Source organism: Microtus oregoni, unplaced genomic scaffold (assembly GCF_018167655.1).
Source record: "Microtus oregoni isolate MIOR12 unplaced genomic scaffold, Mior012 000040F_ref0000088, whole genome shotgun sequence".
NCBI lineage: Eukaryota > Metazoa > Chordata > Mammalia > Rodentia > Cricetidae > Microtus > Microtus oregoni.
In genome coordinates, this window is record NW_024543207.1 from 22101194 (window position 1) to 22243225 (window position 142032).

General features: G+C 49.4%; 2 protein-coding genes across 5 annotated transcripts; one reads left to right on the plus strand and one right to left on the minus strand.

Annotated features, from left to right (window-relative positions):
* Positions 1 to 29864: 29864 nt before the first annotated feature.
* On the plus strand, positions 29865 to 112948 carry Slc12a7 (solute carrier family 12 member 7). Of its 4 annotated transcripts, none has more exons than XM_041632125.1 (25): positions 29865 to 30086; positions 79891 to 79985; positions 80359 to 80481; positions 84144 to 84290; positions 85568 to 85622; positions 86278 to 86408; positions 87945 to 88186; positions 89696 to 89907; positions 90940 to 91107; positions 91408 to 91506; positions 92188 to 92245; positions 92931 to 93105; positions 93876 to 93994; positions 94392 to 94490; positions 95039 to 95158; positions 96151 to 96255; positions 96697 to 96865; positions 101007 to 101202; positions 101581 to 101750; positions 101858 to 101989; positions 103830 to 103937; positions 106310 to 106488; positions 107066 to 107080; positions 109951 to 110084; positions 111175 to 112948. In XM_041632125.1, the coding sequence occupies exons 1-25, from the start codon at positions 29879 to 29881 to the stop codon at positions 111264 to 111266; spliced, it is 3351 nt and encodes a 1116-aa protein (XP_041488059.1). In that variant the 5' UTR covers positions 29865 to 29878; the 3' UTR covers positions 111267 to 112948. The 4 variants fall into 4 exon arrangements, with proteins under 4 accessions (XP_041488059.1, XP_041488060.1, XP_041488061.1 ...); XM_041632127.1 differs by lacking the exon at positions 29865 to 30086 and adding an exon at positions 58354 to 58516; XM_041632126.1 differs by lacking the exon at positions 107066 to 107080.
* Positions 112949 to 115176: 2228 nt separating this feature from the next.
* Positions 115177 to 139490, minus strand: Nkd2 (NKD inhibitor of WNT signaling pathway 2). Its single transcript, XM_041632180.1, has 10 exons — positions 139298 to 139490; positions 139152 to 139187; positions 138790 to 138899; positions 121552 to 121612; positions 120383 to 120510; positions 119777 to 119872; positions 119010 to 119154; positions 118356 to 118440; positions 117832 to 117959; positions 115177 to 116691 (listed from the first exon to the last, which is right to left on the minus strand). The coding sequence occupies exons 1-10, from the start codon at positions 139320 to 139322 to the stop codon at positions 116114 to 116116; spliced, it is 1392 nt and encodes a 463-aa protein (XP_041488114.1). The 5' UTR covers positions 139323 to 139490; the 3' UTR covers positions 115177 to 116113.
* Positions 139491 to 142032: the final 2542 nt, after the last annotated feature.

Sequence of the window (142032 nt, forward strand, 5' to 3'; positions counted from 1 at the left end):
AGAGAGTACATGGGTATGTTAAAACCATATCGGAAAAAAAAAAGCCTTGAGAACTGACTAAACATTGCAGTCCAAAAAACAAGGTAATACCCAAACTTGGACCCTAACATTGTGATGCTGGAAATCCCCTGCACCTATTATCCGACCACCTGCAAAAGATGAAGGGTGTGCATACAACAGCCTGATCGCATGCACCTGAGGCAACGTGGGCACTTAAGGCTCAGGTCACTTCTGCAGGTCAAGGGGTGAGAATTTATCTTCCATGAGGTTTGCTTGCCCCAGGAGAGAATGTGTCAATGTATACATAGGAGGGTCCGAGAAATACATTCTCCAGACCTCACTCACTCTTCTACATTATGGGTTTTACTGACAAGCGAGTTTTTTCTAGACTCCAAGGGCCCTAGTTCAGAGTGCTGTCAGGAGAGCCAGGCACTCTTTTTTATTTTTATTTTTTTTAAAGAAAATATACTATCTTTTTCATTATACATATCAATTTCAGTTCCCACTCCCTCCCCTCCTCCCATTCCCTCTACCCATACCCACCCATCCCCCATCCACTCCTTAGAGAGGGAAGACACATTACTTTGGGGAAGGTCCAAGGCCCTCCCTACTATATCTAGGCTGAACAAGGTATCCATCCAAAGAGAATGAATTCCAAAAAAGTCTTGAGGGAGGGTGAGTGAAGGCACGCTGGACTGTGGGGCGGGGAACTGACCACTCTCAAACCAGTTCTCATGGGAAATGTTTTATACACCTAAGCCCATTAGTGTCCAAGTGTCTGTTCCATTAGTAATATCACAGCATAATATCACATTTACTCCAAATTCTGTCCCACATGGGAAAATTAGGTGGTTTCCAATACTTTCTTCAGCTCCACAATAAGCTGCCTGTTGCTCTTCTATATTTCGTCTCTGAACCAGTCTTTGAGGGCATCAGCGGACTGCCAGCTGATCTTGCTCACAAGAATGTTCATAGTGAAGCAGAGGTCTTTGAGGAACGCTGCTTCCTGGCTTGTTCTTCATGGCTTGCTCAGTCTTCTTACTCATATAGCCCAAGGGTAGCATCACCCACAAAGAACTGGGATCTTCCATATCAATTACTAGCAAAAAAAATGTTCCACAGACTTGCCTACAGGCCAATCTGATGGGGGTATTTTTTCAATTGAGAGTCCCTCTTACTAAATAACTTATGTCAAGTTGGTAATATATATTATATTATATATGTATATATAATATATATGTGTATGTATGCATATATGTGTGTATATATATTGTGTATGTTAGGGTTTTTATTGCTGTGGAGAGACACCATGACCATGAAAACTCTTATAAAGGAAAACATTTAATTGGGGTACTTACAGTTTCAGAGGTGTAGTCCATTAACATCATGGTGGGACATAGTGGCATACAGGCAGACATGATGCTGGAAAATGAGCTAAGAGTGTTACATCTAGATCTGCAGGCAACAGGAAGTGAACTCTCTACCATACTGAGCAAGCCTGAGCAAAGGAGACCTCAAAGCCCACACAGCCACACCTTCCAACAGTGCCCCTCTGTGTGAGCTTATGGGGGCCAATTACATTCAAACTTCCACAATTACCATATCTATGATATATCATATTATCTGTATCTATCAGGACAGATGCCCAGGACAGTGGATTGCAGAGAGATAAGTGAACAGATGGGCTGCATCCAGAAACCTAAGAATATTTTGAAATGGTTTATAGAAGTCCCAGTTGCAGTTAAGAGGCCTCTTTCTTTCCAGATGGTTATGTTGGCATGGAAGGTGAGACTAGCACCTTTACAGTCTATATGAATATCAACTCTGTTCCCTTGGGACAGTCAAGAGCTCCAGAGAGACCTATCAGCTCTAAAAACTGAGCACTTGAGTTCCTAGATATTAATCCTGGGATCAAGTACATCCAAGCCTTTACTGTTGTATAATTGGGATATCAGATCGCTTCTTTCACAAAGAAATTACCATCTGGATAGGCTCAAGCTGGGGTGTTTTAATGATTGTTCTGAGAGGTTAAGATAGCTGTGAGGCAGCCTCTTCCTCCTCTGGAAGATAGGTGACTGGATTTAGTTTTTGTCAAGTCTCAAAGGCAATTTCAGGTTCCTCCCACAAAGAGGACTGATATTTAAGGAGTCTGCTGTCAGTCAGCTGAAGGTCTCCCTTGGACATTACAATATCCCTTTATCATAAGGTTTATAGACCATGAGGAGGTATAAGGATACATTGTGGGGTTCAGGAGTCAGAATTCTAACAATAGCAACTACGCCTAAGCCTCCAGGCCAGACCTTTGCCACCTGATCTAATTCCTTATTTCGGTGTTTTTCAGGTTGGGGAGAGGGGCCTATGAGCTGGGTAATCATCCTCAAATCTATGCCTTGTCTTTCAGCTGCATGCACGTGAAACTCAGACTCGGTAGGCAATCCTAGGGCAGAGTCCTTGACTAACGTCTCCTGAAGTTCTGAAAAGCCTTCTAGAACTCAGAAACCCATTTACATTTTGTTAGTCCTCGAGACTGGTCTTCCTGGAGGGCCGGGTATAGAGGTTTAGCTATTTCTAAATAACCAGGGACCCAGTTTCTAGAATAGCCTGTCATACTTAGAAATGCTCCCACCAGTTTAATGGTCGGCTGTTTTGAATGAATGGTTAAGTTGGCTTGGATCTATCCAGATTCTAAGACTCTGGCTTGTTTGGACAAAACAAGCCCCTATCCCGGACAAAAGCAAATTCAAAGTAAGTAACTTTGGTTTTACAATAGCTGGGACTTTCTTCAAGACATTCTGTAGTTTCTGTCAGTTAAGACTTCTTTGAGAATAAATTTTGTTCCTCAGGAAGTAAGTTCTTCAGTTGGCCTGCATAGAAAGAGGTTTTTTGTACATTGGGTGAGTGTGGTCTCTGTAGTAAAGTATTCCTTCAAGTCTTGGGAAAATGCTAAGTCAACGAAATGAGGTCTGAGGACAATGCAAGTAATTTGCCCTGCCCTCTGAGTGGCTTCCTCACAAGCAAATAAAAGTAACTAACTGGATTCAGCATCCTTAACATCCTGCAGTGAATAATGGGTCATATGAAAGGGACTCTGGGTGAGGAGTACAAGGGTTAGGGACCACAGTGTGGGCTGGACCCACAACCTCATGGGTCAAATCGAAACTGCAGAGTGGCCTCCGTTTATTGGGTCCTTTTATTTCTGAGATAAGGTTTCTCTGTGACACAGTCCTACTGTCCTGGACTCATTCTGTAGACCAGACTGGCCTCGAACTCACAGAGATCCATCTGCCTCTACCTCCTGAGTGCAGAGATTAAAGGTGTGAGCCACCACCACCTGGCTTGGGTCCTTTCTTAACAACAGGGATAAGAGTATGATATGGGTTAGAACTTTTAATTAGGAATCCTTGTTTTTTTAGTCTTTTATTATGGGAATCGATATCACTTTCCCTTTAGGCTTAAGGAGATATTGATTTTGATAGAGGAAATGGGTAATGTTCTTAAAATGTATGCCAAGCAGTGGTCATTTTAATCCAGCCTGATTATCTCCATCTGTCCATACTGAGATCTTGACATTGCTCTCTAATAGAGGAAAGCAAGGATACTGCCCTGGAGAGAGAAATAGTTTAATCTTGAGTTTAAACAAGAGGTATCTTTCCAATAGAAGAGACAGGGTATGGGTGACAACCAAAAAGGAACGACAGAAATGGAGGGCCATCTGTGGAGCTAACCCAGTACATCCTGAATAGTTGTGCACATTCAAGATTGGAGAGCAGAGAGGAGGATGAAGGAAGAGCATCTCCCTCTGGGGTCTATCACAAACCAAGGTTCACAATCACCCACACTCAAAATTGTCCAGGGCTCCTCTAGATCAGTGGGTATAACAGAGCCAGCCTATTTCAGTTTTATTTAGAGGTGTGAAAAGCACAAAAGGAAAAGGTAGGTTCAGACAAAACCCTGTGGCTAGTCAGAGAAAACTATGCTAAACAGAACTCAATCTCATCCGAGGTAAGTCCCTCCTGCACCTTGGCCATGGTATCCCTTACAAGTCCTGAATGGTCTATATAGAAACAGCATTCTCCTTCTGGGGCTGCACACAATCCTCCCTGTTGTAGGTCAAGTCCCCTTCTGTTTTGTAAAACCATTTCAGCCAGTGAGGAGAGGGAGTCCTGCAAGTGGGAGACTGAGGTCTCTAGTTGTTCCATGTCAACATCTATAGCTTCTCTCAAAGCAAAGTAAAGTTCTTTTGGGACAGAGAGAGGCAGTTCCTGTCCCCAACCCTGCGAGGCTCGTCCCCAGGAGGATGCTGAGTGTGAGGGTGCTCATGGGCTCTCTTTTTATTCTAATTAGACCTGCATCCTGCTCCGTTCTATCTAGGAGACCTTGGTAGTCATGGTAAAGGAGCCGGGTACCAGTCTGATGAGGACACAATATCCTTTGACATCCTTTAGAGCTGTAGTGTGTGCACAAGGAGTTAACCCCGAGGACCACCAGGTGTCATTGTGGGGGATTAGGTGCTCTGCAGTGGTTATGAGGGATAAGTTGAATTGCAAAGAAAAGCCTCAGCAACGGGAACTTCATGTATGCAATGGCCCTGTCCTGTTACTTGTTCCAGGGTTAGAGGGTGTGGTGAATACTAGCGACATTCATCAGATTTAGCTGCTTCTCGAATAAGACCCTGGGCAACAAATCCCTTCTGAATTACGGCAGGACAAGGAGAAGCCCGAACTCCTATCAAATGAGAGGAAAGGGAAGGAAGACATCATCCATCTCAGAATAAATAGAAAGTTCAGTTCTCTATGGAACTGATTTCAGCAAGCTGCACTCTGACCTCCACACTCGAACACACGCCTACGCACACAAAATAAAAAAAAAAAATTAAAGTTCACTTTTTATTACACATATTCTCTCCTCCCATCTTGTGTATCCTGGGGGTTTCTCTGTGGTGCAGGCTGAGGTATCTGATCGTCATGCGTAGTTAATGTGAACGGCATGGCTTCAACCTCCCACTAGATCCCTCCTACCCCTTCTCTAGTTGACCTAAGTGAGTCTTCCAACCATGGCCACAAGATGGCAGCATAGCTGCACCTCTGTTCTCTAAGAACTCCCTGAACCTGAGCACATCAGACAGCCTGTTAGGGACTAAGGAAAAGCCACAAAGGAGGTGAACGGGCTGACTTCCTCCTCCCATTAGGTCACAGATCAGAGGCAAGTTATTATTTTTTTTTTAATTTATTTATTTATTAAGGATTTCTGCCTCCTCCCCGCCACCGCCTCCCGTTTCCCTCCCCCTCCCCCGATCAAGTCCCCCTCCCTCATCTGCTCGAAGAGCAATCAGGGTTCCCTGACCTGTGGGAAGTCCAAGGACCACCCACCTCCATCCGGGTCTAGTAAGGTGAGCATCCAAACTACCTAGGCTCCCCCAAAGCCAGTACGTGCAGTAGGATCAAAAACCCATTGCCATTGTTCTTGAGTTCTCAGTAGTCCTCATTGTCCGCTATGTTCAGCTACTCCGGATTTATCCCAGGCTTTTTCAGACCCAGGCAAGCTGGCCTTGGTGAGTTCCTGATAGAACATCCCCATTGTCTCAGTGTGTGGGTGCACCCCTCGCGGTCCTGAGTTCCTTGCTCGTGCTCCCTCTCCTTCTGCTACTGATTTGGACCTTGAGATTTCTGTCCAGTGCTCCAATGTGGGTCTCTGTCTTTGTCTCCTTTCATCGCCTGATGAAGGTTAATATTCAGGAGGATGCCTATGTCTTTGTCTTTGGATTCACCTTCTTATTTAGCTTCTCTAGGAATTCTCATTGAATTATAAGCTCAATGTCCTTTATTAATGGCTAGAAAGATATGATTGAGTACATCCCATGTTCCTCTTTTTGGGTCTGGCTTACCTCACTCAGGATAGTGTTTTCTATTTCCATCCATTTGTATGCAAAATTCAAGAAGTCCTTGTTTCTTACTGCTGAATAATACTCTAATATGTATATATTCCATACTTTCTTCATCCATTCTTCCATTGAAGGGCATCTAGGTTGTTTCCAGGTTCTGGCTATGACAAACAATGCTGCTATGAACATAGTAGAGCATATACTTTTGTTGTATGATAAGGCCTCTCTTGGGTATATTCCCAAGAGTGGTATTGCTGGATCCAGGGGTAGGTTGATCCCGAATTTCCTGAGAAACCGCCACACTGCTTTCCAGAGTGGTTGCACAAGTTTGCATTCCCACCAGCAATGGGTGAGTGTACCCCTTTCTCCACAACCTCTCCAGCAAAGGCTATCATTGGTGTTTTTTATTTTAGCCATTCTGACAGGTGTAAGATGGTATCTTAAAGTTGTCTTGATTTGCATTTCCCTGATCGCTAAGGAAGTTGAGCATGACCTTAAGTGTCTTTTGGCCATTTGAAGTTCTTCTGTTGAGAATTCTCTGTTCAGCTCAGTGCCCCATTTTATAATTGGGTTGATTAGCCTTTTACGGTCTAGTTTCTTCAGTTCTTTATATATTTTGGAGATCAGACCTTTGTCAGTTGCGGGGTTGGTGAAGATCTTCTCCCAGTGGGTTGCCTTTTTGTCTTAGTGACAGTGTCCTTTGCTTTACAGAAGCTTCTCAGTTTCAGGAGGTCCCATTTATTCAATGATGCCCTTAGTGTCTGTGCTGCTGGGGTTATACGTAGGAAGTGGTCTCCTGTGCCCATGTGTTGTAGAGTACTTCCCACTTTCTCTTCTATCAGGTTCAGTGTGTTCGGACTGATATTGAGGTCTTTAATCCATTTGGACTTGAGTTTTGTGCATGGTGATAGATATGGATCTATTTTCATTCTTCTACAGATTGACATCCAGTTTTGCCAGCACAATTTGTTGAAGATGCTCTCTTTTTTCCATTGTATACTTTTAGCTCCTTTATCGAAAATCAGGTGTTCCTAGGTTTGTGGGTTAATGTCAGGGTCTTCTATTCGATTCCATTGGTCGACTTCTCTGTTTTTATGCCAATACAAAGCTGTTTTCAATACTGTAGCTCTGTAATAGAGTTTGAAGTCAGGGATAGTAATGCCTCCAGACAATCCTTTGTTGTATAAGATTGTTTTGGCTATACTGGGTTTTTTGTTTTTCCATATAAAGTTGATTATTGTCTTCTCCAGATCTGTGAAGAATTTTGATGGGATTTTGATGGGGATTGCATTGAATCTATAGATTGCTTTTGGTAGAATTGCCATTTTTACTATGTTGATCCTCCCAATCCAAGAGCAAGGGAGGTCCTTCCATTTTCTGGTGTACTCTTCAATTTCATTCTTCAAAGACTTATAGTTCTTGTCAAATAGAACTTTCGCTTCCTTGGTCAGAGTTACCCCAAGATATTTTATGCTATTTGTGGCTATCGTGAAAGGTGATGCTTCTCTGATTTCCCTCTCTGCTTCCTTATCCTTAGTGTATAGGAAGGCAACTGATTTTTTGGAGTTGATCTTGTATCCTGCCACATTACTAAAGGTGTTTATCAGCTGTAGGAGTTCTTTGGTAGAATTTTTGGGGTCGCTTATGTATACTATCATATCATCTGCAAATAACGAAAGCTTAACTTCTTCCTTTCCAATACGAATCCCCTTGATCTCCTTAAGTTGTCTTATTGCTATTGCTAGAACTTCAAGCACTATATTGAAGAGGTATGGAGAGAGTGAACATCCTTGTCGTGTTCCTGATTTTAGTGGGATGGCTTTGAGTTTTTCTCCGTTTAATTTAATGTTAGCTGTCGGCTTGCTGTAAATAGCTTTTATTATATTTAGGTATGACCCTTGTATCCCTATTCTCTCCAAGACCTTTATCATAAAGGGGTGTTGTATTTTGTCGAATGCTTTTTCAGCATCTAATGAAATGATCATGTGGTTTTTTCTTTCAGTTTATTTATATGCTGGATTACATTGATAGATTTGCGTATGTTGAACCAGCCCTGCATCTCTGGGATGAAGCCTACTTGATCATAATGGATAATTTTTCTAATGTGTTCTTGGATTCAGTTTGCCAGTATTTTATTGAGAATTTTTGCGTCGATGTTCATGAGTGAGATAGGCCTATAATTCTCTTTCTTGGTTGGGTCTTTGTGTGGTTTTGGTATCAGGGTAACTGTAGCTTCATAAAAGGAATTTGGCAATGACTCTTCTGTTTCTATATTGTGAAATACATTAAGGAGTATAGGTATTAGCTCTTCTTGGAAGTTCTGGTAGAATTCTACATTGAAACCATCTGGTCCTGGGCTTTTTTTCGAAGGGAGATTTTTGATAACCATTTCTTTTTTTTTTTAATTTATTTATTTATTAAAGATTTCTGTCTCTTCCCAGCCACCGCCTCCCATTCCCCTCCCCCTCCCCTAATTAAGTCCCCCCCCCCGCTCAGCCCGAAAAGCAATCAGGGTTCCCTGTCCTGTGGGAAGTCCAAGGAACCCCCCACCTCCATCCAGGTCTAGTAAGTTGAGCATCCAAACTGCCTAGGCTCCCACAAAGCCAGTACGTGCAGTAGGATCAGAAACCCAGTGCCATTGTTCTTGAGTTCTCAGTAGTCCTCATTGTCCGTTATGTTCAGAGAGTCCGGTTTTATCCCAGGCTTTTCCAGAGCCAGGCCAGCTGGTCTTGGTGAGTTCCCAGTAGAACATCCCCATTGTCTCAGTGTGTGGGTGCACCCCTCATGGTCCTGAGTTCCTTGCTCGTGCTCTCTCTCCTTCTGCTCCTGATTTGGACCTTGAGAATTCAGTCCTGTGCTCCAATGTGGGTCTCTGTCTCTGTCTCCTTTCATCGCTTGCTGAAGGTTAATATTCAGGAGGATGCCTATATGTTTTTCTTTGGGTTCTCCTTATTTAGCTTCTCTAGGATCACTAATTATAGGCTCAATGTCCTTGGTTTATGGCTAGAAACCAAATATGAGTGAGTACATCCTATGTTCCTCTTTTTGGGTCTGGCTTACCTCACTCAGGATAGTGTTTTCTATTTCCATCCATTTGTATGCAAAATTCAAGAAGTCCTTGTTTCTTACTGCTGAATAATACTCTAATATGTATATATTCCATACTTTCTTCATCCATTCTTCCATTGAAGGGCATCTAGGTTGTTTCCAGGTTCTGGCTATGACAAACAATGCTGCTATGAACATAGTAGAGCATATACTTTTGTTGTATGATAAGGCCTCTCTTGGGTATATTCCCAAGAGTGGTATTGCGGGGTCCAGGGGTAAGTTGATCCCGAATTTCCTGAAAAACCGCCACACTGCTTTCCAAAGTGGTTGCACAAGTTTGCATTCCCACCAGCAATGGATGAGTGTACCCCTTTCTCCACAACCTCTCCAACAAAGGCTATCATTGGTGTTTTTGAATTTCGCCATTCTGACAGGTGTAAGATGGTATCTTAAAGTTGTCTTGATTTGCATTTCCCTGATCGCTAAGGAAGTTGAGCATGACCTTAAGTGTCTTTTGGCCATTTGAAGTTCTTCTGTTGAGAATTCTCTGTTCAGCTCAGTGCCCCATTTTATAATTGGGTTGATTAGCCTTTTACAGTCTAGTTTCTTGAGTTCTTTATATATTTTGGAGATCAGACCTTTGTCAGTTGCGGGGTTGGTGAAGATCTTCTCCCAGTTAGTGGGTTGCCTTTTTGTCTTAGCGACAGTGTCCTTTGCTTTACAGAAGCTTCTCAGTCTCAGGAGGTCCCATTTATTCAATGAGGTCCTTAATGTCTGTGCTGCTGGGGTTGTATGTAAGAAGTGGTCTCCTGTGCCCATGTGTTGTAGAGTACTTCCCACTTACTCTTCTATCAGGTTCAGTGTGTTCAGACTGATATTGAGGTCTTTAATCCATTTGGACTTGAGTTTTGTGCATGGTGATAGATATGGATCTATTTTCATTCTTCTACAGATTGACATCCAGTTTTGCCAGCACAATTTGTTGAAGATGCTCTCTTTTTTCCATTGTATACTTTTAGCTCCTTTATCAAAAATCAGGTGTTCATAGGTTTGTGGGTTAATGTCAGGGTCTTCTATTCGATTCCATTGGTCGACTTCTCTGTTTTTATGCCAATACCAAGCTGTTTTCAATACTGTAGCTCTGTAGTAGAGTTTGAAGTCAGGGATGGTAATGCCTCCAGACAATCCTTTGTTGTATAAGATTGTTTTGGCTATCCTGGGTTTTTTGTTTTTCCATATAAAGTTGATTATTGTCTTCTCCAGATCTGTGAAGAATTTTGATGGGATCTTGATGGGGATTTCATTGAATCTATAGATTGCTTTTGGTAGAATTGCCATTTTTACTATGTTGATCCTCCCAATCCAGGAGCAAGGAAGATCTTTCCATTTTCTGGTGTCCTCTTCAATTTCTTTCTTCAAAGACTTAAAGTTCTTGTCAAATAGATCTTTCACATCCTTGGTCAGAGTTACCCCAAGATATTTTATGCTATTTGTGGCTATCGTGAAAGGTGATGCTTCTCTAATTTCCCTCTCTGTTTCCTTATCATTAGTGTATAGGAAGGCAACTGATTTTTTGGAGTTGATCTTGTATCCTGCCACATTACTAAAGGTGTTTATCAGCTGTAGGAGTTCTTTGGTAGAGTTTTTGGGGTCGCTTATGTATACTATCATATCATCTGCAAATAACGAGAGCTTAACTTCTTCTTTTCCGATACGAATCCCCTTGATCCCTTTATGTTGTCTTATTGCTATTGCTAGAACTTAAAGCACTATATTGAAGAGGTATGGAGAGAGTGGACATCCTTGTCGTGTTCCTGATTTTAGTGGGATGGCTTTGAGTTTTTCTCCATTTAATTTAATGTTAGCTGACGGCTTGCTGTAAATAGCTTTTATTATATTTAGGTATGACCCTTGTATCCCTAATCTCTCCAAGACTTTTATCATAAAGGGGTGTTGAATTTTGTCAAATGCTTTTTCAGCATCTAATGAAATGATCATATGGTTTTTTTCTTTCAGTTGATTTATATGCTGGATTACATTGATAGATTTGCGTATGTTGAACCAGCCCTGCATCTCTGGGATGAAGCCTACTTGATCATAATGGATAATTTTTCTAATGTGTTCTTGGATTCGGTTTGCCAGTATTTTATTGAGAACTTTGCGTCGATATTCATGAGTGAGATAGGCCTGTAATTTTCTTTCTTGGTTGGGTCTTTGTGTGGTTTTGGTATCAGGGTAACTGTAGCTTCATAAAAGGAATTTGGCAATGACTCTTCTGTTTCTATATTGTGAAATACATTAAGGAGTATAGGTATTAGCTCTTCTTGGAAGTTCTGGTAGAATTCTGCATTGAAACCATCTGGTCCTGGGCTTTTTTTGGAAGGTATATTTTTGATAACGGTTTCTAGTTCTTCGCGACTAACAGGTCTATTTAGATCGTTCACCTGGTTTTGGTTTAGCTTTGGTATGTGGCACTTATCTAAAAACATGTCCATTTCTTTTGCATTTTCTAGTTTTGCGGCATACAGGCTTTTGTAGTAAGATCTAATGAGTCTCTGAATTTCCTCTGTGTCTGTGGTTATGTCCCCCTTTTCATTTCTGATCTTATTTATTTGCGTGTTCAGTCTCTGTCGTTTAATTAGTTTGGATAGGGGTTTGTCGATCTTGTTGATTTTCTCCAAGAACCAACTTTTTGTTTCATTGATTCTTTGGACTGTTTTCTGCGTTTCTATTTTGTTGATTTCCGCCCTCAGTTTGATTATTTCCAGTCTTCTGCTCCTCCTGGGCGTGTCTGCTTCTTTTTTTTCTAAAGCTTTCAGGTGTGCTGTTAAGTCCCCAATGTATGCATTCTCCGTTTTCTTTAAGTGGGCACTTAGTGCTATGAACTTTCCTCTTAGTACTGCTTTCATAGTGTCCCATAGGTTTGAGTATGTTGTTTCTCTATTTTCATTGAATTCCAGGAAGACTTTAATTTCCTTCTTGATTTCTTCCTTAACCCAGGTGTGGTTCAGTAGTTGACTGTTCAGTTTCCATGAGTTTGTCGGCTTTCTGGAGGTAGGATTGTTGTTGAATTCTAACTTTAATCCGTGGTGATATGATAAGACGCAGGTGGACACTGATATTTTTTTGTATCTGTGGAGGTTTCCTTTGTTTCCGAGTATGTGGTCAATTTTCGAGAAGGTTCCATGGGCTGCAGAGAAGAAGGTATATTCTTTCCTATTTGGGTGGAATGTTCTATAGATGTCTGTTAAGTCCATTTGATTCATTACCTCCAGTAGTTCTCTTACTTCTCTATTAGGTTTCTGTCTGATTGACCTGTCCATTGCTGAGAGAGGTGTATTGAAGTCTCCTACTACTAGTGTGTGTGGTTTGATATCTGCCTTGAGTTTTAGCAATATTTCTTTTACATACATGGGTGCTTTTATATTAGGGGCATAAATATTCAGGATTGAGACATCATCCTGATGAATTGTTCCTGTTATGAGTATAAAGTGTCCATCTCGATCTCTTCTGATTGATTTTAGTTTGAAGTCAGTTTTGTTAGAAATTAATATGGCCACACCTGCTTTTTTCTTAGGACCATTTGCTTGAAAGACGTTTTCCCAACCCTTTACTCTGAGTAAATGCCTGTCTTTGTGGTTGACATGTGTTTCTTGCAAACAGCAGAATGTTGGATCCTGTTTTCGTATCCAATCTCTTAGCCTGTGCCTTTTTATAGGTGAGTTGAGACCATTAATATTAAGTGATATTAATGACCAGTGGTTGTTTACTCCAATTATTCTTATTGTTTTTGGTAGTAGAGATTGTGTGTCTCCCTTCTTTGAGTTGTGCTAGTGAAGGGTCGCTAGATGCCTGAGTTATTGTAGGCAGTGTTGGCAATGTTGGATTCCTTGGGTTGCGGTTTTCCTTCTATTACTTTCTGTAGGGCTGGATTCGTGGCTACGTATTGCTTAAATTTGTTCTTATCCTGGAATGTCTTGGTTTCTCCATTTATAGTGAACGAAAGCTTGGCTGGGTATAGTAGTCTGGGCTTGCATCCATGGTCTCTTAGCTTCTGCAGTACTTCTATCCAGGACCTTCTGGCTTTCATTGTTTCCATAGAGAAATCAGGTGTAAGTCTGATCGGTTTACCTTTATAAGTTACTTGGCCTTTTTCCTTTGCAGCTCTTAGTATTCTTTCTTTAACCTGTATATTTTGTGTTTTGATTATTATATGGCGAGGGGATGTTTTCCTTTGATCCAGTCTGTTTGGTGTTCTGTATGCTTCTTGAATATTCAAAGGAATATCTTTCTTTAAGTTGGGAAAGTTTTCTTCCATAATTTTGTTAAAAATATTTTCTGGGCCTTTGAGCTGTGACTCTTCTCCTTCTTCTATTCCTATTATTCTTATATTTGGTCTTTTTATTGTGTCCCATAATTCCTGAATGTTTTGTGATGAGAATTTGTTGACTTTGCAGTTTTCTTTGATCAGAGTGTTTATTTTCTCTATGGTGTCCTCAGAATCTGAGATTCTTTCTTCTATTTCTTGTATTCTATTGATTATGCTTGTTTCTGTAGGCTGTGCTCGTTGACCTAGATTTTCCATATCCAGCTGGTCCTCAGTTTGTGTTTTCTTCCTTGCTTCCATTTCAGTTTTCAATTCTTGAACTGTTTCCATTACCTGTTTGATCATTCTTTCTTGGTTTCCCAGGGTATTATGTACATATTTACTCATTTCTTCAAATTTTTGGTTATACTTCTCATCCATTTCTATAAGGGCATTTTTCACATGTTGTTTAAGGGACTCTACTGCTTTCAAAAAGTCAATTTTTTCCACTTCTTCTGTGTTAGGGTGTTGGAGACCTTCTGTTGTAAGATCGTTGGGTTCTGGTGTTTTCATGCTGATTTTCAGATTATTGGGTTCTTTCCTTGACGCCTGCCCATCTCCTCCTATCGATGCTATCTAAGGGGTCTGTTAAAACTGGTTCAGGTTTCCCTGCTGGCCAGGGGCTCCGCTTACAAAATGCTCTCGCTCTGTTACCTGGTTCCTGCCACAGGCCAAGAACCCTCTCACCCCTCCGAAGGGTCTTCAGGACAGGACCAGGCTCCCCGTTTGCCAGTGACCTCGCCAACAAAAGGCCTACCTCTTTGATTTAATTGTAGTAGGGCGATCTGCTCTTGTTATTGCACGCCCATCCCCCTGCCACGCCGGTCCCCCAAAGCCTCTTCCTGATTGCGGTGCCAAGCCGCGCCTCTCCACCGTGTCTGGACCCAGAGGCAAGTTATAAACACGTATAGTTAGAACTGGAAGACCCTTTAGAGAAGCGCTTGACAAATGTGCTTGCAGATTGCCCAAATGACTAGCTTTTAAATTTTTTTAAAAGATGTATTAGTAGTACTACTTTTTAAAAATGTTTGTGTGTGTGTGTAATATTTTTTCTGAAAATACCTTTGCCTTTGAGGAGACTAGACATTTTTCAGACCTTGAAATCAAGTTGATAATAGACCTTGAGATAATTTAAAATTATGCATTCTCTCTGTTGTCCTAGTATGTACTTAACCAGTTTAAACTTAACATGTCTTCAGGAAGGCAATGGAACCCACCTTACTGTGTCCTAGATTGCTCATGTAGTCAACTTTCACAACCAAAACTGAATGCATAGCATTACTGTCAGATAATTTACTGTTTCATGTCTTGACCTAGAATAAGTGCACATGTGTGTGTATGTGTGTGTGGTACGAAAACAATGTGTGGATAATAATATCTGATAATACCTGATAATAATATCTGTGGGAGGTTTTGAGTGCTATCTGAGGTCAGTAAAGATATTTCTTCTCTTGTAAAACTCTGTTAAAGATTTCCTTCTTTTTATTTATTTATTTTGACTTTTTGAGACAGGGTTTCTCTGTGTAATTGTCCTAACTGTCCTGGAACTCACTTTGTAGACCAGGCTGGACTCGAACTCACAGAGATCTGCCTGCCTCTGCCTCCCAGATGCTGGGATTAAAGGAGTGTGCCTCTCCTGCCCAGATCATTTCTAATGTTTTCAAAAAGTGTTCCTCATTTCTTTCCCATAGCAAGTCTTCTGTGATGATCAACAAATATAGGTCAAGGCATATTTTACAGACGGACAACAGGGTCAAACAAACAAAAGACAAACTAGAGATTGGTCACAGACTACACAGACTATGGACAGACAGACAGAAGATGCAGGAAGAAAAATGTAAAATTCAAATCGGGGCTCGATCTTGGTCTAAACTACCGAAAAAGGAAGTATCTGTTCTCATTCCTTCATGTAATATCAACACACATGTTCATGTGCTCATACGTGCCAGAGGTGTTATGTCTTCTAGAGCTGGAGTTACAGGAAATTGAAAGATACCTGAGGTGGGTCCTGGAAATCAAACTGCGGTCTTCTACAGGAGCAGGAAGTGTCCTGAACCCCTGAGCCATCGGTCTAGTACCCCAAGGTTGTTTTTGAAACGTGGAATGGATTCTTCTGATAGAACCTGAGAGCCTCTCTTCCTCTAAGTTACCACTACCCATAGTGAGAGGTATCAACATCCTGGGCTCCCTGGGGCACTGGACTGAGGAGACAGATCACTTCTGTGGCATCTGGGGGAAAAAATGCAGATCTTGAACTTTGTGGGAAAAAATTAGATAAGTTCAAATCGAAGTTTATTCTTTTCAAAATGTAGTTAAAACTCCCCCAAAATGTTAAAGTCAGCCAAGTATTGTGTTAGTATTTGTCATTCTAGCAACTGGGAGCCTTAGGCTCATAAACTCTAGACCAGCTTGAGCTACCTGGCAAGACTCTTTTTGTTATTGCAATAACAACAACAAAACACAATGCTAATTGAACATGGTATCACAACCATGTGACTCTACTGTTGCAGGGTATTTGATAACGCTGTCAACACCGAGATCATATTATTTACTGGAACAACTTGCTTCCAGTTGTGGTGGAACTCAGCCCATAGCACACACCTTTAAGAACAATCCCTTGAGGGCAAGCTCTCAACCTCCCAAAAACGGTTTCAGGGAGTTCAGCACTGAAAATTAAGTGATGCTCTCTCTGAACAGTGACACCATTAGGCTCATCCCCAAAGTGAGCACAAAAGGGTCACCTGGAAGGATTAGAACCCTTCTGGAGTTGAGCAGATCCAGGTACAAGGATGGATAGAGAGGCACTGGAAGTAGAAAGGAGGGACATTCAGTTTAAGGAGGTCTGGTTTGAGATGGCACAGGAGAAAGGAGGCTTCTGGAATAACGGCAGAGGAGGAAGGTCATCTTAGTGCTTTCTCTGCTTCTCTGAGATAGCAGGTTTTCGCCCCAGCATCTGGCTTCTGAGCCTTTATTGGTAAAACCAGATGATTGATATTTTGTTAAAAACAACATTCAACCACTTGGCAGTTGGAGGCAGAACCACCAAGAGTTCAAGGCTCCACCATGCAATAAAATCAAGAAGCAGGCTACAAGATGAGATGCACCTGGTCTTAAAAAGGCCAAAAAGAGTACCAGACCAGCCTGCCCTTTGGCCCCAATGATGCTCCATGGGAAGGTTCTTGGCCTTCAGCAATAACTATTCTTTCTGCTTATCACAAAGCACCTACTGCTCTTGAAGCTTGCCTAGCCTATTACTGGGTTTCGTGGAATGTCTAGCTTTTTTTTTCGGTCAGCTTCTAGACAGAAGAATTAAATTTTAATTTAATTTAATTCTAGAAGAATTAAAACTGTTTGGAAAACCTCAAGCAGTTCTAAACATAGAGCAAACAGAATAACGAATTTACATTTATTTCATGTCTTAGTTTTTTCCCTATGATAACATACTGAGAAAGCAATTGGAGTAAAACGAAATCGTTTATTCTGGCTCAAGGACACAGTCCATCCTGGTGGGCAAGCCACAATGTCATCTGGTCGCACTATTAACAATCAGAGAGCCGCTCAGCACACTTTCTCCATCTTACACACTTCAGGATATCCTGCCCAGGAAACGGCTCTGCCCACAAATCTGAGTCTTTCCAAGTCAATTAACATAATCAAGATTACCCCTTACAGATACGAGACTAACATTTTTACAAAGGTGTGCCTGGAGGCTTGTCTCCTGGGTGAGTCTAGAGTCTCTCACATCGTCAGGACTAACCATCACAACTAACATTGACAGCATCTGAGAAATTCTAAAATTACCAATGCTTGAATTCCCTTCTAGACAAATTAAACTAGAATTTATGAATGAGACCTAAGCATGATTTCTTTTCATAAATATCTCTATTCCAAGGTATAGCTAGCCATATGTTTTATTATCCATCAGATGTTTCCATGTCTCCTTCACCAAAAGGAGGCTCTTGCCCTGCGTGGTGACTTGAGCCTTTAATCCAAGCACTAGGGAGGCAGAGGCAGGCAGATCTCTGTGGGACCTGCCGAGTCTTCACAGCAAATTCCAGGCCAGTCAGGAGCACACAGTGATAGCCTTGTCTCCACAGCTTCCTAGATGAGGGATGGAGAAGAGGAGTTAGGCACAGAGGTCAGAAAGCAGCCACAGGGCACATAAACAGCCGCGTGGGGAGAGAGGAGAAAAAGTGTCAGAGAAAGAGCAAGCAAGCCCAGAATATCAGAAAAAGCATGCCCAACCTCTTTCCAGTATCTGAAGGGAAGAGAACAAGAAGAAGAAGAAGAAGAAGAAGAAGAAGAAGAAGAAGAAGAAGAAGAAGAAGAAAAGAAAAGAAAGAAAGAAGCCAGGCATTGTGGCATACAACTTTAATCCCAGCACTCAAGAAGCAAAGGCAGGCAGAGCTCTGTGAGTTCCAGGCCAGCCTGGTCTACAAAGTGAGTTCCAGGAATGTAGAGAGATCCTGTCTCAAAAAACAATAAAAATGAAAGTTAACTGGAGGTTCCTAAAGGAAAAATAAAGCTTCAGGCTGTTCCCCTACTGTCAGCATCCTCGGGCCAGTGCAACTTTGGGCAGAGCCTGGCTGAAATAAGACGGGCAGGTGATTCTATGCCTGTGGAGACCTGGGAGGCCTGTTTACCAGACCTCTAACCTTGAATCACCCAGGAGCCAGGTCAGACGATAGCGATAGCGACAACCTAGCCAACCACAAGGCAGTAGTGTAGGAAAGTAACAACTTGGCAAGCAATCTTACCTCCAGCAGTGTTATTCAAGAGAGGACATGTTCCTCCTCCTCCAGGCTCCTTCCTGTTGGTGAGAGTCTGAGCAGCCACCTTGGACCATAGGGACAATGCTCACTTGCTAGTGACAAGCTTGTATTCCTGACCCTAGAGAACCCTACTCCAGCTCTGACCCTCGTACTGTCTTGGGGGTGGTTCATAGAGCTGAGCTGGGAATGAGGAAGAGTCCTGCGACTTTGTGCTGAAGGAGCTCAGGAAACAGCTAGCTGCACCACACGACTGTGCCAGCAGAGGGCACCAGCACAGAGCAAATTTACACAAAGTGTGTGCTAAGATTGGGTTTGTAGTACAGGGAGTGGAGGATTGAGGGTGTGGGTAGGGGAGATGTGCTGATCAGGCTGGGCAGGGCTGGAGTGAGAATAAGTTTTGACCAAAATTTCGCTAGGTCCCTGGGGGATGGTGCTGCCTTAGCATGGGAGTGGAGACAGGATTGTCCCACACTCGTCAGACTGAGTACCCCTTCTACAACATGTTACTTGAGACAATGGATTATGAATAAAGCTTACATGGAGAAACGCTCTCAGGGAGGGGTGAGTCCAAGTTGGGATCTTCAGACTCATTCAGCTCCCTGGATCTGACATGTGCATGTGAATCCATAGAAACCCTGTATGTCTGCTGAGCAGTGTTACCCCAGCCAGCTCAAGTCACCCAAGATCATCCTCATAGGTCTTGAGGACTCTATTCTCGGGACTCCCAGGTCTCTCCTGCTGCTCTGGCTGCCCCATGGTCCCCACTTCTCTACTGCAGTTGCTGCTCCAGGCACAGGGCCTCGTCATCCACTCACCTAGAAGCCCAAGGAACTGCCTCTGGGGTTGTCCCCGAGTGTCCTTGAATTGGCATGCAGTGATCAGCTTCAGCTGTTAACTTGACTACGGGGAAGGATGAACCTCAACTGACAAATTGCTTCCATGGAATTGACCTGTGGACATGTCTTTGGGGTCCATTTTCTTAACTGCTAACTGATGGAAGAGGGCCAAACCCCCTGGGGGCAGTGCCAACCCTGGGCAGGTGGTGCTGTTATAGAAGGAAGACAGCTGACTAGCCAGAGGGAACAAGCCAGCAAGCAGCATTTATCCATCATCTCCAGTTCCTGCCTTCAGGTTCCTAACTTGAGTTCCTGCTTTCTCGTCTCTCAGTGATGTACTGTATTGTGTAGACTGGATAAACACCTTCCAACCCCACGTTGGTTTGGTCAATGTTTATCACGGCAATAGAGAAATAAACGAAGGCAGGTATAAGGACCCTGGGTGTGATCGCCACAATCACAGAGGTCAGCCTAGGAATCATACCTCAGTTTTCGGAGGCAGAGTCCTAGCTTGACTCGCTGGCTGAATATCTACCTCATATCCTGACTCCTACACTCAGGACCCAGGGACAGGAGAAAAAAATGAGGATGGTACCTAGCTGGATGGGTCATCTCTTACCAGGCTATCATAGACACAATAGACCGTGGGAGGAATATCAAGGTAGAAAGGGTACCAGACTTCCTATTCTGAGTCATGAGGTCCTGAGAACTCGGTCCTGGATGCCAAGGAGCCCCATTTACACATGTCCAGCCCCATTCTGGATAGCAACTGAGACTTCCGATGGAGATTTTCACACTTTGCTATCAGCAGGCTATCTGATGTTCTTATGAATGTATTTGGAAAGTGCCTTGATTTGTGGCCTTTTTGGTAACAAAACAAAACAAACAAACAAAAAAAAAAAAACCAAAAACTTCATAAAACCTTTTCCTCATTGGTGCATGGTGTTTTGGGACAATCTGGATCTGTGTTCTGGAGTCATGATCACTCATATTTGGCTCAAGCATAAATCCTGCTTCCCTTTGAGACAAAGTTGTGTTTTACACGCTACCTTCTTGCAATGCTGAGCCACATGGACATACCAGTATCAGCCCAGCCATCTGGTTTTTAGTTGCCCTGTAATCTCTCCCATACACATGGAGCAGGGAGTAGTGACGGTGAGCTGAACAGGGAGGGGCTACTCCCAGGGTCTGACAAGGCACCCTTAACACTGCCACCAGCACAGACATTGGTGTTGGAACAAGGAAATGAGGTCCAAGACTTCCAGGAGGAGTGTCTCAGTGTAGGCACCTCCCACAAGCTTTGGGGGCCGCTGATCTCAGAAAGACAATGCTGTCTCCAGAATAGGAGGCCACAATAAAAGGAAACCCCTTTGCAGCACATGCAAGAGTGAACGGTGCCATTTTTAGTGGAATTTCCCTTTCTGCCCAGAAAGTTCAGGCTGGTTCACAACAGATCTCTCTTTCCTTTCTCCTGTGCTCAGGAAGGAATGCTTGTTTTTCTGGGAATTCAGGGTTGGCAGCAGGGTGTCCTCCTAAAACCCTTAACTGGCTGGATCTGGTTACTGTGGGAACAGAACCTTGGGGAAAGGCTGACCTCCTGCTGGGTGAGAACATCCAGGAATTGTTATAATGGGTGGCAGGTTCCAAAACTGAAAAGGATCTGTGAATATTTACACACAAATCTTCCGCTGACTGGGACATGGTCCACCTTAATACCTAGCATGCAGGGTGGGGGTTGGGATGATGAACAAGAGAGTTGGCAGGACCTTACTGTCTGCCCTAGAATGAGGAACCCAGAAGCAATAGCTCCTACCCTCACCATCCCCCAAAGGCAAGAGCTCCAGCTAACCAGGCAGGCTTCCCTGGGACCCTGGTTCACACCAGAACTGCAGTCTCTGGCTCATGGCTCTGACTGATTATGCCCTGTGTTGAAGGGCAGGCTACTGTGTCCATACCTGGCTCCAGGCCCTGGTATGTGGTAGACTAGTTTATGGCACCCTTCTGTCTGCTTCTGCCTGGATGAGAATAAGCCCCTCCCCTGGTTAATTCTGGGGTCCTGGATTGAAAGATATGCTGCAGGACCTGGAAACAGTTGACAACCTCTCCCAGGCTGCTCCCTGGTCAAGTGGATGGTTATAAGGGTCCCTGACCAGGCATGGCCCTTCCTTTCTGTCCTGGGATGACCTGGGGCAAGCTTCAAACCATCTGTGACAGGCATCTAGGCTCTTCTTGTTCAGAGTCAGGCTTCTTCATCAGCACTTGCTGTGTGCAGACATGAACAAATCTCCCTTCAGGGCAGTGAATGGGGAGCTGAAGATAGAAAAGAACCATCTAAGCTTTCAAACCTCACTGTCTTCATCTGAACAGAGCTCCTAATCTCTGTCACCCACTGGAGCTGCAGCCAAACACAGAGACCCCTCCCAAATGGGCACCGATGAAACTGACTTCCAAGAACAACATGGGGTCTGGGGGAAATAGCATGTCAACCCACAGACCACATCTATGACCTATGTATGTAGTGGCACCTCCTCTCACTGTCTCCTCATTTCGCTCTGGAAAGCCCAACCCATGAAATCCCAAAACGACCTGTCATGTGTGATCCAGTTGAGAGGTGGCAGGTTACAGCCCTGTCTTCCTACCCACACTTCTCTGTCTCTATATCTTTGTTTCTTTGGCATCTCTCTGTGGCTTCCTTTCCCTGCCTCTGTTTGTCTGGCCCTCCTGCCCTCTGCTCACTCAGGCTTCCCTGGAAACGCACCCTGGGTCACTCCCCACCTCCAGGGATCAGATTAGGTGTGCTGTCTGAGTGAGGTCAGAGGAGCCTGGTTCTGATTCTGGTGATCCAGGCCAGGGCTGGAGCCCTGCTCTGCCAAGGTCTCTCTGACACGGGTGTTGAAATAAGTTCGTTCTGTAGTTGCCCATTTGGGATGGTGTCTGGAAGATTCTTCATGACTTTCTCCAAAATGAGGACTTGTGGGCCTCTTCTCCCTTTGGGCACTATCCCTCTTCCTCCCACTGCCACCAAGAGTCCCAGCTTCTCTCATGGACCCAGAGAACCCTGGGCCTTTTTGTTGTCAGGGGGGTTCTGTCCTGCCTGGTTTTGGCAATCGTTAAGTCTCAAAGAAATCACACAGAGGTCTACATTAGTTATAAACTGATTGGCCCATTAGCTCAGGATTCTTATTAACTCTTATAACTTATATTAGCCCATTATTCTTGTCTGTGTTAGCTATGTGGCTCGGTACCTTATTCAGCGAGGCAGTCACATCTTGTTCCTTCTGTGGCTGGAACTAGGCCTTCCTTCTTCCTGAAATTGTCCTGTTCTCATTGACTCACCTCTACTTCCTGTCTGGTCGCCTTGCCTGTACTTCCTGCCAGGCTACTGGCCAATCAGCATTCATTTAAAATATAATTGACAGAATACAGACCACTGTCCCACACCACCTTTTCAAAGTGACCAGGGCTCTGATTAGACGTGCCTTAGTGTCCCTCCTGGAGGCCTTGGTCCAGGCCTCAGTGGTGGTATGGGTAGGGCCAGGGTGCATGCTCTAGGTGATCCTTAGGACATGTGGAGACAGGCTGGGTTTCCATGGCCAGGGCTGGTGACTGATTGGGGGATGGAGACATCTCCTGCCTATGCTGTCTCATGACAGATATGTTCCAGCCTGCTACTGACTTCATCTGAGCCACTGTCATGACCTCTGCTTACTGTGCTGATGGAGGAAGGTCATTGGCTAATAAAGGCACTGCCCTGGCCCATTTTATTGGTTAGAGGATAGGTGGGAGGAGTAAACAGAACAGAACGCTGGGAGGAAGAGGAAGTGAGCTCAGAGACGCCACAGCTCTCCTCTCCGGAGCAGATGCCTGAGAGAGACGCCATGCCCCTCTCCCGGGATGAAGCTCTGACCCAGGATGGACTAGGCTAGAATCTCCCTGGTAAGCGCACCTTGGGGTGCTACACACAGATGATTAGAAATGGGCTAAATTAATATGTGAGAATTAGCCTAGAAGAGAATGGGCCAAGCAGTGTTTAAAAGAATACAGTGTCTGTGTAATTATTTCGGGGCATAAGCTAGCCGGGCAGGCGGCCGGGGTGTTGGGGACGCAGCCCCGCCGCCGCTCCCTTATTACTACATATGGCACCCACATGGACAACTGCTTCCACATAAAGCCTGAGACAGCTTGGGAAGTAATTCTAGAACAAAATGAAAGCATTGTCCCTGGTTTCTTGGTAGCAGCAATTTCTCGGTTCTACTCTGCTTGCTAGAGGCAAGCAAGCGCCTCATCTAAGAGAGGCTTCCTGACTCAGCTTTAGCTGCAAAGCCTGCAGCTCATTAAGAGGTCCTGCCACGAAACACTTAAACGGTGTTGACGAAAAGCTGAACGCATGCTTTTCGGTTTTCAGCCATAGCAGGAAAAAAGCTGCGCCGTTTAAAAATGCCGGCTTTCTGGGCTGTCCTGCCAGGACAAACTCTGACTCTTTTACGCAGGCGGTTTGTGCGGTTTGCAAGCACAGGCTGCTGAAGCTCGCTTGCTGGCTACAGCCAGTACCTCAGCCATGAGGCTGGAAAGCTAAGGAATGGGCTGGATCCAGCCGGCAAAGCCACGCCTTTAATCCTACTGATATTGCTTGGTAAATTAAAGACTCGTGTGGTCAGAAAAAGAGAGATATACAGTAAAGAGAGATTCAAAGACAAAGAAAATTTCTAAATGGTTTGAAGTGTGTTAAAAATATATGCAGACTAAAAATTAAAGTTCTTAAAGTAACAAAAAAAAAGGAAGAGAGTTGTTGTGTGTGGTACACACCTTTAATCCCAACACTTGGTAGGCAGAGGGAGATAGACCTCTGTGACTTCAAGGTGTGGTAGCACACGCCTTTAATCCCGAATGCCTGGGAGGCAGAGACAGGCAGATCTCTGAGAGTTCAAGGACAGCCTGGTCTACAGAGTTACTTCAGGTCAAAGATACAGAGAACCTGTCTCAAAAAGCAAAGAGTTAAAAGTAAAAATAAACAAAATTGAGGTTAAAACAAAGCTACACAAAGATGGAAAATACACAGAGAATCTTGATACTGTATGCTATTATGCTCTCTTTAAATTATTTAAACGCTGAGGAAGGAGCAACAGATGCTAAAAGATATTTATTTATAAATGCTGCTGAACTAATCCAACATAGATATTTTAAAAATGCCTTGAATTTGAAATTTGGATCTAAGGACATGATGCTTTGGAAAGGAGTTTCTTATTTTGTTTTCACAGAGGATGAGACGCTGTTCATTTCTTCTATTCCGATTTGGTATGATGGACCACGCCCTCCTGAAGGGTTGGTGTAAACATCTTCAAAAAATTGCTTCGCTCAACTGCCAACTGAGATGAAACTAGCACACAGGTTATACCGTGAAAGACCTAATTAACGACGCCCCCATTCAGCAGGAAGCAGTTTGGAGAGAAATAACTGTGCCCATATTCCCAAAAAATGTTTAAAAATGTTCTTTTACATTTAAAGGGGGATATGATATAGATATGAATAATTTGCATTAGTATAGATTTTGCTTTATTGATAGAGATTTAAGGTCAATTTTGTTATATATATATAAGTGTTTCTGATTTTGATTAAGGTATTGTGATTGTGTAGTTCATTTAAATATGTACTGTATAATTAAGAAATATAGGTTGTTAATGGATAATCATCGATAATAGTAAAGCTTGTAGTCATGTTAATTAGATTTTCTAGATATATAGAGATATATTTTAGATAGACATTCTTCATGTCTTTCAAAGATTACAGAATAGGACATTTAATGTTTTAATAACTGAGGACTTTTCATGACAATGAGACACTCTGCTCCTGGCAGCACCAATCTACTTCAAGAGGAAGATGGGCATCGAAGAGGATCCTTATGGAGTTTGATAGCCATTTGGGCAAGAAACTGCTCTTGCCTGAACTATTGCATCAACTGGACACAGAGAACCCACAGAGAGAGGACTACTGAACTTGCCTAAGGTGAGATGATCTTTCGGGGTTCCTGATTCATGAAAGAGTCTGCGAGACATTCTGCAGGACACAACAGATAGTGACTGAACTGACTTTGAATTTTCCTGCTTTATGGAAATGTCTGCTGGATACCATGGGCCTGAAGGCTGAAGATGGATGCCCCAACGGTACAGAGGAACTTTGGGTGACTGTCCAGGCAGCGAGATGTCTCTGTCATTTCTCGAGTTTTAAAAGTTGCTTTTTTCTTGTTTACTTAGATAATATTATATCTTTCTGGAGTCTTTGATGGAGTTAAGAATAGTTAGTTATAGTTTTCCTTAGTTATGATAAAGATTATTGTAACTTTTACTTGATAACTGTTTTGTTATATGTAATTTTGCTATGTTAAAGCCTTTTTTTTTTTGTTTAAACCGAAAAAGGGGAAATGATGGAGGAAGGTCATTGGCTAATAAAGGCACTGCCCTGGCCCATTTTATTGGTTAGAGGATAGGTGGGAGGAGTAAACAGAACAGAACGCTGGGAGGAAGAGGAAGTGAGCTCAGAGACGCCACAGCTCTCCTCTCCGGAGCAGATGCCTGAGAGAGACGCCATGCCCCTCTCCCGGGATGAAGCTCTGACCCAGGATGGACTAGGCTAGAATCTCCCCGGTAAGCACACCTTGGGGTGCTACACACAGATGATTAGAAATGGGCTAAATTAATATGTGAGAATTAGCCTAGAAGAGAATAGGCCAAGCAGTGTTTAAAAGAATACAGTGTCTGTGTAATTATTTCGGGGCATAAGCTAGCAGGGCAGGTGGATGGGGTGTTGGGGACGCAGCCCCGCCGCCGCCCTTATTACTTCACTGTGCCTGTCACGGTGACATTCAAGGTCCACCTCTAGTTTGGAGAGCCCTTAAGGGTCCCAACCTGAATAAAGGGGTGCCATCCCATGGCCAGGGAAGTGTCTTCCAGATCAAGACTCAAAATGCTCTGTGTAGTAGGAGGAGCAGAAAAGACAAATACTTGGGACAGAGTGGGTATGAAGGCACTTGGAAAGCATGGGGTCATGGGTATGACTTATGGGACTCTGAGAAAAGTAAGGCACCTGCAGGGTTAAGTCAGACTTCAAGTAGCAGTCAAAAAATTGCAGAGGCTATAAATAGTTTGCTAGCCAACAAGATTGGGATTGCAATTATAGACCAGGAGCGTGTGGCCCTGAGGCCATGTCTGTGTTGGGAGGACACTGTGTTATCAATGTTTCCTTTATTTACTGGGACAGAGCAGAGACAGCTTAGTAAGAGCTGGATGTGGCAGCAAATGCTTGTCCTCCCAGTACCTGAGGCCTGCCAAGGGTCCAAGGCTATCCTGAACTATAAATTGCATTATAGAAAAACCTGGGCTATAGCATGAGTTCACACTTACAATTCAGATGAGAAAAGGGAACACGCTAAAAAAGCAATAACTATAGAAGTCCACTCATGAATCAGAGAAGAAGCTGAAGAAGCTCTCATGGGCTCCTTCCTGGGCCCTGCCTCCCATGTAACAGTGTCCCCTGCCTATGTCCTGCTGTCTGAGCTTCCTCCTCATTCACTGTCACCTGGCTTTTCCAGATTCCATTCTCACCCCCATTTATTGCTCAAAATTAGGGTCCTATGTAAAGCAAGTTCCATTTCCCTGTTTGTAAAAAGTCACTAGACCTTTGATGGTTTTCCTTTTGTGCACACAGCAGTGAGCAGGATCAACAGTGCTTCTCATGGGTCAGTCCTGTCCTCCCCATGGGAAACCCCTTAGCTCTGGTTGTGAATAGCATAGCTAACATTTCTGGGTGGCTACAGAGCCTTGCAGATTCCGGGGACACTTGCAAGCAAAGGTCTAAGGTGAATAAAAGCTGTGGCCAGAAATGATAGGTCCGGGTATTTTTCAGATTTAAAGGTGAGAGTATAAGCTCTTTGAGGGGCTTCAAGTTCTCATCGTCCTGGGCTCCAAAAGAGAAGAGGACCCCCTTCTCCACCATGCCCGTCGAGGGCCTTCTCTGAGCCAGAAGGGTGTGTCTAGGGCACAAGTTGCTCCGACCTGGCCAGTGCCTGTCTTGGGCATATCACAGCATAAGTTTCACTTCTAAGTCCACAGTAAAGAAGCTACATGAACCATGATGTTAAGGGTTGCCCTGAAATTTTTTTAAAAAATTCGAAATGAAAGCGAAAGAATAAAAGAAAACAGTAGTGGTTTAAAGGAGATGGAAGGAGAAAAAATTATCATTATCTATGACCTAAAAAAAAACAAATCCTTGCAAAACGCCACGACTGAAGTAGCAAAGCATTTGAATAATACAGTTTAGAATTACATGAAGTGGCAGGTTGCAGAAGAAATACACAAAGCTCCGGTGTTCTCTTTCGGTTTTCCCTTTCATCAGAGCTGCAATTCCTTATAATAGCAACATAGATGTGACTACGTTTGACGGAAAACCCAGGACCTGGGTGAGAGGTTTGACAACGTAAAGACATCTGCTTTCAGTAAGTTTATAAACGCATTTCAGCATAAATGGACCTGGATTTCCAATCACCATGGAAACATTCCTCTGGGTGTGTCTGTCCAGGTGTTTCCAGAGAGGTTTAACCATAGAAGGAAGAATCTACTTTTTGTTTTGTTTTGAGACAGGATCTCACTGTGGGTCCTCGGTTGGCTGGCCTTGAACTCCACCTGCCTGGGCTTCACAAATGTTGGGATTAAAAGCATATGCCATCACACCTGGTAGCAAGACTCATCTTGAATATGGATGGCACCACCATCCCACGAGCTGAGCTTCCTCACTACATAAAATAGTGGATATCAGCCAAGCACCAGCACTGACTTCTCTGTAGGGCTCAACATGACCAGCGGCCTCATGCTCCCATCAGCACAGTTTCCCACCACCATGGTCTGTGTTCCTCTTAAACCGTGACCAAAATAAGCCTTTCCTTCAAGTGTTTGGTCAGACATTAAGCAAAGCAAAGTTACTAATACAGAGACACGTAAAATGTGACCCAGAGGTTCATCTTGGGAGAAAGGCCCAATAATGGCCTTAGAAATATTAAAAAAAGATTGATTGGAGGAGAGGTAAGCCTCCTCCTGCAGGGACAGGATCCTGAGAGGATGAATATACAGGTGTGAGAACTCCCATCCTGGTTTACCCTCTCCCTGTCAGGTTAACGGAGGTGGGTGGTGTAACTGACTTCCTAAGAAAGAGGCCCAAGGGGGCTGGAGAGATGGCTCAGAGGTTAAGAACACTGACTGCTCTTCCAGAGGTCCTGAGTTCAATTCCCAGCAACCGCATGATGGCTCACAACCATCTGTAATGAGATCTGGCACCCTCTTCTGGTGCATACATGGAATGTTGTGTACATAATAAATCAAGAAAGAAAGGAAGGAAGGAAGGAAGGAAGGAAGAAAGAAAGAGGCCCAAGTCTTCAAAAGAGAACTCTATCTTCCTGCCGAGCTGGATACACCCTGAGCAGGCTTCATGCGTAACTAGCGGTACTATACACAGCATCTAGGCTATACTACAGGCAAGGGCAGCTAATGCCCTTCTGCCGTCAGCCTCTCCTCTGCAGAGGGACAGATGTGATGGCCGAGAGCAGCCATGGTGGGACAAGAGAACTGTAAGAACAGAAGTCCTGTTCCCTCAAGTTTCTTTCCTTCTCTCCCTGCTCTGCTTCAGAGAAGTAGGGGTTTCAGAGCCTGGCATCGGGCGCTATTAATAAATTCTCGAATGAATATGAAAACCATGTTATATATGGTGAAGAACGATGTCGGTAAAGGACCACGAGCCCAGAGTGGTTGGTGTCCCCACTTCCAGGAACGTCCACTCGTTCCAGGCTTCCTGAGCCACTTCTCAGCTCTCTCTCACCCTTTGCTCTCCCAGGAGTCTGGCAACCCAGGCACAAATCTAGGAGGTCACCGGTATCAAAAGCCAGGCTGCGGGGGGAAATGGGAAGGCAGAGGCGAGGCAGGGCGATCGCCTTCCTTCTAGGATAGTGGTTCTCACCTTCCTAAGGCTACAACCCTTTAATGCAGCTCCTCATGTTGTGGTGACCCCCCAACTATAAAATTATTTTTGTCGATACTTCATATCTGTAATTTTGCTACTGTTATGGATCATAGTGTAAATAATTTTGGAAATAGAGGTTTGTCGGATTTTTGCAACCCATGGGTTGAGAACTACTACTCTAGGCCCAGTAGCCAGCAAGGCTGCCACATACCCCTACTCCCAGAATCCCTTTCTCTGGCCCTTAGAGGCCATTCCCGTCAGATGTTCCTGCTCCCTGCCCCTCCTAACCCCTGAATGAGCTGTGCTTGGCTTGAGCAACTGTCCATTCCATGGCCTGCCCCATCCTAGCCTGGCCCTGGGCTAGGTCCCGCTGACCTGGTAGGTTGTTGGTAGTCAGGGATGGGGGTGGGTGGTTGGATGTGTGGGGTAGGAGTCTTCTAGTCACTTAGCACAACTCCAAAGCAACACTGAAGTGACCCATCTGGAAAGGTTCTGTCTCTTGGTGACCCATAAGATTTGTATTGCTATCATCAGGCAGACCATCAAATGCCCTTCCCAGGCCAAATGCCCAACACCTTCCTGCCCAAGCATCACCTATTTAGGTCCCGTTTGTCCTCTGACCCAGCCTTCACCAAGTCCCACTCCGCTACCCTTTCTCATCCTTGTTCTTTGCTCTTCTCATCTTCTGTGGTCCCGGCCCGGCCCTCTCCCTACCTAACCCAACTTTCTTACCCCCCCCCCCATGCCTACCCCAGCCATCTTTTACCCCCTTCCAGATCCACTCACTTCTATCCAGCCAGCCCTGCCCTGACTTCGCCTGTCCCGCCCCTCCCCGCCCCCTCCTCGGCTCCCTCCTGCCCCGCCCCCACCTCGTGCCCCGCCCCTGCCCCGCCCCACTCCCCGAGACCCACGGTCAGCACCGGCAGGCTTCTCATCCAGCAGTCATCGCGGCGCCCAGCGTACCGACGCCAACATGTCCCAGCGCTTCGTGGTGACCCCAGCGCAGAGCGGGATGGGAGACGCGGGACCCAGGACAGAGGGCGGCAGCGGCCAGCCTCTGTGCTTGGATCCCGACCCCGACCCTGACCCCGACCCAGATCCCAATCAGGTGGCCGCGCTGAAAACACAAGAAGTAGATGCGCTGCCCATTCTGCGCTACTGCCGCGAGCCCAGTCGCTATGGTAAGTGCAGCTAAACCTTCCTCCTAGGGGGCCACTGCGGTGCCTGCTGTCCAGGTGTCAGGAGGTGGCCATTGCCTGCTGGCTAAGGAATGGTTGCAGGTCACACCAAGTGTTACAGCGCCGGCCCTGGAATCCGCTGGTGTCCTTTGTCCCACAGTTTAGTCCTGCTAATCCCTGGCCCTGCCTGATGGCCTGTGGACCTTGTCGGTAGTAACATTCTGCAGAGTGGTTCTAAGGGTCAGTGAGATATTGGTAGTTAGTGAAGGACGGCTTCTGGGGCCGGCTTCTGGGACCGCCTTCTGATCACTAACTCTAGACAACCCCCCCACCCCCCATATATATATATTAGTACCTCTGAGAAAAAGAGCTCTCTCCTCTGTCCTAGTGTGGGATTCGAAGGTGCAGGAGAGACAGAGGCAGCCAGCCTTTGGTGAGAGCCGATTGTAACTTGTAACTTCGCTGCTGTGGAAACCCCCTTGGCTAGCTGACCTTTACAATGACTTGTGACCTCTGCCTGCATCTAAGAATCCTAGAACCGTGCAATCTATTGCTGCCCAAACATCTGCAAAGCCACGTTTTCCAAGGAACACGCAACAGAAGCAGGCGCTCACTGTGCGCTCTCCAGATTGTTCTAGAGCCCGACTTTGGGTCAGGGAGTGAAGATGAAACCAGGTCTGGTGCCTGGGTTGGTCTTTGCCCCACCCACCTGGCAGTTAGCTGGCACTTGACAGGCAATCCCTGAGAGACCTTTGCCTTCTGAGTACCAGTCTGCCTTCCTGGATAGGGTCTCCAAAACTGGATTGCTACTGGTCTAAAAACCTGTCCAGTACTCAAATGCCCTACTCCTGTCAGCTCGGGAGGCACCATCACAAATACCCGTGACAGGTGTGTTCATGTTGCACACATGCAGTCTTTTAGAGACTTGGGGGAGGCTATGCTGTGACTTAGAAGAACTTAGAACTGTCACGTTTCTGATGAGTTAACTTTTGTAACAAAATCTGAGCAATTGTTTCCCCGTGTGAACTTGGGCATTACATAGCTGTGTTGTGTGTATGTGCGCATGCATGCATGCATGTGCATGTGTGTGGACGCATATGGGTACACATGCAAGCTACAGATACCTATTCCCTAGATTGGGCATGCTGAGCTGTGTCTTCATCTGTCTCTGTTCTGAGCTCTAGGTCAGGATTTGTATCATACTTTAGTGGGCAGGGTTGCCAGGATGCTTGTCCCACAGGGTAGTGGTTGACTCTCCTTAATCTTAGCATGGCAGCAAGCTTGCAGTGGCTGTCTGCCTACTTGCCAAGGGACTCATTTCTTTTGGGTTTCTTTGTGGAACTCAAGAAGCAAATAGATGATCTTTGGGTCACCAAATACAGTGACAGAGCAGTTATGGTGTCTGTAGGACCTGCTTATAGGGAGCCTGCTTGACCACGAGGGCTAGCCAGGGGGTGTGGGTGGGAGAAAGCAGGACAGCCCCAGCTATTGGGGGTCTCTTGAGTTGCTGAGGCAAGGAGCCCCACTGTAATCTTGGAAAATATCCCCCACCTTTGAGGCAGAGAATCTGCTGATGGATGGTGAAGGACAGGGGTCTATGCCTACCCTTCACCTGGGCTTTCTGGTTCCCCATAGTCTCAAGGAACTCAGGTCTCCAGGACTTAGTCTCACTTCTTGAATAAGAAACTAATACCCGGGCTGGAGAGATGGCTCAGCGGTTAAGAGCATTGCCCGCTCTTCCAAAGGTCCTGAGTTCAATTCCCAGCAACCACATGGTGGCTCACAACCATCTGTAATGAGGTCTGGTGCCCTCTTCTGGCCTTCAGGCATACACACAGAAAGAACATTGTATACATAATAGATAAATATAAAAAAAAAGAAACTAATACCCAGAAATACTGAACACCTACAACACCTTGAGCCAAGAGCATGAGTCAGGCCAACACAATAGTGTCTTCTGTCCCTTGTCCTCAAAGTCCTTCATGCTGGATTATAAACCCCATCAGAGGTCCTCAAAGGCAGGATGCCAGGGGACAAGTGGGGGTCAAGACTTCTCCATGCTCCCCTCCCTCATTTCAGGATGCTGGAGTAGCATAGAGAAAGAGCATGACCCAAAGTCCTTGACGTAGCAGGTGAGGCAGGATTAGGTGGAGCCCACCATGAGACCTCCCAGCCCTGAAATCTCCAACCTCCTCTCCTCTCTTGTAGATGGGGTCTGTGACTTCAGTCTAGAAGGCCCTGAGGGTCAGATGTCCAGGGGTCAGACCCCACTGGTAGTCGGAGATAGGGCTGGGCCAGTCCCTGTTACCCTCATGTGGGTTCTAGGGATTTGGGTCTCAGTGCTGTACTGGGGCCCCACCTGTCTGGCTAACTGAATCTGTCCATGGACAGCTGGCTCCAGTTGTGTGGGGATTTCATGTGGCAGTTCCAGACAACGGTCCCTCCAGTGCTTTCGTGTCTTGCTTCTACTTGGGAACAGAAGACCTATTATTTGGTGTTTCATTAACACAGAGTAAACTAAGTTTGAAAACAAACAAAGATTTTATTGGTCCGACTTGGGCACAGTGCCAGGAGCCGAGCCCTGGGTGGGGTGTTGTCCTGAGTCAACCTTTGGGTACAGATGTGTGGCAAGTACTGAGGATGAACTTTCTAGATCCCCAGGGACGTGAGGTCTCCTGGCTTGCAGCCTCTTTCAGGACCAGCTCCCATAGCTTTCCACTTTGCATTTTCATCATGATACGTGGATGCTGGCCCAGTTGAACCTTTGACCAACACCCTTCATATGAGTATTTTGGTCTCATCTCTTGGGTGGGGTGTGTCTAAAAGTAGATAGCACATGGTCTCCCTTTGCTGTGTGATGGGATGTGAGTGTGATGTTGAATCTCTTATCTGCAGAGCCTGCTCAGTCTATGTCCCATAAGACACAGGTCTCGATACTGAGCCTTTGGACTGTGTTCTATTTGCTTTGATGAAGGTGGTACCCATAGAGGTACAGAAGTTAGGCTGTTGTTTGGTAGGTGTGACCGCCTACTCCATGGCTGTTACTGCATCTTTTGTGAGCACAGGGGCAGAGGGAAGGGTACATGGACCAAGGGGGAAATTACTCAACACGTAAGGCCCATAGGAAAGATCCTGTTTCTATGCCAAGGGCCCAGAGAGAGGTCACTCTCTGCTCTCCAGTTGAAGGAGTTCTGGTTGAGAGTCCTCATGGCAAAGACTTGGTGGAATAGCCCCAAGGTGTTCTCAGAACCATTTACTAATATAAGATGGACAGCTACCCAGAGTGCCCCCAAGACAGAAGGGACAAGGAAAGGAGAAGGTCTCCCGATGGCAAGAAGAGCTATAAGCACAGGGCGTCCCAAAGAGGGCTCCTGGGAGGTTACAATAGCCTACAAGGTCATACGTGGCCTGGAGTACTCTCTGCCCTCCAGATTCCTGTGGTTTCACCCATGTCCAGGACAAAGACCAGTGTTGAGTCCCTGATTGGAGGTTGGCATTATGCTTCCCGTCACTGTTATGGCTGGTAGGATCACATGTCTGCCAAATTTCGATAATTATACTTCAAGGGGTGGTGGTATAGGACTTGGCCACAGAGATTTAGTGAAGCTACCTACAGCTATGCCTGCCCTCAAGACTCAGATCCAAGAGAGCATCCCACTTTCCATGACAATGGTCTCTCCAGTGAGGTGCCCAGGGAGCCCAGGCTGAAGTATCCTGATGTGTACATATATCTACATGTGTGTGGCTGTGAGTCTATGAGTTCCTGTGTGTCTCCTTGTCCCCTGCAGTATCTAATGCTGTGTATCTTTGTGTTGTCTTTGGGTCTCTCTGTACCTCCATGTTATCTGTGTATGAGTCTTATGGTGTGCTATGGTGTATATGTCTACATGTTGACTCTTTGTATGTCAGTGTGCCTGTCTCTGTCTTACCTGTGTGTTTCCATGTTGTCTCTGTGCAGTCTGCATGTGTTTGTGTGTGTGTCTGTGTCATTTGTGTGTATGTCTCTTTGTACATCAGTGCTGTCTTATCTCTGTGCTGTCTCTCTGTTGTTTTCGGTGTCTCGATGTGAGTTGATGTTGCCATGGTATGCCTGTCTCCATGTTACCTGTGTGTTCCTGTGTCTCTGTGTTCACCACATACGTCTCTGTGGACTCAGCTCTGCGGTTTGTTGCTTAGCATACTTTCTGTGGCCTCTGAGGCAGTTTCTATGAGAACACTTCTGAGTTAGGCATGCACAAAGGAGGGCCAGTTCCATGCTGTTTTCACACACTGGGCAATGTCTCTCACTGCAGCCCTAGGTTCTACTTGGGAAAATTGTATCCCAAGCCGTACCTGGATTCCCAGAACAGAAATACTGTTACACTGCCTCTCCTCAGGCTGCTGAGGCTCAAGAGCTAATCCCGGGTGATGGCCAGACTCTGGTGCCTGAAAACCTGCTGCCCGCTGGGCAGACTGTTTGCTTTTTGCTTAAATATTTCATAGGGTGTGGCCCTCCTGGTAATCGGTAAGATGCCGCTAGCTCTCGGCGAGCCGTGCCAGCTCAAGTTCTGTCACTTTGCTGTGAAAGAGGTCTCGATTTGGTGATGGTTAAATCGGCTTAGCAAGAAACGCTCCGTGTACGTCCTGTTCTCTTCTTTGCTACATAATATTTAACTTGGCTTCTTTTTTCCCACTGGAGTAGGCTAGGGTTTGAGACACCACATCTCTTTATGGGAAGAAATTTTCTTTAAATAAAGCAACAGCATCTAAAAGGTAATCAGAACTAGGTCAGGAAGAGCCCGAGTTGGAGGCCTCAGGCTGGGACTGGGTTTCTTGGTACTAGTGCAAACCCCGCAGCAAAGCAGGGGACTTTGACCCGGGGCATTCAAGAAGACAACAGCTCTGGTGTCTCCTGCTCCCGTGGGAGAAACAAACACGTGAAAACATGCATGTCTGGGTGACACCCACCCTCTCCAACCTACTAAAGATGCAAACTCACAGGAGCATTTGTGTTTAAGAGGTCATAAGGCCTTCCCCAACCTGTTGGAGAGATAAACACATGAGTATATCTGTGTCTAAGGTAACCCAGCCTGAGTCAAAGCAGCCCTGGTTGCAGAGGAAGCCACTGGGTGAAATTGATGCTGTTCACATGCAGAAATAGACCTACAGGGATGCAGGTGTGTGTGTGCACACACGTGTGTGTGTGTGTGTGTGTGTGTGTGTGAGAGAGAGAGAGAGAGAGGGAGAGAGAGAGAGAGAGAGAGAGAGAGAGATGCCACTTACTGTATCCATGTATAAGCAGAGAAGACAGTTTCTAAAGCTGTGGGGCCAGGGGAATCTGTTAAATGTGAATGGGTGGGGCACTGGGAAACCATTTACCTGGTAATGGGTTAATACCCAGAATAGAAGGTCCTTCTGTAACTCTGTGGCAACTAAAACACTCAAAAAAAACCAATTAAAAAAAAATGGATGAAGGGGCTGGGGATGTAGCTCAGAGACAGGGCACTTGCCTAGAAAACACCCTAGGTTCTATCGTTAGCACTTTGGGATGGACAAAAGGACTTGACAGCTAGAAAATAGGCTCCTGAAAAGATGTTCAACTGACTGATTAGCAGAAAAATTCAGGTCGAGACCATAGCTAAGGCTGAGGGTGTAGCTCTGGATTATAACACCTGCCCTCTGGCTTCTATCCCAATACCAAAATACAGCCCCAAGCCAAAATAAAATAAAATAAAAAAGGGTCCAACGACAATGAAAAATCACTTTACACTGCTGATGGCTATTTTTTTTTTAAAGTTGAAAATATCAAATAATATCAAGGATGTGGAGAAATCAGAACCTTGTGCTTTGCTGACAGAAATGTCAGTTTTCAGATACAGGCCCTGGAGAAGACAGCATAGAGTTTCTCAAGGGTTTAGATTTGGAGCTTATCAAGGTGGCCTAGAGGGAAAGGCACCTGCCACCAGACGCGACAGCAAGAGTTCAATTCCTGGGACCCACATGGCCACAAGAGGGAACTGACTCCCATCCGTTGTCTTCTGACCATACGAGTGTCATGGCACATGCTCTCCCACTCTTTCACACACACGTATGCCATAAATAAATGTAATAAAAATTTTAATTCAGTTATGTGACAACCAAACAACCGTTGCATTCCTACACGTGCTGGGGTACAATCAGACAGATGGATCTTTGCACACCCACATCCGGAGTGGCTTTTTTCTTAGCCGTAAAGGTGGAGCAGCCCAGTGCCTGTCGGAGGTACTAGTGGTGTGCCGTGAAGTCATGAGAGATGTTGTCTAGTTAGAGCCTCTGCTCTAGGCCAACACAGAACCACTCATGCCAAATACCGTATCATCAGATGGACTCTTACAGGAAGTAGGCAGGTCCCAAATCACTAGTGTGACACTCGGCTGACAGAGAAGTCTCTGCTGCTTTAACCCTTTAAAAAGCAGTAACCTGGGCTAACCAGTCGGGTGTTTCCTGTGGGTCTGTGTCCTGTTTCCTCTTAAAAAACTCACCAGCCAGTGTTGGTGCCTCTAAATAAAAGGCAAGTAGACCCCTGGCTGAGTGCGTTAGAATTTCACCTGTTGACAAGGGAATGTCACCCAGCCTTTATAAAAGGACACAGGGGGACGGAAAGGCAGTGTGCCCAGTGACAGAAGAGGATGCATCTGGATAGTTCTGCTTATACGAAGCTGCTGGATTGTCACGTTAACAGAGACAGAAGGTGGTCCAGAGGTGGTGGGGCTGTTATTTATGGGGGTGGAGTTTCCACTCTGTAAGATGAGATCTGGATTTTACCAGGTGAGACTGTATATACACAGGGTGCACAAGAGGGGCAGTATGCCTAATGCTGCTGAACTTCACAGTATTGATGGAAATAGTAAAGTTTATTATATACATATATATATAGTATTCATTTTTATTTAGGGTTTTGTGTGTGTTGTGTGTGTGTGTGTGTGTGTAGTGTGTGTGTGTGAAGCCACATATATACCAGTGCTTTTGGAAGCCAGAAGAGGATTCTGAGCCCCTGGAGCTGGAGTTACAGACACTTGTGAACTGCATGACGTAGGTACTGGGAATTAAATTTTGGAAAAGCTGTAAGTGCTCTTAACCACTGACCCATCTTTCCAGCCTTAAAATGTGTATTTTATCACACACACACACACACACACACACACACACCAGGAAAGAAGATGCAAACAGGAAATCGAGGTCTGGCAAAACCACATCCTCCTGTTCTCCCTTCCTGGAGGTGAGAGCACTCTCAGGGAGATTGGAGGGTATCAGTCTGATTAAATCAATTTACACTAAGGCAGTTGTTCTCAGAGGAGTCCTTTATCATCTAAATCACTCACAGCAAGACATTCTTTGAACAGTTATTTTTGTCTAGGGATCTTCCTGTTGCAAATTACATTCTATTACCTGTAGCTGTGGTCCGTGTACACACACACACACACACACACACACACACACACACACACACGTGCCCGCACACTCCTGTGTGTACAGGTAGGCAAACTATCTTTGCTATAATGGAAGCCCTACATGGTGCGTCGGAAGTTATTTTCAGCTCAGAAATCCTTTTATTTGCTTTGCGCTTTCCTCCTAATTTTAAAGGCAAATCATTATACCTTAGCGTACCATCCCATGCATGTAGTCTCAGGACTCAGGTTGTGAAGTAGAGGGATTTTCCAGAGTTTGAAGTCAGTGAATCAGACCCTGTCTGATATAAACAATAGAGACAAAAACAGAACAACAATAAAAACCAATTATAAACCCAACCAAACAGAATTTAAGAAAGCAAGTGGCTGGGCATAGTGGTACATGCCTCTAATCTTGTTTGCAAGGAGTAGAGACAGGATGGTAAGGTCCAGCCTGCCTTAGGGTGAAACCACAACAGAAAAGGAAAGAAGGAAAACAAGGCAGCTGATACTGGTGGTGTAACCACTCTTCCTCATGACTTACAGCGAGGCTGAGCCTCAGTTTCTCGTATCCCTCGAAACTGCCATGACTCAGAGTTTCTGCACAGTAGTCTCTGGTACAGGTGAAGCCAGCAGCTTTCCAAAGTAAAGGGGCAAACTCCACTTCCCCAGCAGACTCTCAAATTGCCTGTGGACCCTGTGGCCAGCACAAAGGCCACAGTGTGGACCGCCTGGGATGGGGACTGCTGCTGTAAAGTGGTGAGCCTTCAGCCTTGGGCTCCAGCTTCATCCTGGGAGGTGACGGAGTTGAGATGAAGCTGGTCTCCGCAAGTATTCTTAGTCAGTCACACCTCTGCACACTCTGTTGCATCATCTTTGGTGCTAAGTGATTGAACAAGTTGGTCTGCCTCTGTGATGTGGTGAAATTAGCAAAAGGGAGTGTGAACAGGCCATCTAGGTGCTGACTGTTCTCTCCTCGATTGCTCTGCACACATGGCTGTCTCCTCTGTGATTCTTGGGAGCCCCACCTAGAGGCCTTTGAATCTGCAAGCAAGGACCAGATGATACATGTGCACTCAGTATACCATACAGTGCTGCTGTGTCTGCTCCGTCTGACAGACAGACCCCCTTGCAAAACTAGTGCCCCGTGTGTCGTCTTCAGCACTGTGAGGACGGAGGGTGCCTCTCTCGCCACTCAGAGCCTGTGCTGATCGAGAGTGATGGGCGAGGAAGGGTTGGCTACTCAGAATTTTGTCTATGGGAAGCCAACACTTCTGTGTGTCAGGGCCCCAGTGGTGGGCTGAGGTAGACTCAGGCACGCTCCACTCCTAGTGGATGCTGGAGGTCTCTGGATGCCTTCCTAGAAATTCTACATTTGAATTCTTTCCTGGCTCTGTGCCTCAGCTTGAGAACATGTGAGAAGAGCCTGCACAAGCCAGTGTATAGATCCTCCTTGCCTGGGGGAGAAGTGGGGTGGGTGCAGCTAAGGAAGATGTACAGACTGCCAGACTGCATACAGGCCAGGAACTGGGCATAGGCCCGCTTGGGTCATTCTGAACTGGGATTTTCCTAGTGCTGAGACCTTACTGTAGTGCTGGGTTTGCTGAGGAAAGTCTATAGCAGGCATCCAAAGGTGTGTGCAGAGGTGTCTGGGGCTACCGCACCACCTGGAACTCAGGAGCCAACAAAAAGAGCCCTGGGTGGGAAACAAGACTGGGGGAACCTCAGAAAATTGATGTAAATTCTTAAATGACACATCTTGCCGCGGGTCTTTAAAGCCTTTGCTTCCAAGTAAATGTTCAAAACAGATCCTTTAAGGAGGAAATCAGAACTAAGGGAGGTTGTAAGGCGGCCCTGGTCTGATAGAACTGTGACCTTACCAGAAGAGAGATCCCAGGGGCTCCCAGAGGGAATAAGGAAGATAGAGAGTTTTAGGGCCCTCAGCAAACCAAAGAGAGAGGCCTCAGGGACACCAGCCCTTCTCAGCCTCTCGGGAAAATGCCCTGCAGACGCATGGCTCTCTACCTTGTGTCCCCCATTTAGCTCCTTTTCTACCTTCCCACTGTGGTCCCCTAGGAGATCACACATGGTAGGCTACTTGGCCAGCACTGTAACAGTCTCTCCCAGACCAGGTGTTTGTCATTGCTTACCAGGGAGTCCCCTGAAGCCACCTCTGCCAGGCTCTGCTGCAACCCCTCTGCTGGCCACCTGCGCCCTCCCTGGGGCCCTACGCTCCTCTGATGCCTCCATCTCGTTGCTTGGCAACTACAGCTTTCTTGTCCCTCCAGACTAGATAGCCCAGGGCTGGGACAGCCTATGTTCCTGGGCAAACCAATGCCCCTGGTACTGCTGGGCCTTCATCTCCGTGTTTACAGAACAATGATCCCTAAGGGGACTCAGAAGAAAGCAGTGTAAAGTGAACAGCAAGGACCAGGAGCTTGAAGTTAAAACACTGTCCATCACCTCTTGCTGTTCACCTGTGTCCATGAGGCCTAGGGATTGGGGGGGATCAGGACTCAGGTGCTCCTGGTGTTCAGACAGACTACAACCAGCCTGGAACCTTGAGCTCCTGGTGTTCAGGCAGTCACAACTAACCTGGAACCTTGGAGACTAGATGTTCTCCTTTACCTGACAAAAGCTAGCTAAGGGTTGCACCTACACTGGTGTGGGCAGGAATTACAGGTCCTGTGGGCTTGGATCTCTTCCAGTTTTGGGTACAAGAGAGACCTATGTCTTCCCAGGAACAGTCCTCTATTGCATTGGCTTATACACAGGCGTGCCCAGGACTTGTTCTTTGTACCTCTCCAGCCCAGCACACCTCTGCCGCTCCCACTCCTTGTGAATGTAGCCTGGACTGTGAGATGGTGATCCCCAGCCAGCTGCCACTAAACATAGCTTTTCACAGGGGGCCCCTGAGGATAGGACGGCTCCTGTGGGAAACTCTTTTGTTTTTTTAAATATATTTATTTATTTATTATGTATACGATGTTCTGTCTGTGTGTATGCTCGCATGCCAGAAGAGGGCACCAAACCTCATTACAGATGTTTGTGAGCCACCATGTGGTTGCTGGGAATTGAACTCAGGACCTTTGGAAGAGCAGGCAATGCTCTTAACCGCTTAGCCATCTCTCCAGCCCCTGTGGGAAACTCTTCACAGATGCAGAGATAATGTGCATCCCTGGTCAACATGTGCGGAGTGTTCTGGGCATGAGCAGAGCTCAAAGGGTATAGTCTCAGTCGCACGCCTCCTATGTGCTGTGTGGTTTGAGGATGCTCTGGATGCAGGGATGCAGGCAGGACACAGGCAGACATGTGTTGAACACTCTGGCATATTCTAGTATCTGTGACCACAGTGGTCTTCCTGGACAAGTAGACTCCCCTACAGGGGTAACTTATAATGACAATGTATCCTGGACAAGTAGGCTCCCCAACAGGTGTTACTTACAATGACAATGTATCCTGGACAAGTAGGCTCCCCAACAGGCGTTACTTATAATGACAATGTATCCATGAAAGGTGACAGGGTTGGGCTGTTGAAGTGAAGGATAGCCACTCAGTGGGTCAAGCAAGACTCATGTGGCCACTTACAGGAAATATAACTGAGTCGACTTCTGACAACTAACACTAAGTTCACTCTGATCCTTTCCTTAGGTACGCTTGTTCCCGGGAACCATTGGTCAGCCAGTTGAGGGGACTTGCGTGGCCCTGTTACTGTAGTGTGGTGCCATTCTCAGAAGAAATGATTCTTACTACACTTCCCAAGGCACAGGTGGTAAAGGCTATTTCTTCCTAGTTCAGGTCTCGGGTCAGCTATGCCTTTTGAAGACATACTGAGCCACACGGCATTGACTGAGAGTGTTCCACACTGCTTGGGAACTGCCTTTCCATTCAGGTGCGGTGTGGCCACGGCATCAGTAGCTAGCATTCCCTCCTAGGGAAGCCCGGCCAGGCAAAGGCCAAGGGATACAATCCCCAGAGGTGGGGGTAGCCTGGGGTATAGGACCAGAGGGGCTCCCACAGGGGTCCTGCTGCGGCTCATGTTCTCCTTATGCTTGATGAGCCCCTGAGCCAGCCTGCAGTTCTAGTGGTCAGAGCTAAGAGAGGGTCACCTGTATATGAAGCCATCCAGGTGTGCTCATTAGAAGACGTGGTGTTATCAGGGTAAAGTTCAGGCTGCCAGCTGCTCAAATGCCAGGTCCCAGAGTTGCTGAACATTGGTAGGAAGGAGTCAGATTTAAGAAAGAACAACAGACCTGAGAAGGCAGGGGCTCAGTCTTGGGCAACTCAAAGCCACAAAGGGCTTTTGCAGGAAGGGAAAGAGTTCCGGGGAGACAGCGGGAGGGGAGACTACTGTCTAGTTCTGCTCAGGAGTGCACGCTGGATTTGGACCTCCTGGGGACAGATCTGCCTCTGTCCTTTTAGGCTGTTCCCTTCAAGAATTGAATATTGAACAGGAGGGGGCTTACTGAGGTCATTAGAGGTCCTGGAATCTGAATCTAAAGAAAGTCAGTGTGCTGCAAAAGATCGGGGATAGAAAAGGATAAGGGAGGCATGGCCGCTTTGTAGAAAGTTGCCAGGCACGACTACCCAGAGAGCTGCCTGTCCTGCCGCAAGGTGCCCGTGTGGAGGAGAGGTACCTGTCTGAGAGACATTTCTAGTGTGCTCCTGCTGTGCATACCTGCTGTCCTTGTCTCGTAGGACCATCATGAGCCCCCATCAGTGTTTCTGTCACTGTAGCATCCCCGCTATCCCATTATACTACTGTGCCTGCCTAGCTCAGACCAGAAAGTGCATCTTGTCTCCATAGCGACTAAGCGTTTAAGCCCTGGCCCACTGGGGTAGCGCCCTCGTCCTTTGGGGCTTCATGAAGGCCCTGTATGAGGCGTTCCCAGGAGGGCTAAGCATGGTAACCTAGCACTAGTGGACAGCAGTGTGGACAGAATGGATAACTTGTGGCCCAATTCCTAATTTCTTCTGGACCTAAGCCAGAAATCCAGTGATCAGAGCAGGACAGCCAAAGGGAGTCCTCCAATGTGGAGTCCTCCAATGGCCAGGTCATTTGCTCAGAGGGGAGAAGACGTAGATACCCAGGTGGGTCATTATTTCTATTGGACCACCAAAGCCTCTTGATTCTGCCTCACAGGACACCTTCAATTAGGCAGTCCTAATCAGCCCCCTCTTAAACCTTGCCTAGGGGATGAGGTCGCCAACATTTGCAAATCCAGATTTCCTTGAAGGAAGTGAAGGTAGCCCTCAGGGGAACTCTGGGTGAGTGACCTGTTCCCTTCACACCCCTGCCTGCATTCTGCAGTAATCAGTGACTCCTGCGCTTTGTTTGGTGAGAGCTTAATTTGGAGGCTCAGCTGCGGCTTTAAACCATTTTAGGTAAATGTTTTGCTGGATGGCTGCTTCAGAAGCACCCTGATTTCCTGACGGTGACATCAGGTAACCGTCATGAAACAGGAGTACAGAGCTGCAAAAACACTTGGAATTGGACAAGTAAGCCAAAGCAGACAACAGTGGGGTGCCCAGCAGATGCCAATGTGACAGGGACAGTAGTCCTAGCCTTGTCCTAGCAGAGAGAACCCCATTAACATGCTAACCTCATCCCTGACCTCTAAAACTGCAGTCTTGAGAGGTGGGACCCTGGAGATCAGCTAGTGCTGCGCACAATGCCTGTCTGCGCTCTATGCACTACCATACAGTTCGCGAGCTTCGGGCACAGGGCTGGAGGTTAAAACACACAAACACAGAGACAGAAAGACAGAGACACAGACCTCTAGTCACTAGTAAGAAGCCCATTATTCAATAGCACCACAGAGGCTTATCCAGCAGTCAGATGGGGCAACAGGTGAAAACCTTATCTTCTGATCCTCAAGGCAAGGCAACACGTGCTCACTCGTGAAGCAGAGCTGGTAAACAACTTTGACACAGCTTTCAGTAACTCAAATCAGAAGGAAAGTAAAGATCTCTAGCAGGGAAGAGCAGCTGGAGGCCAGGACTCTAAATGGTCCCAACAAGCTAGGAGAGCCAAGCTGTTGGACCTTCCCCAGGATGGGTGACCTGCTTTGACAATGGCCTCTGTGAGCCAGGAGACTAGCTATCAGCAGACACTTTGTCCTGACCTTCCAGAAGAAATGTCTGTCCTTCATGAGTTACACAGTCTAGGGTCTCGTGCAGCCTAAAGAGGCTAAGGCAGACGGCCAAGGGCTGTGTTTTTCTTGTCAAAGTTTACTGTGGTGGTAATTTTTGGTTGTCAGTTTGGCTGCATCTGGAATTCACTGAAACCGAAGCAGCTGAGTGCACCTGTGGGGGATTTTTCTTGATTAAATCATTTGACGCAGGACGACCTACCCGAAATCATCCACCTTAAATCTGGGCCACACCTGGTGGCAGCCTATATAAGGACGTGGAAGTGTTCATTCTTTGCCTGATTGCCCTCACTCTTGGAAGTTCATTCCTTCACTGGAATTGGAGCCTGTCTCTTTGGGCTACGTCTGGCGTATACTGAAGACAATCTGAGACATCCAATTTTGTGGACTGAGCAGCTACTGGATTCTAGGATTTTCTGTTGGTAGACAGCCATTGTTGAACTAGCTGGACCACTGCCTGTAAGCTACTCTGATTATTCCATAAATAAACGTGTGTGTGTGTGTGTGTGTGTGTGTGAGTGAGAGAGAGAGAGAGAGAGAGAGAGAGAGAGAGAGAGAGAGAGAGCGCGCTGGACCACTGCCTGTAAACTACTCTGATTAATCCATAAATAAACGTGTGTGTGTGTGTGTGTGTGTGTGTGTGAGAGAGAGAGAGAGAGAGACAGAGAGAGAGAGAGAGACAGAGAAAGACAGACAGAGTGCTGGACCACTGCTTGTAAGCTACTCTGATTAATCCATAAATAAACGTGTGTGTGTGTGTGTGTGTGTGTGTGTGTGTGAGAGAGAGAGAGAGAGAGAGAGAGAGAGAGAGAGAGAGTCAGTGTCAGTGTGCAGCTTCACTCTGTGCCGGCTGATCGGTAGCTTGGATGCTCCCCTTTTCTTATCTGAGCAGGGGCTGCTGTGGCGGAAGAGCTAAGGCCAGTGAAGCCCCTGGGGGGCAACTCCTGGTTGTGAGCATGGAGTTCACTACGCTGGAAAGGGGCCCCTTGGCCAGCAGGTTCCCCATGTTCTTGTGTCTTATGTGTAATGATCACTAGTGGCTTTAAACCCAGCTCAGGTAAATGTTCTGCTGGATGGCTGCTTCAGGAGCACCCTGATTTTCTGCTGGTGACATCAGGTAGCTACTGCAACAGGAGCCCAGAGCTGCCAAGCCAATGCGCTTGGGATCAGGCCAATAAACGAGAGGGGGCACAGCTGGGTTCCCCTTTGATCTGCACTGTCCTGCAGCCTCTAGTCCTTGGGAAACAGAGACACCTTCAGTGGAACTCCTCCCCTAGCCACTGCGACTTTGGCAGGGACAGCGATGGGCCTTGGAAAGGTGTCTGAAGCTGGGAGTGGCCTAAGTCTCAGGGGGCCTCCTCCTTCATTTGCCTTGCAAATTCTAAAAAGGAGTTCCTCCCGGAGTTGTCCTGGTTTCCCTGGAGCTCTTGCTGGGTCTCCTTGCACCTGGGAAAGCCAGAGCCCCCCCCCCCCCCCCCCATCTTTCTCCAGTCCTAACCAAGTAGAAAAGGAAATAAAACAGCGGGGTTCCTTCCTCCTGTGTCAGGCTCCAGGGAGTCAATCTGTTCCTCTGCCCAGCAACTGTCCTTACAATTCAGAAGCTGTTGCCCAGGTGCTGAGGCGGGAAGTGGAAAGGGGGGAATCTTCCAGGTAGGGTTTCCATGAGTCACAGGCACAAGCATATGCCACTGTTTCTGGGAGATACTGGAGGATTCTGGGTTTCCATCTCAATGGAAGAGCAGAAAAGTCACTCAAAGGTGGACTTTCAGGTCCACCAAACAAAAGCAGTTTTAGGATTTGTGTGTGGCTTTTATTAACTCCTTAGGTGGCTGAGGCTGGCCTTGAACTTCTGGTCCTCTTACATCCCCCCCCCCCCCCCAGTGCAACACCACACCCAGAGTTGTGTGACCCACGTGGAGAAATAAAACCAAGGCCATAACATCCAGGCCTGTGTGGGAGCTTACACTTTCCTGCTTAGGGGGAAATGCAGAAAGGGCCTCTGCTGCCCTGCTGGCCCTGACCCCAAACCACACAGCTTCACTGCCAGGTGTGACAATGACAGACAGCAGGTGTGGTTAATCACTAGTTTCTAGCAGTGGTAATGTACAGCCTAGAGAGCTGGGCTCTGTGGTGTTCCTGCATGTAATCTCAGCCAGAGTCTTTTATTTCCTTCCTGTTTAATCATGTCCAGAAATTATATCCAGTGGAGTGGAGCTGCAGCCTCCTTCCTGAAACAGTGGGTGGCTCCTGAGATTTCTTGGGTTTATTTGTGTGACTGAAGCCCTGACAACAGCCGCCAATCGTATGCTGGGTAGAATTTGGCTGATGTCAGCTAGGCAACTGGCCCATGCTTTCTCATCCCCTAGGGATCCCAGGAGGAGGATGAAAAGGGCAAAAAAGGTGCCCTTATATCAGGGAAGCAATGAAAAGTATCTCTGGTCACCTTGAGCCTGGAGTCTCAGGTCAGATTTCTCATGGCGCCCTGTGTCATCAGTCTGTGAAGCCCCAGAAAGAAGGGGAGACGTGTCTGTTGCCGGTGCATCCTAGCCTTTGCTCAGAATGTGAGTGAGGCAGCACTCTCTGCTCTCAGGCCAGCCTACAGGGATGGATAAGGAGCCAGCATCAATGGCAGTTGTGACTATGAGAGACTCTCTGAGGGAAGACATAACCGTGCTCCAGGAACAGCACGATCTTACCATGACTTGCAAGGGTGTGGCTGCCTTCCCTGAGAAGTGCTCTGTGTGGTCATCAGGTTTGGCACCTCAGGATCCCACCCAAGACCTGCCAGAGTGGCTGGGGTGTGTGGGCTGTGGGGAGAGTAAAGCAGAGACAGAGCAGGTAATGGGGACTCAGCCATGCACAGAGAAGGAGCAGGTGTGGCAGATGAAGCCACAGAACACTGCCAGGATGGGAAGGCAGCCAGGGTGACTCTGAGGCTCGTGTGTCTGTGAAAGCAGGTGTGCAGTTGTGCCTAGTCTAGGACAAGCCTGAGGGGAGGCGGCGGCAAGGTGGATTCTGCTGCTGTGGGGGAAACCGAGGCTGCTCCAGGTAGATCTTAGTCAGGGGTGTCTGTGCCCCTTTCCAGAGACATTTTATGAGGCTCCATTGTATGACATTTAAATAAGGGTCAAGTCTAAGGGTGTAGTTCTCAAGGGCTGTAGAACCTGTCGTCAGCAGGACTTGGACTCCTCAGGACCACAGCTCAGCCTGCTTCCTTCTTCCAGCACGAGATTCCTGAGAAAATTCCAATTTCTTGGAAGCCCATAGTTTCAGTAGTTTGATAGCCACAGGGAGAGGGGCACAAGTGTCTCAAATATCTTCATTTCCGCCAGGATGGTAAGTGTTGTTACTGGATTCATCTCCAATTTCTCACCACTCGAAAGTCAATATTCAAGAAATATAAGCTGGAAAGGGAAACCAGATTTAATCAAGGAAAATGGAGGGTCTGTGTCAACGCTGTCTGAGGATACTCGGGACCTTCCCTGGGAGGATGCCAGGTGTGGAATTATTGACAACCCACCCACAGCATCACCTCAGCTCAACTAAACCTTTTCAAAGAAGCAGTTTCCCATCAAGATCTGTTCTTCTGGGGTCAGGTCGTGTGTACCCTGTGATTCCCAGGCAAGACCCACTGTGGTTGGGTAGCCTAATGAAGTGAGAACCGGTGTGTGAAGAAGCAAGCCACCTGGGGATGGATTTCCACGTGGCTTCCCAGAAACACAATTTAATCCCCCCATTGTCTTTATAATCATCCCTAGATCCACAAGGAGGGAACTCCCCCGACTCCCATCCTGGGGACAAGATGGTGTTAGATTTCAGCAGTGACTCCTTTAAGGCATCAGGTCTTTGGAATGTGTTGCTTTTAAATCCTCAAGGCTTTAACTCTTTTCTTGTGGTCTTTCTGTGGCCGACTTTCTGCTCATTCCTTTGTGAACAGAGGTCACATTCTCTTGTTCCCATGCTACTGGAGGTGAGAAGTCACAGTGGAAGGGTAGCTCGGTGGAGTAATAAGCACAGTGTGGGGTGTCCGGGTGGAGAGAGAGGAGCTCTTATGCCAGCTTGTTTTATCTTCTCTTGTCTTGATCTTGGATTTCTGATTTTGTTCTGTGCAGGGTTTTTTTTTTCGTCAGTTATCAAACCTGGTGTTTTGAAATCTCTAACTTATCACAGCAAATTATCATTATTCTCTTAGATCTGCACCCCCTTCAGTGAATGTCAGGAGTATATTTTCTTACTTCCTTTGGGATTGAGCAAACAGTATTGTTTGTTTTAATACTAGGTATTGAACCTAGGCATGCACCTAGGGACTTGTTCTATACTGAACTATATTCCTCTCACAGAAGAGCAAGTTTTATAAGCAGGAATCCCATTCTTAGAATGTGGCCCTAGGTTTTCTTGAAGCAGCTGCCCATGACTTGGTCAGAGGGCTCGTAATTAAGGCCATTTGCACCTAGACCTCTGTGCCCTTATGAATTACAGCGCTACCCCTCAGGCATGCCTGTTTCGGACTCTGTTCCACACAGCTCTTGCTGCATTGTGTAGGCAGTGGATTAGATTTACCTTCATGGCCCCATATCTCTTCTGTATTCTGAACTTCCTCAGGACCAGGCCATCTGCCTGAATGCATCCTTTGGTTTTATGGATTTGAAATTGTCTTAATTCTGCCTTCATCTTCAAGGAGACATTTGCTGAGTGGTAATTTAGGTAAAAGACATCCCAGTCTCCTTGGTCCACCCTTCCTTTGGCTACCAAAAATAAGAATTTTGCCACGGCCAGAGATGAGGTTTAAAATGTGTTTGCTTTTGTTCTTTTAAAATTAAGTTCACTTAACTGATATCTAAAAACACAAAGTTAAAGTTTGACAGTGCACGCACGCACGCACAAGTGTGTGTGTGTGTGTGTGTGTGTGTGTGTAGAGAGAGAGAGTGAGAGTTTTAAATCAGGGTGAGCATATCTCCTCAAACATGCACCACCACCCATGTGATAAATCATTCACAGCCTTAGCACAGTAGAACTGCATTACCTGTTAACCAACTAACTGGTGGGAATATTTTCTAACACGAGCTCACTGCCAACGTAAAATAATCCCAGGCAAACCAAATCAGACCAAATGAAAGGATATCTAGGTTAAATTGAACTCCTGTGCTCTTGGGTGGTCCACAGTCCTGAGGGAACTGGAAAGCCTCCAAGAGGACCACAGTTGGGGGGGGGGGGGGGGCTGACCTTTCGGGGGTGTGTGTGTCAAGTTTTGGTGGGCTACCTTGACCCTCCTCAGGGAGGAGTCAGGAGTCAAGGTTCAAGGGGCATAGGGGCAGGGCCTCCCTCGGGATTTACACTAACCTCTACTTGGTGACTGTGATCTCTCTCCCCCCTCCCCTCCTCCTCTCCTGCCTCCCTTTTTCCTCTTTTCCTCTCCTTCTATTAGGGCTATTTGTATTGAACTCAGAGCCTCATGCATCTGGGTAAGTGCTCTGCACACCTCAGCCCTAGCCCTGCCTCTAGAGAGATTTTATTTTTTTGGTCTCTGGATTCATCCCTGTCCTGCTGGTGCACATCTTTGGACTGTGCAGTTTGTCTCATAGAAAAGATCTAGCTTCTAGCTGTGCCTTGTGGGAGCCTGACCTGGTAGAGTGAGTTTAGATTTGTGAGGGCCATGTGATGTTCATGTACTTCAATAGCAATCAAAGCTCATTTTCAAAATGTATTTTTAACTCATGCCCCGAGGAAGTAGAAATTAATGACTTGCATTATTTGCACAAAGAAGTTCACTCCTCATGGCAGACAGTGTGTTTGTCTGACTCTGTCATGGGACATAAGCCAAATATTTAAAGTTTGAATAAGGTGATTAAGCCAAAAGAGTTATCTAAGTCAGCAACTGCTAGGCAAACATATTTCCCCTTTTCTCTTCTTTTAACGAAATAGAAGAAGAGAACTGGGGCGAAGAGGTAGATTTTAGTCTTTAAAGCAAAATTTGAACTTTAAAAATTGAGTAGACGAGAAGTAAATCAGTTTGGCAAGTGTTTACTTCCCTTAGCAATGTTCATGCAGATCCCCCTGGCACACGCAGAAAAGCTCACAGACTGAATATTTCCCAGTCTGTGGGGGAGGGACCACCCATGGTGCCTGTCTTCAGCCCCTGTGGCCTTGCTGAGTGGCTGCCCCTCAGGGTGCAAAACCTGGCTGGGCAGTTTTACTCATTTATCTGGAAGTCCTCCTTCTGGGGTCCTCTGGGTTTTGAGGGGCTGGCATGTATCTGCCCTGAGAGATGTCTGAGCCCCAGGGTAAAAGAGCCTAGGGTAGGATCTATGGCCCCTCCAGTGGGCTGAGGGTCCTGCACTAGCTTCTGCCCTGCTTGCTAAGGTGTCTTTTTGTGCAGCATCATCAACACACCCCAAGAGTCTGTAAAATTGGCCGTCGTTGCCTGCCTCCAACCAAAGAATGACCTTTGTCACAGTCCTGTGTTACCTTATCAGTGCTAGGTTAATAATAGGACAGAGATCGCGGTGGAAGGTAGCCTGCTTGTCTCTGGGCAGTGACATCTGGCTAATTTAAAGGATTATGAGGTATTTTTGTCTGGACAGTGCTGCATGGGTTACACACTATGCTTGGTTTAGGCAGGGCAGGAAAGTCATCCCCTAGCCCTACCGAACAGACTGCGCCAGGCCGTGTCTTGTTTTTCCCAGATAGACTGTATGTGAATATGTGATTCTCTACAGAAACAGTGGACACCTTTAACCACTTTTGTTTGGGGAACTGTTCTTGTTAGACGAGGGGGAACTCGTTTAACAAGAAAACATGATTCACAATAGCTAAGAGGTAGAAAGAACTCCAGAGCCCACGAGGTGAGCAAGGCAGAGTCCATCACGTGGTGGAGTGTTACTGATCTGAAAAGGAAGGACGAGCCTTGAGGACATTGTGCTCAGCGACCCAAGCCAGTCACAAAAGGACAAATGACTCCACCCACACAACGTCTCTAGAGCCAAGGTACTCATAGACCCGAAGAATGGGTAGGGTCAGGGGCGGGGGCTTCTTGGGGACAGATTGCAGTTTGGGAAGAGGAGAAAGTGCGGGAGATGGGCCATGGTGATGCTGTACAGCCATGGAAAATATTTCAGGCCACAGAGCTGTGTCCTATAGCTACGGAGTTAATATTAATGCTGTTTACACTCTTTTTGCAATTAAACAGAATACATTCTTTTAAAAAGGAAAAAGCAAAGCTGTGTGTGGGGATGCATGCCTGTGATCCCTGCACTTAGGAGTCAGAGGCAGGAGGCTGAAGAAAGTTCAGAGGCTAGCCTGGTCTACTTAGTGAGTGCCAGGTCAATGAGCATCAAGACCCTGTTTCAAAATAAGCAAGCAAACAACACCCACCTCCGAAAACTAAGTCCCTCCCCCAAGTCAGGAGAAAGCAGTCAATAACTAGATTAATTTTTTTCTTTTTTATTCATTAGTATATGAGAGTGGTGTGGACCAGGGATAGACCATGGCATGCATGTGGTGGTCAGAGGGCAACTTTGTAGACTTTATTCTTTTCTCCCTTTATTTGGGTCTGGAGTATCAAACTCAGGTAATCAGGCTTGAGTGGGAAGTGCCGTTACCCACTGAGCCGTCTTGCCCACTCGAAGCAGATGCTTTTTTTTTTTTTTTTTTTTTTTTTTTGGTTTTTCCAGACAGGGTTTCTCTGTGGTTTTGGAGCCTGTCCTGGAACTAGCTCTTGTAGACCAGGCTGGTCTCGAACTCACAGAGATCCGCCTGCCTCTGCCTCCCGAGTGCTGGGATTAAAGGCGTGCGCCACCACCGCCCGGCTCGAAGCAGATGTTTTTAACAAGGTGCTAGCAACAGCTAGAGGGACAGTGACCTGCGGCCAGCGTTTTTCATGTGACGCGTGACATCCGACGGCCACAGCTACTCCGCAAGAGGAATTTCCAACTCGGATGGATGTCAGCCAGGATTCTGACACTGAGTGGGTTTGTAAGTCTCACCTCCAACGTCTCTTTGACCTTTAACAGTCCACAAGGAGAGGGACCTGGCTTGGTCAGAGGGTCAGCATGTCTTGATCTTCAGTCAACTGGAAGGAGAATGAGTGAGTTGATGATTCAGCTTGCACAATTCTAGAGCATGCAGGGGTAGAGAAGAGGACCATGGAGGGAGGAGGTGGCCCCCTCTCTACAGCCTGAGACAGAGCCACACCTGTCCTGCTGTGTGAACTCCAGATGCCATCCAGGAGCTGTGACTTGGGAGTGGACTGCTGGACTGAAGAGGTTGGCTTTGGACTTATCCTGACACACATATCTTTTAGGCCACTCACAAGTCCCAAGTCACAGGATGCCAGTGTGAGCATCTATTCTGGGCTGGGATGTGCACCTAACTGCTTTTCCCCAGCAGAACCTCCTGAGCTCCTGAAGGCAGCCCGGGCATGGTACCAATGGGCAGAGACTTCCTGGCCCTTCCATTCATTCCAGGCTTCTAGAACTTGTTTTCTTATCTGCCTCTGCTTATCCATCCTTCTGCTGGGTGTGTGACCTTGAGCAAGTGACTTGGCCACTCTGAGACCCACAAAATAGGCATTATATTATTACTGTGCCTACAGATGTTCATCTTCTCTTCCAGGGTTATTTGGGACTATGCACCCAAAGGGGTTAGGCTGTGTATTAGGGTTCTCTAAAGGAACAGAACTTACAGAATATATATCATATATATGGGATTTATTAGAGGATTTACAGGCTGTGGTCCAGCCAGTCCAACAATTGCTGTCTACCAGTGCAAGGTCCGAGAATTGAGTAGTTGTTCAGTCCGTGAGGCTGGCTGTCTTAGATGGTCTTCAGTATACACTGGAATCCAGAAGAAGTAGGCTCTGATGCCAGTGAACAGACAGGCTTGTCAGCAAAAGCAAGCAGGCAAAAAGAACAAGCTTCCGTCTTCTGTGTCCTTTATATTGGCCGTCAGCAGAATGTATGGCCCACATTAAAGGCGTCTCTTCCCACCTCAAAAGATCCGGATTAAAAGTGGGTCTTCCCACTTCAAATGATTTAATTAGGGAAAAGTCCCTCACAGGTGAACCCAGCTGCTTGGGTTTTAGTGAATTCCAGATGTAGTCAAGTTGACAACCAAAAATAACCACCACAGGCTGAGACGTTGACTCAGTGCTTGCTTTTCTTGCATGGGGACCTGAGTTCACATCCCCATACTTGTGTAAGGGCTGGGCATGGGGCACATGCACCTGTAAATCCAGAACTGGGGGTTGCTGGAGATAGTGGGATCTCTGGGGCAGCCAGTTTAGCTCAAACAACAAGCACTAAAGTCAGTGAGAGATCTTGTCTCAAAAAACAGAGACACCTGAAGTCAGTCTCTATGCATGTGTATATGGAAGCCAGACAAATGAGTCTGTACACACATGCATGTCACACACACACACACGGAAATTAAAGATACTCAAGTGTCCCTGGGGTAAAGTAAAAGACTGTTGTCCTGCTGAGAGGGCAAGCACTAGCCTTGAATTTAGACTTTTTTTCCTACTCAGTGTGGCTGTAGATAGAGGTTGTGAGCTACTGGGTAGACAGGTTTGTGGCTCTTTCTGGCTGTGGTGCAGGCTGGACACCATGGGACCAGATCCATTGGGTGGGACAGATCACTGTCTGGGAATTCTGCTTGTAGAAATCCAGGCCTTGGAGGCAGACACCTTTTTCATGGCCTGGGGACCAGATGAGTTCTTTTATACTGTGTCAGCTCTGTGATTTAACAAACATTTGCTGTCTTGGATGTGTCAGAAATAACCCACGTCTCTCCTCGCCCAGTAAGTGTGGAACTTGCAGTGTAGCAGGCAGTCACTTGGACATGGTGCGGGGCACCGGGTTAGGTGGTTCTGGAATCTGTTACAACATAAAGCAAAGCTTTGGGCTTTGAGATTAGAAACTGGGAGAAAAGTTCGGTACGTTCCAAGGCTAGATCAACTTCCTCTCTCTTACTTAAGAGGACGGTCCAAGCATAGCGAGACCCATTTCTGCAATCTGAATCGAATTCTGCACACTTAGTCCCTGTTCCCACCAGATGGAGTCAAAATATGACCATCTCCTGCCACCTGCTTTGACCCTCAGCAAGGTTGTGGGGGCACCTGTAATGTGTGAGGCGCTGGCTCCAACTTTCAGGACTCTGTGGATACTCGGGCGGAACTCTGTTCAACATTGCCACAGTTTGGCTGTTGTAAACATGGCCCCAGTCTTCCGGTGTCTGTTGTGGTGGCATTTCTGGAGCACTGGCTTTCCTGGCCCCTGATATACAGTGTACCAAAGTGGCAACACATTGCACATGCCTCTGAGAGCCTGGGAACTGGGTTTGCTACAGCAGGGCAGAGTTATCACTTGGCGCCGTCTCTTGCGTGTGCCTACAGGGACTGCCCAGGCAGGGTGTCCTCTGTGGAGCAGCTGCTCAGTCTTGGCCTTTTTCCTATTGTTCCATAGCTACCTATATAGTATCCACATGTGTACAGTGGCTGTCATGTGATGGGCTCCCTTCTACACCCGTGCTGTGGGGGAACAGGAAAGTACAGATTTTCATGGAGGATATTTTTCCAGTTGACCCTGGGTGAAGGGCACAACTGAAGGTCACAAAGGGATTCTGATGGCAAGTCTGTACCAATTGGCAGCTGCTGATAACAAACAACATTGCAAGCTAGGTTTCCTTGTCAGCTTCTGGGGGCCACATATGGGGTCTCCTGCCCAGCCAGGCTCCCATAGCTTGGAGGCATCTGATAAGTGAACTAGATTTGCCAATCCCTACAGCTGAGCAGAGAGTCCCTGAGCTGATAACAGTAATGGGCCCTGCAATCTGAGACAGTGACCAGACAATGACATTGAACAGTCATTTGGAAGACACCCTGTGTATGTCTTTGGTTTAAGTGGAATGGTTTTGTATGAAGAAAGAATAGCATCCAGGAGCTGGTTGACTGAAGCTGATGGACCTTATTAGAGTCCAAGACTGGATGCTTCTGTCCCTAGCTCAGTCCCCACAGAACACTGCTAGGTGGTCCATTCCTGACCATGGCAGGAATAACGTGCCTTGGGGAAGCCCTATAAGGCGCAGGATATGGCCTTGGTCTAACTCAAAGGCAGCCTTCTAAGGAAGGGTTCAGCTTGGGCTGACCCTCAGATGCCAGAGCCTAGCGTTGTGGGTGACAAAGCCTAGTGGCTACAGGAAGATGCTTTCTGCCTATGGTTATGTGCACCGAAGCCCTGGGTTTTTTATAAGACGAGTAGTCACGGATGGGTGATACCATATCATTGGGAGTTGAAAGCAGCAACAGGTCTGCCTGCACTTACACCACTGTGTTGACCTCAGCAATACCTGGCTATCAGTTTCTTGCCCAAATGGCAAATTCCATAAGGAGCATCTTCAATTTTGCCTCTTATTTCTTGGTTTTGTGCTTTAAAAGCACTTCAGGGGGACTGGGGAGATGATCTGATTGCAAGTGTTTTACTGAACCCCAGAACCCACACAGAAATCTGGGTACTTCATACTTGTAATCCCAATGCTCCTGGGGGATGGTGGGTAGAGACAGGTGGCACCCTGGAAGCTCAGTGGCCAGTTAAAATTATGCCATGTGTCAACGTTCCAAACCAGTGACACACCCTCTCGAACAAAAGAGAGAAGGTGCCTAAGGGCCCACAGTGGAGCTTGGCAGGTGCACGGTCACACACACGGGGGAGGGGCACAAAGAAGCGTATGATACACCTCTCAGTGCAGCTCTAGAAATCTTACAGTGTAGTGTCATTGAATATCACGTTCTCAGAGTTTCCCAGCCTTCAGCCTCTGCACATATGGTCCCATGTCAAGAAAAAAAAGTATTTTCCTAGGTTGAGTATTTACCCATCAGACTTTTGTGTCCTGTCTGCAGCAGTTATAAAGCAGAGATACATTTCCTTTTTATAGTCTTTGAAATCAGCAGAACACCCCTTAGAGCTCCCGGAAGGTCTGGTAGCTGGCCCACTGGTTCACTGTGAACCACTTAAAGTTAAAATACTTGGTGCTGCATTGGTCCTGAGACTCTCCACACTGGGCTGATGGAAATCTATCTCTACTTAGTAGGAATGAAAACATCCCCATAGGCTGCTCTGTCCCATTCTGTGGGCTCTTCCTTCTGTGAGTCAGACAAATTCAGCGGATGTCCCCTCGCCCCTTGACCTCCCAACACACGTGAGTGGGTGCCTCCATGCTCCTCCTTGGTTTCACTGGGTGCAATGCTTAGTGCTGTCTGAGTTCTTCAGCTTGTGGGTACAGTGATAGACCTTGATGAGTGACCAGTCAGCCACTGGAGATGGGGCTGAGAGACACGTTTGAAAAATGAACTATAGCTGGGCGTGTCTGCACGTGCGTGTAATCCCAGCACTTGATGTTGGGAGCAGTGAGACCCCAGATCCTGAATTTCTTGTAAACAACTTGTTTTCCCTGATCTGAGTGCCTACAGCTGCTCTGAGCACGAGACCTTCAGGAGTTCCTGATGGCAGGAGAGTGGTTTCTGGTGGGTTTGGCTGGAGCGTGGCTATCTCTATATAATCTGCCCCTGAACACAATAAAGAGAGCATTCCGGGGGCTTTTGGTATCAGTGTTTAAAGGTCTGCGTGTCGGTCTGTCTCTGCGTCTGTGTCTTCAACTTCCAGCCCCTTGCCTGAAGCTCGTGAACTGGGTTCCAGCGCATAGAGCGCAGACACGGGGAGCGCGGTGTGCAGCACTTGAGAGGTAGAGGCAAGATGATTAGAAATGTAGTCTTTGGCTATATATTGAAATTTGAGACCAACCTGGGCTATAAGACCCTCTCTTAAAAAAAAATTGTGGGGGGAGGGCAGGGTGATGGGGGCCTGAGTATCAAGTGGTTTGGTTGCCTGTCTGGAGAGGGTCACTTGTGGGGAGCTGAGGTTGAGAGGGTCCCCAGGAGGGCTTCTGGAGCCAGCAGAGTTTTTTCCTGACCCACTGCTATGAGGGGTCCTTGTACCTGGATCTACTCAACTCCAGAAGGGTTCTAATCCTTCCAGGTGACCCTTTTGTGCTCACTTTGGGGATGAGCCTAATGGTGTCACTGTTCAGAGAGGGCAACACTTAATTTTCAGTGCTGAACTCCCTGAAACCGTTTTTGGGAGGTTGAGAGCTTGCCCTCAAGGGATTGTTCTTAACTGAGTGGATGCTTTTGTCCCCCTCCCAGCAATGCCTCTCCATCTTTTAACAACACCCCCCCCCCCCCCCCGCAGGCTGTTCTGAGGTCACTGTTGAGGTCCAGCTGGTCTGGGGAAATAGGTGCTGGCCCCTCTCTGCTATGGATAGCTCCTGGAGGGAGGTGGGGTGGCAGTGTGGACCCAGCAAGCTGCATCCCACCCTCAATAGGAGCTGGAGTTAACTGTATAAGGGGTCATTCCTGAGTGAGCCATGCTTCCTTCAAGCTCCTGACCAGAAGAGCCTGCCTGGTAGAGGGTAGAAAGCAGCCATGCTGGGCACAGTTGAGTTTTCACAGAAATGGCTTTTCTGAGTTGGTTTAGAAATGTTTTATTCTCATTGGTAGTATATACAAAGTCCTGTAGCTCCTGTGTCCCAGTCTGGTCACTGGGGTGTCAGCTGCCTTCCAGACTTGGGCCTGGTTGAACTGGGCCTGGCCGTCCTGAATGGCACGGTTCCACATGTTGTGAGTAGCAGCCAGTGTTTCTTGGGTGATTTGTTGCATCTGGGGGCTATGGCTTTTGTGAGGTGTGTTGGGAATGATAACCAGGGTCTCTGAAATGGTAGAGAACCCTATCCTACTGAGCGATACCCCAAGTTTGCCCCTAACATTTTTAGTTCACTTCTTCCCTGATGAGTATTTGATTGCTGACAGTCTTTCATTGAGAACAAGGTCCTGAAAGGAAGAACTGTGACTTCCTCCGTGTTTGTATTCTGGAACCCTTTGCTCAAAGCTTCCTGTTATTACCCTGGGAATAATCCCTTGGAACCAAACTCAAGGAAGGAAGCACCATTCTCCGAGGTTGGGCTGCAAGGCTTTCCCAGGTTGGGTCGTAGGACACTCTTGCCAGCAGGTACAAAGAGGCTGGGGCTTGGCAGGCTAAACCCGTCCCAGAGGCCAGTGACCTCGGGTGGAATTAACCTCAGGGTGCACAAAGCCCCAAAGGACAGCGCCCATAGCTAGCCATAGACCTGTCCCCTGGACTAGGTTAGCAGCCTGACCTGGTGAGGGCTCCACCCCACATTACCGGCCTGGTAGGGATGCTGAGCTGCAGACAGGCTGAGAGAAAAGGACCATGATCTGTGGAGCGGTGGGAGAAGAGCCCCACGGGAGTTAGAGAGTGGGAGAACTGAAACTAAGGGCAGGGAGCCTGTGTTGTGAACAGGGATGCGGAGGGGGAGACGCAGTTCTGCGGGCGGGACTGGAGTCTCCGGTGCTGCGGGAGGTCTGCTTCTGCGTAAAGTTTATTCGGCTGTGGCCTCTAGGGACTGGGTTTGTGGGAGCGGAATTTTTGAGGGGTACAGTGTTATGGAGGGGTAACCCAGGGACTATGGCCTACAGGGGCGGAGATGCGGGAGGGCGGAGCCTTGAGGGGGCGGGGTCACTTGGGAAGCCGCCCGGCCCCGCCCCGGGCAAACTTTTCCTGGGCCGTGGGGGCGGGCAGGTGAGATCACGTGGTGGCCGGGGCGTGCCTGGCGGACCCCGCCCCTACGCCCAAGTCCGGCGGCAGCGGCGTGTGGCTGCAGGGGACAGCCAAGTCTAGCGGAGCCATGCCCACGAACTTTACCGTAGTGCCGGTGGAGGCGCGCACCGACGGCTCCGGGGACGAGGCTGCTGAGCGTACGGAGGAACCGGGGTCCCCCGAGAGTGCGGATTCTGCCTGCCCTACCTCGGGTGAGCTTGGCCGCACCTGCCGCGGGACAAAGGCAGAGAGACTGGGCCCTCCCGCCGCCGCTGGGCCGCTCGGGCTCGTAGGGTGGCAGCGGCCCGCGGCGCGTATCGGGGTGATGGGAAGGGGTCAGGAGGGCTAGCCGGTGCTTGCCTGGCTCAGAGGAGTGACCCGGGACTTGGAGAGGATTCTTGTGCTGGTGGTTTGTTGGTCTTGTTCGTTCCCGTCCCTAGAATTCACTTCCCTGCGTCTTGTTCGGGCTGCACGGGAAGCCTAAGTAAGTCTCTATTGGCCTGGCTCGATTAGCCCTGGGGGCGCGGTCTCCACCTCTCTGTTAGGCTAGTCTGGAGCACTGAGGCTTGAGCCCCGGAAACGACTTGATCCGATAACTCTGACGGGACTAGGGAGGAGTTGCAGAGCTGCTGGAGGTACCTATGGAAACTGGAAGGCCCAGGTTCCTAGGTGGCACCTGGGAGAGCTCGAAGTACAGACCCCTGGGTGGGTGGTCTCATTGACACAGAACTTCCTCTGGGCCTGTTTTGCTTTGCTCCAGACCGTCCCAGGGCGGTCTTCTAATAGTTCTGACTGGGATCCCAGATTTGCCTCCACTGACCTTGTCCCAGCCAAACCTCCTTTGGGATCTTAGAGGGAGGACAGAGGCCCGTGTCTGCCTGGGGAGGGGGCTACGCTCTCTGAGCGCGGGCTTCTCTTTGCTCTTCTTTGTTCCCAGGATTCTGAGCTCTCTCTGGCACTTTCACTTTCTGCAGGGTGGGGATGGGCCTGGGAATCCATCTCCATCCCAGCTCCTAGAACCCAGCTTCCCCCTGCTTGAAGACAAGTCACCTTGAACTGGCTGCTTACTCTGATTCAACTCCTCTCTAGACCTAGATCCTAACAGGCCCTTTGATTGGGCTGTTGAGGTGAAAAGAGCCATCAAAGACTCACAGCTGCAGCTGGCCTTGTGCATGCCCCACAGTCTCAGGTTGGAAAATCAGGCTCCTGGCTCTGGGTTTGGAAGGGAAAGAGGGTGCAAGTCTCTTCCTTATGACCTCAAAACTTTTGCCGCCCAGTATATAGGCAGGAAAAGCTGTGCTTCCTCTGGTCACACTTTTAGGAGCCTGCAGACAGAGGCTAGACATGCTGGCCAGGAAGTGGCTTAGCACAGGTTAGCCGCCTGCCCTTCTCACTCAGTGACCCTTCCCATGGGGGGCTGCTGGACTGTTCAGGCTTTCTCTGTGTAGACAAAACCATGCTGTATCTCAGAGCAGATGCCTGGCAAAAAATGTAACATCAGTTCAGAGGTGGAGGCAGAATCTAGAAAGCCTAGACTCAGTGTCCCGCAGTCAGGGACACTGTGGAGGGAGGGTGGACAGCATCACAGTGGTCTTCAAGAGTAGAGCCCCAACAGCCCTTCCTGGTACCCAGTGCCCCTAGGCAGACAATTCTACACATCTGCTGACATCCAGTATTAGTGTCTCAGCTGAAGATATTTTTCGTTTTGATTCATTATATTTTTGTCCCCTCTACTGTCAGGGCCCTTAAGTGGTGCCTGAGGTCAAGACTGAGGATTCAACTTCTGGGAAGGCAGGTAACCGTTAGGACTCTTTTATTGCCTGCACATGTTTAGACTAACAGGAGGACAGGCCTGCACTTTTAATTGGTTAATTGTTTTGAGACGCGGTCTTACGTAGCTTTACAAAGATGACCTTGAACTTCTGGTTCTGGTGCCTCTACCAACTGCTTGGATTACAGTAATGTGTGGCCACACCTGCTTTTTTATTTTTTAAATATGCTGCTGATTGTTACTGAACCAGGGCTGGGTACTTGCTAGTAAACATTCTACCTTCTGAGCACACATCTCTAGCCCTGTATATGTGTTTTAATGATCCTTGATGGTCCAGGTTGAACTTAACTTGGCTGGGCTCATGTAGAACTTGTAGTTATTTCTATGAAGATGTTTTTGGAAGCTTAGCCCGCGGTGCCATGACAGGGTGAATGTGCTGTATTTTCAAGTCTGCTGGGTTTGCCCTGTTTCTAACGGGAGCTTCAGAACCCAGCCCCGGTGGTAGGAAAGGGCCCTCACACTTGGTTGTTGTTGGGAAAGCCTGGTACAGGCAGGAAGAAGGTTTTCTAAAGGTCTGTTGTGTGGATCTTAACCATGTATGTGGGCAGCAGGCCAGGGCCAGCTTGCCTGACCACAGGAGTCACCAGGGTACACTGCTGTCTTGTCCTGCCTTCTGTACAGATCCCTTGCCTGTCCTTGGAAGTATTGTTTTCTGGACACGTGTGGACTGTGTGTTGCTTGTGCTGAAGTGAGTTTGGGGGACTTTATCTCGTGTGCCTACACAGATCCAAGCTGCGGTGGAACTGGTGGGGCCTCGTAGGCCACCCTAGCTTACACAGCCAGTGTCTTTGGGACCAGAACGAGGGTCTGGCGAGGCCGGGTTGTCTAGGAAGCTCTTCAGCCTGTAAATATGTGGCTGCCCTCTTGAGTCTCATGCAGCTTCTATCCTAGGGAAGCAGATAGTGTGAGGGTAGGAAGTGGACCTTTGCCTGTCCCATACAGTGGCCATCTTTACCTTCACACCACCCTCTTCCCTTAGTGCTCTGTGACCCAGACAGGGCCTGGGCTGGCTGTTTAGTGGCAGAAATGAAATTGGCCCTATCTTCTAGATAGTGTGTGTCTAGTTAAATAGTCTTTGGCCCCATATGAGGAGCCTGCCTCCCAGCCCATATAGAGTGAAAATTGATTGGGCAAGGGAAGGGGGAGGGGCAAGTGTGGAAAATGTGACGCCCACATTTTTCTTCCTCCATTTTTCACCTTCTGGTTTCTACTCACAAAGGGATTGTTCCCTTAGGGCAGGGACCACACCCCTTAGCCTTTCTGCAGGACAGAAGTTGGACCTGGACTATATTTATTGTGAGATTCCTCTAGAAGTGGAAAGAACATGTGAATTTGTGGTGTTATGCTGGAATATTTTCAGTGTGTAGAAGCAGAGAGGACACTGCATGGGGCCAGGACACTTCCTGTCCTACCTCAGAGAGTGGAGCACTGTTAGATCTCAAGACTATGGGAAACCATGTCAGGGAAGGTGAAAGGGGAGGTGTCTCTGCCCTAGGAAAGGGGTTTCCACAATGGGCTCTTGCTGGAGTTCTTGCAGGGTGATCACTGCTGGTGGCCCTTCCATTCCAGGTCAGAACTGACGTCTCTGCAGGCTCCCTTCCAGTCTGATTGCAGGTTCCCTTTCAGATTCCGTCCACGTGATTTCATGCTCTGTGGCTGACTTCATCTTAGTTACCTGGGGGACTTCTTACTTCCCTCTGTAGAGGTGACCCTGTTCACTGATACACTGATTGAGGCAGGCTGAGTCACCTCTGGCTGGGCTGTGGATAGTGTTGTGGGTGTCCCTCGGGGCTGCTGCTGATAGGTGGTGAAGGGCTACTCTGCCTGCTTGGCCATGGAGGTCACGGTGAGGAAATAGACTGAGCATGAGACTCCAGGCCCTGGCCTGCTAGGCTAGGATAGGAACTAACACTTCGTCCTGGGATTTGTCAGGAAAGGATGTTACATGGGTGCTGGAGATCTAGGCGGGCTGGGGACCATGGACTCGCACCCCATCTCGCCAGGAGTCCTTGAAGGTGGGACTGAATATGTGAGCTTGGACCCTAATACCGTCTTGTTGGGAGTTCTTCAAGATGGGGTTGATGGTCATTTACAGAGTCAGCAGCGTCTGACCTGTGCGGAATCAGAGTAGGAGGGGGAAGCATGAATTCAAACCAAAGATGGTGCTGGAGTTACTGGTCAGTGGTAGGATGCTGGCCAAGGGCCATGGGTTTGATCCCCAGTATTATAAGACAAGGCTGTACAAAGCAACTAGAGGAAACAAAGGATCTCACCGGGCAGGTGCCTGCTGGGAACCCAGATGGTCGTGGGCTGTGCTCTACCTCCTCCTAACTGTATCCATGCAACGAGCCCTTCCCTTAGGAACCAGTGGTACAGGTGTCAGCACCCAGTTATCATGCCTAGCCCATGTTCATGTGTGTGAGCATGCGTATATGCCCTGTGTGTGCACATGAGGGTAGAAGTTCTGGTTCCTCCCCAGTAGAAGGTCACATGGTATTGAGCATTGTCCTTTGCTGTGGTCAGACTGCTACTAAGTGTTTGGGTGTCACTGGTGTGAGCTTCAAGAATGATGAGGCACCTCTGTGTGCTAAGTCTGACTCTTCCCCAGCCATTATCTTTTTCTTGTTTTTGTTTAATGTGAGGACCTCCTGGGTCTGTGTCCTTTTCTGGAATGTTGCCCAGGCCTTTTGATCACTCTGCTGGGTGAATGTCTGAACTGCTCCAAGGGGTTGAAGACACAGACAGCTTCTGTGATGCAGGGCTTTCTAATGGTCCAACATAATGCCATGCCCCTTAAAGCCAAGCAGACGAAGACTGTCTGGGAACTGGACATTGCAGTCCCATTGATCCAGAAAGATCATTTACTAAGGCTGTGTCCCTCTTGAGCCTGGTGCATCCATGTCCAGATGGATTCCCTGCCTCATCCTGGCACAGCAGGAGCCTGGTATGTTATGTGGTACAATATGTGATGGAGAGTGAGATCTGGGTATCAAGGAGATGCATGCAGGATGCTGACGTTGCCTATAGGAGCAGTGGGAGAGTGGCGGGCATGCATTCCTTTGGACATGGGGAGTAGTGAGGACCCTTGGTGGGTGTTCAAGGAATGGATGTGAACCACACACCAGTTGTGGTAGAGACAAGCAGGCAGTTGGCTTCCAGAAATGCAGCCTTATATATATAGCCTCAGAGGACATGTGAAAGGCCTAGGCTGAGGATAAGCTTAGCTTTTGATGGTGAGTCAGGGTAGCCACGGGGTGCTGAGGTGGCTGGGGGAATTCCGTAAGAAAGATGGCTTTGAGCTTGGTAGGTAGATCCCTGTGTGCAAGTGTGTGCATGCCGTAGGGGCCAAGACAACTCCAGCAGAACAGGTCCGTATGAACTGTAGTGTGAAGAGGCTCCCCTTAGAAGAAGCCAGCAGTAAGTAGCATTACTGTGGCTGCTGGGCAATGCTTCTTTAGCATACTGCTTCACCTGTTTGTGCTGGGCGTGGTCCTGTGGCGTTAACCTGCTGTTTCTAGTACATCACAGGTGTTGTATATGTAATCTACAGCAGCCAGAGCCGCTCTGGGCTTTAGACTCTGGCTGAGTTGCAGCTAACCTAGGCAAACCACAAGCCCAAACGCTGTATCACCTTCTGAACCCGGAGAGAACCCCCGTTTTACCTTTTTTTCTGTTCTCAGCTATGGGAGAACACTAGGAACCATGTTACTCTCCTTCTGTGAGGGATGTTCATGGATTTCAGGTGGTTTTCCTTTTGGTAGGCTGCCCCAGGTGTCCCTTACTTAGAGTTGTGTGGCTTGTGGTGTGGTCAGGAAGAACATTCAGAAAGAGGAGGGGCCCAGCAAGGAGGAGAGAGGTTTTGTTGAGGGCATAGAGCTTGTTACATAGAGGAGCTTTCAGCATCCCAGCCAAACATCTCAGACCTTAGCAGGAATTTTGACCACATCCAAGTGACCATTTGGGAGCTATCACCCTCTGCCTGCCTGGCAGTGAATGGAGTGCCTCTGCCTGCTGGTTGTAAGACTTAGCAGACTCCTAGATCTGACCAGTGAGTGTCAAGGCAGGCCCTAGGCTCCAGTGTTGAGGGGCAGTGACGTTGGACCAGAGCCACTGCCTTCTGGTGCTTTAGACAGTGACTCCCTCTTGTCAGCTGTACAGTTGGGTGTAATGTGGGATCAGACACCCAGTATTGCAGCAGAAAGTTCAGCCGGCTGGACTGCCTGCAGTTCCCGTTGCTCTCCAGACTTCAAGCCCTGCCTTTGCAAGCAGAGGGCAAAGTTTGATGTTCACTGGTTCACTGTTAAGTATTAACCATTGCTCCCAAGTGGCCGGGTGGTGTCATTTGAAGTGACAGCTGCACTGGAAGTAGCTACTGGAGTGTGATTCCTGCTAGGCTGGGCCTTCCAGAGGGAAGACTTCCTTACCCAGAGGCTGTATTAGTCAGGGGTGAAAGACACTCAGGAGTAGGCAGATGTCTTGGGACTGTGAGTGGCTCGAGGTGCCAGTGAACACTGACTGAGTCTCCACCAGGGTTACCACCTTCCTTTATGCAAAGGAGGGAAACGGCTCTTCATGGTAGGCTGTGCAGATAAGCCTTCCACTTCTGCTCAGTAGCTGGCCCACCTTGGTGATGAGGCTGCCAGCTCTCTGTCCACGTGTATGTCCATGGTGGCCAGGCCACAGGCAGGTCTAGAGTATCTAGTTTGGGGGTTCTGAGTGTGTAGTTATGGGGTTCCTGGGTTTGGATTGCTGAGTGAGCATGTCAGCTGACCTCCGGAGGTTTCTGTAGGATCAAGTCCTTGCTAAGTAAGGGCTTGTGCTGCTGGTGCTGGTGTGTTGGGGTCTGGGATGCCTGCAGGTGGGAGGCAAGACTGGCCCCGCCAGCCAGTCGCTGGGGTCCCTAGGCTGTCTCCTCCTTCGTAGATATGTGTCCTCTTTAGGGTGACCATTTCTGAAGATGGCAGATGATTCTTGAACATTTCTTTGTGCCTCAGTTTTCCTCACCAGGACCTGGTCTCTTATGAAGGTGGCTGTGACCTCTCATCTTTTGTTCCATCCTTCTGTTGGGTCTCTGGCGCCAGCAGTCCGGGCCTGGCTTTCAGGGAGGCTCAGCAAACATCTGATGGTCACTGGGGAGGGCCGAGCACTCTGGAGGTCAGAGCAGAGAGTGCCAAGTGGCTCTTGGGTTTCCCTTTTCATTTAATGGAGGGACGTGCCCACAGCCCAGACAAGTTTGTAACTGAAGCTGTCCCCAGGAGGGTCTAACTGGTGTCCTGCAGGGATGCTGATCCAGTCACGGGTCCTGTCTTCTGCTTTGTCCTTGGCCTCTCGCATTGCCCCTCCTCAGCTCTGATGCTGCTCTCTGTCTTCTGGGGAAGATGACCCTTCTGGGGAAGGGTGACAGGGGATGTTAGAGAGTGAGGTCACCAGAAGCTGCCTTCCTGAAGGACATGTCCTTTAGATTGAAAGTCCTAGGCCTAACTACTACTTATGTAACTTCTAGGTCTGTGGTCCCATAGATGCCCAATGTCCTGGGATCTGTTTCCTCAGTGGCAGAGTCTGGGGCTCTAACTTCTTGTGGCTTTGTGTGTGCTGTGTATGGTGCCTTGCAGATGAACAATGGGGATGTTTGTGTGCATGTGGATATGCATGGTGTGCACAGTAAGTGCAGTGTACACATGATTGTCATGATGTATGCTATGAATGGATGAATACATGTGTATATACGTTAGTGCACATGAGTACACATGTCTGTGAATCTGCATGTGTATGTGTGTACACTCATGCAGTTATATGTTGTATGTACACTGTGTTGGAAATAGTGTGATTATGGTGTGTCAGGTCCTGACCACTTGTCTGCAGAGAGCCTTTTGAACAGCAGGCTGCAAAACTCCCCTGTTTTAGGTTGGTTTGAATTTCAGATTTAAAAGCCTATTGGAGGAGAGATGCCTACCAGGCTGCTGCTAAGGACCTTGTAAGTGGGTATAAGGAAGGCCAGTGATCTTGTGGGTCTGTTTTGGGGCTATCCTGCCTATTTCAGGGTAGGAGGTGGAACAGGCTATGTTTTGGGAAGCCTTGTCTCACCTGCTTTCTGTTCCCATGAGTTCCTCTGAGAATCTTTGCTCTTCTGAACTGTGTAATGTGTGGTGCTCCTGGGTTGGGGTGAACAGGAGAGTGGGCAGCTAGTTGTGTATGTGGGTGCTAACAAAGGCTTCGGGGCTTCCAGTCCTCCTGTGCCTTGGCCTTGCTCGTGCGTTTGGTTTGCCTGCTTCTGCTCAAAGCTGGACCTGCTCCCATGGAAGCGTATGGAAAGAAGTGGGGCTGCCTGCCACTCTGGAGCAGGTGCCCTGAGAGGCTAGGACGCCATGCAGTGTGGGGGTGTTATCAGGGCCAATGCACCTCTGCCTGTTGGCCAGAATCCCACCTGCAGGTCAGCATCAATGCAGAGTCAGCCTTGTGGGAAGAAAGCGAGGCTGGGCCCGAGTGCTGAGGAAGCTCTCTAAGCCACTAACTTCACAAGTTCCCACACTGTGGTGACCCCATCTCCTCTGAATCCTGGTGGCAAAGAGGCCAGGTGGGGCCTGAAAGTGTTGAAGGAGACTTGGGGCAGGTGGGAAAGGGCAGGGCCCGTTTTCTGAAGGACTCTTTACAGCTCTCTGCTGTACCTCCCTGTCCTGGAAACCTGAGATGGGAGGCCGGGGTTGGAGGAATGTGCACGGAAAATGCCGCAAGAACCAAGTGGCCCCCTTGAGCTGGAGTTGTTGTGGGAGGCTGTTTCTCAATATTTCCTTTGTTTTCTTTTTAGAAAGGGTTATTCACTCAGCCAACAATTTGTTAGGGGTGCGAAGGCCGTCAGCCCGGGGCCTATCAATCAGGCCGAGCCTGACTGTCAGCAGCTATGCCCCGGAGGCCATCCCACTGACCTGGGTTTTCTAGGTTGCTGGGATTTTAGGATGCATGAAGGCTCAGAATCTGGAAGGCAGTCAAGGCCAGTGGTCATTCTTTAACTTTCAGGGCCCTGGGACTCTGAAACTCATTCTCACATATAACCATTTATCAGAGCACTCACCCGGGAGGGTTTATGGCAGTGTTCTCTGCTCGGCCCTTAGGAGGCCAAAAGACATCTTTGGTTACCAGGTGGGTCTCCATTTTGCTGTGGGTGCTTAGTAGCTAGTGCTGTCAGCTAAGAAGTCTGCCTCCCTCCACTTCCAAGCCTCTGTGTACAGACTGGGTTTCTCTTGACCCATGCCCCATCTCCAGTGTTGCTAAGCTGGGTAGACTTTCCGCCTACACATTGATTTCAGGAAAGGGAGGAGGCTTTGCAGCCGGCTCTATTGGCTAGCCTACTCAACTGACCAAGGCCTATGGCTCAGAGTCTCAGAGGTTGCTTTCCACCCCTCCCTTGAGCAATTGAGGGATTGGTGGTGATGCCTTGGAGCCCTGCCCCAGGAAGAATGGGGGTGGGAGGAGGGCAATGTGTTGTCCACAGTCAGTGGAAGAGGCCATGCCTGGGTCACGCTGTTAAGGTCTGGCTGCCTGGGAATGGGTCTGGGGGCCTGCCAGATTGTGCCTAGTTTCTCCCTGTTAAGATACGGCTCTGCAGGGAGGAGGCAGGGAGTGGGGATTCAGCTTGCTGTCCAGGAGCAGATCCTGGGCTGAGGGCCAGCAGGGACTCTGGCCCTGCTTGTCTGCGCCTATGAAACTTGACTGAATACCACACTTACCTGATGTTTGTCTGATGGAGAGGTTGTCTCCCATGCCCAGAGCCCTGGCCACCTCTGACCTATGCACACACCTCTCTTACGTATATAGTTAGATTCTCTGAAGGGGCAGTGTTCCTGAAGCCTGAAGTTTGTAGCCCCTCCTCCCACGGGACTTGAGACTGCTGCTGCAGGAAGACACGGTGCATTTTGCCACCTGCTTGCTGAAAAGAGATGCTGCATTTGCATGCCTTAGAGGAATCCATTGAGACATACTTGAGAAGCTGGACCTGAGGTTGCCTCTGAGGACAAGGGTCTTTTTTCCTCATTATTTTATTTTATTTTATTTTTATTTTATTTTTTTTGTTTTTCGAGACAGGGTTTCTGTGTGGCTTTGGAGCCTGTCCTGGAACTAGCTCTGTAGACCAGGCTGGTCTCAAACTCACAGAGATCCGTATTATTTTATTTTTTATTGTTTTTAATTGATCTATACCTTTTCCCCCACCTCCCTCCTTTCCTCCCCTCTCTCCTTCCATCCTCCCCATGTCCCTGAGGACAAGGGCCTTAATGGGAGGGTGTTTGAAGGGCTTCTAAGTAGCAGATGGGGGTAGCAAATTTGCATTTTTATAGGTGAGTCACATCCAAACACAGCCTTAGGTGGCTTTTCCAGGCACTGTGCATGTGCACTCTAAAATGCGTCAGGCCTCAGCTAGAGTCTATAAAGCAGAGATAGCCTATAGCTGGCTGGTATAGGCTAACATTGGGTCCCCACGTAAGACGACAAAGTGCAAAACCAAGGTACAGCCTTTTCTCCAAGTCGAAACCCATCCTTGTAGCCTTCATAGTAGAGGTCAGAGTTGGCCAGAGTTTCATGCAGCTTACAGTGTCTTGCTGAAGTGTTTGATCTGCCTGTAAGAAAACTCTGTGATCTCTGTGGGCCCAGGGCTGTGGTCTGGGCTAGGCCCACTGACCAAATGGTATTGGTTATCACAGGAGGCCCTGGAGTGGCTTTTCTTCTGTAAAGAGCTGCAACCTGTATGGATAGATGGGTTTGTGGGCACTGCCAGACCTTGTGTGGTGAGGAGAGGAGCCAGTGACAGTGGCCAAGCCCCTTCATATCATAAACAGGATGCCTAGAAACCCTGACCATCTAGGTCAGCAACAGGGTGTTTCATCAGATGGATCCCGTAAGTCCTTGGGGTTCCAAGGTTGACAGGTTGTTGCAGTGACTGATCAGGAGCTGGGGCTTGGGTGCTGGGCAGGAATGATACACTCCAGCCTGACCTCATGACAGAATTGGGAGTCTGTGCTGGAACTAGTTACCACTAACGAGCCATGATTCTGGAGGGTGTCTACCCACTGATGCCTAGGCTTCTATGGGTTTCCATTGATGTTTTACCTACATGTATGTGTGTGTACCACATGTGTGTCTGGTACCCATGGAAGCCAGAAGAGGGCATTGGATGTTTTGGAACTGGTGTTACAGATGGTTGTAAGTCACCTGTGGGTGCTGGGAATTGAACCCTGGTCCTCTGGAAGAGCAGAGTGTCCTCTTGATCCTGTCCTGAGGATATCTAGTCCTAAGCTGTGATAGTTTCTCACACTCATTTCTGATAACCTGACAGGCCTGGGAGTGAAGTGAGGGATCTTGGAGATTTCCCTTTGTGGGATCATGTCACATTCCCCGCCTGGGTCTGTGTCTGGGGAGGAAGGATTCCGGGGATGAGTGCTTGTCTTCAGTCACTGTCCCAGGATTCATCTCTGTGGTTCCAGTCTTGATCGCTAGGTACATATGTCTAAAGCCCCCCTCTACACTGTCTCCACTCTAGGAAGCTCTCTTAGAGAGTTGGCTGCCCCATCTCTTCTGACTCATCCAGTTAGCCTCTTTAGCATTGGGTTTGTTGTAGTTGTTTTCAGCAGATGACATGAGACTTACGGATACTCATCTGGTATTCTGTCCTTCTCTGGGTTCTGTTCAGGCCAGCTGCCCCTGGGATGGTCCTTTGCTGCTGAGGCATCAGCTGGTAGCTTGTAGTTATTACACAGGACAGGCTTTGGTCGACAAATGGGACATTGAGGAATTCTAGAGTCACAGGCTGCTGAGCTGCCCGAGACCTTTACACATGCATCTTAAAGGCCACAGGATACAGATGTCAGAAGGCAGCTGCGTGTGGTACAAGAGAGACAGGTACCTCCTGTTTGGAACCGCAGTTGTATCTTTCTAAGAGTCTGGCTGACTTCCCTTGGTTTTGAGGTTTGCTGTTTCTGCAGTTGACTCTGAACTAGTTTTAGATGTGATGTTGCCAGCTCATCTGGAAGGTTTGACAGACATGCATGCCTTCATGAGGATCCTCTATGAGGAACCACCCTCTACTCAAAAAAAAAAAAAAATGCCCTCAGTACCTTAGGTCCTCTCTTCTATGTCCCAGGCCCTGTGGGTCTGTGGACTCCTGCTCTGGGGGCTTGCGGCAGACACAAGATGACAGCTGAGCCAAGCAGTCTCCACTTTTCTGTTTGCAGGGAGGAGAGGACAGGAGTGCACCCATAGTTCACTTGTTTTAGTTTAGGTTTTATGGCTGAAGATCCTTGTTTTAAGTTCTTGTTTGTTGTTGTTTTTTTGTTTTGTTTTGGTGAGCTAGGGACTCTCTACTAATTGGTCTGTCCTGGAACTTGCTGTAGACCAGGCTGACCTTGAACTCACAAAGATCAGCCTGCCTCTGATAGGATTAAAGGTGTGTGGTGCCAATGCCACCAGGCTTTGTCATATTTCTTAATAACAAAAGCAGCTGGTAGAAATAATCACTGTGAGAAGAAAAGAGACGCAGAAGGACTTATCTGCGTCTCTGTCCCCATCACCCACCCTTACAGACCCAAGGTTATCTCTAAGTGGTGCCGTCTGTCTCCCCATTTTGCATTTAGAGGGAGTGCATGCCTTTGTAATTTTCTAAATGTTGTGCATCTCAGCTGGGGAGGGTCTGGCCTCAGCCTGCCCTGACTTTCAAGTGAGCTCTTTCTAGTTATTCTGCCATGAAGTGGGAGGCCATTGCCACCTGGGTGTGAAATGGACAGGTTTTTAAAAGTATTTCTGAAAATGAGGGAAGTTAATCACTTTTAATCCGTAAGTGTGGAGGTTCATCAGAAATGAGTTTGTCTTCCGATTGCAGAAGAAAGGCTGACTTTGTTAGAGAGTTAGCCTTTGTGGTCTTATGACCTGGCCACATCTTACCCACAGGTGGAGAGAGTCTGTCTGCCTGGCTTCTCTCTGCAGAGTACCGGTGCCTTGGTTTTCTCCCAGCTGCGGTGAAGCCTGGGTTATGTGCTTGGCTGGCAGCGGATGCCCGCCCTAGCGTCCATTCCTCATCATGCCATCCCTCTGCCTCCTTGGCAGCAAGATACCCAGCTGTCCTCTGCCGAAGATGCTTCTAGTTGTTAGGAATGTGTAGTCTGACCGAGAGAGAGAGGACACCTCAGGTGAGCAGCTTTGCCTTGGTGCTCAACAGTTTTCAGTTCTAGTATAACCCAGAACCCTCAGTGCAGCTCAAGGCCTGGCAGATGCTGGTGATAGGAGCATAGGGTGGGGATGGTGAGGGGCTTGTCCTACCTGTGACCGCTCCCTCTGTCAGCAACACTGTTGTCAGAGCCTCTGTGTGTGCGCAGAAGGCCTGGTGACTCCTGAGCTGCTCGCTTGTGCGTGCGCTCTGTGTGTGTGTGTGTGTTTAAATCAAGGTTTCCTTGTGTAGACTTTATAACATACTCTCTCAAAAGTATGATTCAGATTTAAGTCTATTTAGATATAAAAGTTATTAGGGAAGATCTGAAAATTAACAATCGTCTAGGTGATAAAATGGATCCTGGTATTTTCATGTAAATACAGGTAGACTTCTCAAATGGAAGTGTTTGATCCTTAATTATCTCTTGACTCTGGGGGAATTTGGCAGGGAAGACTCTTGGATGCCCTCTCAATGTCCTGTGGGTGAGGTACCATAAACACTCCCCATTTATTTGGTTCAGGTGTGACCCCAGTTGATCGTCTCCCTGAATCTGCCCAGCCCGGAGCTCTCTGGAGCATGTGCGTGGGCATTGATGATGGGGCGTGTCTTTTAACAAAACTGGTGTGAGGCTTGGAGACTAGAGAGAATGCTGTGGTTGATCGCAAGCTTACAAGGGCAGCCCCAACTGGAGGAATTTACTGAAATTCTGATGTTTTGCTGTTTTTTAAGGTGTTTTTTTTTTTTTGGCATGTGTCTGTGTGTGTTTGTGTTGTGCATTCATACATTACTTTGATGAGTGATAAAATGAAAGCAGAGGTACAGAAGCTACACAGTATGAGCCACCACAGCCTCTGCACGTCAGGATGAGACTGTCACATTGACCCCAGTCTCCCAGCCTTTGTTTGTGTCCTTACATTGTCTTCCAGTGTTAGCAGGCTTGGCCATCCTGTACAGTCGTCCATTGAGCAGGTTTGAATGTCATCTGTCCTTCAGCTTCCCAAGTGTGGTGCCACCTCATTAGTGCAGGGCACTAGTGCTCCCCTCTCCCTGGAGTATTGATCAGTCTAGGAGTGATGTTTCCTTAGATGAGCGATCGTTGCTGTATCTGTGTATCCGGGCAAAGGGTTAGATAAGTTTCTTGAGGACACCAGCTATGATTTCTCGTTTGGCATTGTGGCTGCACTTTGTGAGAGACCCAGGCAGGTGACTCCTATGCTCAGGCTATGGGTGCAGGCTGGAGGAATGGTTTCTGAATAGCTCTTGCCCTCTGTGTCCTTCCTTATCGTCCCCTCTTCCCTGGAGACTAGCAACTTGAGCTGAGCTGGAGGGGAGCAGCAGAGACTTTGCTCAAGGTCATGAGCTTGAGTTGGCTCCATCTGAGCATCTAAGGTAGAATCTGAAACCCTGTCTCCTACCCTCTGGAGGGTATTCGGGCTTTGAGTCCTACCCTGGTCCTCTCTGTCCTCAGAGCTTGTGACACCTTGCATTTGCATTCCCTGCTTTTTTGTTCGTTTGTTTCCCAAACAGGTTCTTACTATGTAGCCATGGCTGGCCTGCAACTTGAAACTATGTAGACCAGGCTGGCAACTATGTAGACCAGGCTGGCTTGTAACTCACACAGCTTTTATCTGCCTCTGCCTCCTCAGTACTGGGATTAAGGCCACCACATCTGGCTTCTATAACCTGGTATTAATTTATTTCCAGACACCAGAAAATTGTAAGAATATAAAATCTCTCCTTTGCTTGGCCTTTCCTCATGTGGCATTTTCCCAAGTTGAAGTATTCTTTGTCTTTTCCTTCCCCTGCATCTGTCTTTCACACACAGATTTGTTCCTAAACTGAACTGCTTGAGAGCGTGCAGAGACTGTGAGGCCCTTTTGGGGGGGTATACTTTCCCCCCAAAGCACATTTTCTTTCAGAATTTCTGTATGTAGCCGTTACCAGGTAAAAGAATTAGCATTGGATACAGAGAAGTACATGTAGTGTCCTCCCCCTCCACACCTGATAATTTTTAGAGCTTACACAGTGTCTCATCTATGGTACCCAGCTTCCAGAAGTCTAGTGTGCTTAGTGGCTTTGGGAAGAGGTTTGGAGTACATCTCCTGTCAAGTCCCTTGACCCTGAATGTCCTTACTTCCAGGAACATCAGTGGGTTCTAAGCTCAGTGGGAATGTTGTATGTTTATTTGGGTGACCATAGCTGCTAGATGGCAGAAGATACCTCAACCTGAACATCACTTTCCCTTTTGAGGGGACCCTGGATTGACTGGGGAGGAGCCACTCTGGGGAAGGAGATATATGTTGATTGAAGTTTGCATGTTTCTGAGAATGACATCATGGGAGCTGTGATCAGGGACCCCATGTCTGGTGCCTTGGCTGGTGTTATGTGCTCCTATGGGAAGGGGGCCCGTGTGGGAACAGAGTGAGCTAGAGGAAGTTCTACCCTCCCTCTATTGTGGAGACCTGGTTCTCCTGGGCTTACCAGCATCTCTCGCTACAAGTCCAGTATTATGAACTCCATTTGAGTCCAGTTCTGTTCCTAGGGTGTATGACCTGGCTCTATGCCCTCATTCTGGCCCTTTACTGGGAGCCCATACAGAGAAGTGTCGTAGTAGGAAGTTGTGGGATGGAGTTTTGGGAGTCATTTGGAAGATTTGAGCTACACTGGTCTCTCCTCTCCTGGCCAGAGTCTCTTAACACCTGATGAACTTCTACCTTGCCGTGATCCACCTCCCCTGTGTCCTTTGGTGGTCCTTCATCTGTCTGTTGACTGTCTTGTATCTTCTACATGTAAGATTTGAAGCTGGTGAGATGAGGAGACCCCACATGGGGGATAGTAGAGAGTACAGGTTCTTGCCTCCAGGTGGAAGGGGGCTGATTTACATGATGCTGGCCTGGTGTCTGTGTGGTGGTGGCAGATATGGGTTTGTTGGGTACCCAGGGAGGTTGTGCCTCGGCTTATAAGCGTTCACTTGTGTGATAGGCTCTGCATGGTTATGGTTATGCCAGGGTGAGCATGGATGCATAGGTTGATTTACAGACCTCCCTCTGCCCCCAGCTTCCTAATGATCTAGTAGAGGACCAGTCGGTCATGCTTTCAGCTTCAGTCCATGGTGGGCCATACAGTCCTGTCTCCTCCTGCTTGCTCTGAGGTCCTGATGTGAGCGGAACTTGAAGGGTGTGAGGTCCTCACGAGGGAGACTAGATAGTGTGTCCAGAACACACAGGGTATGCAGGGCTGATCTCTGGGTGGGACTGTGCCTTGCTATTTATATCCCTGTGTCCCCAGAGCTCCGGTCCTGTCAGACACTGCGGACAGGCGTAGTGTGGCTGTGTCCTCAGCTGTCTGTGCTGCCCCAGAATTCTCTGCAGAGGACCAGTCGTCATAGTCCTCCTCCTACCTTATCTCTGGGGAGGCTAAGGACCACAAATTAGGAAAACTGGGAACACCAGGGGAACTTGTAGCATCTGGGTGAATACTGGCGAGGGAATCTCTGATTAGAACAAAGCCGCTTCGGGTTGTGGGCCCTAACAAAGGTTTCTCCCTCTGCTTTGGTTTTGTGTCTGTAATCAGATGCCACATTTTTTAGGGGAGCCTGCTTAAATTCAGGGCAGGGCACTTCGTGTTCCTTTGTTCCCTGACCCCTGATGACCTTGATTATTGGAGTCTGTGACTTGGACCTGGGTCAGGTGTCTCCTGAGACAGAAAGGGCCTAGTGAGCACCAGGGAACTGCGTCAGTCTTTTCTGCGCAGGTGCTACCTGGATTGGTGGTAAAGCCATGGTCTGAACTAGCTCATAGGATAGGAGGTGTGTGGGGTGTGTCCGGAAGGCCGGCATAATCCATTGGGATTTGAGGAATTTGAAATTCAAAGCTCCTGTCAAAACAAAACAAAACAAACCTTGGTGTGTACGTGTGTCCTCTCTCAAAGAGGGCTTTAGTCTTTAATGGGGCCAATCTGTCCGTGGAGTTATTGGCTTTTAAGATAGTTGTCTCCAGAAGTATCACACACACAGAGTTTGTGAAACCTGAAAGGGGACGTAATGTAACGTGCTGTTCAGAGTTCTTTTTACCTGGTTCCTCCTTCCAAGTAGCTGCCTTGGAAATGTCCAAGTAAAGAATCATTGTCCTGCTCCCAGTCATCGCCACACTGTGCTGCTAGCCCAGGATATGCTCAGGGGCCATCCATGGCTCTGGTTCCAGACATCAGCGCAGGGGACTCAAGCCCATCACATCAGGATTCGGTTCTTGGTCCCCAGGCAGCCCTTTCTGTCATCTGAGGTTCTGTGGCTTAGTTGTACTGCCAAGAGGGGACCTGTGCTCCAAGAGAGAGGTCGCCCACCAGAAGTGCCTTTGGGTTCCTTCCTTCTTCGAGGATGCTCCCTTTCTGCAGACTTCTGGCTGCAGTACCTTGGGATCCCTGCGTATCCCTCAGGGGATGCCGCCTATGTCCTCTGTGACTGAACAAATGTCTACATCCTTGGGCATCTGGAACATGAGATATCCAGGCCATGGGCCCAAGCCTTGGTACTCTGTGTTCAGAAACCAAAGTCCCTGAGGTGTGTTCTCCTCTCATCCCAGGGGCCACGAGATTACACTGGTTACTGGACCTGCCTGTCCAGGGCCTTGAATTGACTCTGGACATGAAGAAGCAGCAGAACTGAGGATCCTACCCAAAGAGGGTAGCTACAAGGGCTTGGTACCAAATGTACCAAGCTAGAAACTCCCTTACAGGATACTAGTATCAGCCACACTGTGGGGCCTCACCTGTTGGCATCACCTTGCCCCCCTTTCTCTCCCTCCCTCCCTCTTTCCCTCTCTCTCTCCCCCCTCTCTCCTCTCCCTCCCTCCCTCTCTCCCTCTCTTCTCTCCCTCTCTTCTCTCCCTCTCTCCTCTCCCTCTCCCCTTCTCCCCCTCTCCCTCTCTCTCTCTTCCTCCCTCCCTCTCTTCCTCCCTCCCTCCCTCTCTTCCTCCCTCCCTCCCTCTCTCTTCCTCCCTCCCTCTCTCCTCTCTCTCCCTCCCTCTCTCCTCTCCCTCCCTCTCTCCTCTCTCTCCTTCCCTCTCTCCTCTCTCTCCCTCTTTCTCTCCCGCTCTCCCCCCCTTTCCCCCTCTCTCCCCCTCTCCTCTCTTTTCTCTCCCCCCCTCTCTCTTCTCTCTCTCTCTGTCTCTTGTTCTTGATTTTTTTTTTCTGTCCCCATCTTACCCCGCCCCCTTGTTCCTACTCTCCTAGACCCCTGAGGATTCTCATGGTAGCTCTTTGATTTCCCCATAGTATTCCCACCATAAGGTGCTTGAGCCATGGCCCCTGGACCATGATAAGGTACTAGGGCTCCAGAGAAGTGCTGCCCATCTTCTCCCATGAGGCCCTCCTCTGTGGGACCCTTCTCCCATGAGGATCTGCCTTTTGTGCAACCCTCTTCCTATGGTGACCTCTCTGTGTGGTCCAACTTGGTCTGGGTTTGTTAAGTGACTACATCCTGGGTACCTGGGTTGCTCAGCCTTGTTCTGAACTCCCAGAGGTATCGATAAGGCCATATGCTGTTGGGAGCAGTGAGACCCCAGATCCTGAATTTCTTGTAAACAACTTGTTTTCCCCTGATCTGAGTGCCTACAGCTGCTCTGAGCACGAGATCTTCAGGAGTTCCTGATGGCAGGAGAGTGGTTTCTGGTGGGTTTGGCTGGGGCGTGACTATCTCTATATAATCTGTCCCTGAACACAATAAAGGGAGCATTCTTGGGGAATTCAAGGATGACCCGTGTCGCTGCCTCTCTGCCTGTGTGTGTCTGTGTATTTTAACCTCCAGCCCCTTGCCCAAAGCTCACGAACTGGGTAATAGCGCACAGGGCGCAGACGTGGGGGTGCGGTGCGCGGCAATTGGAGATCTCCACTGAGATATCGATGTATTGGCAATTGAAGGTCCTAGTCGAGATATCGGGAACTAGGGAACGCTGAGAGGTCGCCCTCAGAAGGTGAGGGTGGATTGGGGTATGTGTTAATCCTGACGTCCGTTGCTTGGTTTGGCAGCAAGTGGAAGTCAACCGAGAAAGGGGTGAACGAACAGGGTTGTCCCCGGCCGGAGGGGACGTATGTGTTGGGAAATGATAGAATGTATATGGCTCAAAGAGATGAGTGTGTACAGATGTGTGATATGTCGATCGTGTTATCTTTTGTGTTCTGGACTGGAGAAAGACATTTGATTCTAGGAACTGCTAAGAAAGGTATCTTGCGTGGGCCTCAGGGCACAGAAGCTCAGCACTACCACGACAAGGCCCTTTGGCCTGGACCTCCCGCACCAACACCTTCCAGCTCGGTGGGGAGGTGGAGCCCCCGCCCTCCACCAGTTGCCACAACCGGCATCGAGCGCAACTGGAAAATGGCAGTAAATTGCAGTAAATACCCCTAAGAATGCAGCGTACCCGCTCAGCAGGAAGTAGCCAGACAGATTGACAACGCCCAAATTCCCTAAAAGATAATTTAAGTGGGGCCCCTTCAGTGGTGCCATAGGGGTATGGCAGCTGGGTTATGTTATTTAGGGGACTGCTGAGGGAGCAGTGGTTTCTGACCGCTCCTGGGGTCATGGCAAAGCCACTCCTAAAAGTCCCGAATCTGAAATGGTCACACACCTCTGTTCACTTGAGGGGAAGAGGGTGTGTGGGAAATAGTATGAGGAACCAACAGTCTCTGGGATACTTAAATCTACCTGTCTTACAGGCTTAAGTTGCTCTCTTGTGTTCCCTAAAAGCCAGTATTCTCCTGAGGAGATGCTGTCACTCTCTCCTGAGTACAGGTTCAATCAAAGTGACCAAAAGGCTGTGTGGTCAGGAGGGTCTTCTGCTTTATAAAAAATTTAGGGGAAGATGTTGGGAGCAGTGAGACCCCAGATCCTGAATTTCTTGTAATCCCCTGATCTGAGTGCCTACAGCTGCTCTGAGCACAAGACCTTCAGGAGTTCCCGATGGCAGGAGAGTGGTTTCTGGTGGGTTTGGCTGAGGGTGTAGCTGCCCCTGAACACAATAAAGGGGGCATTCTTCGGGAATTCAAGGATGACCTGTCTCTCTCTCTCTGTGTCTGTGTATTTTAACCTGCAGCCCCCTTGCCTGAAGCTCGTGAACTGGGTGCCAGCTCACAGAGCGCAGACACGGGGGCGCGGTGTGCAACAATAACAGAGCGCAGACATGGGGGCGCGGTGTGCAACAATAACAGAGCGCAGACACGGGGGCGCGGTGTGCAACAATACGCCAGTATACGTGTCAGTTCCATCTCATATGTGGAAACTGAGGCAGAGAGGATCAGTCTAGGAACTTGGCAGCATGAAGCATGTCCCGTGTGCCAAAGGCTGAGGAGTTCCTTGGAGATTCATCTCTTCCAGGACCCTGATAGGGAAGGGATTAGAAAACAGAGTCCTGTACCTACTGACTTGGCCACTCCCCGACTCAGGGCCTGAATGGCCTGGGATTGGCTGTGCTGAAGTGTTGGGGCTGGAGAGCTGTGATTCAGGACAGATGTCCTTCCCAGAGTCATGTTGAGCTATTCGGGTGGACAACGTTAGGGTCAAAGGTCAGAAACAGAAAGATACACCCTGGTGTTGACATCCTGCCACCTGAGGACCCAGGCAGGCTCATTTGTGGGTGCTCCGAGAAGGCTAACTGTAGTAATAAGGGCGGCGGCGGGGCTGCATCCCCAACACCCCAGCCGCCTGCCCGGCTAGCTTATGCCCCGAAATAACAACACACAAACTGTATTCATTTAATCACTGCTTGGCCCATTCTCTTCTAGGCTAATTCTCACATATTAATTTAGCCCATTTCTAATCATCTGTGTTGCGCCCCTAGGTGCGCTTACCGGGAAGATTCTAGCCTATGTCCATCCTGGGTCGGAGCTTCATACTGGGAGCGGGGCATGGCGTCTCTCTCAGGTGTCTGCTCCCGAGAGGAGAGCTGTCGCGTCTCTGACCTCACTTCCTCTTCCTCCCAGCATTTTGTTCTGTTTACTCCACCCACAGGGCCAAGCAGTTTCTTTATTGGCCAATGACCTTCCTCCATCAGCTAACTGTGTGGCCATGCCTGCCTCTTGAGCTGTGAATCCCAGCTGTCTTGTGGCTGGATCCTGAGCGGCCACTGTTCTCTGCAGTTTGGGTGATACCTCTCCTGTCCCCTACATAGGGAACATTGAACCTGGAAGCCAGTGTTCAGCCCAGGGCTTTCAGGTCCCATAACAAAGTATGAGGAGACCTTCTGAAATGGCGGGGTGCGCAGAGAGGGCTGACAGGTGCTCCTCAACCAAGGGACCAGCCGTACTATGGGGAGTAGACTTTCAGTCCTCAGACAATGTGAACAAATGGGCTGATGTTTCATTTTACACAAAATTACCTGTGCTGGGGACACACAGACTCTTGCGGGACGTGGACATGTGGGCGGAAAGAAAGTTTAGACAAAGTGTCTTTAGCCAAGGCCACAGATAGGGACTGGTGGTCATGGGAGTGAGGTACCTGGTGCCTGCTCCCCAGAGCTGCATGCTTGGCTTTTGTCACTTCCTCCTGAGACTGACCTGGCTGTCTTCCACAGGAGATGGAAACCCCAGGGAAAACAGCCCATTCATCAATAATGTGGAGGTGGAAAGAGAGAGCTACTTTGAGGGGAAGAACATGGCACTTTTTGAGGTAATTTTGTTTTAGTTTCTACAGAAAGAAGTGACTTTCATGTGGAAAAGTAAAGGAGCATCCTAAGCAAGGCATCCTCGGCCCTGATGGCAGAGCAAGATGCTTCTGTCTGAGATCCACTGAGCTTATCTGTCCCTGATAAGTGAGCTGCAGCTTGGGCAGATGCATTCTCTATAATTCCTGAAGCCTCTGAATCCAGACCTGCTGAGCAGGTGTCTCAGGGTGCACAGACTGGGGGGCTTCCATGCATCTTGACTCTGGCCCTGAGGCTCCACATAGTCCTGGAATAGAGGTATATGCTGGGTCCGTTACCTGCTGTCCTGGGATGCTGATGAACCTGGTTCCTACCTCTCTGATGTTTTGTACCCATTAGGAAGAGATGGACAGCAACCCCATGGTGTCATCGCTGCTGAACAAACTGGCCAACTATACCAACCTGAGCCAGGGTGTGGTGGAGCATGAGGAAGATGAGGACAGCCGGAGGCGGGAGATCAAGGTACCCATGCTGCCCTGTGTGGACAGCAGCCTCGAAACTTTCTGGTCAGAGAACACCCTTGCCAGGCTTCCACAACACACCTATCCTCCTCCTTCATTCTTCATCTTTCTGGTACTGTGTCTCAGTGGATACTTCCAATGCCCTATGCTTCTGGGAGACCCACAGACCTGAGTGAGAAGAAACAAGGTCCTAGCGGTCCTGTGCAGACTGCCCTGCCCACTCTGAGTAGGTGTCTGTGGGGCCACAAACTCCAGGGAGCACAAGAGTGGCGCTAAGTCCTGCCTGAGATCTGGCGGGGTACTGGCGTTCTGTTTCATTTATTATTTGGTTGTGTTGTGTATGTGTTTGTTTTATGAGACAGCCTCACTCTATAACCCAGGCTTCCCTGGAACTCACTATGTTGCCCAAAGTTGGATTTGAACTCACAATCGTCCTCCTGCCTCAGCTTCCAGGTATTGGGATTACAGGTGTGTGCCACTATGTCTAGTTTAGAGCCATCACTAAAGACTTTGACTTTTATTCCCCTTTTTTCTACTTCCCAAAGGCCCCTGTTTTCTCTGGAGGGAGGAGTCCAGTGCTGGTGAACACAAATGAAGGTGTTCATTCGTGTGACACCTGCCAAGTCAGGTGACAGCCAGCTCATCTACCCTCCACCTTTCCCTTCCTCTGTGTCCACCCTGTGTGCCACATCCAGCTGTTTCCTGGGTGTTTCCCATGAGCCGGTGCCCATCCTGTCGGTGGCTCCAGGGAGGTCAGACCACAGAGTGGCCTTAGCCGCCTTCTTTCCCTCCTGGTGCGAGCCCAGCAGAGTTAGTACTGTGTTGCAGGTCTTCACGATGTTCAGTGCTTTTGAAACTGGTCGCATCTGGGGCCTTGTGGTCTTTGGGGACAGGGTTAACAATTGTTAACAAGGGCATGGGCTGTCTTCCTGGCCTCCTCAGATGTGTTCTCTGGTCTATGCCTCTTCCTGCCCCTTCCCAGATCCTCTGATCAAAGTCACAGCTTCCCAGATGCGATGAATGAGGAGAATTTAGGGGTTGCGTGTAGACGGAAGTTTCTGTCCCACCCAGTCCCGCAGTCATTTAGTCCCAAAGAAATACACAGTCTTATGTTAATCATAAACTGTTTGGCCTGTTAGCTCAGGTTTATTATTAACTAGCTCTTACAACTTAAATTACCTCATAATTCTTATCTGCTTTTAGCCATGTGGCTTGGTACCTTTTCTCCGTAAGGCCTTCTCATCTTGCTTCCTCTGCATCTGGCTTATGACGGGGTCTGCACCTTTCCTTTTCCCAGAATTCTCTGCCCATCTCTTTTGTCTGCTGAAATTTGTGTCCAAGGAAAACTTGGCCTGTGCCGATAGTAGATACTGGTCTGACTGAATCTTAGAACTGACTGAGGGTCAACTCTGCTCAACCAAGGCACTACTCAAATTGATCCCATAGTTTAGTTCTTATTACCCACAAGTGGAACCCAGTAGGCTTGGCTGCCACTCCCCCCTCCCAGGGCTCCTTGAAAACAGAGCAGTCACATTTGGGGAGATTGTACTTAGTATATTTTACCCCAGCCCAACATATGGCAATTCTTTGGTCAGTGTTTCCCTTGGGGACATGGCTCCTGGACTGGGTTTCAGTTGATGAAGTATTCGGCCCTTAGCAGAGGTGCTTATCTTGGTTGGACGTGAACAGCTGCCCTACTTAGGGATCCATTGGGTGGACAGGACAGGAGGAGTAGAGCCTGACTCTGGTGTCTCCTTTGATGTCACAGAAGCGTGTCCCCAGAGACAGGCATCACTTTTCATTGCTCTGTCCTCTGGGCTCAATGCATCTGAACAAAGCTAAGCATTCAGAGTTGGCCGTTCCCTTTAGAGGCATCTGGGACCCCAAGGCACTAGGATACTGGGGAGACAGCTAGCTCCTGAGCCTGTGTCTCAGTGGGAGCTGAAGCGAAACCATGTGACCTGGGCAGCTGCTTGTGCACTTTCAAGCTGCCCTGTTTACAGGGCATGTTCTCTGCCATGCTTCTGTGGGCTGTCTCTAATGTCCACCTTACACTGTGGCCTTTCTTTCTTTCTCTTTCCTCCCTCCCTCCCTCCCTCCTTTCTTTCTTTCTTTCTTTCTTTCTTTCTTTCTTTCTTTCTTTCTTTCTTTCTTGTTTTGCTTTTCAGGACAGTTTCTCTGTGTAACTCTAACTGTCCTGGAACTTGCTTTGTAGACCAGGCTGGCCTTGAATTCACAGAGAACCACCTGTCTCTGCCTCCTGAGTGCTGGGATTTAAAGTGTTTGCTACTACCACCGCCCGGCTAATTCTTTAATTAAATTGTTTAAATTTAACTGGGAAATCTAACAGATGGTTTGGAGAGAGGGCTCAGCAGGTAAGGGTGATTGCTACCCTTCCAGAACTCCTGTGTTGGGCAGTTCAGAACCACCGGTAACTGCGTTCCCAAGGGATCCAGTGCCCTCTTCTGCCCTCCATGGGTGCTTGCACTCACGTGCATGTACCAACACATACGTACACACACACAACATAATTAAAGATAAAAATAATTCTTTTAAAAAATTCCAAAGGCATTTTTCCATCTGCCAGTTTGCAGAATTCAAGCCCACAAAGACTTCTGCCCCCAGAAGTATGTATAGTCCGCACCTCAAAGACAGGGAGGCCATGAGGTCAAGGTCTAGGTCTCCATCTTCTTGTTATCTTTCTCTTCAGTGTTGCCCGCTTCTGCCCACTGGCTTTGGGCTCAGGGCTAAGGCCTCCAGGCTTTCAAACCCAGAGCTTTCCACATATTCTCTGTTTTCCTGTGAGACCTCTGTTCTCCAGTTGGTAGAGCTCAGACTGCCCTGCTCTGAGGTGACTCTCTGGGACGGCCCTGTTCAGGCCTGAGCTGCCATCCTGTCTTTGCAGGTTTAGGTAGTCAGTTTGTTCTCCTTGGAGTCTGTTCTCTGGCTAGGCACAACCATTCAGTACCACTCTTTAGCTGCTGGGCTCTCCCTGTCTGTTCTCAGGCTGTGACGTCCTGTCAGGCTTCTGTGTGAGCATTGCTCTGTAACAACCTTGTGATCATCATCCTCAGGGAATGCGCCAAGCCAATCCTCCATGGTCATTCTGTGCTCACCTACACTGAGATGAGCCTCCTTTGTGTTGGGGTCTGGCTTCTGAGCCATCGTGTCCTCAAATCTCCCGTCTGTTACCGGTTATGTTACTTGGAGACTCTTGAACTTTACAGGCAGCCTTACCTGTACCTAGCTCCTCTCTGGCCGCCCCTCTTTCATGCCTCACGCTTCCAGGATCCAAGACTCAGGCCCCTAGCTTGCCTCAGATCTGGCAGGGATCCTATCTTGCTGTTCAGATTTCCCCCTCTGAATCTTCTCCCCAGTGGGAAAGCAGACCAGGGGGCTTGTCCCTGTGCTCTGCCTTGTGATTTTCCTCACTTCCGGCTCAGTGCCCTAGACAGCTGGGGTCTGCTCTAGGACCATGGAATCTCATCTTATTTCTGACACGGGTTTTTGTCAGGCATCTTTGCTATCCTGTCTCTTCACTGTGTGGCCGCCATGTTCCTTCTGGTTCCTCAGTTCCTCCAAACCAAAGCATGGGTAGGGTTCGAGGCTGGTTTAGTGGGTACAGGCTGTGGGAGACCCCTGACATGTTTTTCTCTGTTCCAGGCCCCACGCATGGGCACCTTCATTGGCGTCTACTTGCCCTGCCTGCAGAACATCTTGGGTGTTATCCTTTTCTTGCGCCTGACCTGGATTGTGGGGGCAGCTGGTGTGCTGGAGTCCTTCCTCATCGTGTCCATGTGCTGTACCTGTGTGAGTGTTCTCAGCTGGTCCTGCGGCAGTTCCCGAGGAGCTGGGCCTGGGGCCCTGGGAGATTCCTGTTGGGGAATCAGGCTTGCCTTGTAGGCTCCTCTAGAAACCAGCTCCTGCAGAGAACGTGGGAAAGACACTGGCCCATCTAGTTTGGCAAAGGCCAGGTTCCCCACTAGTCTGAGGACCTTATGTAGCTGTACTCTATAGGAGTGGCATTTCTGCATCTGGGCACACCTGGGTTGAAGGCCGAGTCAGGGGCAGGTGCCTATCACTAGGCTGTGGCAAGACTACCCTGGAAGAACTGTGGGCATTTTTCAGGATCTCTGTTGTAGAGAAAGGGACAGGTCTGTAGCTTGTTCGAGTCCAGGCTGAGGGTGGTGGAATGAATTCAGAGCAGACTCATCACTGCCTCTGTTTGGCTCCTTATTTCTAGTGACTTTTTTAAAAAGAAATTTACCTTTTATTGTTGCTCACAGTCTATTTACCTGCTCTCTCCTCTTCCCCTTTCTCTGGTGAGAAGTATAAATTGTTTTAGTTATTCAGGTGTCACCAGAAAGCACAAGGGTCCTTTCTGGAGGGAATTCAAATAATATGGTTGAATGGGAGCTCCTTTACCTCCTGGCTCAGGCCACCTGACCACTTGTTCCCTAATAGCTCCTACTGTGTGCCTATCCCAGGCTACGTACTGTCCTTCGACTGGCCATTTCTTCTGTCCCGACTGGTCAGTTTCCCCAACTCATTAACTCATGTGTCTGGTCCTGCCATGGCTCTCCGAGGGCATGTGCCTATGCTTCCTGGCTGGTCATTCCATATGGCCACTCCAGGCCTGTCCTCTGGTCACTCTGTGTGGGCACTTCAGGCTAATACCACTCTTTGTGAGGCTATTGACACCCCTGACACCCACAAATACACTTTCTGGAGCAGAGGGTGGTTCCTGGAGGCAAGGTAGATACAAGATGAGGTCCCCTATACTGTGTTGGATTCACATCTAGATAAAGTGTCCCCTTGTGCCTCATGGGTTAGTAGAGACAAACCTGGGACTCCTTAGAGGTCAGGCACCTGGGTAAAGCTCAGCTTTCAGGGCTGTGTTGGGCAGGGTGGAGCTTGTATTTTGTTTTTTTTTTTGGGGGGGGGCATATTTGGGGTTTGGGTAGGGAAGGACCTGTCTTTCCTGACCATTTAGCACTCCTATGAGGTCAGAAGTCTGCAGCCTCAGGCTCACCATGTTGGAGAATCTTGGGGCACACGTTTCCTGAAAGAGCTGTCTTTCTTTGCAGACAATGCTGACTGCCATCTCTATGAGTGCCATTGCGACCAATGGTGTAGTCCCAGGTGAGGATGCCAGCGCTTATGTCTCTTGAGTTGGTTTATTGATCTTTTCACCCTGCAGGACGAGCTACGTGTGTCGGGTTGCTATCCCCTTCCCCAGACTCACGGTGACAATGACATTAAAGTTTGCATCAGGATAACACTGGGGTATTGGGCTGCCCATGAAGAGAAGAGAGTGGCCCTGTCCCCAGAGGCCCTGGTGTAGACATACCCTCATTCCTGCCTGTCCTCTGTTAGAGAGGACAGAAACCACACCACAGAGATGGGCACAAACTTCAGTGGAGGGCAGGTCCTTCTGAAGCTGTAACTCTTACAGCTAGCGGTGACAACTCCACCAAGCACTACTTGTCATATGCATAAAAAGAGTTGGCAGGCCTGTACCAGTGTCTCTTGTAACCATCTGAAGGCACAGTAGATTTTTCTGAAGACAAATGAGGTACTGGACCTGCTTGTTTCAGGTCCTTCACATCACACCTTAGTTCTACCCTATGGACAGGGTAGACATGACTTTATTGCCCAAGGCTTCCTCCTGGGTCTATTTTGAAGGAAGACTAAAGCTGCTTGTCCCGTCCTGGGGACATCTCTTTTTGAATGAATGCTCTATGTTCATAGTGAATGGTACTTCCTGACCCATGTTTTCCTTGGGCTATCTTTACAGCGGGCGGCTCATACTACATGATCTCCCGTTCGCTGGGACCAGAGTTTGGAGGGGCTGTAGGCCTCTGCTTCTATCTGGGCACAACGTTTGCAGGCGCCATGTACATCCTGGGTACCATCGAGATCTTCCTGGTGAGTTCGTCTATGAAAGTCTTCCTTACCCAGGCACTTTGCCTGTGAGCCCTTTTGTACTCCTCCCCTGACTGTCCTCTACCTTGCTGCTGTGGACATCTGGACTCTCAATACTGCTCTCTGGGCTGAGGGTTTGGGTCCCTGATGGGTGAGACCTCATAGTGTGCTGTCTTAGGAGCCATGGGCTTGTACAATTCCTTGACCAATGCTAGCTCTTGAAGGCAGAGCAGGCCTGCTCAGCTCTGGTCCTTACAGTCTTGCACTCAAAGGAATTCCCTGCATTGAAGTAGGACTTGTGCTCAGTGTCAGTGAGTTTTGCAGCCGAAGTGTCTGTAGTGTGCCCCCCAGGTACGGTATGGTTAGCCTTGGAGACAGTATGTCTTCTGTGACCCTTGAAGATGAAGGTTCCAGGTTGGAACAAGGTGATGGCTGAGGCTGACCTATCTCACATCCCAGAAGCCTGGGGAATTCATTCTCTGTACCAGTTCTTTCCCAGTTGCTGTGATGAGCTATTACAAAAGCAACTTAAGGAAGGGTTTATCTTTCAGTTTGAGGATACTGTTCATCATGACCAGAAAATGGTCAGGGGCAGGTGGTCAAAGCAGCTGGTCTCATTGTTTCTGCAGCTAGGAAGAAGACAGAGATGAATCTTAGTGTTCAGATAGCCTTCTCCTGAGCTCAAAATCCCAACTCAGGGACTGGGCTACCCATTTTTAGGATGGGTCTTACCTCCTTTAATTAAGATAATACCTCACTGGTATGGACAGAAGCTAGTCTAATATGGATCACATTTGTCCCAGAAGCTTTTCTCCTAAGTGATCTTAGATCCTGTCAATTGACAATTAATATTAACCGTTACTATAACCATCTCCATAGAGTTGGCTCTTTTCTTTGGTACCCAGGTATCTCAGAGCCTGCAGGGAAGACATCCCATGCTAAGAAAGGCTTCCTGATATATTCAAGTTTGGGGAGTCTGGGCTGGGACCTAGGAGTCCATGTTCCCCTATAGATCCTGGGTTGCAGACGAAGGGGGATGCTCTAGATTGTCATGCCCATTCCTAGGGTCTGGTTGGTCTCTAAGGTAGAGCAGCTTGAAGGACACAGTAGCTACTTGCTGGCTCTCTGGAGAGTGTGCTCAGCGGTCGGCTGGCATTAGTGAAGACAGAGGAGATGCCCTGGGTTCTGCTGAGGCTGTTGTCAGGAGTCCCTGACTCCTCCCTACAAGGGTTCTCACCCCTGCCTGTGAGTAACCTGACCAAGTCAGGTCGGCCACTAAGAAGGTGGCCAACTTCCTAGACTGCTGGTTTTCATCTGACTCTGGCAGTTTGAGGGAACTGGACAGGGAATGACTGCGGGCTGGCACCCTGAGTCCATCTTGGGTGAAACACAGGATTCTGTCTCAGTACTCCCAGTGCCCTCAGTCCTGACAGGCTTTCTTTGCTAGTGGTGTCAGGGAAGGAGCCAAGGTGTGAGGTCAAGGCTGGACGAGTCCCTAGCCAGGACCTCCTTCTTCGCTGACCTGCCTTATTCCCGCAGACCTACATCTCTCCAAGTGCAGCCGTTTTCCAGGCAGAGTCAGCAGACGGCGAGGCGGCTGCGCTGCTGAACAACATGCGTGTGTATGGCAGCTGCGCGCTGGCACTGATGGCAGTCGTGGTCTTCGTGGGCGTCAAATACGTCAACAAACTGGCGCTGGTCTTCTTAGCCTGTGTTGTGCTTTCCATCATGGCCATCTATGCTGGGGTCATCAAGACAGCCTTCGCCCCACCTGACATCCCGTGAGTCCCAGGCTGTGCAGGGCGGCCTTGATCTAATGCTGGGTTCATCTTGTAATGTTTCTCCAGGGGCTGGGTCTGTATCTCCTGGTTTCCTCTTCTTTCAGACCCTCAGTTCTTTTCTAAGCAAGAGCATGGAGGTGGCCTTGATAGTCACTTGTTCCTGGGCTTCAGTGTGGTTTTGAGAAACTTTGGAGTACAGGATGGTAACAGTGCCCATGCAGCTGGTTCTGGGTGCATCTATGAGAACCCATGCAGCTGGCTCTGGGTGCATCTATGAGAACCCATGCAGCTGGTTCTGGCTGCATCTATGAGAACCCATGCAGCTGGCTCTGGGTGCATCTATGAGAATGCGTGCAGCTGGCTCTGGGTGCATCTATGAGAACCCGTGCAGCTGGCTCTGGGTGCATCTATGAGAACCCGTGCAGCTGTCTCTGGGTGCATCTATGAGAACCCGTGCAGCTGTCTCTGGGTGCATCTATGAGAACCCGTGCAGCTGGCTCTGGGTGCATCTATGAGAACGCGTGCAGCTGTCTCTGGGTGCATCTATGAGAACGCGTGCAGCTGGCTCTGGGTGCATCTATGAGAACCCGTGCAGCTGGCTCTGGGTGCATCTATGAGAACCCGTGCAGCTGGCTCTGGGTGCATCTATGAGAACCCGTGCAGCTGGCTCTGGGTGCATCTATGAGGACAGGAAGCTATTGAAGGTTGTCCCCACACCTCAGGGTAGCCAGTGGCCCTCTGGATATAATGCATTAGTCCTTTTTAGGTTGCTGTGAAAAGCATCAAGATTACAAACAACCTCTGGAAGAGTTTATTTTGGCCTATGGTTCTAGAGGGATAAGAGTCCATCCTGGCACGAAGACATAGCATGGAGAGTAGGAAACAGATCCCATCTTCAGCCACAAACATGACAGAGAGCATGAACTGAAAATGGGGTAGGACTATGAACTCTCAAAGTCTGTCCCCAATAACATAACTTCCTGAGCCTCCCCAGACAGCGCCACCAACTGGGGACCAAGTGTTAAATGTTTGAACCTATGGGAGACATTCTCATTCAAACCCCCACAGTGGTTTTTCCAGTGTGGCCTATCCTTATCCTATGAGACCTGGCTTCCTCATCTTCATAGAAACCCCTCCGATGGGCTGGCTCTTGCCCTCTTGTGGAATTGAGGAGGTTTAACCAAGGTGACCAGGGTAATAGCAAGCAAGCGAGTGAGTATGAACCAAGCCAGGGGGTGAGGTGGTTGTTTGGGCGTGGACTGACCAAAGCCGCCATGGTCCTTGATAGGGAAGACCACCTTCCTTCCAGAAAGAGTTTCCCCAGGCAGGAGGAAGGCAGCCCTGATCAATTGAGGGCTTGTATGAGAGATCAGTCCCTAAACTGTTGGAATCCGGCTTGATGCTTGCTCCTGACATGTGGCCTCTGCAGTAACATGGGAGGCGTTGAGCCTCCCACTGAGTCTGCCGAGCAGAGTGGTGAAATCAAGTTCTATCCTCTCCCTGCTCCAGGGTCTGTCTACTTGGGAACCGCACACTGGCAAAACGCAGCTTTGAGACCTGTGCCAAAACACAGGTTGTCAGCAATGGCACAGTGACCACTGCACTCTGGCGCCTCTTCTGCAATGGCTCTAGCCTGAGTGCCACCTGTGATGAGTACTTTATACAGAATAATGTCACCGAGATCCAGGGCATCCCTGGTGTGGCCAGCGGTGTCTTCCTGGGTAAGTCTGGTGGGGAAGGCTGTGACCACTGCCGTGGGTTACTGGGGACTACTCTTAGGGCCCTGGTTCCTCTTGCTTAGACAAATCCTTGGAGTCCTGTCCAGCCAAACTCTAGTCTGGAATGACCTCCTTCAGCTGCTACAAACCAGCTGGGTAAGGCCAGGCACTCAATCTTTGTTTGAGATAAATACTCACTTTATAGCCCAGCATGGCCTGGAAATTGCAATGTATCCATGATTGGCCTAGAACCCTGATGACAAGGATGGACTGGTACCATCCCTGTCATCCCCTTCCACATGCTGGGATAACAAATAGGGGGCAGTTTCATCTTGGTGTGAAGGAACTGTTCCTGGAGAGCCTGAACACTTGGTCCTAGCATCTGCCCTCTGTGAGGTTGTGGTTCTGTGTGCTCCCCAGTGGAATGGTGTGATGTCAGTAGGCAGCTGAGGGTTGTCTGGGTTGAGGGGTGAGGAGCACAGGGATCCCTCACTCACAGGGCCTCCTGGAATCTCTGAGGTAAGCCCTCTGGAGGAAGCAACTCCCAAGAGATCTCAAGGGAGGCATCAAGTGCACAGGGATGGAAGGCCAGTTATGGAGAGGTCCCTATGGGGTGTTCACAGTTGGTGCAAGACTGCGTTGGGCCAGTGGAGAGTGAAGGCAGCCACGTTTCTTGGATTATTGGAAGAACTAATACGATTACAGCTTTGTGTTGCTGCCTTGCTGGTGGGTGCCCAGCAAGGAGGGCATTAAGACTGTGGGCAGCTAGCTGTTTGAGAGCATGTAGGTGCTGTGTGCAGGGATCCCCTAGTGTGAAACCTTGTGTTGAGGTTGGTGGGTTGAGGGGGGGAGTAGCTTCTTGCCCTTGGTCCTTGCAAGCTGAGTATCTTTGATTGAAATCAGAGCCACGGAAGAGTGAGAACCACCTGCAGTTGTCAGTGGTGAGGCTGGGCACACAGTCCCGGTGAGCATTCCCAGCAGAAGGTGGAAGGATTCTGTTAGGAGGTCTACTACTCCAGCCTGTTCTCCTTACAGACAACCTGTGGAGCACATATTCGGACAAGGGGGCATTTGTGGAAAAGAAGGGCGTGTCCTCAGTACCCGTGTCTGAGGAGAGCCGGCCTGGTGCATTGCCATATGTCCTCACGGACATCATGACCTACTTCACCATGCTAGTTGGCATCTACTTCCCCTCCGTAACAGGTGAGGCTCCCCACCTCCCTGCCTCCCCTGCTTCTCTTGCCTCTGTGTCTGTTTCTCTGTGTATTCCCCCATGAATATCTTCCTTTGACTCTGTCTTTATGGCTGTTGCTGTCTCTGTCTCTTGGTCAGTCTCTGTTTTCTACTCTCTGTGTGTACGTCTCTCTGTCTTTCGGTCCTCAGGGACCATCTTCCCAGCAAGCAGTGGTGATACTGGCCTGTCTTTCCTGACCTACAGATGAGTTGTGCTGTGGGCGATATCCTCTAGGTTTTCAGTCACTGTCACTCCTGTCTGTTCTGCAGGGATCATGGCAGGATCCAACCGCTCTGGGGACCTCAAAGACGCCCAGAAGTCCATCCCAACAGGGACCATTCTGGCCATCGTGACCACGTCTTTCATTTGTATCCTTAAAGGGGTCCTGCTGCCCTTGTTCAAGCCCTTCACTCACATTCTCATTGTACCCATCTGTGGTGCACTTTCTAGGTTTATGGCCTGACCACAGGCTGCCCTGCTTGTAGCTCTGGCAGCCCTATGTGATGTGCCGTACTAAAACATGGCACCCGGATTCCTGTTCTCTTGCGATCGTATTTGGCACATGTCCCTCCAAAATCCCAAGTAAGAACTAAGGGTTATAATTCAGTGGTAGAGTGCTTATCTAACATGCACAAGGCTCTGGCATTATATATCTAGTAATATCAAAGGAAAAAAAAAATACAGAACACCATTGGATTGGTCTGGGACACTAGTTATACAGCCTTGGTTGGGTGTAGTGTGGTATGTGGCATAAACACTGACCACAGTTGCTTTTGTGAAACTGACATTACAGGAGCCCAGTGTCCTCCCAGCATGGTGGTCTGGCCACCAACCAAGCACTTTTTGAGTACCCTGAGGTTGCATTCTCTTTAGAGAGGACAGTGTCCAAAGGACTATGGAGGTGTGGGATTACAACCGTGGGGACAGGGTATGGGGATATCTTACCACTAAGTCATCCTGGGTTCAGCCCCATGGGATAGGGCCCACTGGCCAGTATGCATCTATCTGGAGCTTGGCCTAGGACTGACCACTCCTTGACTTCAGCTCAGATCTTTCCTGCATAGTGCTATTTGGGGCCTGCATCGAGGGTGTAGTCTTGCGAGATAAGTATGTTGGTTTTTTACTACATGAACTGACTCTAATTGGTATATTGTCTTTCCTGAGAGAGACTTCAGCTTTGAAACTCAGTTACCCTTGGCCTCACAATTGTGTGTGAGCTAAAAGCTCTTACTTAACCAGTCACGCTGCCTCTTGCCTGACTAAAGCATTGTGTGTCAGCCCCTTGAGCCTGGAGCCTAAAGACTACTCAGAAAAGTTGAGGCCTGATGAAGCTGGAGATGAGGAGTAGACAGAGGGGTGTGAGAATGAGAGAGATGGGACCCAGAGACCCCAGCCCCGCTGCTGGGTCAGTGGAACTTTAGTGTAGACTATGGTGGACCCTTCCTTCTTATGGTACAAGTTTGTCAGAATCTCAGGGCTTCAGGGGGTATTACAAACTGTACCCCCAGACCTAAATATGACCGCTGCAGAAGTGGCAATGGCCAACACCATCTTGGCGTAAGCCAGGGCTTTCTGTTCTGAGAGGATTCCAGCAGAATGGTGTCAGACCCCCAAAGCCCCTTCCGAGGGAAGCTGCAAAGCTGGTTGGGTCCTCCTACCTGGGTTGGGTTTTTTACCTCCCTTCTCCCTGAGCCCAGAGGTTCACACTCAAATAGAGGACAGATATTTTTTTTTTCTGTCTTCAGATCACTTTCTGGAAGTTCTACTGACCCCCTTCCCTGCTCACCCGTAGGTTTGGGGAGGCCCTGCAAGGGAACCTGGTCATTGGCATGCTGGCCTGGCCATCCCCCTGGGTCATCGTCATTGGCTCCTTCTTCTCCACCTGTGGTGCTGGCCTACAGAGCCTGACTGGGGCCCCCCGCCTGCTGCAGGCCATCGCCCGCGATGGCATCATCCCTTTCCTGCAGGTGAGCTGCGGCAGATGGTGCTGGCTGCCCTGAGAAGAGCCTTGAAAGGCCATGTTTGGGTATGTAGGGTCCCTAAGAGTCCATCCTGCAGAGCCAAACCTATGGAATGAAGACAGGGGAACGTTGGTCCTGCCTTTGGACTCTACACTGGTCATCTCTCACACTAGCTACTGGGCTGAGGGTGCAGGGCAGAGGCCACCGAACACTCTAAAGCCTTTTTCTGGTGGGCCATGTTTGTCCATGTGACCCTGTTGAGGCTGTGCCAAGGACGGTCCCACTGAAGTTAACCAGGGATTGGTATCCCTGAACCTGGCATCTGTAGCTGGGACTGCAGTTACTGGAGTGAACCTAGAGGTGCAGGATGTAATGAGATTCCTGGGATTATGATATCTCAAAGCATCATAACCCAATAACTTAAACCAAAAGAAGTTGTTTTCCAAAAATTCTGGAGGCTGTAGAGTTCCAGTGAGGCCACTGACCACACAGAAGTGATCTGAAGATAGAAAACAAAACCAAACAAAAAAGAAAACCAACAAGCAAGCATGGAAATCCAGGTGTGGCAGAGCTGTCCCCTGAGCCTGTCTGTGTGGCTATTTAGTTTACTTTTGGGCCTGGCTTCATACAGCATAGTGACATGTGACGAAAGCTAGGTTTGCTTGAAAGTCTCGAACACCTCACTTGTCAAGGACACTGCCTTGTCCACTTGTTCCGCTCACCCGTGGTATGTGTTCTCTTGCCCCAGCCCACCTACCTCTCTCTCCATACTGCAGGTGTTTGGCCATGGAAAGGCCAATGGGGAGCCCACGTGGGCCCTGCTGCTCACGGCCCTCATCTGTGAGACGGGCATTCTCATCGCCTCCCTGGACAGCGTGGCCCCCATCCTGTCCATGTGAGTAGCCTAAAGGACACCAGGGTGAAGAGTGTGAGGGCTTGGCTACTGTCCCTTCCTGTGTGGACACAGGGTCAGGAATAAACATACAAGGCAGGCACAGAAGGCCAGGTGGTTGTGCTCTGGGTACACAGCTGTTGGTCCAGCCGAGGCCAACATGGTTTTACAGAGAGCTGTTGTGGTGTAGGGGCAGTGGCTACTTTTGTGGTGTTTGGCCAGAGACAGTAGGATGGGACCTGTTTCTCAGCTGCTGTGTGGAGGCCCGTAGAGGAGGCACCAGTGTGTGAATAGGGAAGGTCTCCCTGGAAGATGATGAGCAGTGTGTGGTGGGGCCCTGGCTGGATACCACAGTACTGCTTTGTGGGGGGCAGCCGACTTACTGGGCCTTCCGCTCCAGGTTCTTCCTCATGTGCTACATGTTCGTGAATCTGGCCTGTGCTGTCCAGACCCTGCTGCGCACACCCAACTGGCGCCCACGTTTCAAGTTCTACCACTGGTAAGGCCTTCTGCATGGATGCCCTGAGGGACTCACAAACCTGAGCACATGCAATCTGTTCTGGAGGCCCCCCCTGTTGCTGGGCTTAAAACTATTTTTGTGGAAAGAATTCCATGAGGTAATGGTCCTGTGCTGGTCTCTGAACTGTAAGGAAGGTCTGACTTGTACTTACACTCCTGCGCACACATGGGATTCTTGTATCATTCTGATCAATCGGAAATGTGAAGATCTTAGGACTGCCAGTCTGCTTTGGGGTGGGGTGCATAGAGCCCGTTCTGTGTTCTGCATTGGCTGGGGTGTCTTGTCCATCTCAGGAGGTAAACAGGCATCTGCTGTCCTCAAGTTGCCACAATCCTGGGCCACAGCAGGGTGCCTAGAAGGAATTTCATATTTCAGGGATGACTGAGGGACAGGCCTGACTGCCAGGGGTTGAGGCTGATGTGCTGTTACAAGGAAGGCTTTCATGATGGGGAAGGTGCGGTTTGTGAAGCAGTTTCAGGTGCCAGTTAGGGGCTGTACTGGCCTGGTCTGAGCTTCCTGTTCATTAGGACCCTCTCCTTCCTCGGGATGAGCCTCTGCCTTGCCCTGATGTTCATCTGCTCCTGGTACTACGCCCTCTTCGCCATGCTCATCGCTGGCTGCATCTACAAGTACATTGAATACCGCGGGTGAGTGGCAGCCTCTCGCACGGCTGTGACTTCCCCACACTCCTCAGGCTCACACGGAACCAGGGCTTGACCTGTGCCCGGCCTGGGGGCGCGAATCTGGGTGCTGTTGATGAGGTCTCAGAGGTTAGACACCCTGTGAGATTTGGGGGTACTGTGTCATCCTCTGACCCCAGCCAGGCTGACTTGCTCAGGTATATGCCGATTTCCTGCCCGGGAGCCATTGTGTTCCTGGTTTTTTGTTTTGTTTTGTTTTCTGTTTTTTTTTAACGTCACATTATATATATATATTTATATATATATATTTATATTTATATATGATTTGTTATTTATTATGTACACAACATTCTGCCTCCATGTATGCCCGCACGCCAGAAGAGGGCGCCATATCTCATTACAGATGGTTGTGAGCCACCCTGTGGTTGCTGGGAATTGAACTCAGGACCTCTAGAAGAGCAGACAATGCTCTTAACCACTGAGCCATCTCTCCAGCCCACGTCACATATTTTTAATGTTCTACTTTATCAGTGGGTACATCTATGGCTTCATATAGCAGCTGTGACTGTTACAGTCTGTTTAAGGAATTTTGCACTCTGTCAACCACAGCACTGATGTGTGACACCCATTGTAAGCTTGTACACACATGCACACACTCTGGACAAGGGTGGCATGTATCAGGAGCTACATGTCAGAGTTCTGTTCCCACAGAGTTTCCTTCGTCCTTCCCTGACTGTTCTGCCCCTACTCTGGGCCTTGAGACCAGTCTGGTGCAGGGCTCCCAAGTTATGGTCTTACCCTCATTCTTCCCTCTGTCCCTGGTGGTCAGTGCCACAGAGGAAGTCCTGCTGCTCATACCGTTCCATGCTACCCAGTAGCCCCTGCCTGTCTTGGGAAGCCTCTTCATGTCTCAGGTTTACAGAAACTGAATACCCCAGCCAGGCAAACATTCTTAGAGTGTTACAGGGACAAGATGACCCTTTTCTCTACCCACACAGGGCTGAAAAGGAGTGGGGTGACGGCATCAGGGGCCTGTCACTGAATGCTGCCCGCTATGCCCTCCTGCGTGTGGAACACGGGCCCCCACATACCAAGAACTGGAGGTGAGTACATCCTACAGCCATAGATTAGACAGCAGAACAGAGCAAAGACCCTAACCTGTTCATGGTTAATGCTGTCTCAGAAGCTTTTGCTGTTGGCCCCTGGGGAGAGATCTGACAGGGCAGCACTGTCTAAGAATGGGAGAATAGCCAGAGATGGGACCTGGACATAGGTAATAAGCCACCAGCAGTATGGATCAGAGGCACACTCCTCTAAGAGCGTTTCGTTTGCCATAAGGCCCAACTGAGCACCCTTAGCTGGGATACCAGTAGCCTTCGACACAGGGCCTGTACCCGTCTCTCCTGTCCTTCCCATCTCACCTGTCTTACCCGTCCTGTGCTGTCTGCTATCCTTCCCATCTCTATCCCATCTGGTTTGGTGAGCACTGGAACCTGGGCTGTGCGTTGCCATTGTAACTCCTGTCCTTGCTTACCCTACCACAGGCCCCAGGTGCTGGTGATGCTGAACCTGGATTCTGAGCAGTGTGTGAAGCACCCCCGCCTGCTGTCCTTCACCTCGCAGCTGAAGGCTGGCAAGGGCCTGACCATCGTGGGTTCTGTGCTAGAGGGCACCTTCTTAGACAAGCATGTGGAGGCCCAGAGGGCTGAAGAGGTGGGCAAGGGGAGTGTCATGAATGATGTGAGGGTTCCAGCTACCTAGGAAGGGCAGAGCCATGTCCTGCATCTCAAGGTTTAGGAGCCATGTGCTGTCACTTGTATCCGTCAAGGTGGCTGCCGAGTCTGAAATGGTCCAGGAGTAAGACTTGAAGAAAGGGAGGTATGTGGTCTCCTGGGATAGAGAGGAGTAGGGACAGCTCCACTCAGCGTGCTGTAGAACTCAGGCACTACGGGCCCCCGTGCCTAGTCTTGGTACTTCGCTCCTGGTGCTTGTTATAGCTGCGCTCCCATGCACCCCAGCTCCTTCTAGTATGTAGAGACGATGGGTAGATGAGGCAGTGTGCTGCAGATGTCCTGATCCTGTGAATGAGGGGGAGAGTGACTAGAACCTGCTCCTGCGGACATACTGGTGCCATCTCTATAGCCCGCTGCCCACAGTTTGGTGTCTGTGTAACTCCCGGGATCCTATGCACGCTTTTGCATTTCTCTGCTTTCAGACTTGCGACAGGAAATCTTCAGCCTAAGCAGAGGCGAGCAAGTAGAATCATCAGTCCCCTAATGTCTACCTCTAGCCTCTAGCCTCCGCTGTCCCCATAAGACCAGGGTGCTGTCACCTCCCTCCCCTTTCCTGTGACATCCTATTCTGTCATCTATCTAGAACCCTTTCTGATTGTCCACCTCCAGTGTCCAGCTTCCCAGATTATCAGAAACCTTTTTACTCCTCTCTCCATTTTGTGGACCTGACCCAGGGTTCCATCATGGCTGCCATGTCTGGGTATCACCCTCTTCTCTGGAGAGGGAGAGGTGATCAGCTTTTCTCTAATGACCATCCTTATCTGGTCTTGCTTGTACATTCAGGCTTCCTGCCTCCTGAGTGTGTGTAAGCTGCAGCCTAATTTCTGAGTTTAGGCTGTGCCAGGTGTAAGAGATATGATTGTGAGCATGGGTGGGAATGGCTGTTGGTGACCCTAGTTTGTAGTGACAATCTCGTGGCCTTTTCAGTGATGGCATTGCTTACCCAGGCAGCTTTTCAGGTCAGTCAGATTCAGCAAGTTCAAGGAGGACAGGAAAACCATGGATCCTTCTCTTGCCCCTCCAAAGAGGCCAGCAGTTGTCCATCAGCGTGTGTCTCCTTGGATCTAAACACTGGCACCTGTTGACTGGAAACCCATGAATTGAAACATTGTAGCTATTGTCCTTAGGGATGGATGGGTTCTATCTTGTGAATTGAAACATTGTAGCTATTGTCATTAAGGATGGCCGGTGTTGTCTTGTGAATTGAAACATTGTAGCTATCATTCTTAAGGATGGATGCGCTCTCTCGTGAATTGAAGCATTGTAGCTATCGTCTTTTAGAATGGACGGTGTTCCGTTGTGTCTGCTAGTAACTAACCTGCAGCTGGTCCGAGAAGCATCCTGTTATGGGGAAGGAGGTAGCTCTGTCTTGGAGGTGCTCTTGCTTTTATTCTGTGATAACTCGCGGGCACAGAGAGTCCAGTGTCTGCTATATGCACTGTCATGCGCTGTGGAGGAAATCCCTGGAATTGAGACCACCAGTTGGGCATAAGGGTGTGCATGGGCTCCTGTTATCTGGTCTCACTGGCAATGAATGGGAAAAGGTATTTGTGTGGAAGTGATGGCTGCAAAGGATCCTCGGACCCCACTTTCAATCTCTATCCTGAGAAGACATGAGACTCACCCTTAGCTTTCTCACTTATGTCTAACAGTCTGATTCTCTTGTTTTTTTGTTTTGTTTTGTTTTTTGCAGTGCTGGGGTGGGAGTGGGGAACCTAGGCCCCCATACATGTTAGATAGGTGCTCAGCCACTGAGCCATCCCTAATCCCTGGGTGGGTGATTTTAGTCTCTAAGTGCTTTTAAGCAGAAGGTTATGAGAAAGGCTTTAGCTTTGGAATTAGTCATTTCTATTGATCAGCAAAAACAAGAAAGAGCTGCCCAAGGGTCCATCTGTCTGCATGTCAGTATCTGGGCCCTGATTCACTTTTCTGATGGATCCCTATCCTCCAATCAGACTGTTGTTGGTAGTATAAAAATAAGGACATTTTGGGAAAGCCTTTTTATAAATCATCAAAGCTTGTGTAAGAAACTTGTTTACATGGTTTCTCCTTATCAGAATTAATGTTACTTTCCCTTCTACCTCACCAATTGTGTGTGAAGGCTCAAGAGTTTGAGTCTATCCTTCCCTAACTGAGGTCCCATCTTCTCCTGTACGGTCTCCCTGCCCACAGTCACCCTGACTTGTCTGTTACAGTGCCGACCTGGGCTAGGTGCTTGCCTACTCGGGGCTCTGGCCTTTACAGCTTTCATTAGGTTAGGCAGGAGCTTCTTTAGCAGTAAGGTGAAAAGACCCAGCTCCAGCTCCTTGAGTCTGTAGCATGGGGAAAGCAGTGTTGCATCCAGTGTCAGGGATACAGGCATCACAAAGCCAGGGCAGTGGTGTTTGGGTGCCCTGTGAAATCCTGGTCTCTGCTGTGACCTTTAGCCTGCTTCAGCCTGAAGGACAACAGAATGCCCCTGCCAAGTGCCATTGTGCTGAGTCAGCCTCTGTAGTACTTCTCCTATGAAACCCCCATCCTGGGCACTGTTTTTTCCTTCCTGCTTAGGAGCAGCTGTGTCCCATGACCACACCTCCTGCCTGGGCTGCCTCCCACTCGCTGGCATGTTCCCCTTTTAGGACAGTGTGTTTAGATTGTTCCTGAATTACACAGAATTCTATAAGTGGAACATGTCCGTGTGAGCCTGGTCTGCCCTGGATGGGTGGTAAAGATGAACAGGAAGCAAGGGAGGAAGGAGAGGGGTGCTGGGGAACCATGTGGAGCTCTAGTGCAGGGCACTGTGGGGCTGACATAGGCCCCTGAAATCAGGCAAAGGAAGGAGAAGTGTGTCACGTGACCAGTGGAGCAATCCCAGACTGGGTGAAGACAAAGATTGAGTTGTGGGCACGGTGGGCTCAAATATACTTCCTCCCTTTCTAGCTCTGGGGCTCCAGGACTTTCAGCCTCTGCCTCTGTCTCCACACAGCTGCCTGCCTTCTGCCTCAGGTCTCTCTGCCTATCTTTTTAGGGTGACTTGTTACTGGATTTTGGGTCCCATTGAACAGTTAGGATTATTCTGAAAGGACACCTTTTCCAAATAATGTCACATTTCCCCATCTTGGCTATAGCATGGTCATAATGGGCCTCTTTGGGAGCATCATTCACCCCTCCCGGTCCTAGTTCCCCAAGCACATCTATCTCCCATGCAAACTACGCTCATCTCATTACAGGGTCTCCAAAGTCTTGACTCTCACAGCATCAGTGCTAAGTCTGAATCTCATCAGGGACTATGAAGAGGGACTCCTCCCTATGCCTGCATGAAGTGTGGAAAATGTGTGCCTACAGCGATGTGGCCTTCCTAGACTAAAAGGGAGGGTGCAGAGGCTGAAGGTCACCCTCCACATACATGGGAAGTCTGATAGGGCTGTTCCTCTAGGTTCTATCTGACACCCTGCACTCAAGAGGACCTAGTAGGCCGGACACTATAGATATGTAATGACAGCATCCCTTGGGCTGTTGATTAGTGAACGGTGTGTCCTGAGTCACAGTGGCCACCCTCTCTATCGACCCTTCTATTGACCTCTCTATTGTTCTGGGGAGGGAGGAGCTGTCCTGGTGGATGCCTGACAGAGTACCAGAAATGGAGACTGGCATTGTGGCTTGTCTGATAGTTGTTGCTGGAGCACTGGATTTGCTCAGAGGCTGTTAAAGTTGGCCCATTACTATGAAGCATTTAAACATTTAATGATCATTGTCTGATATGACCCCCACCCCCAATCCAAGTAATAATGAGTGTTTCGTAAAGACAGATCATTTTAAGGCACTATCATATTTAATGCACTATCTCAGGGTAGTGACCCTCCTTGACACCTCCACACAGCTGTTTATGTCCACACAGTGCCAGGTTTATGTTGTCTCTCACACATATGTCTCACACATAGGGCTAGCAACTCCCAAGCACCCCTCAAAGTCTCCATCCCTAAACGTCAGGCTGTGGCATATGTGTAGGGCCCCCCTCACCGTAATGGTGACTGACAGGTGTCTTGACATCACATAGTGACACTCCCCTACAACTTCCACAGAACATCCGATCTCTGATGGGTGCAGAGAAGACCAAAGGCTTCTGCCAACTGGTGGTGTCCTCCAACCTGCGAGATGGCGCATCTCACCTGATCCAGTCAGCTGGCCTCGGTGGCATGAAACACAACACTGTCCTCATGGGCTGGCCAGAGTCCTGGAAGCAGGCAGATAACCCTTTCTCCTGGAAGAACTTTGTGGGTGGGTGTGGCAACCATTTTCCACCAAGGTTCCACGATAGCCCCAGCCGTGTTACTGTCACACCCAAGTCTGGCCAGAGAGTATATATTTGGGACCTCTGAATGTGCTAGCCACGTTGTTAGTCCCTGGGAAAGCAAATGGCTACTTTATAATCGTTAATACTTTCTCCCCTAATACCCAAGCCCAATCTCCGTTTGAGGCTTTTCCTAGAATGTGGCACACAACCCTCTGGAGACCATGGAGTAGCTGGTGACATGGAAGTTGTTCCTTAATGCCCTCCTGGGTAGATGACTTGATGGGACCCTGCCTACTTAGCCTGTGACAGTTGAGCTAGCCCCACCACCCTGAGATCTCACCCATGTATGCCTCTCTCCACAGACACCGTCCGTGACACTACAGCAGCACACCAGGCATTGTTGGTGGCCAAAAACATTGACTTGTTCCCGCAGAACCAAGAACGCTTCAGTGACGGGAACATCGACGTGTGGTGGATTGTGCACGATGGGGGCATGCTCATGCTGCTGCCCTTCCTGCTGCGCCAGCACAAGGTGTCTGCCGCAGGGACACAGGGACACAGCTAGGCTACAGGGACACCACGGCGTGAAGGGTATGGCCTTGCTTGAGTTCCTGCAGAAATGTCCCCTCCCTTCCCCAGGTGTGGCGAAAATGCCGGATGCGCATCTTCACTGTAGCCCAGGTGGATGACAACAGCATCCAGATGAAGAAGGACCTACAGATGTTCCTCTACCACCTCAGGATCAGTGCCGAGGTGGAGGTGGTGGAGATGGTGCGTACCCACCTGCATGCTCTCGGAGGGTAGGGGAACTTGGATGTCATGCTCCTCTAGGCTACTGTGTGGTCTCTATCCTTAGTTGACAGCTGCTCTGGGGGACGAGGCCAATGGGGTACAGTCCCTAGGGGTGAGGCCTTCCCAGAGGTCTGGAGCCATTGGCTTTGTTTTGTCCATGAGTTTATAGTTCGATGGCTAGAATGATTTGTCCATCTGTGGGTAAATAGGGTCACGAGTGTGGGGCTAACAGGTAGAATAAAGTGATTGGGTTACAGTGGATGCAATTTACTGTCTGAATGACTGAGGAGTGAAGTGAATTCTAAGATGCCTACTCCAGCTGTGCCCAAGGACCCAAGGTTGTCCCTATGGACTGAGCAGCTCCATGGGGATGAACCGTGTACCCTTCGCTCCTCATTGCCTTCTGCTTTCTCTGAATGCCATGTTCTCAGTTATGTGGTCTGGATGGCTTACTCTCTGATCGTCCATTTGATCAAGGATGACACCCAGTGCACGTTGACCCTGTGGTCTGTGCATGGCTGTGTAGCCTGGTCCCTGGAGTAGAACTGGGAGGGCGTCACATTTGGTAGAAGTAGTCCCAGAGAGGCCGTTTGGTGAAGGGTATTCCAGAAGGGCCCATTTTCTTTCCATGGCCATGTGGAATGCCACGTTAGGTAGAGGGAGCCCAGTACCCTCTGTGGTCCCATGGAGAAGTCACAGGTCTAGGGCTGCAAAGCTTGCAAACTGCCTGCCTCTGGCTACGTCTCTTTAATCATGGATGAGGCCTGGCATCTCCTTGCATTATTGACGACCTCCTGCATTTTCTTGTCAGCTCCCAGGGAACCTTGTGGTACAGGGCTATGTTCTCCTCCCTCTATAAGAGCTTTGTGTAAGTCAGAGTGCAGGTTGGCTCTGGGTTTTGTGCTCTGGGCGCATTTAGACGTTTCTCAGCCATTTGGAGTTGCAGACTCTCTGTGGCTTCTGATTGCAGCCTCCTCTGTAGATGGCTCTCTCAGTCTGGCTGCACACTGAAGTCATAGAAACAGCATTGTTAGCAGTCAGAAACCATCATTCGACTTAGTAACAGAAGCTGCCCAGAAAAGAGCCATGGAAGGAGACAAGGTCCTGCGAGGCAGACCAGGGCTAGTCATGGAGACCAGAAAACCTAATGAGGCTGCCCAACCCCTCGGTTTCAGTCTTGCACCAGGAGTTGGTTTCTAGAGTTAATCTCCATTTCCGAATACAGAAGTCTATGCCCTACAACTGGGAAACCCAGTCAGCTGACAAGGGGCTACCCTGAGTGTAAGTTTTGGGGTGTTTGGGTGTAACAGACAGGGCTATTCTGAGTCCCAACAGTCAAGATCCTCAAGAGCTTAGATGCTGCTGTCCCTTGGTTTGGTATGTTTACCTACGGACTTAATAATTCTGTGAGGGGTCAACTTGTCTGAGACAGGAAATGACACAGTTATTTGGGAGCGTGTGTCCTTTGAGACCACAGCATCCACAGACAAGCCAGGAATGTCATGCCCAGAACCCCGAGCAATGTGTGTTTGGTCAGTATGAGATGTAGCAGCATCACCTGTGTGGTAGTGCTACCAAGTCCCCAGTAGGATTGAGGTAGGCTAATATCTCCATGCTTCCTTCCGTAGTCACACATACTCATACCTTCCCGGGCTGCTCTGGGATAGTGCTGTGTCACTCCAGGGGCACCGTGTCACTCAAGGCCTAGGATGTGTGGCCACTGCTTGCTTAGGTCTCTTGACAAAGGGGGTTAGGTCACTGGTTGGCAACGACACTGTTTTGTATACATTGTTTACTTTTGTGGCCTGACACGTTGTAGGTTGAAAACGACATTTCTGCATTCACCTATGAGAAGACACTAATGATGGAGCAGAGGTCACAGATGCTGAAACAGATGCAGCTGTCGAAAAATGAGCGGGAGAGAGAGGTATGTGCACCAGGGAGAAAAAGGTAGCTAGGGTAGCGCCATCTGGCCCCAGAGTGGGGATCTGTGTGGGAGAGAGTGGTATGTGCTCCCGGGAGAAGAGAGTAGCTAGGGTAGCGCCATGTGGCCCCAGAGTGGGAATCTGTGTGGGGGAGAGAGGTATGTGCACCGGGGAGAGGAAAGTAGCTAGGGTAGCGCCATGTGGCCCCAGAGTGGGAATCTGTGCTGATAATGGGGCAGAGGACAACCCAGCAACACTGGCTCTGGATTGACATAGTTCCACTTCATTTGGCATTGAGTGTTGAAGAAGAGCAAGCATGGCCCCCTGTGCCTGTTAGCACAGTGTGACCCTGAGGACTGGCATCTTTGTGATCATCTTACCTAGGAAAGGTACAGATGGTGAAGAACATGACATCCATGTCTTTTGAGGATATGCCCATAGGTCTTTTGTTGTACGAACTCCAGAATCTTACCTGTGACTTTGCAGTAGCAGAGTGGGTGGAGGGAATGATTCTCAATGGGGTCAGTGATAAATGTGGTCACAGGGGCACAAGAACCCTCTGCCTCCCACCACTTTGTGACCTCAGTGTCCATGAGAATTTTCCATGGTTAGCACATGGATCACGTGACTAACAGTTAGGATCAGAGCAGTGATCACCCCACATTCTTAGGAGAGTTGGGGACATAGGAGACAGGAGATAGGACCCAGATAGGATGCCCTCTGTATCTGTGGAAGAGTCTGTAGCATGGATGCCTGCCAGCTGGCTCCATCCAATACTGTCTGGGAAGACTTGGTTGCTTCGTTTCTGTGGACTGCAGGGAGTCCCAGTGGTAACCTCTCTGTTCTGGCCTCAGCCAGGACAAAAAATACTGGATTAAGTGGCATCTTTAACCTTGAGATTTCCTAAACTCAGATCAAGGAGAGTTTGGGGTAGGAGATAACATTCAGGAGTCTGACTTCAGCGGAGATGTGCCTCCTTGTGGGACAGAGCCACTAGCTTGTTTGAAGCAGCTCAGCAGGATGGGTGGGAACCTTCGGTTGCACTGCTAGTGTGGTGGGTAACCAACAGACTCTTCTTCCCTGTGGAGGCTGTGAAGAAGTTAAGGCCACGGTGGGGGTGAGAGCACTGAGGGACCATGAAGTTCAGACATAGTTGAGTTAGCCCAAGGTCTCCATCGTGGAGGCCCCCGCGATGACCCCTGCTGAACAGACAGGATTGAATGGCACAGGATGAGTAGTGATCCCCAGTGGACTTTGACCCACCCTGGCTGGGGCTCTGCAGGGAAGCTGGCAGTGAGTCCTTGCCCATACTGGCTAAGGCTGTGAGGGTCAGGCAGGTGCAATTCCTCACCCAGCCGGACTCACTTGTCTGGGCCCTACAGAGGGCATGTGTCCTCATCAGCCAGTGACTCCTTCACATTGTCAAGTATGAAGAAGACAAGTGGCCACCTCTTGTTGTAGGCTCCCCTTGTCATGTGGGGACATTTACAATTCCTAGCTACGAGGGCCTTCCGTGTGGGGATTGCTATATCTTCAGCTTCATGTTGGCCCACTTAGCTTCCACGTGGGTGACTTTGTTTACTGGAGCAAGGTCTCTTAAGAGTCTTTTATCCCCAGTGAAGTCATAGAAGTCCCCTCTCTACTGTCTGAGCCTTAGCTGTGACTCTGAGATAGATAACCATGTTTCATTTTGTCCCTGGCTGTTGACAGCCTGGATCCAGAGAATTAGTGATGACTGTCATAGCCCAGACAAGAGGAAGAACTGTCCAGATCTCTGCCTCTGGCCTAGGGTTGCAGGTTGGTCTCAAAGAGATCTTTAAATAGTCACCCTACTTCCTTGGTGCCTAAGCCACTGGATGGGGCTGTTAGGTAGGCACTCTGCTTGTTCATCCTTTCAGGCACTACCCTGGTATGACCATCCAAAGCCTCTGTGAGCCTGGCAGGCCCTGCTCCCCTAGGGAAAGCCAGAGGGGTTGAAGCAAGCTCCTCCCTGAGATGGAAGCTACTATAGTGCTACACCACGGTGTGTCTGCTGGTCAGGGTTGATGAATGAGAGGTCAGGGGCTACACCACGTAAGGAGTCTATGGCTCCGGTGTTCCTTTAACTCAGCAGAGTCCTAGATCCTTTTTTCTGCTTTTAAGGCAGGGAAGTGAGGTAAGAAGAGGTGGAGGGAACCAGAAGCCCATCTGGTGTAGTACAAGAGATAGGGAGACTGTTGTGAGGTGAGGCCAGCTCGGGGGCCCCCTGTAGAGCTGCTGTCCAGTGGTTGAGGGGTCCTAGCCAGTTACACACGAGTCCTCTTGGTTTATTGGTCTCGCTGGTCAGGTTCCCTCCAGGGTAGCTTTCAAGAGCCGTCTTCTGTTCCCTCTCCAGGCCCAACTGATTCACGACAGGAACACAGCATCCCATACCACAGCAGCTGCTAGAACCCAAGCCCCACCAACGCCCGACAAAGTGCAGATGACGTGGACAAAAGAGAAGCTCATCGCAGAGAAACACAGGAACAAGGACACCAGTGCATCAGGCTTCAAAGACCTCTTCAGCCTCAAGCCGTGAGTTTCTGTGTGGGTTGGGCCAGTGCACAGTAAGGGCAGACCACAGGCCCACAGGCCTGCAGAGAACTGGGACCAGCCCAAGGCTATGCTGTCAGCGCCAGTGAGTCAGGTCACAAGGGGACTCGGCTGGGAACTGTACTCTCCTACTGCTAATGGCTTCCCTCTGCTTGGAGAGAGGGGCTTATTCCCCTTGGAAAGGTGGAGCTCCAGACCCACAAAAGTCTAGGCCCCCATCATTTTGGCTGACTTGAGAACCTTAAGACTGAGGTCCTTGTGGCTGTCACAGTTGTGGGGATGCCATTATGACAGGTTTAGTTAAGTTCCATTGACATAGTCCCCAAGCCCGAAAGCAAGCCAGGGGCCCCTTTGACCGGCTCTTCATGGTGGGATGATTCTAAAGCTCCAAGTTCCTAGGGAGGGAAAGAGGACTTTGGGGTCCTGTGAGGTGAGAATCCGTTGACGTACCATGGTCAGCCATTTTACCAGCTTAGCATGGCCACCATTACTTGAATTAACTCAATCGTGTGGAATCCTCTGCTGGAGTAACCTGCTCTTTGTGTTCTCTTCCATGTAGAGAGTGGGGAAACCTGTAAGTGCACCTTCGTTTTTAGCCTTGTAGACTGAGTTGCCTTGCATGTCTGCGTGCGTGTGGACAGCCCTGTGCATGTAGAGCCCTGTTTGACCTCACTGCCTCCTCTCAGAGCCGCTCAGGGCACACGCCCAGATGTCGTTCCCTAAGAGACACCAAAGATAGTGTCGGAGGGCTGGTTCTGTGCTGCTCTGAAGGAGGCTAGGTGTGTGCTTCCTGCAGCAGTGAGCGGCTTCACCCACACGCCTCCAGATCTACTCAGTTAAGACAAAATTGCTTTCTTAGCACACCGCCCATTCCTTCCTCTCCAGCGAGAAGGGGATGCAGATCAGTTCTGTGTGATCAGACTACCTGTGCGTGAGCTCTTGGATTTGGACGTCAGGGCCAGGAGTCCGAGGCGGGGATCTGAGGGTCCAGCTGCCAAACCTATGGGTGGGAGCATTCTAAGAAGACATAGGCTGGGGTCGCTCTGGTCCTTTCACCTCTGTTGTCCCCGTTCCCGTCCTGCCTCACGTCAGTCATTCTGAGTTGTTGTCCCTGACAAGCAGGTAGTGTGCACAGTACTGGTAAAGAGCCCTTAGTTATACTCAAACACTGAGGGAACCTTGAGAAGCTGAGACACCCCAGGCTTTCTGCTCTCTGGAAATCCAAAAGCTCCCCACCTCCATAGTTTATTAAAACACATAATCACGCCGGGCGATGGTGGCGCACGCCTTTAATCCCAGCACTCGGGAGGCAGAGGTAGGCGGATCTCTGTGAGTTCGAGACCAGCCTGGTCTACAGAGCTAGTTCCAGGACAGGCTCCAAAGCCACAGAGAAACCCTGTCTCGAAAAACCAAAAAAAAAAAAAACCCACATAATCACATAGCAGCAGGGTTTGATCCCACACCTCTTGCACACACGTGCCTTTACGTACATATAGATGCCTGCACACACAGGGAATCTGGGTGGGGTAATTACTTACCTTTCAGGATCTAGGGTTGCCTTACTCAGCCAGGGTCAGGAAGAAGTTGAAAGATCAGGCCCATTTCCTGGTTAGTCTAGCAAGGGATGTGTTTTCTTTCACAGTGTCCCTGGAACCTATACAGCTGTGGACGTGTGTTGGTTAGAGTGCATATGTGTACCAGTTAGAAAATGTGTACATATGTGTACCAGTTAGAAAATGTGTACACCTGCTGGAACATGTGTGCACCAATTAAAGCTCATGCATGTGTGCTGGTCTGAGTACATTTGTGTTTGTGCACACACTGGTGTACCCACCTGCATGCGTGTGTTGGTATGCACCTCTTAGCATCTGTAGACATTTGAGTGCATGTGTTTTCTATTTTGGATGGTCTTGGGCATCTCTGCTGACAGCGTGCCAAGGACATGTGACTTTACCTCCTGCTGCCAAGACTGCTGTGTAGACTTAACTCCCAGGTCTGGACACTATCTAGAAAGTTCATTTGAACAAGACATTCTACTGATTAACTCTGCTGTGTTACTGGGAGCTGAGATGGGATTCAGGTAGCTTTCAGAACTCAAGGACCTTTCCCGAACCCTCTGGTGTCTCTAGCTCTAGCAGGTCAGACCCAGAACTGACACTCAGCTTCCATGTGGCTGCTGTAGTCTCTCACCCCTGGGCTCTTGTATTTCATGCAGTTTGGGAACCGCTATTGGACCAAACACACAGTAATTGTGCCCTTCCTATGCAGTGAATCCAGGGTTCCTGTAATGAGAGGCCTGGATGGTGCCACAGAGACTGGCCTGTAATTTTATCAAATTAAACTGAAGAGAGAAGATAAAGGGCCCATGACTGTTTTCTTCCTGGAAGAATGGCAGTTACAAGCTGATATATTTGGCTTAGAGTCGAGTTGATCAGTGGGTGTGATCCTGGACCTCTCTATGACCCTCAAATGGCAGCTTCATCTGCCTGTCCCTGTATCTGAGGCAGAGATGCCTCTATTCAGAAGGGCTGCAATCAAGACTGCATGGGCAGATGAGCAGGCTGGCCACAGAGTCTGCCCTATGCCCTGAGCCCAGGGATGTGCCAGATGTCCCAAAACATAAAAATGCAGATTCATAGGGACAGGAAGTGCTCTGTGGCAGTTTCCCAAGGAAGCTTCCTAAACATTGGTTCTACATTTGGTTGATAGAGTCCTCTAGAGAGGGGATGAAGGCTAGTATCCTCACACTTACATGGCTGTGATCCCTAGGACCTGGGGCATTGAGGAGTACAGAACCCCATATAGCAGCAGGGCACCATGGTGTAGGGATCAGTGATGCTCTGCTCGCTCCAGAGGTTACAGACAAGTATCCGAACCACACAGTGGTAGAAGCTTAGTTCTTAGTCGCAGCTTGGCAAGAGCAGGAAAGAGGGGTGCCTGAGCCCAAACCCAGTTCTCTGCTAAATCCCGGCTGCAGCACAGACCCTGAGGGTCCGTGGGTGGTGATGTCGTGACTTTGGCAGACCTCCCTAGACCTCAGTGCTGTGTACTCAGTTCAACAGATGTGGGGTCAAGAGGATGCCAAGAATTCAGCAGTTGTAGCCCCTGCCCTAAGAAGCAGGCCAGTTCCCACGTCTGCCCAGACAGCCGCTGTGCCCCATACCCTGTCTCTGCCTGTACCGATGGCTGCTTTGCAAGTGCAGCTGACTGAATGCATTGTAGTTTACCTGCGTTACTTTACTGTCCCTAGAAGCTTAGCAGTTTAGCGATGCGCTGTTCTGAAGTATCTAGAGCCAAACGCTTTCTGCTGCTAAGTAAGTCACCCCATACCTGACCTCAGATGATCCGCTGAGCCCTTCCTAGCGTACATGAACAAAATGGGAGGGCTAGGTAGGCTGCAAGCCTCAAGCCCACTGTGCTGTCCGCTGTACCACCCTTCTCCAGGGACCAGTCCAACGTCAGGAGGATGCACACAGCTGTGAAGCTCAATGGTGTGGTCCTCAACAAGTCCCAGGATGCACAGCTGGTCCTGCTGAATATGCCAGGCCCTCCGAAAAATCGTCAGGGGGATGAGAACTGTATCCTTTCCAGTGTTTCCTGCTGGGGGGGGGGGGGGGCGGGGTTGGTGAACAGTATTACAGCTACAGCACTGTCAGACCTGGGTCCCCTTGTTCTCAGAGCCTCTGCTCCTGCGAACTGGGGGACACAGAGGTCCCCCTGAGCCTCTCAGTACCAGAGCATGCTTTTCTGCCTGTTGTGTACTGTGCATTGCCCTGGGGACCTTGGATAAGACAGAGGAAGGCAAGTGCTGCAGAGTCTGAACAGACTGAAGGGCTGGCTGGGTCCTTCTAGCATTTGGAGAAACAATGTTGCATTTAAGCTCCTGAGGAGAGTGACAGGCCCTTTCTTGTGCCGGGACTGAGCACTGGCATGCTAGTAAGCACTCCACCGGGGCCACAGCCCCATCCCAGGGTGAGAGGCAGTGGCAAATCCATCTGGTGTGTCCCTGGGTGATAGGCCTGGTTCATAGGACACAAACTGGGTTCCCCAGATGCCTAGCAAGTGCAGTCTTGCCCTAAGCCTTCCTGAATAGAACAGTAAACCCACACAGGAAAAACTGAGCCTACCCACTCTTGGTCTCAGTGGCCTCCCTCCCACAAGCAGAGCTGTCCTCAGAGACAGTGCTGAGACTCTCTGCCTGGATGGGTGTCCTCTCAGCAGGCTCCCTGGGCTGTTTCCCCCAGTAGGCATATCAAGGGGACAAGTGTTGGCCACAGCCTTGACAGTTTGTGCTTTGTGGGTGCCAAGGTTTCTCTGGGGTCTTGTCGGGCAGCCACTTGGGACCACCGTGGCAGATTAGGGAGATGTTTCCTCAGGCTTCTTGGTCAGAGACCACCCAACCACCAGGCTTCCCGGGAGTGACCCAGTTGTTGGTTTCAGGGGGATGGGGTTAGTAACTGGAAGCTCCAGGACTATCTCTGTTCTCTGGAGGTGGTAGTTTCCCTCCTGGTCTTTCCTGTCGTCACCCCCTCATCTCTTAGAGCTCCCTAGCCCATCTTGGGGTCTGCCCATCTGCCACTGACCTTGGTTTCTTGGGCTGTCTGTAGTGTGCACTGGAGTCCCTTATGTGTCCAGTTGAGATTGGTACGCCCTTAACTATCACTACAGACATGGAGTTTCTTGAGGTCTTGACTGAAGGGCTGAACAGGGTCCTCCTGGTCAGGGGTGGCGGCCGGGAAGTCATCACCATCTACTCCTAACACCTGTAGCCTGGACACACCTGGATGGGGTCAGGACTATGCTAGCAGCCTATGGCCAGGCTCGGGCCCACCAGCACGCCTCTGACCGGTGGCCACTGCCCTACCAAGATGTCGCGGTGATTCTGGTCACTCTGCCACACATGGCTTCCCACAGACATAACACCCCTAGGCTTCCTCCAAGCAGGAGATGCCCCAGGGGCAGTGCCTAGAGCTGTTCTGACAGGAGTGGCTCCTTGTGTTCTTGTGGGCAGTGGTAGGTATACCCAGGACTCTGGGGTCAGCTCTTCCCACTACAGGCAGGGCCTCGCCTCCAGGTACTAGTATCACTTGTCTGTGGATGACTGTCCAGTATTTTGTGGCAGTTACATTTCATTTCTACCCTGTCCAGAACATGTGAACGTACGCACAGTTCCCTGGGGCTGGAATGTCAGTGAGCTGTTCCCCATTGGCTTCTGCCACCTCTGTTTCTTAGAGTGTCCTTGCTGTGCTTTCTGTACCGTAAGCAAGCTGAGGACTGTCCACTCTTCCTCCTCATTCCCTGCCCACACTCCTCAGGCACGGCTCAGGGTACCCCTGGAAAGTGAGACAGTGTTTACGGGGTGGGAGTGGGTCACCCTTTGGGTGGGTGGTGCCTGCCAGCTGTGTTCCCATCTGGGTTAATGCCCTAAGAGCTCCTGCAGAGCCAGGGTTGTCTGCAGCCAGTCTGCTTCCTCTTCTCACGGGAACCCAGCCCCTCTATTTCCTAAGCACTGAGCTGGGAACCTCAAGCAGGTGACCACAGAGCCCCACAGTGTCGAGCAAACAGCAGGAACTCTTGAGGAGTCTGCACACAGTCCATGACAGCAGGAGCCTCCCAGAGTGTGAACCACGAGGGGGCGCAGCATACCATTTTGCACGTACGACATGCCGTCCCACCCTCCTGGGGAGAGCACGCCCCAGCCCATGGCCCTGGGTCTTTCTGGCCGAGTCTCTTGTCCCCTGCCATGGATAACCCCACTTAGCTGAGGCCACAGGCACCTCTGTACTTTCAAGAACCCGACATCATTTGCACTGTCCCCTTGTGCACTCTGCTCTGTAGGTCACGGTCTGTTCAAAGGCTGCGGGCAACAGCAGTGATCAGTCCCTCGTGTTCTGTATGGCATATTTATTTATTTAACCCTCTCTGGGGAAGCTTGATAGAGATATCTTCTGTGTGGATGCTCCATGCTACCAGGCCCTGGGTCATCTCTGGCTTCCCCCCAAGAGAATCAATCCTGTCCGTATTCAGGAAGTCCCCGTGAGGGTAGAGGCCAAGAGTGCACCTGTACAGGTTCCTCAGACTTCGTTAGGCACCAGAGGTCAGCTGGCCAGAGTAACCACTGCCAAGCTCGTGTCCCCATCAGTATAGTGGTGTCCACTCTTGATTTGACTCAGCTTTGACTTTGGTTCAGACTCTAAATAGCCAGAGCAGAGCAGGTGAGGCGCCTCTGCCAGCACTAGGAATGCCCTAGGTGGCAGGCCTTTCCAGGTTCTGGGTCACTGCTCAAAAGAGCCCCCGTCAGAGTGTCCTGCGTCCTTTCTCTTGCAAACTCTGTGCTCCTGGTAACTGTGGCCATTCGAATCAGTTTCACATTTTCCTTTTTATAGGCTTTTGTCTTTGTATGACTTTGTTTTAGTAGAAGAGTAAAGTTCTATGAAATGTGTTTGAAGAACCTCTTGTGTCTCGCTTACCGTAAAATTTAGTGATGGGAGACTCGATGCACTGACTCGTTTCTTTCCAGAGGTCCACTGCAGGGCCGACTTGGGTTAGGGTTGAGCCTCTTGCATCAGAGAGGCACTGCAAAAATACTAAAGGGAACTCTCCTGCCTGCTCATTAGGGTTAATAACTGCAAGCTCAATACTGCCTATTGTAGGGACTCAACACAGAATCATCACAGTACAAGTAGAGCTATAATCCAGAAAATGGGGTAACGAGTAGGAGGGTGTTGTCACTGGGATACAGAACTGTGCAGCCATGGGAATGGCATTAGGACCCCCCAAATTAAGTAGGGTTATTTTTGTGACCCAGGACGTATCCTGCTCCCTGGCATTCACCATGGCATTATTCATACCTGAGCATCCGTGCAGTAGAACAGGAGGTTCTGACACACAAGACAACATGCACAGACCTAGGAGACCCTCTCAGAGACCAGCTGACACTCCACTGTCGTAGACCGGGCTGTGCTGGTTCACACGGCGAAGGCGGATGCCAGAGCTGTGGCCTCTAGGCAGTGCCAAAGCCAGCTGGGGATGACTGGGACTGCCTGCCTTCAGAACTTGTTTTGGTAGCAGGCAGGAGCAGAGTGTCTGTGAGCCCTGGTCTGAGCCCTGGAGAGACAGAGCAGTCCTAGAGGTTTAAAGGATCAAGGACCCTACATATGTCCGAATTTGCTAGGAAAAGGAAGTTAAGAGACCTTGATGTGTGAACAGAGTACATGGCCAGCTCAGGGCAGCAGAACCCCAGATCACATTGAGAAAGAGCACATGACTAGAACCCAGAGTCAAAAGGTTTATCCTGAAAGAGATGGGGTGCCTGCTGAGAAAGGGGCTTCTTGGCAACACCTTTGTTGTTCCCTTGGTGGTTTTTATTTGGGAATGTACAAGATATCAGGATGTTCAGTTCTAAGAACACACAGCAACTTCAGCCTTCACTTAACACAACCAAGGCCTTTTTGTTTCCCTGACAATAGCCGCCCTTTCCTGTCGCCAGGTACCACCAACCCCCACGGAGACACCGTCCTGGTACCCGGCGCAAAGTAGACTAAATACCACATTGCAGTTTTACTTCTGGATGGTCATGGAGTCCCTGCGTCAACCCTGGCCAAGTTACTGCACCTCAGCAGACCCACCATCCTCAACTACATTTGCAGACACTAGTGACCACATCCACAGTGGCTAACTGTTGGAGAACAGGCAATCGGGGGTGGATGAGGGAGGCAGTCTCACTATGTATAGTCCAGGGTGGTCTTGAATTGTAGGCCTCCCACACCTATCTAAACCAGCTGACTTTTGTTTTGGCTTTTTTTTTCCATTTTGTTTACAAATGCTTTCCCATCTCTATAAGCTTCATACATGTAGCATAGCCTCATATATGTAGCCCAGCCTTGTACATGTAGCACTGCCACGGAGAACCCTGCTATCTAAGGCTTGGTCCCTCAGCTGGATGGAGTGGTATTGACTCCTCTGCTTAACATTCTCATAGTAGTGGGTGCTCGGCCCCTACCATGAGTTTATTGGAACTTCTACCTGCCCTGAATTTCTAAAACACAATGTTCTGACTTGCTTGGCAGGATCTCCCCACTTCTAGGTGTTCAGCTGAACCATGGCCCAAGGTGTCATTAGGGATATCTTGTGTGATGTCTCTCAGCCTGAATGCTGCATTCTGAGTAGCCAGCTGGGTGGCCATGATGATTCCTGCTCAGTCCCTCTGCTGCGTGTGAATGATGGAGCCGTACATGTGTACCATCTCCACATCCATGACGTAAGGGTGGCACACGCTAGTCTTTTGGTATTCAGGAGCATGTGTGTGATTTCTACCTGTGAAGTGACCAGCAGCTGCCTTCTGAGGGCTGATAATCCCCAGGCCTCCTATGTATGTGAGACAGCTCACGGGAGACATCACACTCAGATCTCCAGGAGTTCCATAGAATTTAGTGTTTAAGGAGAGAGGATAAAGTGTTGCTTCTCAGCAGTCTGCATAGGCCATGGTGGATATGGTGCTAGTGTTCATGTTAGCATGAGCTGAATTCTAGGTTTAGGGTTCTGATTTTCCTTAGACCAGTCCAAATATATATCTTAGAAGAATTACTATGGAGTTGTGAACATCAACCAACATTAGCCAAGATGGTTCTACAGCACTCAGCCTTCATAACACGTACCTGTGATCTTCACCAGTAGCTACAAGGTATAGACTGACCACAGCGCTCAGAAAAGTCCATTTTAATACAAGGTATGGCATGTTACAGAATGCACTATTTCATATATGCTAAGAAGGCATAATGCCACCTGTACAAACTCACAAGAGGTAAAAATTGCCTTTACAGGATCCTGTTCTGGTGGAGTCAAAAGACCATGGCTTGTTAAGGTTCCCACACCCTTGCAGCCCTCGTAGAAGGGACACCTAGGTGTCAATTGGCTATGGCACAAGAATGAGCACAGCCTAGGTGGGGGCCTCCAGTGTGGTAGCTGATCCTTCTCAACCTGTCTGTGTCTTCTCTGCATCCACCTGGGATGCTGGAAGCTCTGGAGACCAAGCCTCGTGCTGCCCGCTGAACACCACCCTGCCCCTCTACTCACTCATGCCCCCTCCACATCTGCTGATACCCTGACCTCTTTGCTTTCTTTGCTTGACATCATGTGTGAAACTAAGGATGTGGTGCACTGAAGAACCACTTGGCAAGCCCAGCCTGCGGACTTTATAATGAATAAACCCCACAGAGCGCTTCCATCGCCATTGGCTCCTGGCCTTGTTCCAGGAACAATGCAGGGCACCCAAAGGTCAAAGGATACGAAGAGTGTCTAGGTGCAGTCTCTCGAACATCCCAGGACCACGGTGAGCAGCAAAAGTAGGAGCTGATGCTTTTCTGTCCTCACGTGGGGGCTGTCTGAATCACACAGGAGCACTGTTACTGGGAGTCATCAGCTGCATCAAATGTGCTCGTATCCAAATGGCATGGAGAAAAGGCTCTGTCCATGAATATCCAGCCTGGTGCCATCTCGACATCTGCAGCTGGGTGTTGGGCCAGGGAATGCTGTCCTCTCTTCTGGGCACATGCCAGCACCTGCTCTATGTCCCTGAGGGCATGTGGGCAGAGTACTGGTTTGGGTGCTAGGATGGGTGGAAGTGGTGGTGGTGATGGTGGTGGTGGTGTTCATGGTGATGGTGGTGTTCATGCCTCTGGATCACAGGCACCATGTAGCCCTCAGGCCCCAGCATAGGAGGCAGGTCCCGAACCGCTTCATGCTCCACCATGGTCGGCTGGCCATGTCCCTTGAGTGGCGAGTGGCCTTCTCTGCCCTTCTGCCGGTACCGCTTGTGACCATAGGGCTGTGGTGGGGGCTGTGGTGGAGGCTGTGGAAGGTGGTGGCCATCCTGAGCACCCTGGGGCAGTGGGACAGCCTGTAGGCAATAGCTGAGCGTTTTCCCTGGCTTGCTGCTGCCTGTTGCCCCAAGAGGTTTTCCTGGACCCTTGGGTGACCTGAGGAACTGCTTCTCCTGCCCCTTGAGCCGGGGTTGTGCAGACAGGGCCCGGACAGCAGACTCATTAGTTGGTACGACATGGTCAGCCAGGACCTGGGATCTGCGGTGGTGTACAGCGTGGGCATCCGACTCCTGTGATCGGGACCTGCTTGGAATGTGTGTGGCCCTGCCGTGATGATCTTGCCTGGCCTGCTCAGGTGGTGACCCTGGGGAGAAGACACAGTGGTGGCCCAGAGTAAGGCTTGGGACACATGTCATACCTGCACTGTGGGTTTGCAACAGAAGTGACCTGCTGACTGGGTGACCAGATGCCCCAAGCTCAGTACCAGATCTATCTTACATTCCAGATGGGAGTCAGCCCCACATTAAGGACCCTGGCAACTTGCTTCCCTGTTCAGCTGGCCCTTTATCCCTGTTGTGGGTCCTATTAGTAGAGATTCTCTACTGGCATAGTCAGGGCTCTGTCTAGGACATGAGGGGACATCAGAAAGTTGTGTCCTATTAAGGGACACTCCAGTGAAGGACCAGAATTAATTCATTAATATGTCCCCCTTCCCTCTCTCCATAACACACCCAGAGGGAAGGAGGAGGAAGAGAGGAGAGAGAAAACAGACTTCCAGAATAACCTGGTTTCAGCTTCATGAAATACTTGACCCTTAAGGTTGGCCCTGCGCAGTGCCCTCAGTACAGGGGGGCTACTTGTGGTCAAACTCCCCAGTAAACTCTTTGGATCCCCGTCTACTTCTTCAGATGCCCTTATCAGAGGACTGAAGCTCTAGAACTAAGCACTTAGAGCCAGCCCCTCCCAGGTGAGGATCAGCTTCAACCAGGGACCTCTAGCCCAGGTTATCTGGAACAGATTGGAGGGACTTATCAGAGAATCTGTCACAAGTGGACCCCAGAAATGCTTAGTGGGAATGGGTGCTAGTGGGAGACTTGCCAGGCTGCAGCTCATGAATCTAAAGGCTACAGGAGGCACAGCATCAGAAAGGAACATTGAGTAGAGCAGTACAAGTGTCTGCAGTACTGGCTGTCTGCTTCTACACAAGCTGGCAATCCTGGAAGGCTCCGGAGCTTTTCAACCCTGGAAAACTCCATTTTCCCTAAGCCAAGGCATGCCTCATATACACACCTGGATGTTTAACCACCTTGCTTTCCAGGTCCCTGCCAGTGCTGGAGGGTGTGAGTTCACATCTACGCAAAGGATGATGGGATGCCCAGGCAAGGTGTGGACACCTGAGACCTGGCACCATTGGAATTCCAGAGCCTACCCCTGCCTGCCTGCATCTCTAGGGAGGAATCTACACCAAGAGGGCAGATCCGAGGTGGGGTCCTCTAGTACCTACCAGGACCAAACTTAGATGTGTAGTTCTCGATGCCTGCAAGGTCCAGGTAGTGGTTCCTGCGCTCTGTGTTCTCATCCACACAGTAGGGTACTCGTACAGAGCAGGGCTGGGAATCAGCATTGGGCTTCCTGTGTGGAGCAGAGAGGACAGGCCTGAGCTACAGACTGACAGGAGTGCCTGCGGAGGTGGATGGTTGTCTAGGAGGTGAAGTGGGGACTTGGACTAGCACCCACTGTCTAAAGAAGGCAGAAGGGAAGCCGTTGGGTTATATATGCTGTCCAGAGAATTAAGGTTCACAGCTCATTACGGCAGCCTACCAGGACCCAGGATCCCCAGGATCCCACCCCAGGTCACCTCATTGGGGCCACAATGGCCCCTGCTTGCTTCCTTTTGCATAGCATGATGCTCAACCTCACCCAGGTACATCACCCTTCACAGCACACAGGGCCTACCTATTTCCCCACGCTTCCTGGCAGGAACTCGGGGAGACCTGCAGGATGCAACCACCTGACCCCACACTTCACCTGCTGTGGGTAGACAGCCTTCTATCCGCTGCTCGGGGGTCCTCTGTGAGCTCACTCTCTGTTCTGCCACGAGTGGACTCCCGGTCTGAAAGAAAGGTGTTACATTCCTGCCTCACGGTGCATCCATTTGCTCATGCCCTACGTATCTGCTGATCCTTGCTTTGACTCAGACATTCTTCTGCCTGTCCTTCACCCACTCATTCTCCATGTCGTATGAATCCATCCATCCACTCATTCTGTTTTACTGTCATATTTTATGACACGCAGTCACGCCATCACCAATGCTGGCCTTGAACGTTTAACCCTGTTGCACCCTGAGTGCTTGGGATGGAGGTCTACACTACTCTGCCCTTTGTTAATGAATTACTTTTCTTGCTCATCCATCCACTCATTGAGCACACAGTTTTGTCCACTGCCAGGTACCAGGTCCTGCTTGGGACATTGTGGAAACAAAATTTTTGAGTTAAAGCAGATAGGGGACTTGAACAATGCAGGGGTCAGTGGTGGAGAGGTAAGTGCTATGGGGAAGAGCAAGTGTGAAGCATATATCAGGTGGTTGTAGGAGTGCCCCACCCTGTACAGGCCTGTCTGAGGGGCAGTGCGCATAGAGACGGTGACATCTGAACAGGAAGACTCCTGGCATAGACCCCTCACCTTGGCCAGTAGGACATTCCTTCCTCTTGCTGGAGGGCTCAGGACTGACAGTAAGCTTCACTCGCAGGGTCTTGCTGCTGCCCGAGGAATGATTGACAGAGGCATCAACAACCTCATAGATGGTGTGCATCAGGCTGGACATGTCCTGGGACCAACATGACAGATTTCAAGAGACCTTTACCAAGCATGTATTCACCAACTAGCTACAGCAGGCACCTTGGGTCCACTTACTCCCCATCAGAGACTGCCTTACCTTATGCCCAGAATTGCCCCAGGATGTCATGCCTTGCTTAAAGGTAGCCCTGCTGTCTGTCTTTGAAGCCATATCTTTTACATTCCAAAATTAGATACACAAGCAGGTAAGCTTTCCAGCATCAATGTCACATGCAGATGCTTCCTCTGCCCTCCTGGACACAACTCAATGGAGCAGGGACACTCCAAGAACTCAGGCTGCCCTGTGAAGGGTTGTTCACCCAGGCTTGGCCTAGGGACATCACAGCTACAGAGAAAGGCCATACTGGACTTGATGAGATGTGTAGACTTCCAAAGAAAAGAGATACCAGCTATCAGAGGATATGAAAGTTGGTCCCCTATCTGCCTCCCCTTCTATCTCAGGAAAGTCCTAGTCTTTTTTTTCCTCCTTCCAAGACTCATTCTGTCTGTCCGTCTGACAACTCAGACATCTGTCTACTGAACCAGACCGGTTCCACATCTCAAGAGGCCACACCCCTGACCTGAGCCCCCCATCCTATGGGTGGTTTGATTACCTCTCTGGTGACTTTCCCACTGTTGTCAAAGTCGTACAGTGTGAATGTCCACTCCTGGCGGTTGTCTTCTTCCACAGAGACATCACACTGGAGGGCCTGTAGGTGGTATGCAGGGATAGGAGACAAGGAAGCCAGCTGTGAGTCTTTCTAGTTTCCAGCCAGGACAAAGAAGCTGAAGGGCAATTGGTTTGCAACCCTCAATCCCTGTCCTTGACCAGCTCCACCTCCACCCCAGTGATGTACTAACTCTATGCCTCATGACTCCGTTTCTCCCCTGTGATATCTGTCCCTGTGCATGCAAATACTCAGGATCACTTTGAGTAAGAGGAATTAGAACCAAGTGTTCTTGCTTCCTTGCCTGTGGGGTAGGAGATCCCGCTGTTATTCCCTGTCCAGTAGTGCTGGATGACATTACATATGGAGACCCATCTGCCCAGCATGGCCAGGTCCACAGCAATACCATGCAGCCCACCAGAGCGGCACATTTTAGTCCTGCTTTAAGGTCTCAGGGAGGCTACGGAGACCACAGGGCTGGAATGTCCATGGTCCCCATTTAGGCCACCACTATTCATCCTGGACCCTAGATGTTCAGGGGAGAGGACTTACATCAATGTTCAAGTGCTTCTTGTTGACTCTTAATGGGCCCTCATGGGTGGCTGCCTTCTCCCCATCGTCCACGCTGAAGAGCTGCCCCTGGCCCTCATGGCCCTCAGACTTCTCAGGGGGCAGCACAACTGAGGGAACAAGAGGAGGTAAGGCAGGGGCTTGTCCCATGTGAGTAGCATGAGGACAGGGGAAATGGGTTGACTATGTCTGCTCTCCTGTTCTACCAGGCCCTGAGCTAAGGATGCTCCTGTAGAATAGGAAAGTAGAAAGTAGAGAGAGGCCTCACCTGGGTTGGCCTCAACTTGGTAAGCCCTTGCTGCACATGTATCCCATAGTGAGCAATCTGTCTCCTCTAGGCTAACACTGTACAGATGAGGTAGGAGAAGGACCTTCAAGATCATAAGAGTGATCTCCAATCCAGAGTCCTCACCAGACTTTTCTCCCCATTCTCATGGTCATTTTCCAACACCTTCAATTCGGAACCCACTTATAAGGACACGTGGGCTATCTGATGGCCAAGCGGTCTTGTCTCCCCTGACTCCCTGAATGCTGGGTTCCCATCATCCCTGGGTCTCAAGCTGTTTATTCAGGAGAGAGGCCCAGGGCCATCAGTCAGGTGTCTGTCCAGGTTTGAGCTAAGAGGATATAGGGCTTGACTTTTAGCAGGCAGATCTTGGAGCCCCTCTGGGCTTCAGCTGCTGTCTGAAGGTGGTCTGTGGGCTGGTCCTTTGCACCTACTAGCAGACTGGACGAACTTACCACATTTCTGTGTGGGGTGACTCTACCAAAGATGCACACATGATAGTGACTCAGACGGGGTTCATATGACCATGAGGCTCAGCAGAAGAAGACAAGTCACAAGTGGCATGCTTAGGACTTCTCTGCCACTCCACACTGTATTAACTAATCACGTTAGCTCAGAATTCAAGAGTGCCATCCCATGAAGCCCAGCCTCCCTGTTCAGTCCTAGAACTACAAACACTAAGTGAACAAGTGTGTGGGGATACTGTGGTTCGACATTTTGCTGCTTCCACTGATTGATCTGAGCTACCTGCCTGGTAGAGTAAGAACCAACTGATCCTAGCTCTTGTATGCCAGTATTGAGGGTTCTGTGGTGTGAGCCCTAAGGTCAGGGTGAAGTCTGGAGCATTTGCTGTAGCTGGACTCACCTTCTAGAGAGCCTGTGTCCTCCCAGAAAGGCCCCTCCTTGGGATCCCCATTGGGCAGCTCCTGCAAAAGAACAGGGCAACATGACCATGAGGCTCAGAGTCAAGGAAGACAACAGATTGGAGCTCTTGAGGCTGAGACCTGAATAGACGCCAGCATCAGACCTGGAGAGGCCTCTCAATCTGTAGGCCCCCATACACCATCCCAGCTTCATACAACAGAACACACAAGGACCATGTGCTGGAGTCTTTTCCAGAACTGAGCCTCATTGTCTGTGAGCAAAGCCCACTGTCCAAAGTGAGAACTTGGGACCTCCCTGTAGCTCAGCCCTAACACAGCCAACTCCCAAATATAAGGCTTGAGACCAAGAACCCTACCTAGCATTAAAGCTCCCCCATGGTACCCATGGAATCAACTCAGGATGGCATTCACTGGAGCTGCAGAGGGGCCGCTGTCTCCTCCAGTCCTGGACTGAGGAGCAAGGTTGGCTGCCAAGAAACTCCCTTGGCCCACAGCTGATCTCAAGACCAGTTATGGAAAAATGGGAAGGACTTCAAACACATCCAGGCAATGTTTAAGCCAAGAAAACTCTGCAGAACAAAAGCTCACATGGTTCTTGTAAATAATCCACAGAAGCAAAGGCTACAAGAAAGGAAATATAAAATGTTCCATGGAAGCCATCTGTAATCAAAGGGCCCTTCGTGGTGGAGGAACTCGCAGCCCCCAGCCCCGCTCTCAGAGCCCCCAGGAGCATTTCCCACCAGTTTCCTGGCATTTATGTTTGACTCCAGGTGGCTTCAAAGCTTTGAGAGGCCTCAAGTAGATGGGAAGCTGAGCTAAGACCTATCCAATCGGCCAGATGACAGTGTCCCTAGGGGCAACATGGGCCAAAGGATGCTTTTGGTTTGTAGCTGGAGGCAGAAGAAAGGCAAGGTTCCCCAATTTTATATCTCATCCAGAAAACTGAGTATTCCAGGTACAGTTTTGCACATTCTACTCTGTCAGTGACCACAGGAACCAAGAAATACCTCTCACCCTATTTCTCACTGTGGCAAATGTGGGATGCCTGGCGGGCTGCCTAGCACCACCTTGTGGGTTCTGCAGGACACAGGTCTCAAACTCTGGCAGAGCATATGCAAAAACCTGATGCCTTGTGATGGAGTGGGGAGAGCATTTTGCCTCTAGTAGCAAACGACAATAGCCATGAAAAGGCCCAAGCCTGAGTAAACAGGCTGACTGTGGTGCAGAATGTGTGGAAGAGGAATACCAGAAACGCTCAGGTGCGAGGGACAGAAACGGGAGAACAGCTGTATTCTGGGTACCAGCTATGGGAGGTTGGTGAAGACAAACCCAGTGTTGGGCTCCTGAACCCCAGAGTGCAGCAGGGGGAAGAGGGAGGAGCTCCTCCCTAGGTTTTTTTTGGCTGTGCAACTGATTTTGGGAAGCACAGCATTTGAGGAGCCCTCATGTCAGGAGATCAAAATGGTCAAGGGTGAATGACTAGGACCAGGAAGTAGAGGAGACCCTGCTCATATCTGCATCTGATAAATACCTCAACCGTCTCTCTGGACCTCCCAGTTCATGGGAACCATTAGGGAGAGGCTCCCTATATAGCTTGTTCTTAGGATGTCGTTTAGGGGATTACACTGGAGATCGTCTTAATGGGAAAACCTCATAATTATTAAAAAGTCCCCTTTCTAGCTGTGTGTGGTAGCATTCACCCGTAATCCCACCACTTGGGAGACAGAGGCAGAGGTTCTCTGAGTTTGAGGCCAGCATGCCCTACTTAGCAAGTCTCAGGACAGCCGGGAGTACACAGTAAGACCCCTTCTTAAAAAGGTGTAGGCGTCCTCATTCATTCATTGACCGAATAGCCACAGACTCAAGGCTCAGACGATCTGATTTTACTGAAGTGCAAGGAGTTTTACAGTGCACAGTGCCGTGTCCTTCTGAGACTGAAGACCCAAGCCTAGAGGGACATGGGCCAGTTCACCCCAGGTGACATAAGATGAAACCATAGCAACTTGTAAAGCTTTAGTTCCAGCTCCCTGTGAGGCAGAGAATCTAAGGACATGGACCTCCCAGACTCAGCTTTATCCTGGACGGATCCAGGGTCCTGTGACAGCAAATCCCGGGGTTGTATATTACTGCCGGTAAAATGCAGTTATGCAGGGAAACCCAAGCTGGCTGATGCCAGGGAGAGGGTTGGAGACTTGAGTCACCGTTAAATGACGGGGGCAAGGGCAGGTGGGACAGACCAAGATGGGCATCTCCTGATCACCTGCACCTGCCTCCAGGATGGGCCTATAAAGTGGTACAAGTGAGATCAGAGAGGATCCCCAAGATTCGCAGTCCCTTCCCCCATGGAACTCCAGGGCTATTCGCTCTTGGTCACAGTTTGAACCCTTCAACAGATAAATCTCATCTCGCTGAGAAATAGGTGGGTACAACACCCCAAGATAGAGATACAGCTGAAGGCTAGAGCCTAGGGTTGCTGGTCTCTGATTTACTATGACAGCAATACCATTCTTTATCCTGAGTGCCAGGCTGTGGAGCTTTGCCCGGACTTTAAAAGCACTGGTAGATGGAGAAACAAGGAGACTGAATTCAGAGAGAGCTGGGATGGGTCTAGTGGAAGACAGCTTGCGTGGGATGCACCGCTCTAGGTACAAAGCCCAGCACAGCAAGGAAAGAAGAAAAAAGATCCTACACAAGTTCTAGGCTGGTCTCCTGGGACATTCCTGAGGCTACAATAATAGGACAGGGCTGCTATAATTGACCAAGGCCACACCATGTGGGCAGGGGCCACTGCAGCAGACTGTCAGCATACACCAAACCCCAGAACATAGAGGATTTTAAGCACTAGCCCAGGGGTGGCTGCAGAGGCCCTGGATCAAAGAAGAAAATGAATGTTTGTGGGGTAATTCTGGCCTCTGCCTGGTGATTTAAGTCAAATCTGTCTTGCCTACATAGAAATGCCCTTTAATCTGAGCTGCTTCGTTAAATAGAAGAGTCAAGGGCTTTAATTACATCATATAAAACCTGTGCCAGGCCACTGGCCAGAAATGGAGCCCCCTCCCCAATACAGCCAAGTCAGAGGCATACAATACCTACCCCTGTTGTGACGGAGTCTGGGAACCTGAGAGTGACATTCTCATTCACTTCGGTTCCTCTACCAGACCCTCCTTGCTTTGGCCTCTGAAGCCATTCCTCTCAGGTCCAGCGTTACATCTCTTTAAACTCTAGTTGCTAGACACCGATGTCTGGCCCTGTCCGGGCCAGTATGGACCCCAGATGCATGATGAAACTCCAGTTTAGCATTCTGCACATCTCTGCAGTTTCTGACCCAGGGGCACCTGCTGGCTGCCCTTAAAATATCACCATCTTATGCTCCAGTCTCTGATGGGTGCTCTCCTAGCCACTGGGGACCAGTGAGGTGATGGTGGGGCCCATGCCACAATGGGAACATGGCCCATAAATAAGGTGGAAAGCATCTATGTTGTGTTCGGGATTAACTTGCCCTGCTGGCTACATTCATTAATAGTCCACATCCTACAAACACCCATTTATTCACACCCAAAATGAGGGGCTCACAGTTCTCCACAACCCTGCCTTGTTCCATCATCCCAATTCAGGAGGTAAGAGGCCCCGGGCTGGTTCAGGTCACAAGTCTACAAACATTCCCTATAATTGCCGCTTGGTGGCAGCAGCGAGTGGGGGATGTTTTCAAACAAACCCAGAGTCCTAGTTCCCTAAGTCAGCAGGCAACTTGTCCTGAGGTCAGCACACAGCAGAATTAGAGATGGTGACGCACACCTGTCCTTGAAAGAGGGTCATGTTCCTGGATCATATCACCTACTAGAACCTGCAGGGCCTCAGTGTCTTCCAAATGCCCACTCAACATAGGCAGCTCTGAGAATAAGCACAGGGCAGATGGGCCTCGGGATAATCATGTGCTAGCTCTCACTGCCTGAAGTGTCCCCCAGACTCAGACACACGAGAACATTGTCTTCACCTGGGCCTCGTGTGAGGGTCAGGCAAGTGTAGCTGTCAGTCACCAATCACCTGACTGACTCTTCAGGGCATACCACTGGGCTGCTGGAGGCCCACAAACAGACCAGAGACTGGCACCAAGAGATAAAGTTCCTTTAAACCTGTCTCAGAGTTTCTAGAAACCAAGCTTCTCTCTTCTGGAAAGAGGATGATATGGAGAAGGGGCACCTGCTAGACATCTGGGCTCCCAGGGCAGCTGTGTGAGCCAGAAATGCTGGTGGACACATACAGGTTCTTGATGAAAGGAATGGGAGTGGATTCTTTCAAAGAGGTCAGAACCCTCCTTAGGCTCCTCTATAGGATTCCTTTTTAATGGGTTGTTAAGACAGGGCCTCTGTGGGCTGGACAGTATCTAACTGCTGGCCTTCCTGTCTCCGCGTCCCAAGTGCTGAAATTATAGGCATGTGTCACCACACCCAGCTTCTGAGAATTTTCTTTCTCTAGAGGGCAAATATTTACTCCTGTCTAGAAAACTATCTGGGTGACTAGTCCAAGAGATAAGCCCACATCTTCCTTCCTGAAGCCAGGTCCAAGGACTTCCGCTGTCAGAAGAATCCAGGCTCAGGTAGAGTAAGTCATGCCTCTAGTAGAGGGATGGACAGTGACAGCTCCCACAGAATCCTATTCTCTGTGACTAAGTCCACATCTCCGCTTGGCCCACAACCTTTAGGCTTGTGGAAGCACTGGCTCCACCTATCACTTTCAAGGTCGATGTTGTGTGCCCCCTCAAACACAGACTAGGATGAATGGCCAGACCTTGTCAAATGTCTCAGATGGGGTGAGGTTGTGGGGAGGGACACATGAGAAACAGATACAGTCAGATTAAAAAAAATATAGAGAGGCAAAACCAGGCAGGGTTGGGAAGAGAAACAAGGGAAAGGAGAAGGTGAGGCCACTGTGCAGAGCTGTGCCCAACAGGGCCTCTGTGAAGGGTGTGTGGTCTAGAACACATGGTTGCCAAGTACTAGGATGTCTGTTCATTCCAACATTAGCTCCTGACCATCAGAAAAACTACCCACATTAACCTTCTAGTTCCTGGCAGACCCCTGCAGCCATTCTACCTAGCCACAGAACTCTCCAGCAACATGACAGGCCACCAGGATGACCTTTGGGTGTAGCATTCCCACAGCATTTGGGGAAGTTTGCAGTGTCAGTCCTGGTTACAGCTAGAATCACCTGCTGGTGGGAAGACAGAGCTGTAGGACTTAGGTGCGAGTCACACCATGTCTGTGGGGGCAGAGGGTGGAGGGGTACATGACAGCAGCCAGTAGTATCCTCAAGTGTATGCAGCCAGCACCTGAAGGCCTGCAGGAGAGCCCAGGGAGCCAGAACACCTGGGCTCCTGCTTGGAGGCTGCTGATGCTGTGTGTGGGATTAATGTGGGCATCCCTCAGGCATCCCTCTTCAGGGCATCACCCATGGGTCAGCCCTGAAGGACACAACTGAAACCAGGGCCGTCACAGTGCCAGAGCCAGCAGGGTCAAGAGGGAAGTGAAGAAAGAGGCTGCAGGGGAGGTACCAGTGGAGTAAGGATTAGGGAGAAGCAGGAGACAGGAGGCGACAGAGGGGAAAGTAGGCTGTAGACACCCTTAGAGCCGGAAAGCTGTGGACCCCGGGTGATGATGGCTTTAAAAGTCCTCAAATGCAGGGACCTTGTTCCTCAAATAGGTTTCCAGGTGTGGCATCTAGCCCTAGGCTCTGAGGAACAGTGTTTTCTTAGGAAAAGGTGAGGAGGCCACTCTGCCTGCCGCCAGGGGCTGGAATTTCACTTCCAGGTGCCAGCCCACTCGTCTGTCTGGAAACGCTTGGCCAGCTTTGAAGTCCCGTCTCAGTTTCAGCAGCTAAACAGTTTCAGATGTGACAATCTAGTTTTATGGGCTTAATAATTCCGACACATGTGCAGTAGGGGCCCAGCAGTTCCTGCGGTGCCTGGCAGTCCCCTGCAGGGGCTGAGGGCCATGAGGTCCTGAGTGCCTGAATCCAAAATAAGATGTCTAAGGACAATGACTCCAAAGCCACCACATGAAGGGAACACAGCAAGTGCATGTTAGCGTCTTGTTTTCTTCTAAGATCTGCAGTGTGTTTTTGCTCTACACATTTTTTTAATTGGGGGGATTGGACCATTTTCATCAGGAATTTTATGATAACCAAAACCTGGAATTTATAAAAGATGGGTAGCTGGGAGAGTAATGGTTTCCTAAAACACACACTCATCCTTCACACCAGTATTTTGCTCTCCACCATTTTCTGTCCAGGCCAGAAAATACAAATATTTCCATCATCCTCTTCCTCCTGTTCCTACCAGTGTCCTATCATTTCCATCATTTGACTAATAATAGAAAACATAGCATGGGCCACATTCCCAATACCCACTCACCCCAAAATACGCTGACCCCAAAAATGGTCCCCTAAAGGATCCACATTCACTGCAGGATTTGATCAGCCATCGTGTCCTGTGGGGAGCTGACCATCTACTGTCCACAAGCACCAAGGAGCACAGCCCATGGCTAGTTCTCAGGATATATTAGACAGGCAGAAGAGGGTGCCTGAGTCACTGAATGAACGCATTACAAGGATGCACCCTGGCCGCTTGTAGGAGAAACTTTTGCTACTGAGATGCTACCAGGAAGGTCATACTCAATGAGGGGTCAGCAGCTTCCTTTTAAAGTCTGGTGGCCAAGATTCTGTCCCTCACTCAGAGAGAAGGATTCAGGTGACTTGTATCATGCATATTAACCCACACATGTGGGAAGGAGAGTGCTACTAGCCCCAGGCCTCAGCAAAGAAAGGAGACTCCACATCCTTCCCAGTAATCCATTGCAAACCAAGGCATCCACAGAAACAGAGGGCCCACCTTGAAGCAAAGTGCTTTCTATACACATATTAAATGTATACACGCATGTGTGTATGAAGCCTGTGTATATTCATGTCTGTACTCACTACATGAACACCCTCTTTCTCCTTCACACACACTCTCCCCCCTCTCACACACACACAGTCTCTCACATACACAGTCTCTCTCACAGAAACTCTCCACTCTCTCTCTCTCTTACACACACACTCTCCCCCTTTCTCCTCTCCCCCCTCACACACAGACACACAGACACTCACACTCTCTCCCCCTCCTCTCACACACAGTCTCTCACACAGACTCTCCACTCACACTCTCTCTCCACGCAGACTCTCTCTCTCACACTCACACACACACACACTCTCCATACACTCTCTCCCCCTCTCCCTCTTCTCCCCCCTCACACACATACCAGACACTCATACACTCTCTCCCCTCTCTCTCTCACACAGTCTCTCTCTCCACTCTCTCACTCACACACACATTCACATTCTCCACACACACACACACACACTCTTTCACACACTCATACACACACACTTTCTCACACACACACTCTCCCCTCTCCCTCTTTTCTCTCTCTCTCTCTCTCTCTCTCTCACACACACACACACACACACACACACACTTGCCCAGAGAATTAACTAACGTCAGCCATACTCACTACTTCCCCCGTTTCGTCTTAGACATTGACACTGCTGTTGCTTTAGTCCTCAGTGTTCTGTGGCCGCTTTGCTCTCCACCCTGATGATCTTTCTTCAGTTACGCCTGAAACCACAGCCGTCTTTCAACAAGGATGGCCAGCCCTCTCTGATGGTGACCACTCACGGGCCACAGAGGTTGCTGAATCACAAAACAGAACCCAAACTCAGCTCCCTCTGCCTCTGCTTAGATGAAATGGCCTCCGCTCATTTTTAACACAGACCCCACACAGCTTCCGCCATCTAGACTGCTACTCAGGAAACCCACTGGACATCTTTGTTTCTTTTCATTCCTATTAAAGCTTTATGTTTCTCATTTCAAAGGCAGATTAATTCCATAGCTGGAAGAGAACACGCCTGAACCCTAAGTTACTGTTTTTGTTTTACTCTGGAAGGTACTGTGTGATGTGGTGTTCTTACCAGAGATAAGCAGGCTAAAAACCGGCGCCAGGCCCCTGGGGAGCTCACAACTCAGAAAAAGCAATAAATGGTGTTCATTTTTGTTAAGTGCTCTCTGTGGAAATGTACCCTCACTGGCTCGGCTGCCTGGCTGGGCTGTGGAGATCAAAGGGGGTCTCAGAGCTGCGCTATCTGCCAGCAGCTGCATGAAGGCCTTAAAGGGACAAAGGCCAAACCTAGATCCTCCAAACCCGCCCTAAGGAAATTTAGTGGAGTCCCTCTGACAAGCTTACATGGTTGCCTCCTAGTTAATAGTCTGTTTCAGAAATTGGTACCGGCTCCAGGCAGCTAAAGGCTGCGCAGCTGCAGGGAGAGGTGAAAGGAAGGAAGTCCAGGTTTATCCAGACACAGAAGAGTAGACAGCCTGGACACAGCAGGGGCTACTAGGATATGAATCAGGTCCAAAGGGTCTGGCCAAGCATAGTCTGGCTGCTAGGGCTGGAGGTGGCCAGCGAGAGGTGAGAGCTCTGGCTTGGTTTCTTCATCCACCAAGACTCTGGTCCCCTGCAGCATGGGCAGAAATATGGTAGCCACCATTCCCCTAACTGCTTCCTGAGGAGCCCCAACACACAAACAGGTGCCTGTCTTCCTGTTTTGTACTAACCTCTGTCCTATACCCTATGCATCACAAGCGAAAGGAACCCTGAGATGAAGTGCAAAGAACCTTCTTTCCTGCTTCCCCTCCCCACAGATGAGCTGATGCCCTTTCTGTCAGGATATGAATATGCCAAGCCAGTGGCCAGTTCCTGCTGCCTTGCTATGCCTGGAAGGGATGGGGTCACCATTTCAGTGGTCTTCCCACAGACGGCATGCATGACGCTTTTATCCCCTAACATCATTAGATGCCATTGGTTCCTCATGCCAATCATGCCCAGCCACAACTGACACCATCAAGCTACTGCTCAAAACACAGTCAGGGGTCCAAGGATAAAGTGCTAGTAGGCTCTTTTCTCAGAGTCAACACCAGCTGAAACAAGTCTGAAGTAAAGACGGGGTTATACCACCTCCCTGCTCCATAGCCATGGAGTAGGTCCCAGAATCCCCATAAATCCAGCAGTGTGTGTGGGGGGGAGTGTCATTGCTCCCCTAGAGCTTCCGGTACCCTTCTAGCTGTAATGCCTGTCACAGACACTAAGTAGCCTCCTAGAGCCTCAGAAAGGTTGGTACACACATCTTTGTTTACTGCAGCTCCTAGGATGTAGGTGTAGCTAGTTCTCTGTATATACTTCCCCTCCTCCTGGAATTTGCACTGTTTACTCCTACCTTGGGGCTTCTGCACTGGTAGGGCCCCTGTGACTCCGGACAGCCACCCTTTGTCAAGGCTACCTCCCCTCTGATGTCCCCTCACCATCCTGTCCTGCACCCTCTGAACCATCCAGAAGCCCGTATCTCGAGCTCCTCCTTCAGCCTAGTAATGGCTGAGGTATTGATCAGGGAAGTAACCTCGGGACAGGATAGCAGCTCATGGGTGGGAGGTAGGGGTCAGGAGACTCACACAGGTTAGGTCCAGACTCCAGAACTCACTACAGTGTGATTCAGTGAACTGCCTAACTCTGCTGTGTCTTAGTTGCTTCCTTCCAAAAGAGGTCTTGGGGTAGGAACTGAGTGGTCCTAAGGATAAGCTCTGGCATGTGGGGTCTGTAGCCAGCTGAACACCCTCTCCTGATTCCTAAGACCTTTCTTCTTTGACCATTCATCTTTTCTCTTCAGATGCCCCCTGATGTGGCTTCTCTCACCTGCTTGGAATACTTTTTGCTTTTACCCCCAAACACTTCCTTACCATGTCCCTATCTCCCCTGAAGTCCACACAGACCGGGCTGCTAGAAGGTGACCACTGCAGCCGGTATTCTGTTGACAGTGTGTTGTGCCGTCTTTCTCGGCCTCATGCTGGGCCATGTCTACCCTCTGCGGCCTCATATCAGCATTGTAGACTCTGCATTCCACTCGAGCTCCTCTTGGCTTCACCTTCTTCCACTGCTTGCTTCACCGGTGATCCTTGTAGCCTTCTGGAACCCACTCTTCCCTATGACACAACTGTGAGCAGCACGCGCACACACACACACACACACACACGCACGCACGCGCACACACACACACTCACTTTCCAAGGAATTTGTCAAAGCAAGTGTAAGTGTGCTTCCCTTTTCCCCCACTGATCTTTCTCAAAATACAAAATAATACTTTCAGATTAAAAGTAGCTCTCCCCAACCCCAGGAAAATGGGTCCAGGACTCCCAGCAAAGGTGAGGCTGGCCTAGAGTTGGCGCAAGCAGAAGGCAGCTCCAGCCTAGTAGGTCACTATAGGAGCCCGAGGGCTAATCCTGCCAGTCAACGAGAGAGCAGCAAGCTGGAGCCCCAGGGAACACCTATACAGGGAATGATAAGGACAGGCCAAGTCCAGGGACACTCTGCTCATCTGGGAGACTCATGGGCTTGACATCCTGAACTGGGTGAGATATACGGGGGGGCTCTGAGCACCCCCAGGAAGGCAAGAACCAGGGTTGCATAGAGCTTAGAGACCCAATTCCAGTATAGTTGAGGAGACCAGACAGCTATGGGAAAGGGGGACTAAGTGGACAGGGGACACTTGAGCAGGGTATGAAGTCAGCAGTTTTGGGTGAGCAGTCAGGACTTCCCTACCAAGAGCACTGACAGGAAGGACAGGAGAGCACACTGACAGGGTGAGAAGGTAGTGGAAGGGTCTGGCCAGGCCATCTGTATTCTCAGTCTCTCTGGGAGAACACTGGAGGGTTCTCAAGTGAGGGCTTTGTGCTAGGTCCCTGAGTTGGGAAGGAAAAGGTACCTATTTTTCCAGGTTCTTCCTCAGAGGCAGAATGAGGTCAGGCTTTCACTTCAAGGAGATACAAATATCTCATTTCCCCTCAGTGTACACACCAACTCTGGAACTCCACATCACAGGTATAGAAGATGCTAGGAGGCCCTGCCAGCCCCCTCCTCCACCCGCAACAATGGCCAGCAGTACCTACAATTCTGGGGACAAGCAGCAGGAAAGGCTGCTCTAGATACCAATCCACCAGGATACCCGATGATATGTTAAAATAATCTCCATTTGAATTTATGTATTAAAATATTACATGCTTTTTAGCTTCTCTGATTTCAGGGCTCACAACTAGCTATGGTTAACTGAGAAGATTCTGCAGAACAAAAGTAAAACAAATCCTTCCTTCTGGCTGCAGGGCTTCCCTGCCATCAGTACATTCCAGCTGTGCATGGCAAACAGGATCGAACAGACCCAATTTGTTCAATGTTGGCATGAAGGGCTGCCAGCCGGATGCTGCCAAATCTCCCATCAATGCGAAGAAAGCTGATTACAGCACGCACCAGCCCGGCAGGGGGGCGCAGCCTGCTGTGAGGCAGGTTGGGGGGCACTGAGGGCTTTTGATCACTAACAGGCTTAGCTTATCTGTCAGGAGCAGTTCCAGCCAGCCAGCCAGTCTTGCCCAAGCCAGTGCTGTGTTTCCGCCCACGATGGCCAGAGTATCTAACAGGCCACAGATGTACCTGGTGAGGTAGTCAGCACATGGGATAATTATTCTCACCTGTCGTAGGCCTGGGGCAGTAGCCAGGCCATATTCTAGGCCAGGTTTCAATGTTACCCCTCCAATCTCAGTTAATAAAACAGGATAGAGCCCAAGGATCAGCCTCCAAAGGGTAGTCCAAGAGGAGCCCACAAGCTATGACCTGTGCTGGATGCTCACAGTGGACAGAGGGCATTCGTGTTTGACAGCCCAATATAACCATAGAAAGTCAACGGAGCAAAGGACCGGGAAGGGGGTGGGGGCTGGGTGGATAACCTTTCCATATACCACCTCAAGTATGAGAAGCCTAATTTAAGTCACATGATCCAATGACCCTGTAGCCAGCCCAGAGCCCCATGTTTCTCCTGAAGCTATGGCCACCTGGGCCCCACCTACCTCTACTTGCTAGCATGTCTCCCAACTATTTGACAGGTCAAACACATGGACAGTGTCCCAGCGGGCACAGACAGTTCTGTGCAGCATGAGGGCTTATCCCATCCTCTTTCTCACATAACCCAGGACAGATTCTGGGGACCTGCCCTACCTGGTCACTCTCTGACCACAAAACTCACAAGACACAGAACTGATTTCTCAGAAGTGCTTGGGTTGGAGGGATAGGGGCCTCTTGGGTTCAGACCCTATCTCCTGTAAGAAGAAAAGCCCACCAGGAGGCTAAAAGAGGAGACAGACACAGCAGTAACACTCAGCACCCCCTTCCAGGCACAAGTGTCCTGACGTGCTTCCCTGTTTGTCAAGGGCTCAGGCGAGCAGAGCTCCTGTGTGGATGAGCTGAATGGATAAGGGTACGTACTGCTCAGTGCTGCCCACACTAAGAGCAACCCATAAGCACCCACAGCAGCTCCATCCAATGCCAACCTCGCTCTCAGTAATACAGCATATATCCAGGGGTTACACAAACGAGCTTTCTCCATGAACAACTCTTTCCTGTGACCCACGGCTCTGTAGGACTTCTCCACTAGCCAGTCAGGAACAGCAGCCTTCATGAGCTGCTGTGGGTCAGCTTCTCCATAGTCCCCTGGGGTGACACAAGCCTGTCCTCATAACTACAGTCTTTCTGATATAGGCAACATTCCGGGAGCTCCTCTTACCTGTAGGAAGAACAGGTCTATGTCCAGAGTTCAGCTTTCCTAAGAGCAAGGCTTCCTAGCCACATACAGGTGGTTAGCACTGACTTCCTGGGGGACTAGCTTGGGAGAATCTCTGGATAGCTTCTGCCAAGCTCCAATGTCCCATTATAGACCCTTACATTTGTCCCCTCATCTCTCCTGAGATGATGAGAAGTATGTGAAGTCAAGGCCACAGGAAACAAGCTAAGCTGAGATTCAGAGACATGTGGAAGATGCCACAAGACATGGCCACACGGCTAAGTCACAGTATTGTGGAGACAGTTTCCTGCCTCCTGACCATAGTGGAGGGGGTGGGGGAAGAGTCATGTTTTAGTTAGCTGTGGCATTTGGAGTTCCCACTGTTCACTCTGACCAGGATTTTCAATGACCTCTGTGCAGAAGACCAGTGGTCACCCTGACCTCACTACTTGGGAGTGAGACATGGTCCTGTCCTCTACTTCTTATCAAGAAACAGAAACTACAAATCCCTGCCCCCAGACTACAGAGCAAGTCGGGCTGTACCTGGTGCTGGGAAGCATCTGGGTCTGGATATGTAGCCTGCATATCAAGCTCTTGACAAGCTGTAGCCCCAGGGAAGTTGTCCAGCCTGTTCCTGCATGCGATGTTGGACCACAGTTCTAGGAGAGTGTCCATGAGGCCAGGCCATTTCCCTGTATGTGGCTGGAACCATGGTTCCTAGTTATATCACCCCTACTGGCCTTACCCAGCTTACCTCAGACCCCTCCCTCCTCACCAGGGCTCCAGGCTGATCAGGACCTCTGGTCAAGAGCGTTAATCTCCCATTGACTATCTCAATGAGGAATAATTACCAGTTAATACTTCTAGGAAGCCAAAATTTTAGCTCCTCTAGCAGCTGTGATCTGAAACTGTTTTAGAAACCTAGACATCACAAGCTACCCAGATACAACCCTCAGTCCCAGCTGTCTATGAACCACCCCGCCAGTCTAGGTGGCAGTCTGGGGCAAAATGCCCCACATTCTTAGATCCTTGGCCCAGGCACTTTATATGACGCTCCTCGAATGCAGAGGTGGGCACATCCAAATCTGTACATATCTGCTCCCTCTGTGTCTGGCAGGGAGCACTCGAATACCATGGGAACACGGCTCCAACGACCAATGCACACAGAAGGGTTCCCCACTGTAGACATCAGGAATCTGCCTCTCCAGCCTTTGTGGCCTCACATGGTCATGGTCCCAGGGCTCCTGTCATAAGATGGCAGAGTGCTAGCCAATGAGCAAAAGCAGAGCCCAAGTATGCACTTTCAGTGGCAGAGTGCATCACAGCAGCCCCAGAGCCTCCCACAAGTACCAGACTGGGTCAGACACTGAGTGCATGGCATTTGCCTACTTCTTGAGGCCTTAACCCCTGAGATGACTCCAACACTTTCTGCAACACAGGAACATCCCACTGGCCTGTGCCTCCCTTCCCTTCTCTGTTTAGCGTGGGAAGTAAACTTCAGCCATGTGCCTGAAACATTATTCCAAGCTCCCTCAGGTTGGGTCTGCGGCCCAGTTTTGTCTCCCCTCTCTCAGAGGCATTTCGGGCAAGGTTTCCCGGGGCCTCTGATAGATCATTCTAATCCCCTTGGGTAAGAACCACTCGTCACAGATTATGTGGGGGTCAGTGAGACACCTGCAACTTCGGAAGCAGGAAAGAGGCGGGGATTCAATGCCCTTTGACCATTTGATCTTGGGAAGCCTCAGTGCTCTTTGAAATTCTCCCAGGATTGTCCTTGATGTTCCTGCATCAAAGTGGGCCCTGGGTCACTATGCACTTCTCTGCCAACTTCTCAAGAGTCAGACTTGGGTCCCAAAAGCCAGACTCAGGGCACAGAGAGAACGAGGGGTAACAATGATGTGCTGTGATGATTGACAGCCAAGCTACCCTCTTCCACCCTGGCACCTCCAGGGCCTCCCTTCCAGCTGTTCTGTGGGTAGTCCAGGGAAATACTGCTTCCTCTTGGGGGCTCTAAAGCTTAGCAGGTGAGGACCCCATCACCTCCCTGGAGCTCCATATCTTCCCTGCAGATGGCTTACAGTTCGTGTGTCATGTTTCTATGTCGACTGGGAATAGAAAAGTATCTAGGCTGTGACAAAAACATGAGGAGTTTCTCAAAGGCTAACATCTCCCTTTCCCTAGCAGAAGCAGGTAAGCTTTCAGATGAGGTGGCTCCCGGTCCGGGTCAGGGGATGGCCTGGCTACCCCTGCCATAGCAGGACCAGGAGAGCTAAAAGGTTTAGGTCCTCCAGTTGACTCCAGAGAATTCTAGATAGTTAGAAGGAATCAGAGGATAGGTGGGCAAGTTTCCCTTTCTGATGAACCTGTAGACAAGGTGATAATGAGGGTTGAGGGTTTTTTTTGTTTTGTTTTGTTCTTGTTTTGTTTTGTTTTAACTAGAAGCCAAGGTTTGCACAGCGAATTCAGCCCTGGTCTAGAGTTCAGCCCTCAAAGGCACCACGGGGTCTCACACTGCTCACTCCCATATTTTCCAAGGTTATCTCCTTCTGAAAGGTATGATATGTCAGCACACAGAGAATGGTGGGATAGATGTGGGTGGAGGTAGTGAGTCACACTGTGAAGTACAAGTTTGCGCAAGATGACCACACACAGCCCTCCACAGGCTAAGCACCCTTGTCCTTTCCTCTTATAACTATGGACAGCTGTAGAATGTCCACAGACAGCCATGGACACGGCTCTCATGGCCTCCTGAACTCATACAAGCAGATCCCTCAGAATCCAAGTTAAAACTCTACCACTAGAGTGAGCAGAATGCTCCTTCCTCGGGCTAATGGAAATCCGTGTTTAATTCACAACAGAAAAGAGTGACTCTTGTCTTCTGCGCAATTTCCTGTCAGCTTTAGGGGGAGCTGGAGAAATTAAATATCGTCTGGTGGAACAGTGCACACATAAGGAAACTATCCTACGCGGAGCCCCATGGATGACGACTCATCTACGCTGAGAAAAGCCACCAGCCAATGCTGCCTGAACGACAGCCCCATCAGTCCTGCCTCAAAGCCTGTGACCACAGTAGTTCTGACGTCACACACTTCTCTCTAAACCATCACTTGGTTATTGCTAACAAACCCGTGCCCCTCCCTTTAGATCGCCCCCAGGCAAGGAGCCACATAGGTGCTGCCACACTGCAGAGCTTCTGGAAATAGCAAGGATGGCCACTCACTCAGGGCAGGACATGGTACCCAAGTGTCTTAGCTGTACATAGATGCACAGACCACTGCAGCTTAGTAACAGAGTCGAACGCAAAAGAGCAGATGAGAACCCAGACGAGGAGATACAAGCCCCCCAAAGGTCTGTCGCAAGCCTCTGGGAGTTCGTGGTGTGGAAGTTGTACAGTGATCAGGGCTGGTCTCTTCAAGGTACAGCTCCTGGGAGGACACTAAGTTGGGCAGAACAGTGGACACTGTAAAAAGAAGGATTTGAGAAAGGACACAGACCCAACTCTAACTGTCCCCATTGAACCTTCCAGACAGAAGACACGAGGTGAGGATAGAGTAACTCCCAGACCTGGGAAAGGGCTGCTTAGTACAGCCCAAGCTGCCAGGCACCAGCACAGCAATGTGGCTTCAAGAATTCCTGAGTCCAAAAAAAAAAAAAAAAAAAAAAAAAAGAATTCCTGAGTCCAGTGAGGGTAATGACTGGGCTAGGGCCTCAACTCCAGGTACGACCTGGCCAGGGGCCACAGCTAGATAAGGAAAACCAGGAAACACAGCATTGTTGACTGTAGATACTTAAGTCAGTCCTACTGAGACTCTGCTCTTCCCACCTTAGAAAGGCCTTATCATGAAAGAAGAACAAAGCAAAGAGGAAACAATGCAAGCCAGAACACACGCGCGAACACACACACACACACGAACGAACACACACACACACACACACAATCCAAGATCGCGGCTTCACTTTAGTAATTCCACAACTACACCAGAAGCACCTGCACTCTCCAGAAAAGATGCTCTGGCCCTCAAACTCCAGAGACACACACTTCCTCGTCAGCTAAATTGTGCCCCTTTCTGAACACCACTGCTCTCAAGTGGGGATTCCAAGGGTATGCTTTCCCATGACATGAACAAGAGTCCCAGGTTCCCAGTGAGAACCAAGAACTCCTCAGCAAATGTAAGTGGTAATAAGATACACCTGGACATCACCTTCGATGCCTCAAGCCTGGAATACTGATATCATAGTCCCAGCTGATCCCAATCTCTGCCTCATAGCCTCTTCACCAGCTCCTCCTGACCGAGAAGTGGAGCCATCAATCCACCCCTAACTTAGGGCATGGGGATTCCAGTACCTCCACGCTGTCCCCCTCTGAGATACTATTCCAGATGCTGCGAAGGGACGGGCTATCCTGGCTCAGGCCAGCCATCTGAGTCATGGTTTCTGTATCTCCCGGTGATAAAAAGGAACAGCTAGGGCACTTCTCCCAGTCCTGGGAGACCCGCGGTTGCGCGCGACCCCGCCCACCACCCGTCGCTTACCTGCTTGTCCCGTGCGCGATGTTCCACGCCGCCGCTGCCTCCTGCGCGCCGTTCGGTCTCTTCCGCGCCTTTGCGGCCACTCGCATACGCGGACACCACGAAGCTGTCCCCTGTGGCCCGCCCACAGACGCGTGGGAAACACGGCACCCACGGAGAAGGAAGGAGACCGTAAGCTCCGCGGGGTGCGCTTCTGCCAAGTCCGCCTCGAGGTGCCCACCCCGTTCCCAGAACCCCGGGACCATGCGCTCCCGCAGACCTATGGCGTGTCCCACCCGAGGGCGCGAGGCAAGGCGCGCCCCAAGCTCGGAACTCTGCGCATCCGGCCCGGGGGCGCCTCGCGCCCTGGCTGCGCCGGGGCTTACCTTCGGGGCTCTCTCTCCGCTTGCAGGCTGCTGCAGCTGCGGCGCGGCCGAAGGACGCGGGGAAGAGGGAAGGGACAGTGAGTGGCGGAGGCCCCCGCACCCTCCTCCATCGCCACCCTCCCCTCCCGCTCTGGCCCGCACCTCACCGTGCTTGGACTGAAATTTCCCCATGTCGCCGCCGGGCCTGGACCTCCGGCCGCGCTCTCAGGTGCACGTCCGAGGTTCAGAGCCCGGGGCGGGTGGATAGTGCGCGGAGAGCGACTCGTGAAGCCTGGATCCCGGACGGGGCAGTCGGACGAGGCTTGGCCAGGCAGCGGGAGATAGCGGAGCGGGCAGCGGCCGGACTCTGAGAGCGCGCGCCCGCGACAGGGTTTTAACAGTAGCTCGCGCAGCGCCCCCGGCGGCCGCGGCCCAGAACGCACTGGACCCTGTGCTTTGGGACTTTACTAGGAGGTTGGGAACCAAAGCGACTGCACTCTACCTTGGTACACATAACCAAGGAGACACACAGAGGGTACCTATGAGGATAGACAAGGCCTGCAGTGGACTCCGGGTTTCTGATTCTCTGAGGTTTCTTGCGGGAGACATCTTCCACCCCTTTCCAAATGTTGGTCTTGAGATACCAAATTAAAGAGGTTGGTGAGTGTTAGAGTCCTCCTTTGGAAGGGAGAACCCAGGAGTCATCTAGGTCTTAGAAATGCTTCTTAATTACTTTGGCTGGAGAGGGGATAGACCCAGGCTCCGCGAAGGGCAGGCAGAGATAGACCACAGGAAGGTACCTGGAAGAAAGGGAGAGCAGGTAGGAACAAACTGTCCTGGTCTGCTGGACTGGATCCTTTTCCCTTCCTTCCCGAATGTCTGCCTAACTTTGGCCTCTTTCAATTCCACATTGATGAAGGAGCAGCTGGGCCCATCAGCTTGAACTGGCTCTGCACGCTCTTCTTTGACTTTGAATGGGGCAGGGTCCTTGCTAGTCCTTAGTTGGTTCACCTGGCTCTAACCAGCCCCTCCCTGACTGGCTAAACTCTGAAACCTTTCTCTGTATCTCCTCCTGCAGCTTCTCTCTTGGAGGGGATCACCCACTCTTGTTCTTTGGCCTGCTTAACTTCAGAGAGACCTTTCTCACTTCTTTCTTGAGCCCCAGCTTGTTCTGATGATACTTCTCTGGTTCCCTACAGAGCCCTGTCTTCTTTAACACAATGGCTTCAAGAACAAATGCATCATTTTCTCTGTATGCCATGCCTGGTACACAGCCTCTGTTCTTTTCAGCTTTCTTGAGATGTGGTTCACATCCCCGACCACTCTCCCACTCAAGATCCAGTGGCCGTTAGTCTGTTCATAGGTGTGACAGCACAGTCTAGAACGTCTGACTTCTAGAGTAATTTATCTTTAGCACCTACTTCCTCCAAAGAACCCTATTCCCAGGAAACAATAAGCGCCCCCTTTCCCCCTTTCTCTGTGTATTTTCCTATTCTGGAATTTCCTACAAATTGACTCATTTGATGTGTAATCTTTTATGTCCTTCCTCTCTCTCCCTTTCTCTCTCTCCCATTCTCTCTCTCTCCCATTCTCTCTCTCTCCCATTCTCTCTCCCATTCTCTCTCTCTCTCTCTCTCTCTCTCTCTCTCTCTCTCTCTCCTACAGGATCTGTAGTCCAGGCTAGCCTTGAACTTCTCAAGTCCTTTGGAGTTGCTGATATTGAGGATTCTTGACTGCAAAAAACAGGGCAAACTTTGCTTACCCTAAACAGAACCATGTCACAGCCACAGACATGACAGAGATGGGATGGACTCGCCTCACTATGGGGACTCCTTCCCCACCAGTTCACTCACCTAACCTCCTTCCTCCTTTATCTGAGAGAGGGTGAGGAAGAAGAAAGGGAGTTCCAGGAAAGGACTTGCAGATCAGTGTCCACAGCTGTATCTGGGGAAATGTTTGCAAATACAGCCATTACCACCATTGAAGTCATATTGAGGAAGGCTCCAACAAGGACAGGCTCCACTGTCTCTCACAACCCAGGCTCACCTTTGAGCAAACCAGCTGAGGTTGGCTTAGTCCATATCCTCTGCTTCATCCTGTTTAGGTGTAGGGAGTGTAGCTTCCCAGGTGATGGAGACAGAGTTGGATGGAAGTTTCCAGAAAACTATGCTATTGTTTCTACCCTCCCCACTCAGTCATGTGGGTACATTATCAGCCCATGGAGACAGGATCCAGCAAAACACTGGACAACAGCTTGGGCTGCATGGAGAGGCTGGGACTTGAGGCCTGGGAGGCAACCTGGGTTGGGAGTGGATTTTCACTCCTTGATCCTGTGTCCAGGCCTGTCTCTGTCCCTTGAAACCGTCCCTTTCACCCCTATGCTGCTGTGGGCTCTCAACCTTGAACCAAGGGCATTGACATCAAGAAAGAACACAAAGACTGTTATGTGGCTTCCTGGGGACACATAGAGAAACATCTTTTTGCTCCCAGAGTCCAGACAGACTAAAGACAGTTCCATCCAAGAGCAGCTCGGCGAATCAATTAGTTTACTAGGGTTATTCACAGGAGCACAGGGGATAAGCAGCAGAGAAACCACCTCTGGCAAATGTTTGCTTCCTACATAGTATCAGAGAGGGGAGGCATTTAGGGAGGTCTCCATGAAGCTTTCTTGACCCTCATGACTTTCTGCCTCCTTCCATGATAGGAAATAATATGAGGATCCAGAGCAGGTGGCCACAGCTTCTCTGCTTCAAGACAGCAATGCTATTTCCAACCTGGAGGAAACTGCCATACTACAAACCCACATGTGTGAAAGCCTGTCCTCATCCAAGTGACAAAGCAGAAACCATTTAGAGGGAGCCAACACCCTCCTTACATGCAGCCAGCCTGACATGTCTTCTCT

Bases quoted from the DNA above. Each gene is read 5' to 3' on its own strand.
- Slc12a7 (XM_041632125.1), top strand. From the start codon at position 29,879: ATGTCCCAGCGCTTCGTGGTGACCCCAGCGCAGAGCGGGATGGGAGAC. The intron at 79,986-80,358 runs GTAATTTTGTTT...TGTACCCATTAG, and splicing joins AGAACATGGCACTTTTTGAG to GAAGAGATGGACAGCAACCC. The intron at 101,203-101,580 runs GTGGGTGTGGCA...CTCTCTCCACAG, and splicing joins CTCCTGGAAGAACTTTGTGG to ACACCGTCCGTGACACTACA.
- Nkd2 (XM_041632180.1), bottom strand. From the start codon at position 139,322: ATGGGGAAATTTCAGTCCAAGCACG. The intron at 119,873-120,382 runs GTAAGTCCTCTC...TACCACCTACAG, and splicing joins AGAAGCACTTGAACATTGAT to GCCCTCCAGTGTGATGTCTC. The intron at 119,155-119,776 runs GTAATCAAACCA...TGTTGGTCCCAG, and splicing joins GTGGGAAAGTCACCAGAGAG to GACATGTCCAGCCTGATGCA.